The sequence below is a fragment of the Gopherus flavomarginatus genome, chromosome 2, assembly GCF_025201925.1.
Source record: "Gopherus flavomarginatus isolate rGopFla2 chromosome 2, rGopFla2.mat.asm, whole genome shotgun sequence".
NCBI classification, from domain to species: domain Eukaryota; kingdom Metazoa; phylum Chordata; order Testudines; family Testudinidae; genus Gopherus; species Gopherus flavomarginatus.
This window is the reverse complement of record NC_066618.1, coordinates 128,990,022-129,134,200: the sequence shown is the minus strand read 5'-3', so window position 1 is coordinate 129,134,200 and position 144,179 is coordinate 128,990,022. Positions and strand designations below refer to the sequence as shown.

The 144,179-nt window shown below is 44.2% G+C and overlaps 2 protein-coding genes across 4 annotated transcripts; one reads left to right on the top strand and one right to left on the bottom strand.

Annotated features, from left to right (window-relative positions):
- Positions 1-29,520: 29,520 nt before the first annotated feature.
- On the bottom strand, positions 29,521-74,660 carry SRD5A1 (steroid 5 alpha-reductase 1). The gene is made up of 5 exons (XM_050938261.1): positions 73,952-74,660; positions 50,783-50,949; positions 37,907-38,008; positions 34,046-34,196; positions 29,521-29,717 (listed from the first exon to the last, which is right to left on the bottom strand). Exons 1-5 carry the CDS (start codon positions 74,263-74,265, stop codon positions 29,651-29,653), a joined length of 801 nt encoding a protein of 266 aa, XP_050794218.1. The 5' UTR covers positions 74,266-74,660; the 3' UTR covers positions 29,521-29,650.
- A 93-nt stretch (positions 74,661-74,753) lies between these two features.
- On the top strand, positions 74,754-119,299 carry NSUN2 (NOP2/Sun RNA methyltransferase 2). Of its 3 annotated transcripts, none has more exons than XM_050938164.1 (19): positions 74,761-75,179; positions 75,433-75,590; positions 76,428-76,532; positions 78,243-78,330; positions 80,263-80,334; positions 83,306-83,390; positions 84,349-84,541; positions 89,206-89,280; positions 91,089-91,219; positions 93,102-93,175; positions 98,876-99,006; positions 99,895-99,991; positions 103,027-103,202; positions 104,467-104,559; positions 105,060-105,195; positions 112,668-112,748; positions 114,055-114,193; positions 115,677-115,716; positions 118,745-119,299. In XM_050938164.1, exons 1-19 carry the CDS (start codon positions 74,829-74,831, stop codon positions 119,127-119,129), a joined length of 2,610 nt encoding a protein of 869 aa, XP_050794121.1. In that variant the 5' UTR covers positions 74,761-74,828; the 3' UTR covers positions 119,130-119,299. The 3 variants fall into 3 exon arrangements, with proteins under 3 accessions (XP_050794122.1, XP_050794121.1, XP_050794120.1); XM_050938163.1 differs by having other exon boundaries at positions 74,762-75,179; positions 78,243-78,348; XM_050938165.1 differs by lacking the exons at positions 114,055-114,193; positions 115,677-115,716; positions 118,745-119,299 and adding an exon at positions 112,047-112,212 and having other exon boundaries at positions 74,754-75,179; positions 78,243-78,348; positions 112,668-112,753.
- Positions 119,300-144,179: the final 24,880 nt, after the last annotated feature.

Here is a 144,179-nt window from a genome sequence, read left to right as displayed (position 1 = left end):
TTGGGAGTTCAGTTTAAAAGTTACAAGCAAACAAAAGCATCTGGGATTAGCACAGAGGAGTCCACAAGCCTTAAAAAATAAACAGAAGTAAACCTATTTGCGTCTTTCTAAACATTCCTAATTTACTTACATATTTGGGGGGTTTCAAATAAGTAATTCTAGGTACAATCTGATGATTTCTCATACCTGGTTTAAAGCTGCTTATAGCGTAGTCATAGCCTCGACTTTTCTCTGTTCCCCCCTCTCCAGAGAACAACCACAAACACAAAGGAGAAGCTCCCTTCCCAATTTTAAAAAGTTCTAGCCTTCCCATTGGCTCTTTTGGTCACGTGCCCTTTTCTTTACCTGAGGGACTTTTTAACTCTTTACAGGTAAAGCAGGCAGAGAACAGCTACCAAAAGGGATTGTACAGCTTACTGTCTGGTTGGGTGTCCATAAAAGGGAGTTCTCCTCCCTGCAACTCTGCTTCATTTATCGCACTGTCCATGTTCCAGAATGAGTGCTATTAACCTTAACCGTAACTACACCATAACAGGTGATGTTAAAACTCTGAACCTGTTCTTCTAAACAACAAAACTGATTTAGTAGTGTCATAAACAGATGGTTAAGGGTTAATGTCTCTTTTACCTGTAAAGGGTTAAAAAGCTCAGTGAACCTGGCTGACACCTGACCAGAGGACCAATAGGGGGACAAGATACTTTCAAATCTTGGTGGAGGGAAGTCTTTGTTTGTGCTTTTTGTGTTGTTCATTGTTCGCTCTTGGGGCTAAGGGACCAGAGGTACAACCAGACTCTCCAAATCTTTCTGAATCAGTCTTTCATGTTTCAAAATTGGAAGTAATAGCCAGGCAAAGCTGATTAGTCTTATGTTTGTTTTCTTAACTTGTAAATATGGCTTTTTGCTGGAAGGATTTTTACCTCTGTTTGCTGTAACTTTGAACCTACGGCTGTGGGGGGGGGGGTCCCTCTAGTCTATATGAATCTGAGTACCCTGTAAAGCATTTTCCATCCTAATTTTACAGAAATAATTTTTACCTTTTTTCTTTCTTTAATTAAAAGTTTTCTTTAAGAACCGGATTGATTTTTCCTTGTTTTTAAACTCCTAGGGATTGAGTCTGAATTCACCAGGGACTGGTGGGGGGAAAGAAGGCGGGGATGGTTAATTCCTCCTTGTTTTAAGATCCAAGGAGTTTGGATTGGTGTGAAGCCTCTCAAGGCAACCCAGGGAGGGGAAAGTCTGGGGGGAAAAGGAGGGGGATGGTTAATTTCTCCTTGTTTTAAGACCGAAGGGGTTTGGGTCTGAGTTCCCCAGGGAAGGTTTTGGGGGAACAGAAAGTGTGCCCGACACTAAATTCTGGCTGGTGGCAGCAGACCAGATTTAAGCTAGTAATTAAGCTTAAAAGCGTTATGCAGGTCCCCACTTTTTGTACCCTAAAGTTCAAAGTGGGGGAAAAAACCTTAACAAGCAGCAATCTTTGGCATCTCTGTACATTTTGTTTCACACTTGCTATAGTTTAAAATGACTCGTTGGTAATTATTGTCAGGTAAGTATACTTGAACCTTGACTGATGTGATATTTAGGTTGTCATTGTGAAGGAGGATGGAAATGTTCGCTAATCCTGGGACAGCAATGGAAGGTGCCCTTGCTGCAAGACAATTACATTTGAGGGAATCCCAGTCATGTAGATTGTGGGAGCATTCATCAAAAACTTGCTGATCCAAAATCCACCCACACCTTCCCTTGATGAAGTGGATTTGGCCAGACTCTTCTATGATGGGGTTATGCACCTTTTTATCATTGAGGATGATTGCTATTAGTCACTTGTTTCCTTGTCCTTCCTTAAGGGACAGATAGCAATAACCTTCTAATGTTTATGCATATATATACACACTACACCTGCTAGCACATTTTCAGGAAATTCCCACCTGTCCGGAACTAAAGGTATCTTGGTGCCTGAGATGAACTCCATCTGTACCTCCCCTGTCGCAGGGTCAACATACCTGTACCTATCATGTGTGTAATTAACCTCTGGGAACATTGGTTGTACCCTCCCAGAAAAGCAAAACCAATGCACATTTTCCAAAATTTGTAGGACGTTTCCGCTGCTAAAGGTCAAGGTAAGTATCAAGTCAACTCTCATCTTTTGTTCTGCAAGAAAGAGAAGACATATGCATATAAGCTTTAAATTATGGCAGCTTATCGTCATTATTGGTCAGTGGTTCTTGATGGCCTTCATCTCTTCCCTTCCAGTGTTTTAAGTGAGAACAGTGAAACCACTTATTTATTTTCCTTTTTCCAGTGTTAATTTGCATAAGGTAAACAGTAGGACTTGCTTTTTCAGCAATAGGTGCTGGACTGGCCCACCTAGGAGACAAAGATTGCTGCTTATCTGAAAAATAACAGAAGATACTGTCTCCTATGTTCAGTTCTGTGAACGACAACTTATCATTCAACCATTTGTTCATCTTATGAACAGCAACTTTTACATTTACCGCAACCTTCTGCTGAACTTCACTGATGGTATTTAGGAGGCTTTTTATGTACAAGTCCTTGTTCACCCTGGCATACTCATCCAGAGGTACTACTCCTCTCAGCCACCAGTACTCTGGGGTGCGCATGGGTCGACCGGTGAGTGTCTCATCTGGTGTGTAGCCATTGGCACTTACTGTAGAGCATATGGTCACAAGGACTAAGGACAACTTGGTGTCCCAGTTTTTGCCAGAAACCTCAATAACCTTTCTGAGAGTGTTTTTAAGTGTCCAGTTACTCTGTTCTACAAGTCCAGATGACTGGGGGTGTCCAGCCACGTGAAATTTCTGCTGGATATCAAGTGCCAGACCCATTTGCCTCATTAAGTCTCCAGTGAAGAGGGAGCCTTGATCTGAGTCTGTAATTTGTGGAATGCCAAATCTACTAAAGCCTTGTTCCAACAGAACCTTGGCGGTGGTGTGAGCTGTGCAGTTCTTGGTCGTGTACGCTTCGGTCCACTTAGTGAACAACTCCGCTAAGACCAGACAGTAAAGGTTACCCCAACTTGTTCTTGGAAGAGACCTTATAAAATCTACTTACACACGCTCCCAGGGTCCATTGATGGGTTGATGAAGGATGGGTCCTTTGCAAATCCAATGGTCTGGATTGCAAGAAGCACATCTTAAGCAATTATTTATCCATCCTTCGACATCCTTATTGATGGATGGCCACTATCCCACTGTAAGAAGTCTCTTTACAGTTTTCTCTGGTCCATAGTGTCCCTGTGCATGCACTAGCTGCATAAGCTCTCAATGCAAGCACACTGGAATCACTAACACTGATGGCTCCTTTTCTGGATGGTCTTGACTGCTTAGTCTCTCAGCAAAAATAAGGTCTGATTTGTCTTGGAACACCTGATAATTTTTGTGCTTTGTTTAGTTAGAAGGTCCTTAACCGTAGAATCCTTCTGTTACAGCTGCTGAAGGTCTTGGTGGTACTGGACCTCAGGCAGATGGATAGCATGGACGACATGCTTTGGGAGGTCCAAAAGAGTGTCTGGATTTAGCAGGGCAGCCTGCTTAGCAAACTTGTCTACTGCATTATTAAGGCAAGACACCTCTGCTTGGTTTTTACCATGAGCTCTAATCTTAAACAGATACGTTGCTCCCACTCACTTTTCTGCTAACTCCCAAGCGTACAAGAGGTAGCTCAAGTAGGCAATGGGGCATCCATCTGCTAAGCGCATATTTCTTTCCTTCCAGGTTGCCATCCAATCTATTCATGCTTGAAGGAACCAATCAGAGTCAGTGCATATGGTGAGATCCTTGGCAGAGTCAGCTGTTCTTATTGCTGCTATCACTGCTATCACCTCTGCAGCTTGTGCAGAATGGTAACACACTGCCCCTTGCATTATCTGTCCCGCAGACACTTGCTTTGCCACATATCACAGAATCATAGAATATCAGGGTTGGAAGGGACCTCAGGAGGTCATCTAGTCCAGCCCCCTGCTCAAAGCAGGACCAATTCCCAACTAAATCATCCCAGACAGGGCGTCATGAAGCCTGACCTTAAAAACCTCTAAGGAAGGAGATTCTACCACCTCCCTAGGTAACCCATTCCAGTGCTTCACTACCCTCCTAGTGAAAAAATTTTTCATAATATCCAACCTAAACCTCACCCACTGCAACTTGAGACAACGCCTTCTTGTTCTGTCATCTTGTACCACTGAGAATAGGCTAGATCCATCCTCTTTGGAACCACCTTTCAGGTAGTTGAAAACAGCTTTCAAATCTCCCCTCATTCTTCTCTTCTGCAGACTAAACAATCCCAGTTCCCTCAGCCTCTCCTCATAAGTCATGGGCTCCAGCCCCTTAATCATTTTTGTTGCCCTCTGCTAGGCTCTCCAATTTTTCCACATCCTTCTTGTAGTGTGAGGCCCAAAACTGGACATGATACTCCAGATGAGGCCTCATCAATGTTGAATAGAGGGGATTGATCAGGCCGGGCCTGTTTGTTTACCTGCCAAGTCCACTGGCTGATTGCAGCTCCCACTGGCCATGGTTCACCACTCCAGGTCAATGGCGGCTGCAGGAAGCGGTGGGCAGGATAAGGGATGTGATGGCCGCGGCTTCCCGCAGCCCCCATTGGCCTGTAGTGGCGAACCTCAGCCAGTGGGAGCCGCGATCAGCTGAACCTGCGGACGCAGCAGGTAAACACACCAACTCGGCCCACCAGGGGGCTTACCCTGGCAAGCTGTGTGCCAAACGTTGCCAATCTCTGTTATAGTCCATTCATCCAGCCCATACTTCTTTAATTTGTCAGCAAGAATACTGTGGGAGACTGTATCAAAAACTTTGCTAAAGTCAAGGAATAACACGTCCACTGCTTTCCTCTCATCCACAGAGCCAGTTATCTTGTCATAGAAGACAATTAGATTAGTCAGTCCCTTGGTGAATCCATGCTGACTGTTCCTGATCACTTTCCTCTCCTCTAAGTACTTCAGAATTGATTCCTTGAGGATCTGCTCCATGATTTTTCCCCATGATATCCAGTGACAGGATGTCCATCAAGATGGTAATTTGACCCATCCATGACCCAGCTGTCTCTGTTGTGTTAGGTCTAAATAAATAAGGTCTAAATAAATAAATGTGTCAAATTACCTGTTTTAATTATGTGTTGTGACAAAGTTCCTCCTCTACCTTGGTGGGCCCTGCGCTTATTGGCAGATTTGCTCGTCTCACAGATTCACCTTGTGGGTCAGGAAACAGCCCAGAGACCTTCCTCTCTGGTAGAAGCCACAGTCCAGGTCAATTCCTCCTGTGTTTGATCAGGAGTTGGGAGGTTTGGGGGGAACCCGGGCCCACCCTCTACGCCAGGTTCCAGCCCAGGGTCCTGTGGACTGCAGCTGTCTATAGTGCCTCCTGGTGCAGTTGCGCAACAGCTACAACTCCCTAGGCTACTTCCCCATGGCCTCCTCCCAACACTTTCTTTATCCTCACCACTGGACCTTCCTCCTGATGTCTGATAACATTTTGTACTTCTCAGTCCCCCAGCAGTATACCTACTCACTCTCAGCTTCTTGCACACCTCTTGCTTCCAGTTCCTCTCATGCACTTCCTCTCCTCTGGCTCCCTCTGGCCTGACTGGAGTGAGCCCTTTTATAGCATCAGAGGGGCCTTAATTAAAGTCAGGTGCTTAACTGCCTCACCTGACTCTTAGCAGGTTAATTGGAGTCAGATGTTCTCATTAGCCTGGAGCAGCCCCTGCTCTGGTCACTCAGGGAACAGAAAACTGCTTATCCAGTGGCCAGTATCTCTCCCTTCTACTACTCTGCCATAGAGGAAGGAGGGAGAGGGCTGCTGCGGCTGCTGTTCCTGCTGGGCACTGGGCCCTCGCTGCTGCTGCTGTTACTGCTCCAGCTGCTCCCCTGGCTGAGCTAGACACCATCACCCACCCCCTTTCTCTGCTATCTGCTTGCTGGCTGGCTAGTAGATTCCTGCCCCCCTCAGTTGCTGATGTTACTCCACCTACAGCCCCTTGGGGGGGGCTGCTGGCCTGCTCCCCAGAGGAGGAGAGTGAGGGACCCCAGCTCCAGCCCTTGTTACTGAGGACACCACCACCACTACCATCTTCTGAGCAGGGTCCCTCCTGCCTGGCCACTAAACCACCACCTGGAGCTGCTGTGTTTGCTACTGGGGAGCTGCTGGAGCCCTGAGGAGGAGGAGGAGAAGAAGAGGATCACCAGATGCTGGAGGACCACATAGAGACTCTGAAGACCACCATGGAGGGGGCACTTAAGGACTGAGTATCTTTCGGACTCTGCTCTTGTGGTGGGGGTTTGGACTGTGTTTGTGTGGACACCGGGGGTGTGGCATGAAGCCTGACCCCAGTCCATCCTTGTCCCCCTTCGCCCCCACCACCATTGTTGCCTCCTTCACCACCCCCACTGGCTGTTTTCTATCTACTTCGACCTCCTGCCTCTGGGACTGAGCTGCTCACTTGGTTTGCCACACCCATTTCTATTGTTTGAGCCTGCAGCAGCAGTCAGCTACAATTGACTTTTTGTACAAGTGCTCGTGGGTGCACATCCCACCCCCTTTGGGCTGACCATCTCTCCTTTGCCACGTTTGTCTGCCCTGCCCATTTCCATTTGCAGCTCTGATTGTCCTACCCCAGCCCTGAAGCTAGCCCCTTGGTCCCTCTGCCCCATTCCCAGCTCGACTTTTTTCCCCTCCCTACCCCGTGGTCCCCCCAGCCCTGAGTAGCCTGTCCCCTCGTACACCCATGCCCCCTCCCATGCGCTTGTGCCTCTCCCCTGTTTGAGTTTATCCTTGTTCACTGCATTCTCTTATGCTGTTATCATCCCTGATCCCCTAGTGCAGCTAGAGGAGCTGGAATTCCCCTCTGAGTTGGTGACTGACGCCCTCCCCCCTAAGTCCTTGATAGGTCCCCACACCCATTTAGCCCTCCCCTTCTGGCGCCCTCCTTCCCTGCCTGCAGCCTAGCGGGGAAGGGTGGTTGCCTCCTCTCCCTCCCATCCCCTCGCTGTTTGTCCCCCTCCCCACTCTCATTATGGTGGGGCACACAGCAGGAGAAACTTCTCACAATGCTCCCACCGCCCCTCTTCCACCTGCCCCCACATTCATTCCCAAAGCCTCTGCGTTGACCACCACTGCCAGTCCACCTGCTACCACCTCCGCTGGGGCGGCGGCAGCGGCGAGTACCGGGGAGACCTCTGCTGCTGCCACATCCCTTGCCCCTTCCGTTCGGGGGGAGTCCCCCAAGACAGCGGGAAAGGTCAGGGGAGAAAGAAGGGTAAGGGCCCTGCTAAAAAATCTGGACTCTACATGGCAGGGGCTACCTCCGCTGCTGCGGCCCCGCTACTGGCTGCGGCATCCCTCCCCGCTGCTCCCTCCACCAGCTCTGCGGGTGCTCCTCCCCTGGCCCCCAGGGCTTATGCCTAGGTGGCGGCAGCCCCCCCACCTGCCGCTACTCCTCTGACCACCGCTTCCGCTACCATCTATAGTGGCCAGGGCCCCTTCCCCACCTTGACCAGGAAGTATGGCATCCGTTGCCTCCTGGTGCCTGCCTCGCCCCACGTGGAGACCTACGTGCGGGTGCTGGTGAGGGTGGTGGGGCCCATGGCCATTGTGGCAGCCTCCAAAATGTATGGAAGGGTGGTCTTCTTCTGAGCATTGGAGGCCGCCATCCAGGAGGCGGTAGAGACGGGCCTGGAGGTGGGGTGTGTGTTCGTCCCCCTAGAGCTGTTGGAAGAGCTGGAGGTCTGCTTAATCCTGACCTCCGTCCCTCCTTTCCTGCCCAGTGCCGCCCTGCTGCCTGCCCTTTCTACCCTGGGGCGCCCAATGTCTGACATCAGCCCTCTCCTGTTGGGCTGCAAAGACCCTACCCTCCGTCATGTCCTCTCATTCCCCCAGCAAGTGCAACTTCAACTGCCGCCGGTGGTGCATGACGGAGAGGCGCTCGAGGGGCCCTTCTTGGTCCCCTACCAGGGAGCCTGCTACTGGGTGCATTATTCTACGGGGGAGGCCCGGTGCTACCTCTGCCGGGCGATGGGGCACGTCCGGAGGGACTGCCCCTTGGCCTGGCACTGAGGAGTGTCCAGGACCCCTGAGCCCTGGCACAGCACCGGCCCGGTCATCGCCGACACCTTTGGCTGCACGGTGCCCAGAGCTGCCCCTCCTCCTTCCCGGTCCACCACTGCTCCCGCTTGGGCCCATGGGGTACTCCCCCCAGCACGCCCAGATGAACAGGAGAGCCCCGCTTCCGCTGTCTGCATTCTGGCGGGGCCTGTGGAGGAGGGTGCGGCGGAGATACTGCCGGGCACAGGAGAGGGCCCACCCCATGGAGACTCCTCCCTCCTACATGCTGCCCCACCGTTGCCTCCCCAAGTCCCTGAGCCATCACCCTTGCCTCCCGACCCACCCCTGTTAGTCAGCCCCCGGATGATGCCATGGAGGGCTGGTCCTTAGTGCAGGGGAAACAGGGCAGGCAGAAGGCTCGGGCCCCTTTCCATCCTTCAGATTCGGAGACCCCCCAGAAAAGCAGGAAGGAGGGCACTGATGTCGAGCCTTCCACTTTGCCCCCTGACAACTCCCATTCGTTGGTGCCGTCTGGGGACAACGTGGCAGCACCGGAAGGTAACATCGCCTCTCCTCCGGAGTCCCTTCCTATGGAAGACCCCGATAGAGCCCCTCTCGCCCCCCTACCTTCTGAAGCCCCTGCGAGCACCGAGGTGAGCATCACTTCGGGTACTAGCGGGGAGAACCCTGGGGTGGTGGAAGATGATCTCCCCTCCATCTATGAGGAGATCGAGGCCCTCGGTCTGACCCTGGTCACCCAGGGGGAGGATGACCCTCTGCCAGTGGGCCTCGATCTGAGTGACCTCACCCTGGTTCCCCTTTCCCCGGGTTCCCTTCCCCTAACCATTGCTTCTGCTCCCGCCTCTGAGGGTCCCTTCCATCTGCCCGGCCTCGAGTAGCACCTCGCTGATGGCCGCCAAGCCTCCTGAGGTGACGGCCAGTGCCACGCTGCCAGGATCCGATTCCCATGGGGTGTCCTTCTTAGGTGTGGGACAACTGACCTCCTTCCTGGGCAGGGACTCCACTGACGACCATCCATCTCCAGATGCCGTGGCTGCCTCACCAGCCATAGTGGCTGAGCCCAGCATCGAGGGTCCCCTTCCCACTCCCCAGATTCCTGAACCAGACCAAGAGGAGCCGCCTTCCAGCGGCCCAACTACTGGGGCTCGGGATCTTGCTTCTGCCCCCCTCCCCGATTCTTTTCCTGATCCCTGCCCTGACTCTACTCCCGACCACTGCCTTTTCCCAGATGCCAGCCCCTTCCTTATTCCCTCCACCTCCCGTGATGCCATTGCCGCCCCTTGGGCTGACTCCTTCCATATCCCACAGGATACCCCCCAGGGAGTGGCCTTTGTATTTCCCTGTCTCGACCCACCAGGGGCTGCTGTTTTCCCTCTGCCGCCCCCTGTTGAATCGGGGAGCAGGGCAGGTCACATGGTGTCAGCCCATCGGACGCCATGTTGTGGGTCTGCCCCCTGCCTGCCCACCTCGGTGGGCCATGGGGCTGTGACAGGGGCCCCATTGGGGGACAGTTGTATATACGCTGAAAGAGGAGCTGCGGGAGTTCCTTGAGGACGTCTGTGGCTCCCATAACAAGGTCCAGCTTGTGCTCCAGCGGTGGGGGAATTTCCACCAGATCCTCCGGGCCGCAAGGGCCCTCATGGGGGAGGGCAAGAGGACCAGGAAGCAGGCCTCCACGGCCTACCAGCAGGTCCGCATCTTCCATCACTCTTTACTCACCTACGGGGTAGGTCACAGATTGCTACGCGGCCCGACGGAGGCTGTGGGTGTGTCTGCCAGTGAGGATCCCCCCCAGCCCTCCTCATGGCACCGATTATCTTTGTAACATTAAACACCCGGGGCTGTAGAATGGGTCTCTGCAGGAGCCAGGTGCTTTCCTTCCTTCGGGAAGGGAGGTACTCTGTGGTTTTCCTGCAGGAGACCCATACGGATCTGGCCTCTGAAGCTAGCTGGTGGCTGGAGTGGGGGGACGGGGTCTACTTTAGTTTCGGTTTGCATGACTGGAGTGGCTGTTTAGTCTTGGTTTGCACGGCTGTTCTCCCTCGACCTACAGCCCAAGGTGCTGGGGGTCGCCGAGGCTGTGCTGGGCCGCCTGCTGCATCTCCGGGTCCACATGGAGGGGCTTGTGGTCAATCTCATCAATGTTTATGCCCCGACATCGGGCCTGGAGAGGTTGCGTTTTTATCAGCAGGCGTCCACCTTCCTCGGCTCCTTGGATCCTCGCGAGTGCCTGGTCCAGGGCAGGGACTTTAACACTATCCTCGAGGAATGAAACAGCTCGGAGACGAGCAGTGCCCGGCCACCGTGGACATCCTCTGGGAGATCGTTGAACATCACTCCCTGGTGGACGTCTGGCGTGACCACCACCCGGACGACATCTCTATGTTCACTTTCATCCGGGTGGAGGCCCATCAGTCACGCCACTCCCAGCTGGACCGCATCTACTTGTCACGTCTCCATCTTTCACGGGCCCACTCCTCCAGCATTCGTCCGGCCCCTTTTTCGAATCACCACCTTGCCACCGTGACAGCGTCTGTCTGCGCAGAGAGGCCGGCACTGGCCTATTGGCACTTTAATAATAGTTTGCTGGAGGATGCGGGCTTCGTGGCATCCTTCTGGGAGATCTGGCTGGCCTGGCGAGGGCAGAGGCATGCTTTTCCCTCGGCACGGCGGTGGTGAGACCTGGGGAAAGTGCGCACCCAGCTCTTCTGCCGCAACTACACCTGGGGCGCCAGCCAATGGAAGGATGCGGTGATAGAGCAGTTGGAATGGGAGGTCTTAGAGCTGGAGAGGTGTCTGGCCACCAGCCCTGAGGAAATAATGATGGCGTATTTGAAATAAGGAAACAGATCAACAGAGCCAGTTGTGTACCCAGAAGCCTCCTACTGCAAGACAAACCCAAGAAAGAAACCAACAGGACTCCACTGGCCATCACATACAGCCCCCAGCTAAAACCCCTCCAACGCATCATCAAGGATCTACAACCCATCCTGGACAATGATCTCACACTTTCACAAGCCTTGGGTGGCAGGCCAGTCCTTACCCACAGACAACCTGCCAACCTGAAACATATTCTCACCAGTAACTGCACACCGCACCATAATAACTCTAGCTCAGGAACCAATCCATGCAACAAACCTCGATGCCAACTCTGCCCACATATCTACAACAGCGACACCATCACAGGAGCTAACCAGATTAGCCACATCATCACTGGTTCATTCACCTGCACATCCACCAATGTAATATACGCCATCATATGCCAGCAATGCCCCTCTGCTATGTACATTGGCCAAACTGGACAGTCTCTACGGAAAAGGATAAATGGACACAAATCAGACATTAGGAATGGCAATATACAAAAACCTATAGGGGAGCACTTCAACCTCCCTGGCCACACTATTGCAGACCTTAAGGTGGCCATCCTGCAGCAAAAAAACTTCAGGACCAGACTTCAAAGAGAAACTGCTGAACTTCAGTTCATCTGCAAATTTGACACCATCAGCTCAGGATTGAACAAAGACTGTGAATGGCTTGCCAACTACAGAACCAGTTTCTCCTCTCTTGGTTTTCACACCTCAACTGCTAGAACAGGGCCTCATCCTCCCTGATTGAACTGACCTCGTTATCTCTAGCTTGCTTGCTAGCATATATATACTGCCCCTGGAAATTTCCACCACATGCATCTGAAGAAGTGGGTATTCACCCACGAAAGCTCATGCTCCAAAATGTCTGTTAGTCTAGAAGGTGCCACAGGATTCTTTGCTGCTTTGACATGGTTTATCCCTCTCCCAAACACCTGCCCCCTTTGCGACATGAAGGAAACCCTGATGCACATTTATCTAGAGTGCGTCAGGTTGCAGCCCCTTTTCCAGCTCCTCTTAAATCTCTTCTTATGTTTTTGGTTGCACTTTTCCCCTCACCTGTTCATCTATGCACTCCCCATCCGTGGCCCCACAAAATCGCAGGATCTCCTTATCAGCCTCCTCTTAGCCCTGGCCAAACTAGCCATCTACAATACCAGGGAGAGGAGGTTGGCCGACGGGATTTCCTGTGACTGTGGAGCCTATTTCCGTTCCTCTGTCCGTTCACGCATCTGGACAGAGTTCCTCTGGGCGGCGTCCACTGGCTCCCTTGACGCCTTTGAGGCACAGTAGGCGCTGTCCGGGGTTCTCTGCTTGGTATCCCCATCAGGTTCCCTTCGTTTAGTCCTATGACCTCACTCTCAATCCTGTTTTTTTCATTAATTGTCCCTTGTATTTATTTGGTATCAGAGACCCGTGGATCCTACCCTTAGGCTGGGGGGAGGTCCTTTAGCAATGGGCTTTGCCCGTCCACTTCCTGGATACCAACAGGACTACTCTGCTGTTCCCAACTGGCCTGGGTCTATCACACCTGATTTTTTAAGAGTCAGAACAGTTTCTCAATTTACTTAGGGTCCACTAAGTAGCTATAATAGCCTTACACTATCAGTAGAGGCATAATCAGTGCTATCACTCCCAATTACAAAATGATTCTTAAGGAGTATAGTAAAACTTTTCCCACAACCCTAACTTCCCATCCCTACATAGGACCTAACCTGGTGTTGTAAACTCTGACTAGACCTCCCTTTGAACCCTGTTCTTACATAATTGTCAGTGAAAACAGCCTTCTTGTTGGTGATCACTTCGGCCAGGAGAAAAGGGAAAATAGAAGCTATGATGGCACATAAGTCCTACATACTATTCTTTCAGGACAAAAATCACATTCAGGCTACACTTGAAATTCACCCCATAGGTGACCTCCCCTTTCTCATGAGCCAGCTGATATGTCTTCTGACCTTTTATCTCAAGCCTCACGATGATAACAGGGAGGCTATACTACACACACTAGAAATTAGGAGAGCCCTAGCCTTTTATCTAGACAGGAGAAAGGATTTTAAGAAGTCCCCTAAGCAATATGAGAACAGAGATTCTCCAAGTGGGTCTCAAACTGCATTAGACAATGTTATCAGTTTCGTAACATGACACCTCCAGATGGAGTGTGTACAAATACCACAGGATCGATCCCCTCATCTATCGCCTTCCTCAAGAATGTCCTTTTCTCAGAGATCTGTAGAGAGGTGACCTGGGTGTTAGTCTATACCATTGCAAACACTGTGCAATTATTGTGGATTCCACCTGTGATGCCATCTTCAGCTCCATGGTGCTGTCATCTGTAACTGGCTCGACTCAAAAGCCCCAGCCCTCTGGTGAGGGATACTGCTTGGGAGTCACCTACAGTGGAGCACCCAAAGGGACACTACTCAAAAAAAAAGACGTCACCTTGTGCAATAACAATGGTTCTTTGAGATGTGTGTCCCTATGGGTGCACCAAAACCCATCCTCCTCCTCTCTACTTTGGGAGTTCTTGTCATTGCCTCTGTGGTAGAGAAGGAATTGAAGCGGGTTAGCCCACACACACTGGTTAGCCTCATGGCAGAGCACAAAGAGAGACAGCACATGTGCTGGTCCAATGGACATTGCTACCAAAGTTCTCCAATCAGCAGTGCAGGGATGCAAGCACACTTACAGTGGATCACCCATAGAGACACACATCTCGAAGACCCATCACTGCTGCACAAGGTGAGTAACTTCTCGGACCACTATCTCGTGACTATGATGACCTTGCTGGGCCTACTGGCATTTCAGTAACAGCCTGTTGGAGGATGGGGGCTTTGTGGCATTCTTCCAAGTGTTCTGGGTGGTCTGGCAGAGGTGGAGGTGTGCCTTTCTTTCAGTGACAGGGTGGTGGATGTGGGGCAACTATGTGCTTGGCTCTTCTGCCACAACTACACCCGGGGTAAGGGGGCAGGGTAGCTGAAGGAGGGACGTGGCGATAGAGCAGTTGCAATGGGAGATTTTGGAGTCAGTCTCTCACCCTGGGATCCATCCCTCTGCAGAGAGCATCAGGGGAAGTGGGACGAGCTCTGGGCCCCTCATGATCATCAGGCCCAGGGTGCCCAATCCTTCAGGAGATGGACTGCAGGTCCTGCTTCTTCTATGCTCTAAAGAAAAAGATGGGGTCCTGTGGCAGGGCGACAACTCACTGGTGGAGTGCCGCCTGCTGGTCATCCAGGGAATTAGCTCTTTTCCAGCTCCAGAGCGCCCTCTCCCGGCTGTCTTGCCTGCCGCTGGCCCTATGTCCTTCCCAGACCACGGTGCCCTTTGTCCAGGGGTTCTGCCCACCACAGTACCCACTCAGTCTGGGTCTCCCCTCCCAGGGGAACCCCCAGCCCCCTATTTCCACCTTGCCTCAGTGGCTACTGTCAGTCATCATCTAGCTGCTGCTCCCTGGGGCAGCCTGCAGTTTGGAAACCACTCATCATCGGCCAGGGAGGGTTGGACCAGCTGCCTCTGCCTATTCCAGAGACACCCTTCTGCAGTCCTAGTACCCTTGTGGGCCCTTAACTCGGCCTGTAGCCTGGGGCTTTGCTAGGCTGGAGCTCCCCAGCTCCCTCTGGCCTTCCCCAGAACTGCTCCACCCTTGATACCCTTCTTAACTTTCCAGGCAGCCAGGTCCTTCTCCCTTAATGAAGCTAGAGAGAGTGTCTGTCTTCAGCCTCTAGCCCCCAGCCCTCTTATAGGGCTAGCTGTGGCCTGACCTGTGGCTGCTTTCCCAATCAGGCTCTCTTTTCCCTGCTGTGGCCCTCTCCAGAGCTGTTTTAACCCCTCCAGGCAGGAGCAGGGTGGCCACCCCTCTACAGGTCCAAAAAGCACATCACCTACTGGAGGATGCGCCCCGCCCCCCACGGATCCAGTGGAGATACAGGGAAGGGTAAGTGCCTTCTATGACAGCTTTTTCTCCCTGGATCCAACCAACACCTGTGGGATGAACTCTCTATGGTCCGCATGGACGACCGGGACCAGCTAGAGGAATCTCTCATTCTGGCCAAGTTCTTGGAAGACTTCCGTATGATGCCCACCGATAAATTCCTGGGCATCAATGGGCTGACCGTGGAGTTCTATGGCATATTATGGAACATCCTTAGCCTGTACCTTGCCATGTACAGGGCCGAGTCCTTAGGAAGTTGTGGAGCTGTGCTTGTTCTGCTGCCTAAGGGAGACCTCTGTGACCTAAGGAATTTGCACCCTATCTTGCCCCTCTGCATGGACTATATCATAGTGAAAGCCATCTCACAGCATCTGGGATCTGTACTGGCAGACGTCATCTACCCCATCCAGACCCACACCGTCCCAGGTTAGACCATTTTTGATAATCTCTGTCCAGTCCAGTATCTACTCCATCTAGCATGTGAGGATGGCCTGTTGCTCACCCTCCTCTCTCTGGACCAGAAGAAGGTAGTTTGACAGGATGCATCATGGGCATCTCATGGGCAGTCTGCAGGTCTTTGGCTTCAGGCCCTGTTTTGTTGGCTTTCTCCAGATTCTGTATGCCTCTGTGTCTGGTCAAGCTCAACTGGGCCTTTAGCGAATGTGTCACTTTTGGTCCAGGGGTGCATTAGGGCTGCCTGCTCTCTGGCCAGCTCTATACTATAACCAGGGAGCCCTTTCTCTATCTCCATTGTAAGAGGATCATGTGTTTGATGCTTTGAGAACTGGACTTGTGGGTGGTCCTGTCGGTGTATGCCGACAGTGTGCTCCTCGTGGCCCAGGACACCTGGTATGGGTGGAGGCTTGCCAAACTATGTGTTTGGTGGCCTCCTCCACCTGGGTCAACTGGTCAAAAGTTCTGGCCTCATGGTTGGGGATGGGTGGCAGGTGAGCTCCCTCCCACCTGCACCAGGCCATCCAGTTGGGTGCAGGTCCATTGCTGCATCTGGGCATCTACTTTTCTGCCACCAACCCTTCCTGGCTGGAGAACTGGAGTGATCTCGAGGCCAGGGTGGCTGACTGGTTGTGAAGGAGGACAGGGCTGCTCCGGTGCCTTTCCCAGCTGGTCCTGTCCATGCTCTGGTATCTATCCAACACCCTGAGCCCACCCCGGGAACTCTGGACAGTGTCCATAAGAAAATAGAGGCTAGAAATGGGGAACAGATAGCTGAGTGGTTTGAGCATTGGCCTGCTAAACCCAGGGTTGTGAGCTCAATCCTTGAGGGGGGGGCCAGTTAAGGATGTGGGGCAAAAAACTGTCTGGGGATTGGTCCTGCTTTGAGCAGGGGGTTGGACTAGATACATCCTGAGGTCCCTTCCAACCCTGCTATTTGAGGGGGAGGGATAGCTCAGTGATTTGAGTATTGGCCTGCTAAACCCAGGCTTGTGAGTTCAATCCTTGAGGGGGGGGGCAGTTAAGGATGTGGGGCAAAAAACTGTCTGGGGATTGGTCCTGCTTTGAGCAGGGGGGTGGACTAGATGACCTCCTGAGGTCCCTTCCAACCCTGGCATTCTACGAAAATCCTGGTGTTCTTCTGACCAGGAATGCACTGATTCTCTGTGGAGTTCCTGATCCTTCCTCTGGGTGGGAGGGCAAACAGGGCATGGTTGCATCCACAGCCAGGTCCAAGCCTTCTGCCTTCAGGCCGTTCATTGACTCCCTCACAGTGCAGGTAATCTAGTGTTGAGTGTGCTGGCACACACCTTCCTCCACCATCTTCAAGGGCTAAGTACAACCAGCAGCTCTTTTATCTCTACCTGAGAGGTCTCTCCTAAGCGACTAGTCTTCTATCAGGGCTTCCTCAGGCCCTGGAAGCTAGTCACAGAGACCAGGTCCATAGCAGCTCTGAGAGGGAGGAGCTCCTTGCAGAACCCCAGCTACCTAACCCCCTTCTACTTGTGGAGGTGGAACAGTAACCCCCGTGTGCTGGAGGTTGGTCAGGGCTGGTACCACCAGAGTTGGAGACCGCCTGCACTATGGTCAGAGGGACTAGGTGGATCCCATGGCACTTAACCAGTGCATGGGGCTGCCCACCTTGCACATCCCCAATTATGTGCCCAGAAGGTGAGGGCAACCTTGCCTCCTTTCTCTCTCACTTTCCTCGAGTTTGGGAGTTCCTGCATGAGGGTGTTCCCTACCCACTGAGGCCTTCTGGGAATTTGTCATTGGGTTCCTGCCCCTTGAGCCTCCCCAACACACAAGCTAAGTTGACTGAATGTCATCCAGATGGTCCACCTCCGAACTGCACCCAGGAAACATCTGTACAAACTCATGCTTCATTCTATTCATTTCCTCACCCTTGTGTCCCACCCCAGCACCAAGTGACAGGACCTGCTGCAACCTGAGGAGAAAGAGGATCCCCAGTGGGACAGCCTGTACTCCACTCTGGTCCCATGACCTGCAGAGGATATCAGCTGGCAGCTCCTTCATGAAGCCATGAGCACTGGCATGTACCTGGGACAGTTCACAAACTCATCTGATACTTGTCCCTTTTACAGCGAGAGGGAGACCCTGGTGCAGATATACATAGAGTGTATCAGGTTGCAGCCCCTCTTCCAGTTCCTCCAGAATCTCTTACTGACATTCTGGCTTCACTTTTCCCTGCAGCTCCTCATCCTGGCACACCCCATCCATGGTCCAATCAAGTCATGGGACCTCCCCATCAACCTCCTCCTGGTGCTGGCCAAGACGGCTATCCATCACACCAGGAGGAGGAAGTTGGTCCTGTGACTGTGGGGTCTATTTCTGTTTTCTTGTCCAATCACAGCTATGAGTAGAGCTCCTCTGGGCAGTGTCCACTGACTCTCTAGAAGCCTTTGAGGAACATTGGGTGCTGTCGGGAACTCTCTGCTCAGTTTCTCCAGCTGTGTACCTGATTTTTGCCCTGTGATCTTCACTCACATCCCTGTTTTTTCATGTGTTGTCCGTCAGCTGCACGGGGGTAGGGACTTAAGCGATGGACAGGTTTAGGCCTGCCATCTCCCAGAACTACAGTAGATACCTGTTATTCATCTTGTGGATCAGTCACAAGAACAAGGAAGAAAGAGGCACTTTGCCAGTGATTTTCACAGCTATTTGCTGACAGTAAAGGAATGTAGAGACTGAAGATTCCTGGCCTGAATTCCAGATTCTCTAGGTGAATGTAGTCTACTGGTCATAGAACCTTCTGCCTCTTTGCGCCTAGGCTTTTTCTGCTTACTCTTCTCCTTGTTCCACCATGTCTTCAAGTCCAGCAATCTCTGCTTTTCCTCTTCTTCTCTGCTTCCCCACCCAGTGGTCCTACAAACCTCTGCTCCTACCAACTCTAGTTCCTCACCTCGCTACATTTCATTATAGTTAATTCCTCCTCCTCTTTGCTGTCTGGCTGCCAGCAGGGAGAACATTGGGAGCATAGAAGATATGGTCTCCCTACTCTCAGTTCCTGTACCTGGGCCACAGCAGCCATGGCTGCCAGCAGGAGCTATTGCAAGGAAAGTCCTCCTCAGCCCCTGCAGCTCTAGGATAGTGCTTCCTCAGTTGCTCTGAGAGGGTAGCACATACTTAGTTCAATCAGCCGATGGGAACTATGAAGGGCTGGAGCATGCTGTGTGTGCACAGAATTTTGAGGGGATTTAACGGGCAAATTCTAACAAGTCTCTACTGGGCATGAATGAACTGAGATTTGTTTTTCTTTGAATTTTACAACTTAACCACATTTGGCAGTTGTTCATATGAGCAACTAAAGCATACCTCTGACATAGTGCAACCCTACTGCTAAATTTCAAATCCCTGCTCCAAAGCACAGAAGTGCTAGAGCTTCTCCGTGAAATAATTATATGAATTATTTTAACCTTCGCAAAACAATGTATTTTCTCCAAATCTTCTCCTTGGAAATGGCTGAACCATTTTACCTGAATCAAACAATAAACAAATGAATAAATGTAATGGGAGGCTGTGATGGGGCAGATCAGCTCCGCACTGGTACTGAGGAGGTTAATCCTTCCCTCCTAGCAGAAGAAGTCCCGCCCCTGAGGCTCTGGTGGGCATGCTCCAATTGGAAGTCAGGTAAAAAAGCCTGCAGAGCTGCTCAGTCAGGGCTGGCTGCTGAGGAGGAAGCACACTTGCAAGAGGCTACAGCCCTTCTCTATAAGGGCTGAAGAGCCAGAAACCTGGATCAGAGACCTGCAGCTATTGGAACCCAAGGGAGTGTCTGGTGCTGGGGAACCTGGATACCCCAATGCCGTATGGACTACTGCTGCTGGAGAATTGGTAGGAAGTGACCTGGGAAGGTAAGGGAGTGGTACCTCCCACCATGATGAAGTCAGCATGTTTCAGGATTCCATGCTGACCCCGTGGCAGACCGCCCCGCCACTGGCAGGGCCCTGGGTTGGGGCCTGGTAAAGTTGAGGGGGGGGGCTGTTGCCCCTTGTGATGGCCCCCAGTTACCTGATGCCCTGTTTTGCCTCCAAAGGGGGCAGCATGGACTCAGGCCCAACTTAAGGGGGCGCTGAGGTACAAAACCCTCTACATGATGGAGAATGTGGGCACTGACCAGGGCCTGCTAGAAGGACCCACACTTACAGGATGGAGACTGAGATGCTCTTGAAATGGCTGCTGGAAAACCAACAGCAACAAGCTGCACAACAACAGCAACAGCAGTCGCAGCTGCTACAGCAACTGGCTACCCAACACCAACTGCAGGTGGCACAGCAACAAGAATCAAAGCAACAGCTGATTCAGAAGTTGGCTGCCCAGTAGCAAGTAAATCAAGACAATCTCTTCCAACGGGTTGAGTCCTTGTTGAGTCCTTATCACACTCCAGCTGGAGGGGGGCCTGCGGATGTCCTTGGGGGGACTACTGGTGTGTCTTACAAAGAAGGGGGCCTGGGAATGACCCAGAGGCCTTCTTAGTGATTTTTGAATGGGTAGCTACTGTCACTCATTGGCCCCCCGAACACTAGGTCACTCTTCTAGCCTTGTATTTAAGGAGCTCAGGCCACTTAGCGCAATTTTGACTTGCAGGAGGCACTGCAATATGAGAAGATTAAGGCTGCCATCCTAGACCAGCTGGGCATCAACCTGAAGACATACCAGCAGAGGCTCTGCCGAGAGAAATATCCACCAGGGGCAGTAGCCCAGAGGGTCTCCAACCTCTGTTGGAGGTGGCTAGAGCCAGAGCACACCAGCTGCCAAGTAGCCGAGGTTGTGACGCTGGAGCAGTTCCTTCAGATCCTGCCCACCGGGGTGAAGGAGTAGGTACAGTGACACTGGCCAAAGACCCTCGTAGAGGCTATGTCCCTTGCTGAGGACTATATGGCAGCCAAGCAGGAGGAACGAGCAGACCTCATAATAGAATATCAGGGTTGGAAGGGACCTCAGGAGGTCATCTAGTCCAACCCCTTGCTCAAAGCAGGGCCAATCCACAGACAGATTTTTGCCCCACAGCCTTAACTGCCACCCCCCTCAAGGACTGAATTCACAACCCTGGGTTTAGCAGGCCAATGCTCAAACAACTGAGCTATCACACCCCCCAACAAGGAGTTCAGGATGGGGAGACTGACCCCCCCAAGGGAGCAATGCATAAGACAGGAGAGGGAAGTCCCTGGTTGCACATCAGGCAGATGGGGTCCCCGATGATCCTCAGGACATGGGGTCCCTCAGGGGCATTCCTGTCTCAGGGCCAGGAGGAATGATCGGGGGAACCAAGCCTACCACAGCACCCCACCCAAGGAGGGGAACCAGGACTGATGCCAGTGTGGACAAACAGGACACTTCAGGAGAGTGTGTCCCTACATGGACTGTAATTATGGACAGGTCCTGGTGGTGGACCAATGAGCCTGGAAGGACAGGCCACCGAAGATCGTGATCCTGGTGCAAGTGGAGGTAATTCCAATTGTAGCATTGATGAACTTGGAGTGTAGCTAGACTGTCATCCACATGGGACCGTAGAGCATTCCCACCCCACTGGGGCACCAATACGGTTAATCTTAACCCACCATCTAGGCGTGACTGGAGGCCGCTCAACAGGAATTGTGTTGCCTAGTTGGGGTCGCCCCTAGGGTAGCCTATCCAGTAATTCTGGGGTGCAAGTGGCTGTGTTTTGCTTACCTTATAAAGGGGTGGAGCGGACAGCCCGAGAAAAAGGGGAGAGTATGCCATGGGAGGCAGGGTTTATTAGGCCAAACCAGGCCCCAGGACCCCTTGCAGGGGACATTGAAAGGCTCTGAAGTAGCTGAGGAATTATGCCCTGGCCAACAGTCCAACAGGGGAAAAGCCAAGATAGCTGGATATTGGAGATTTCCTGGATGAACAGAGAGGAGACCCCCAGCCTTAGCCAAGCCTGTGAACAAGTGGCAAGCTGGGCTGGAGAGGCCCCAAGGCCCCCATTTTGAGATCTACAAGGACTTGCTTTATCAGGTTGTCATGGTATAATTCCCCACTCTGAACCTTAGCGTCCAAAAGATGGGGTAACAGCATGAATTCCTCTAAGCTCAATTACCAGCTTAGAACCTGTAGCGCTGCCACCAACCAGGAATTCCAGTGCCTAGTACACTCTGGTCCCCACAAAACCTTGTCTGGGGACCCCCAAGACCCAAACCCTCTGGATCTTAACACAAGGAAAGTAAACCCTTTCCCTTACCGTCGCCTCTCCCAGGCGTCCCCTCCCTGGGTTACCCTGGAAGATCACTGTGATTCAAACTCCTTGAATCTTAAAACAGAGAGGAAAATTCACCTTCCCGCCTCCTTCTCTCTCTCCCTCCCAGACTCTCCCTGAGAGAGAAAGTAATCCTAACAGAGAGAGAAAATTAACCTCTCTCTCCCCCTTCCCGCCTTTCTCCCCACCAATTCCCTGGTGGATCCAGACCCAGTCCCCTGGGGTCTCACCAGAGTAACCAAAACAATCAGGTCCATAAACAAGAAAAGCTTTTAATTAAAGAAAGAAAAAACAGTAAAAATTATCTTTGTAAATTTAAAATGGAATAGGTACAGGGTCTTTCAGCTATAGACACTGGGAATACCCTCCCAGCCTAAGTATACAAGTACACATTTGAACTCCTTCCAGCCAAATACACATTTGCAAATAAAGAAAACAAACATAAGCCTAACTTGCCTTATCATCTAGTACTTACTATTTTGAATCTATAAGAACCTGTATCAGGGAGATTGGAGAGAAACAGGGTTGCACGTCTGGTCCCTCTGAGCCCCTAGAGTGTACAACAACCAAAAACTAACAGCACACACAAACTTCCCTCCCTCAAGATTTGAAAGTATCCTGTCCCTTGATTGGTTCTCTGGTCAGGTGACAGCCAGGCTCACTGAACTTGTTAACCCTTTACAGGCAAAAGAGACATGAAGTACTCCTGTTCTATTAACCCTTAACTATCTGTTTATGACACAGGTGGTTCAGGAGCCGGAGACGAGAGCCGAGTTCCACCAACTGTTGGCCCTGCGAAGGTTCAGAAGAGAACTATTCTGCCTGGCGCACGCAGTCCTTTGGGCAGGACATTTGCGGGGAGAAAAGACCCTACTAAGGGTGGCCCAGTAGTTCTTCTGGCCAGGCATACATCAAGAGGTCTGGGATTACTATGCCTCTTGTCCTGAGTGCCAGAAGTCCAGTGTGAAGAGGATACCAAGGGCACCCCTGGTACCTTTACCAGTGATTGGCATTACTTTCAAGCAGATTGGCCTCAACCTGGTGGGACCTATGGAAAAGAGCAGCTCGGGCCATAGATATATCCTGGTCATGGTCAACTATGCAACTCAGTACCCTGTAGCATTACCATTACAAAAGCCCCAGCCTTAGTCATCGCCAACAAGCTCTTGCAGATATTTTCCCGAGTCGGGCTGCCACGAGAGATATTAATGAATAAAGGGACTAACGTGACCTCCAGTTTGATGGCAGAACTCTGCCGATTTGTTCAACATTCGTTGCCTCAAGACCTTGGTCTACCATCCTCAGATGGATGGGATGGCGGAACGTTTTAACGAGACATTGAAGGCGATGTTATGGAAATTCATGGTGAACAACCCCCACCAGTGGGACAAGTTACTTCCAGCAATCCTCTTCACCATATGGGAGGTGCCCCAAGCTTCCACCAGGTTCTCCCCATTTGAGCTCCTCTACGGGAGGCAACACTGGGGATTCTCAGACCTCTTGAGAGAAACCTGGGAGGAGCAGGAGACCGGGGTCAGAGGCTCGGTCCAGTATGTCCTCCATTTGAGGGAGCGGCTTCGGGAATTGGGCACCCTAGCCAGGGAGAACCTGTTGCAGGCACAGCACAGCCAAGAGGCCCAGTACAACTGGGGAACGAAGATGAGGAACTTTGAGCCTTGGGACCGAGTCCTGCTATTACTGCATTCCTCTGAGTCTAAACTATTGGCCAAACGGCAGGGGCCGTACGAGGTGTGTCCCATTGATTATGAGATCCCGATGTCCGGACAACAAAGGGACACCCATGTGTACCACACAAACCTTCTTAAAGTGTGGAAGGACCGAGAGGGATTCCTGATTGCCCCATGCCCTTTGGAACCCAAACTAGGGCCATTGGCTAGTGAGTGTGAAGAGCTGAGGTCCATAGCCATTGGCTAGGAACTCAACTCTACCCAGCAGGAACAAGTGCAGCAGGTGGTGGCAGCTTTCCCCATGATATTATCCGCTCAACCAGGAAAGACCACGGTGACCAGTAACCACATCGTCATTGTCCCCGGCCAAAAGGTGAGGGAGAACTACCGCCTGCTCCCCAAGAAGATGTGGGAGACCATGCTGAAGGAGTTGGAATCAATGCTTGCCCTGGGGGTAGTGGAAGAATCTAAGCGCAAGTGGAAGAGTCCCATAGTGCTGGTCCCCAAGCCAGATGGCTTGGTCAGATTTTGCATCGACTTCTGTAGAGTAAACGCCATCTCCCACTTTGATGCCTACCCCATGCCACGGGTGGATGAGTTACTGGAAAGACTAGGACATGCAGAATTCATCTCCACCTTGGACCTGACCAAGGGGTACTAGCAGATCCCCCTGACACCTACCTCATGAGCAAAGACAAGCTTTCCCATGCCATTCAGCCTCTTTCAATTTACAGTGATGCTTTTCGGTTTACATGGGTCTGCGGCTACATTCCAGTGGCTCATGAACCAGGTACTGAGCCCTCACAATTCATATCCTGCAGCATACATTGATAACCTCTATAGCACAGCTGGGAAGACCACATACGGCATCTAACCCAAGTACTACAGGCCCTAGACGCAGGCCACACGGCAAATCCAGCCAAGTGCCATTCAGGGCAATGAGAAGTGACTTATCTAGGCTGTACGGCAGGGCGGGGGAAATTACGCCCTATGATAGATAAGGTACAGGCTTTAAGGGATTACCCCACCCCTAAAACCAGAAAACAAGTACAGCAGTTCTAAGGCTTGGCAGGATATTATTGGCAGTTTGTCCCTTATTTTTTGACACTGGCCACCTCCCTGACAGACCTAACCAAGAAAACACAGCCCCAGAAGATCCAATAGACAAATAGGCAAAGGCTGCCCTGTTGGTCGAAATGGGAGGCAGGTAGCCTCAAATGATGCTGGAATTAAGATAAGATTTTAAAGAAGGCAATACAGCTAAGCTTTGTTTGTCTTCAAAGCAGCACTTAAGATCTAAAAAGTGTCCAGGCATATTGAGAATATTTAAAAGGTAACTTCCAAAGAAAACAAACAACCCTCCTACCCTGAACCCACCCAAAAAGGAGAAACTGGGCTTGTGCCTTTCCTTAGGATTTATATAAGGAAAAAAAATTAACACTTTCTGCTTTTTTACATTCAAGATTCAGGACTTATCTACTGTAAAAGACTATGGAGACTGGAGAAGTAGGAATATCACAAGAGAAAGGAGACTGAAAGATGAGCAATTGGGAAGAGAAGGGATTTTTAAATCACTATTTAAAACTCCATCTACTTTTAGTCCCTATTTAAAACCCAGCAATTAAGTCTCTGTTTAAGATTCAACAGCCTCACTCTTTCAGTTAAGGTACTAGAACTCTCATGGATGTTTACTGTGAGCTCACAGAGGTCCTTCAGCAAAACACGTTTTCAAAAATCCAGTTCTCTTTGGAAAACAGATGTCATCCATGCACTTATCATAAAGTAAAAACATTTTTGAAAAATTCTCTATAGTTCTTAGGTGGTGAGGTTTGTTGTTTTAGGCAAGCCAGAAAACAGTGCTATCCAAAACTGCTAAGTGTCAAAGACCCTAACCTTCCTAAAACAGAAATAGATACCAAAAGTAAACTTTAAAAGTCATTAGAATGTCAAAAAGAACAGGAGTACTTGTGGCACCTTAGACACTAACAAATTTGAGCATAAGCTTTCGTGGGCTACAGCCCACTTCTTCGGATGCATAGAATGGAACACAGAGACAGGAGATAATTATACATACAGAGACCATGAAAAGGTGGAAGTATGCATGCCAACTGTAAGAGGCCAATCAGCTGAGATGAGCTATCACCAACAGGAGAAAAACCTTTTGAAGTGATAATCGAGATGACCCATAGAAGGTGTGAGGAGAACTTAACATGGGGAAATACATTCAATTAGTGTAATGACCCAACCATTTCCAGTCTCTGTTTAAACCTAAGTTAATTGTATCTAATTTGCATATTAATTCAAGTTCAGCGGTCTCTCTTTGGAGTCTGTTTTTGAAGTTTTTTTTGTTGCAAAATTGTCACCTTCAAGTCTGTCACTGAGTGGTTAGAGAGGCTGAAGTGTTCTCCCAATGTTTTTTGAATGTTATGATTCCTGATATCAGATTTGTGTCCATTTATTCTTTTGCGTAGAGATTGTCCGGTTTGGCCAATGTATATGGCAGAGGGGCATGTTGGCGGGAATTGGTAAAAAATTACCAGTAACACTAATATTTCTCATATGAAAAATAAAAAGCAGAACAAAGAGTAGAATGGAAAAAATAAGGAAAGTAGAACATGTCATGGAAGTGGCCGAGATGCCAGCCACTGAAAAGTACCTGAGAGAGTTATCAATCTGGAGGAAGAAGTAAATCTTAACCCATTATTTGCCAAAGTTACTGCTTCTGTCATAAGTCGTGCATGTAGTGTTAACAGTGTTCTATTGTTTGTGCCTGCACAGATGTGCGGGGGCTGAGGGTAGCTCTCACCACTACTCCTTGCTCAGTGGCTAGGCATAATACTGAGTACAAAGACTACATTTAGTGACACTACTAGAACTAGATTATCCGGGGGCGGAGGGGTGAGGCAAGTCAATCCTGTGTTTGTGTGGGGGTAGAGTGCGCACAAGCACCCACTGATCTTGGAGATATTGTGCCCAGCTGAGGCAGAAACAGCAACAGGCAGAGGCAGGATAAGAAGCAATACAGGCACCACTGTAGTTCCAATGATGAAGATATTATTTTATTAAGGCAGTTATTACACTATGCTCCAAATAGGAACAGGATGGCTGACTCTTCTGTCACTATGACCTCATCCATCAGTTGTATTTTTATACTAGGAAACCAACAAAAGTGACACTGAACTGAGCTCAAACGAGCTATGGGAATAAAGGGAAACAAGAAGACTTTTTATCAATACATTAGAAGCAAAAGGAAGACCAAGGACAAGGTAGGCCCATTGCTCAGAGAGGAGGGAGAAATAGTAACAGGAAACTTGGAAATGGCAGAGATGCTTAATGACTTCTTTGTTTCGGTCTTCACTGAGAAGTCTGAAGGAATGTCTAACATAGTGAATGCTGATGGGTAGGGGGTAGGTTTAGAAGATAAAATAAAAAAAGGGCAAGTTAAAAATCACTTAGAAAAGTTAGATGCCTGCAAGTCACCAGGGCCTGATGAAATGCATCCTAGAATACTCAAGGAGTTAATAGAGGAGGTATCTGAACCTCTAGCTATTATCTTTGGAAAGTCATGGGAGATGGGAGAGATTCCAGAAGACTGGAAAAGGGCAAATATAGTGCCCATCTATAAAAAGGGAAATAAAAACAACCCAGGAAATTACAGACCAGTTAGTTTAACTTCTGTGCCAAGGAAGATAATGGAGCAAGTAATTAAGGAAATCATCTGCAAACACTTGGAACGTGGTAAGGTGATAGGGAATAGCCAGCATGGATTTGTAAAGAACAAATCGTGTCAAACTAATCTGATAGCATTCTTTGATAGGATAACGAATCTTGTGGATAAGGGAGAAGCAGTGGATGTGGTATACCTAGACTTTAGTAAGGCATTTGATACAGTCTCGCATGATATCCTTATCGATAAACTAGGCAAATACAATTTAGATGGGGCTACTATAAGGTGGGTGCATAACTGGCTGGATAACCGTACTCAGAGAGTAGTTATTAATGGCTCCCAATCCTGCTGGAAAGGTATAACAAGTGGGGTTCCGCAGGGGTCTGTTTTGGGACCGGCTCTGTTCAATATCTTCATCAACGACTTAGATGTTGGCATAGAAAGTACGCTTATTAAGTTTGCAGACGATACCAAACTGGGAGGGACTGCAACTGCTTTGGAGGACGGGTCAAAATTCAAAAGGATCTGGACAAATTGGAGAAATGGTCTGAGGTAAATCAGATGAAGTTCAATAAAGACAAATGCAAAGTGCTCCACTTAGGAAGGAACAATCAGTTTCACACATACAGAATGGGAAGAGACTGTCTAGGAAGGAGTATGGCAGAAAGAGATCTAGGGGTCATAGTGGACCACAAGCTAAATATGAGTCAACAGTGTGATACTGTTGCAAAAAAAGCAAACGTGATTCTGGGATGCATTAACAGGTGTGTTGTAAACAAGACACAAGAAGTCATTCTTCCGCTCTACTCTGCGCTAGTTAGGCCTCAGCTGGAGTATTGTGTCCAGTTCTGGGCACTGCATTTCAAGAAAGATGTGGAGAAATTGGATATGGTCCAGAGAAGAGCAACAAGAATGATTAAAGGTCCTGAGAACATGACCTATGAAGGAAGGCTGAAAGAATTGGGTTTGTTTAGTTTGGAAAAGAGAAGACTGAGAGAGGACATGATAGCAGTTTTCAGGTATCTAAAAGGGTGTCATCAGGAGGAGGGAGAAAACTTGTTCACCTTAGCCTCCAATGATAGAACAAGAAGCAATGGGCTTAAACTGCAGCAAGGGAGATTTAGGTTGGTGTAGCGAGGCGGTGTGGCTCCCCTCCTCCCCAGGGAGGGTCGAGCCCCATCAGATGTCAAAAGGGGCGGCGCCATTGAGCGGTAGTCCCGCCCCTCAGAGGGTCAGGAGGCGCCCTGGAAGTATAAAAACAGGCCCTCCGCCCTCAGTTGGAGCCCTGCCGCCGCCAGGAGCAGACCTGCTAGAGGATGATCCTGACTGGGAAGCTGCGGAGGCCCAGGGCCGTTGCCCTGACTGGCCAGAACTTCCCCGCTACGACGAGGAGCCGCCAGAGCTGCCCCGCGCCCACTACGAGGAGGCGCCGGAGCTGCCTCGCGCCCGCTACGATGAGGAGCCGCCGGAGCTGCCCCGTCCCTGCTACTATCCCGAGGAACCCCCGGACCAGGCCTGGCCAGACTTTCCTGAGGTACTACCAGATCTGCTGCCCAGCTCTGGCCGGGAGGAACCCATGCTACTAAGCTTCCCAGGGACTGATGGCCCCGATCAGGTAGGACCAGAGAGGGCGATAGGAAGTAGTCTGGGGGCAGCTGACCCCAGTCAGACTGCAAGTATGCTGGAACCCATGTCAGTGTGTTTCGGTCAGGATTCCCCACTGACCATTAACGGCGTTAACCGCTGCTAGGGCCCCGGGCTGGAACGCAGTGGAGTGGGTGGGCCTGCGTTCCCCCTGCCACCCGTACCCAGATGGCAGAATCCCCCTCTCCCCGGCCTAAGGAGGCCATCAATGCCTGAACTGATAACTGCTTGGCCCTGAGTCACAAGGGTCTGAGCTACTGTACTGGGGGTTTGGTGCCCTGCCCGAAGTAAGGGCTGGGCCCCCTTTGACTCTGCCACTGCTCGGTCCTGTCTACAGGGCCCGAGCTGCCTGAACTGCTAACTGCTTGGCCCTGAGTCACAAGGGTCTAAGCTACTATACCTGTGGGTTTGGTGCCCTGCCCGAACCAAGGGCTGGGCCCCCTTTGACTGTGCCACTACTCGGTCCTGTCTACAGGATCCGAGCTGCCCGAACTGCTAACTGCGTGGCCCTGAGTCACAAGGGTCTAAGCTACTGTATCTGTGGGTTTGGTGTCCCACCTGAACCAAGGGCTGGGCCCCCTTTGACTGTGCCAGTGTTCGGTCCTGCCTACAGGGTCCGAGCTGCCCGAACTGTTGACCGCTCAACCTCGAGGGCAGAGGCCCTCGGACGACGCGTAGCGAGGCAGTGTGGCTCCCCTCCTCCCCAGGGAGGGTCGAGTCCCGGCCACGCACTGTCACAGTTGGACATTAGGAAAAAGTTCCTAATTGTCAGGATAGTTAAACACTGGAATAAATTGCCTAGGGAGGTTGTGGAATCTCCATCTCTGGAGATATTTAAGAGTAGGTTAGATAAATGTCTGTCAGGGATGGTCTAGACAGTATTTGGTCCTGCCATGAGGGCAGGGGACTGGACTTTAGGACTGGAAGGGACCTCGAGAGGTCATCGAGGCTATGAATCTATGAAAAGGTTAAAAGAAAACCTTTAGGCTAACTTGTTGGGAGTTGTTTGTGAACTGAATATTTTCAGAATAGCAACCACCATCATTCAAAGTCAGCCAACTCCATGATGCGCACTTCAGAGCACAAATGGAATCAATATCTTCCTGGCCTTTGGGTAGTCTTCAAATTTTTCAAGATACCATCTGAAAAAACAAGCCACTTGAATTAGTATTCTTTGTCAAAATACTACAAAAGAGACTATATTGTAGGAAACTGCCAGAGAAACATTTATAGCAATATAAGTGGATTAATCTACAAAGGAACATCTCCAGGCTTCACTTCATGTGCAGAACTCCTATTTTAAAATTATCACACCCATCCTCATGAGATCAGAGTGCTGACTACAAAAATTAAATCAAAACCTATGGTTGCCAACAATGGCAAAATCAAATTAATGAGAGTGGTGTGCATGGAGCAAGGGCAAGTGAGTGGCCCAACATCATAAAAAGTAGATAATGTACCACAGCAAGTGCCCAGATTCCATTACAAGATGGATACTTTGGGATGATGAAAGTGAAGTGGGTAGATTTTAGAACAGCTACAAGAAACAACATGAGGAAAGACTGACATGTTGGAACAACAGTACCTTCCTCTAGGTAAGATCTATATGAACTCTCATAAGAATTTAGATATATCAATTCAGATTGCTGGTGAGAAACAAAATGAATCATGAGGCTTAACCATCTCCAAACCTGGAAAAAGACCCAGGCTTATTTTGGTGCTCCAGCTCCAGGCAAAAACCTGCAGCTCCACTGCTCCATCAACTTCAAAACAAGACTATTTTAAAAAATGAGTTAAGTGTTTTGAGGTTCTACACCTGTCCTGGGGTCCTTGTTTTACAAACACATTTTCCTGTTTTTAAAAATATTCTTCTGCCCCTCTTGCTGTATGAAAGACTCACACATCCTGAGGAAATGGGATCTGATTTAGTCTGGTCTCCTCACAGATGCAGGTGTTCATATTACCAGATCCAACAGCAGGATCAGGGTCTAAGTAATTATTATGGGGAAACATTAAAACTGACTACACACAAGACTGTCAAGTGCACAAAATAAATCATTTGGTATATTTTTTCTCCACTCTCTTTCATTCACTGTTTTTTATCTCCATACAGCTCCCTCCTCGTCTTCTGTGCCACTCTTTTTCCTTTTTCTCAACCTTTTCTACCTTTCACCAGGCTCCCTGTGGAAAAAGTTTGCAAAAGGGAACTGGCAAAGATTATTCAGTTTTCTTCTTCTTTGAAGGAGTTGGCAAAAGCTTGATGTAGGAGGAAACTGGAAAAATCCTACACAATTTGCCCTGGCAAACTATTCATGCCTGATTGTGTTCATATTGAGCTTTAGAAACTCTAGCCACAATTGATCTCACATCGCTGCAGCTCGACAGTGCTAGTACCTTGTGAAAGTGCTAGTGTAGAGCAGTGGTAGCAGGGTCGATTTGATTTAAATCATGATTTAAATCACTAGTCAGGAAGACTGGATTTAATCATGGATTTCTACATAAAAGTGTATTCCTGTTGGTTGTTATAACCTCAATACATATCTTCACAATTCAGAGATGGTGTAATGTTTAGAAGGTACACACTATACATTTTTAAAGTGCTTTATATTGAAAACTTTTCAGATTAGTTTTACAGCTATATCAGAAAATGAATGATTGTTTGGTAATTTCATTTACCAAAGATAACTGGAGCAGATATTTATGAAAAAACAGATGGCTCTGTCACAGCCAAAGTTCTCAACATTGGGCTTAAGAGAAATGTTGAACACATACTGAGCACCCTGATGCCTTGAACAAAATGCAGGGAAATAGTTTTATTGCTGATGCTGTTGAGATTTGGAAGGAACTGAGTGAGATCTTAAAAAGAGAAATATGCAATGACAGAGTTAAATTACAAGCATTAAAAAAATGAATGGGATAAGCACTAGCTCCAGCTCATTTTACTGCAAATGTTCTCAATACTCGGTACCAGGGTCAAACCTTAACTGCTGAAGAGGATTTGCTATGACATGGACATCCAGCAATCATCCCTCCATAATGCCAATTATTATAAACTTCAGAGTTAAGTGTGAACCATTCAAGAAATATGTTTGCTGATGATATTTTAAAGAAAGTCACACCAGTGAACTGGTGGACGTCACTTACGCACTTGGATTCAGAGACTGATAAAGTGATAATCTCACTTTTAACAGCAGTAGCTTCTTCTGCGGGCGTAGAAAGAATATTTTCTTCCTTTGGACTAATTGAGAAATTGTTTGGGTCCTGAAAAAGCAGGAAAGCTTGTTTTTCTTTTCCAGATTATGAACAAACAGGAAAATGAAGGTGAAGACGACTGAGTTACCTGCAGAAGCCAATATTTTAAGCTTCTCATGTTGACCTGGTTGACATTTAAATTTTGTTTTGTTTTTTAAATATTTCATTTAACTACTTTAGTTAAAAACAATTTTAACAAAAACAAACCTGATTTTAAAAAACTTGCTTGTTTTGTTAAAATATTCTATGTTTGCTGCTGAAGAAAAAATCCAGAATACATAACATTGTTGTTTTAGTTAAATAAAACATTTTAAAGGTCTGTCTGGTGATGTTTTCCTCCTAATACAGCATTGCAAGAAAATCCTCCAAATATTAATGATTAACCTGTTGAATTGGAGATAGATCACCTCCCAATGACTTCATAAATATCTGCTTCAATTACTTTTGGTAAATGAAATAACCAAACATTCATTTTCTGATACAAAACTAATCTGAAAAGTTTTCAAAATATATCACTTTATTAAATGTCTCATTTTTATAGCTTGTTTGACTGGAGTGGTTATTTGTACAAACTACCTAATGTCTCATTCACTTTATAGGGTGCTTTAAAAATCATTTAATGTTCCTTAGAAGTGACAATTAACATACTCTGTTATGAAAGGAAAAAGTGAAATTGGCTATGCTATCGTTAGGTTAGGAGCTTTTTATAATCATTTTTTACAAATCTTTCAGACCTTATGTTACAACTAGATATAGTGTTTAACTCTTCATAAATGGTGGTGGTTTACATGATCATGTTCTAAATTTGGCCCCAAACCTACACATGCACAGTTCCATTGAGCTCAACAGGAATAGCTACATTCATAAAGTTACTCTAAAGTTGTTGCATGATTAGGGCTTGTATTATGATACAGTATCGCTTGGTCAGCAACTAGAGAGCATCTTGATTATCTGTATTACCATAGCACCAAGGAGTCCCAGGCATGGAGCAGGACCCCAATGTGAGGTGCTATACAAAAATAGAACAAAAAGATTGATTGTAAGCTCTTTGCGGCAAGGACTAATATAATACAGGACACAATAGATGGATATAGAGAGACTGAGAGGGGAGAAGAAGGAAATCAGTGCAACAGTTTTGGTCAGCATGATAGGCTGTAATTTCAGCACCCCAGTACTCTAACTGTTATGTTGTGGGTCTGCCAGGGAACTGGTTATGGCTCCCTGATTTTCAGGGTAGATCTGTACTGATAGAGTAGATCCTGAGCCTGATGCAAGTACCACCTGGGAATTATGCTACTGTGAATGGTCCAGCTATGCTCCTCTCCATGTCCCCTGTGTCACAACTGAGTGTGGAGGGGCTGGATGCATCAGCTAAGGACCTGGCTGCTTTCTGGCCCTCTTGTACTCAGCAGGCAACATAAAGGGTCCAAAACACAACTATGAAGTCAATCCTCTGTTTTTTAAAAGCCCAGTATTAACTGAATTACTTTAGGGATTTAACATAGATATTTCTCTGGAGTATTTGCATCCTAAGTATTCCAATATTAATTGCTAGTATATCCATTTTACCAAGGCTAGTGATGGATTCTCCATCACTGACAATTTTTAAAACCAAGACTGGCTGTTTTTCTAAAAGCTATGCTCTAGGAATTATTTTGGGAAGTTATATGGCCTGTGTTTTACAGGAGGTCAGACTAGATGATCACAATGGTCCCATTTGGCCTTGGAATCTATGAAAATTAGAATTGTTTTTATTGTTTCAGCTGAGTGAAATGTAAGTAGTAAGCAAGCAACAAATACTTGCGAGTAAATTTGATTTTAAAAATTCTTTAGGTTTCAGAAAAGTGTTCTAAGTAACATTGGGCAGGATCCTCATCTACTGACTTAACTCAACTGAGTTATGCCAATTTATACATGCTCAGGAAATGGTTCTTTTCTTTTTTTTACATGATATTCTCCCTCTCTGCCATTTCTTAAAAAGCTCCATGAGATTAGTGTAAATTTTATTTAAAAATGCTTTAAGTAATCCAAACGTAAAGTTATCAAAAGAAAAAATACTTCAGAGTCAACATTTTTGTATGGCTACATATAAAAAAACCCCTTACATCTTTATGTTCTAGAAATATTTTTACACCCTAAAATTTGTGATTCAATAGCAGATTATTTAGAGAAAAAGTGAAGAGGAGGAGACTGAAATTTTAAAATTTTGAAAACTTACTGATGATGTTGGTGTGCCCGGGAACCTAGGATGAAAAATGTGCATATGGCAAAAGCAGCACTTTCAATAGTGCAGCTGGCAAGAGCAAATCCAAACCATTCAAGAATCTCTCCAAAAAAGTTGGCTCCAGTTACATATTCGAACAATCCTCCTAAAGAACACAACACATTATTACTACTCTATGCAAGGAATGTTGCAATAGTACCTGTAATTGTATTAACAGTTCCGTCAGGAAGGTCTGGTTAGCTTTCCTTTATTAATCCCAGTTGTGGTGAAAGAATTACTTCTTTGCAAGATTTCTACTATGAATGAATTTGTTTTGTGCTAAGCGGTTCTGAAATCTCAACTTTCAGACAATTTTCTTAAATTACTAAAGTGTGGACAAAATAAGTTAACTGGTTTCAGTAGGCACTTTTGTGCCTACATACATTACTATTTTACGCTGAAAAAAGCTGACTGTTCATCCACAAAGTATTTTTGTACATACAAAATTCTAAAACGGTTGAATTATTCATATTTGTGTGTGCTATAGGGGCCCAGTCTTGCTTCCACTTAAGTTAGTGAGACTACTCCCAGTAGTAATAAGAGCAGAAAACGGCCGTAATTTTTCCCTCTAAGGTTAACAAGCATATCTACATTGATAATAGTGCAACACATAATACAGAGTACTCTAGACATCAGTTATGCTGGTATAGTAGGCTCCTATGACTGTGAATGAAAAGCCTACTGACATATATTTCTGAAAGTAGGACTATAGATATATAAGACTGATCAATGACTTCAAAACACCTGTAATAATTTACCTTGTCAGTTTGCAAGCAACCATACAAAATATATTATGAGTGACTAGTGGGACAAGTTTCAGAGTAGCAGCTGTGTTAGTCTGTATCCGCAAAAAGAACAAGAGTACTTGTGGTACCTTAGAGACTAACAAATTTATTTGAGCATAAGCTTTCGTGGGCTACAGCCCACTTCTTCAGATGCATAGAATGGAATATATATTGAGGAGATATATATACACATACAGAGAGCATGAAAAGGTGGGAGTTGTCTTACCAACTCTGAGAGGCCAATTAAGTAAGAGAAAAAACTTTTGAAGTGATAATCAAAATAGCCCAGTACAGACACTTTGATAAGAAGTGTGAGAATACTTAAATGGGGAGATAGATTCAATGTTTGTAATGGCTCAGCCATTCCCAGTCTCTATTCAAGCCTAAGTTGATTGTATCTAGTTTGCACATCAATTCAAGTTCAGCAATTTCTTGTTGGAGTCTGTTTTTGAAGCTTTTCTGTTGCAAAATTGCCACCATCAGGTCGGTATTGAGTGACCAGACAGGTTAAAGTGTTCTCCTACTGGTTTTTGAATGTTATGATTCCTGATGTCAGATTTGTGTCCATTTATTCTTTTGCGTAGAGACTGTCAAGTTTGGCCAATGTACATGGCAGAGGGGCATTGCTGGCACATGATGGCATGTATCACATTGGTAGATGTGCAGGTGAACGAGCCCCTGATAGCATGGCTGATACGATTAGGTGATGTCACTTGAATAGATATGTGGACAGAGTTGGCATCGGGTTTTGTTGCAAGGATAGGTTCCTGGGTCAGTGTTTTTGTTCAGTGGTGTGTGGTTGTTGGTGAGTATTTGCTTCAGGTTGGGGGGCTGTCTGTAAGCAAGGACAGGTCTGTCTCCCAAGACATGTGAGAGTGAGGGATCATCTTTCAGGATAGGTTGTAGATCTTTGAGCTATTCCACTGCTATCCTAATAGCTATAAAGACTATACAAAGCTTTGCTGATTATACAAAAACCATAAATTCTACTACAAAATGCAGTTTTCCTTTTACTATTCTTGCAGCTGTGTAATAGCAGAATTACCAGTGTATTCTGGAGGAATTATTTCACAATGGGAAATAATTTTTTCCCCAGCTGACAGTAACTTTTATGTAAGGAGGCCTTAACAGAGTAGACTGTCCCATTTAGGACACCTGTTAGTTTAGTTTAGTTATCAGACCTAGCTGGGATGGAATCAGGTGCTCCCTGGGCTGAAGATGGGACTACAGGAGGGTATTTGGCTTCTGTGATTAACCCTTAAGTAGAGAGAGGGTTTACTGAGTCCTGGCAGCTTGTTACACTGTATAGTCATTAGAAAAAAAAGTAGCAAAATGTGTATGGTTTCCAGTGTTTGCATATACAATTCACTTAACAGTACACCTTTATTCACATGCAGATGTCATTCTCTCATAAATTCTCTCATGTTGCTAGTACCTATGCTTGAAAATTTGGCACAAAGCCTACTAGAAATCCTCGACAAATGCCTGTAAAGCCGTGGCCAATCTGGTCATAGAGCCCCAAAGTACATATTCAACTAACTGCTTCCAAGTTTTGAAATATGTGAGAGCCAGAATTTATGAGAACTCAGAAGTGTGATACTTCTATTTATAAATGATAGCCTTTTGAATGGTACCATACTGTTTTCAAAGGGTCATTTAGTCAGATTAATACAGCACTTCATTTCTATAACCTAGTGGGGCACCTTAGAAATTAAGTATCGGGGGTAGTCATGTTAGTCTGTATCCACAATGTAGTCAGATGTAGCTGAAGAAGTGAGTTTTTTTACCCACGGTAGCTTATGCCCCAAATAATCTGTTAGACTATAAGGTGCCACCGGACTCCTTGTTGTTTTTCTTAGAAATTAAGTTATGCCAAATTCTCCAAAATTTTACTCTTCTGAATGACATTTTAGTCCTAAGTATTTTACCCACTTAAACCACAGAATTTGTTTGCGTAAAGTTTGGTTAAAAATAAAACACCTCACTAGGAAATAGGAACAAAAGAGTCTCAGGAGAATAGTCAACTTTACTGTTTTAACTCTGGCACCTAGTGAAAGAGACAAGGTATTAAAGAATCCCAAATTGTATTTCACAGCTGTATAAAGTCAACTCTTCACTATTGGGAATTATAAGTAAAATAAATCAAAGGATTTCAACATCCGTATTCATTTAGGAGAGCACTGAGTCAGATAGTTCTATTGTAATCAGTAAAAGTACTCAGATGAGCAAATGCTATTCAATTTAAGGGAGGCAAAAATCAGGGACAAAGTTTTAAAACTGTTTTCTTTAAGTAATAAAAATGAAACAGGTATCAGAAAAGTACAGTGGATGCCAAGCACAGTACTTACACATTTGACATGAAAATTCTTACATCACATTTTGGTTCAAAGTCGCTGATTTTATTTAGGTAAATATATTTTTTAAAACAGCATCCTCCTACCTGTGCAGCAATTAACCTCTCACTTCTTTTGCAAAACCTTTATATGTTGATCGTTTCATAGCAAGCCTGCAATCAAGTCCTCGGTGGGTGCTTTTATTCACAACTGCCAATGTTAGAGGACAATCTCTCAATTACAATAAGAAGAATGACTGCCCAAGGAAAGATTGCAAAAGGTGGTTGCAAAATTCAGTGGAAAGGCATGTTAATTCTCAGGAGAGTGAATAAACACATTAACAAGAACCATGAGAAAGCAGTGCAGAAGTGGAGTATCTCAAAAAAACTGCAGAGCAACAAATATTAACAGGCCTTGGGTCATGACTAGTCACTAGACTCTACAAAAGCAGCCTTCTGCTGTCAGGCAATTACACAGAGATAGGCAGGGTGTTTGCAGCATAGTCAGACAGTTTCCCTTCGTTTAGAGTAATAAAGCCAATTTTTTGTTTCAGGAAATACACTTGAAAATCCTTTCGCTATTAGTTTCCTGGTCTTGATATTTGTTATGTCCCTGAGCAATTTATGTTCTTTAAATACAACAGAACCAAGTTTTGAGACATTCCTTTGGAATTTTAAATTTCTTAACTTTTTACTCACCTCTTGGTATTTTGTAGCCCGTTTCCCCTGGTTTTCTCAGATTTCTGAGAATGTGATCAGAATAGATATTAATTGTCATGCCACTCAGCCACCCTGCAAAACCTAAAGAGTCAAAGTAATAACATTAAAATACTGGACTGAAAACACCTGTTTTAATAGAACAAACTATGGTTTATACAAACAAATAACCCTAAAATATAAGCAGTAATGTACCTCTACCTCTACATGAACTTGCAATTCCATCAAGCAGTTCTGGTGACATGGTAAATTATGGCCCCAATCCTATAAAGAACCAGTTGCAGGATTGGGGGCTATGAAAACCAGGACAGAAGGCACTACCCCAGATTTAAAGTATACTTTTAATATATGCATATGTTCTCACACCCATAGTGGTAAACTGAACTGTTCAAATAAACTAACATTCAAAAAGATATTAAAGAAATTAATCCACATTGATCACTGTCAAAAAAGCATGCTTTAACCTTCTCTTTTATTGGATGTGTTCCTGAATTTTCCACAGCAGAATCATCATTTTAGTTGTTACATAGGAGTAAGCACTGCAGATCCTGATGCAGGCCCAGAACAGAAATGGACATCCATAAGGCCCCTAATTCTGGAAATACTTATGCTCTTCTAATTTTGTGCATGTGAACAGCCCCCGTGTCTATACTGTGCCTGCATCAGGTTGTCTCAGTATTTTCCACAGATACAGCTTGTACCATGTTAATATTAGACATTCCCATTTTCCCCATATTTCCTTGACTTCAATGAGACCTCTCATATGAGTAAACTTAAGCATGTGCAGGTTTGCAGAATCAGGGCCTAAAACAGAAACACCTACTTCTAAAAATTCTGCTACAGAGACTGAGAGCTGAGACTGCTGTCCAGCCTGGATAGCAAGCTTTTGAGTAAACTGCAAAGGCTCCATGAGCCCATATGGAGGCAGCGTACTCTAGATTAGTAGGTGAAGGGTCAGAATCCATTAGCTGTGGATGTAAGATCTCAACTACAGTTTCTGCTAAGAACTTTTCAATATAGGCCCGGAGTCGAGAGCTTGGCTTGGGCTATGGGGGCTGGCTAATAGAGAACAATACATAGCTCAGAGGAAGCTGGGGTAAACAGATAACCTTGTGTGTTTCAAGTCAGTGAGCGGAGTCAGCATAACTCTGAATGTAATTGGGCATCCTTATCTTGAATTATAGACACATGAAGCGCTGAGAAAGGCCTCATGGCTACTTAGAGCAACCAGATGTCTCAATTTTATAGGGACAGTCTCGCTTTTAGGGACTTTTTCTTATTACCCCCCACCCCGTCCTGATTTTTTACACTTGCTATCTGGTCACCCTACGTCTACTCCCTAATGCAGGGAGGAGACAGTGGTACAATACCCCTCAGATCCTAGACAAAGTTCAGGGAGAGGCCTAATATGATTAACTTGAGTTATGACACCCTCTCTTCACAGATGTATGCCAATCCTAGCCCACAGAAATGCAAGGGTAAACTTGTGAAATTGTTAAGTACTAATTACTGCTTTTTCGCTTTAAATCTCTAAGGCTATGGCTATACTTGAAATTTCAAAGCGCTGCCAAGGCAGCGCTTTGAAGTGTGAGTGTGGTCGGAGTGCGAGAGTGTGGTCGGAGAGCTCTCCCAGCGCTGCACGTAAACCACATCCTCTACAGGTGTAGCTTGCAGCGCTGGGAGCCACACTCCCAGAGATGCAGCACTGATTACACTGAGGCTTTATAGCGCTGTATCTTGCAGCACTCAGGGGGGTGTTTTTTCACGCCCCTGAGCGCGAAAGTGCAGTGCTGTAAAGTGCCAGTGTAGCCAAGCCGTAAGAATGTACCTATTGGTCAACCGAGAGAGCTGCCACCTCATTCCCCTGGACCCAAAAATTAGAATTTAACCTATACACTTTAATAGACATAGTTTGGGGGTAATTACCTGTGTTAGCAATATGTTAATTTGGGTCATGGGTGGAACCATTATGTAATCTTTTAGATCATTGGCTTATTGTGCTTTTCTTGTCTCGCTGTTAGAACCTATCCAGGGGTTTGGGAAAACCCATCCCTGTCGCTTCTCTCTGTCCAAAGAGCACCATATGTCATCTATTGTAACTAATTGTTTTGCAGTGTCTCTGAGCCTAATAAGCAAAGTTACACTCCACCAGCGCTGTGCGTAATAAACTCCTGTGCTTGACTCTACACAGTGTGGATTATTGTTCCTTCAGTAGGTCTATCAGCCCAGCTTATAGCAGATCAGAGATGAGGAGACTTCATATTAACTTGCTGAAACAATGGAAAATAAAGAATATGAAATATTCCAGACTCACTCACTACCTGTTCCCACAAACCGTGTGTGTGTGGAGGGTGTAAATGGAAACTAAGGGCTGGTCTCCACTATGGGGAGAGCGATGCTGCTGCAATTGATTTAGTGGATCTAGTGGTACTCCAGCTCTCAAAAGAGAGTAAGGGAGGTTGACCGGGGCGCATTTCCCATTGACTCAGCGCTGTGAAGATATCAGAGTAAATTGACCTAAGCTATGTTGACTCCGAGTAGCATAACTCAGGTCGACTTACCCCCGCAGTGAAGACAAGCCCTAAGCTTCCAACAAATATGTCTTTAACACTCAGGGATGAGGAAAAACTGAGGACTGAATGTACAAAGGAGCTTGCAGTGAGGAGATTACAACCATACCATTAATAGCCCTGTGTTGCAGGAGAATAGAACCATCAGTCAAAAAGTCTGCATGCAATCAACTAATGAAGACTGGTGGATCAGCAGGATCTTATGAAGTCTCCTTACCCCCAGGAAAGAATATGAACTAGAGCAAAAAGAGAGAGATGATATCTGGAGAAAACTAGATGATGGGTGCTCCCATTTGCTGTCTTTGGGAATCATTGTTGAAGAAAGTCCATTTCCATCTGTAGCAGGTTGGTTACCCAATCCTGCCCTGAGGGGGTTAAAAAGCAGCCTGCGAGGGCTTGATAGCTGCAGTTCTAAAAGCTGGGCTGACTGGGGAAGTGGCCACAGCTGGCCTGTATAAAAAGGCCAAGGAAGCCAGGTAGAGGGAGAAGGGCCTGGCTGCAGGGAGCTAGACAAGGTACCTAGAGTGGAGCAGGGCTGGGGAAAGGCAGAGGAGCTGTGGAGCTCCTGCCTGGAAAGCCCCAGGCTGTGGGCTAGCATTAGGCCAAGAGATACTGGGGGGTGTAGGGGGCAGCCCAGGAGCAGGCAAAGGCAGCAGGTCTAAACCCCTTTGCCTACGATGAGTGGCTGATACTGCAGTCAGCCCCAGTGAATGGGGGCTAGATGGAGACTGGGCAGTAGCCAAACTGGGGATAGTGGGTTGGGGGTTCCCCAGGGAGCGGGAGACCCAGTTAATAGAGGCACTGGGGTCCAGGGAGGGACTCGGGGCCAGAGGACAGGCAGATCACTGGCCTGCAGAGGGTGCTCTGGGCTGGAAATTGAGCTAATTCCTGGAAGTCACCAGCAGGAGGCACCGCAGCCATGAGTCTGCTCAATTACACCATGATACTTTAAAGGACAATGCCAACTTAAAAATCAGTCTGAAAACACACCTCCTATCATTACAAGAAATATCTATGATCACTATAACTGACAAAATTAAGAATCTTCTCCTCTGTTTCCAGCTTGCTTAAGTTTGTGTACTGACAGCACTTTGGCCCAAACCCACTTACATACCTAAATCCCAAACTTAGGTGCTTAAACTGGGGGTGTACGCACCTTGAGTCCCACTTTAGGCTCCGCTCCAATTCACAAAACTCCCACTGAACCATGTAGTTGCCTAAACTTACTGAGTGTCTAAGTTTTCAGAGTAAAGTTTCCTAGGTATCTACATTTCTGGGTAAGTGCATGGCTGCCACTCTCTAGACATCCAGACATTTATCTCCTGCCTAAGCCCCAGAGCAACTCACAAGCTGGGGGTGGGGGGAAGACGGGGAGAGGGAAATAAGCATGCAGCCACCTCAGTTGCATGCAGGGTCCAATCTGGTAGGTGACCTCTGAGCACCACTACCAGAACAGATCCCTTTAGGAATCCAACTGGAAGAGAAGGATATGGTCGTGCCCACCTTAAAACCTTTACCCTACGGGTTAGAGCACTCAGCTGGGTTAAATTCCTCCCTCTGCCGCAGAGGGGGAAAGGATATGAACATAGGTCTCCCAAGAGAGTGCTCTAACCGCTAGTCTTAATGTGGGACTCCCTTAGTATCTCCTGCTGAAGCTCTGGATAAATAATGAGTGATAAGAGCAGCAGGACTGGGGACTGGACCGTGGGGATCTCACATGAATGCCCTAATTACTGGACTCCAGTCATTCTCTTTCTATATATGACATAAGTATTTATGCACAGGGAACGGTTTCAGCAAGCACCCACATCAGACTATCCCATAGCTCAGTGGCAAGAACACCCTTCTAAAAAGTGGGAGACTCATATTCAAATCCTTTCTTCCCCTCAAGTGGGGTGTTGTCCAAACCCTAGATGAGTGCTCTAACCACCACGCTAAAAGTTATAAGGTGAACATGGAGTGAGGCAGGCAGGTAACTCATTCACACAAAAAATGACTTAGGCACCTAATTCAAGGTGGCAGGTTCCTTTTCATGGATTGCTAAACAGAGATAGATGCCTATCTCAGAGAGCATAGTTTAGCACACACCCCTCTCATCAGCATCTTCTATTGGCTAGCTTGGGCAGCTCCCCACCTACTGTTCTGTCTTTTGTGGATCATGTTGTAAGGCACTTCTTCCTCCCCCCATTCACTGTGTAGTGAGCCTAGACACTTAATTCAGATTTTGTATTCCTGTGATTTCCTAGGCACCTAAAAATTAGCTGCCATGATACTCAGCATTGCAATAACTAAATGTCTGAGTGGATCCAGGCCTTTGTGTATAATTAGGCACCAACCCAGAATGAGCTCTGAGTTAGCAGAAAAAACGGTTACTTACCTGTACTATAACTGTTGTTCTTCAAGATGTAGGTGCAGATGTGTATTCCACTCAGGTGTGCACACCCAGTGCACTGAAGTCAGAGAATTCTATAGTATCCTGCACCTAGTTGTGGTCCCTCTTGAGACTAATTAGGGGCAGTGCGGCCATGGGTGGTGGGTTTAATAAGCCAGGGCATGCTATGCCTCCCCAAACAGGATGTGGCACACCTCCCTTTGGAGGCATCTTGACGACCCACCACATTTCAGAGTGCGGATGCCTGGGTTGTAGCCTTGCCTGCATTCCGCCTCAAGGCCCCGTTCTGTTTTGCCCCCATGGCCCTGTCCACACTCTCCTCTTCCAGCCCTCTTTCCCCCAAGGCTTGCCCTTGGTTAGCCCCTTCCTGTCCCCATTCCACCCCTTCCCCTAAGGCCCCTATCACTCACTGAGTTGCTCCTCTCCTCCAATCCCCCTTCACCGAGGCTCCCCACAACTGCTGCCTCCGCTCACTCCTCTCCTCCATTGAGGAGAGGAGTGAGCAGTGATGGTGAGGCCTCAGGGGAGGAGGCCGAGCAGGGGGCAGAGCCAAGGTCTGGGTGCTGGGGGAGCTTCCAGCACTCACACCAGCCTCCCTAAATTCCCTCTAGCTGACATTATAGCAATAAGAAAGGCTCTCTTTTGGCAAAGGAGGGAAAGAAAATGTGATGCTAGGGACTCAAATGAAGGTCCCATAAGGGCAGCAAGCACATGTTAAGGTCTGAGAGGGGAACCACTTCTTTTACACATGGGAAGACACTGACAATACCTTTCAAAAATCTAACTACCAGGAGTTGGAAAATACTGACTTCCCTTGGATTGGGAGATAAAAGGCTGAGATCGCTAAGTGGATTCTCAATGAGCTTAGAGACGGACATGATTTAAGATGTAACAGGTAATCTAAAATGATGCATGCTAACTGCCCTGTGTGGACACTGTTCACTACTCGCCTAGTACAGTAACTGAGGTTCTTTCAAATGTGTCCCCCTGGGGGTGTTCCCTTGTAGATGGGATTGGAGAACTTTGGTAGCAATGCCTGCTGCCCACACATACCCTCCTCCCTGTCTCATGCCATGAGAGGCATCTATATAGCGCTGTGCGGTCTATCTGCCCTCAGCTCCTTCTCTGCCTCAGAGTCTATGTTTGAACTCTGAAGCAGAGGGAAGGAAGGTAAGTAGTGAAGCACCCATAGGGACACATATCTTGAAAAATCTCAGTTACTGCACAGGATGACTAACCTTCTCTTATGCTTATAATAGTGTCCCTATGGGTGCTCTACTCAGACCTCCTCATTCCACCAAATGAATATAGTTCAGTGTTCCCCTACGCCTTTCTTTTCCTTGCTTAAAGTCAGATTCCTTCTTCTGAAGCACTGCAGCCCTACATCGATCTAGAGGCAAGATTCACAAAAGATTGTAGGTGCCTAAAAATCAGAATCAGGCCCAACTGGAATTCACAAAACCACCGCTCAGCTAACCCCAAATCCTGTAGATGCCTAAATTCTCTCAGCAACTAAATTCTTTCAGTAAAAGTTCCCCAGGTGCCTATGTTTCTGCCTCTGAACAAAAACGCTGCAGCCCCACACCAAGAATCCAGATGCTGAAGCTCCAGAGCAATGTATGAATCAGTGGAAAATAGGGGTTTCTCCACCTAACTTGCCTATCCAGTAAGTGAGCTCAAAGCTTGCCTATCAGATTGGGCCACTATAAGAGAGGTTATTTAATAGGAAAGAATAGACATTTAAGTGATAGAAAGTAAGAAAATTAGAAACAAATGGCTACATATAAAACAATTATAATATCCTTTCTAGAACCTAAACTTAACTAATGAGGCATTCACCAATCTCCTGCAAAATAGCTTACCTCAGGTATTTTTCCCAGTGCTTTTACCCACTTTGGCTGAGATGCCTCAGACATTCAAGCTCACTGGCGGCTTGTCCTCACACACTGAAGGACTAATTGGAGATTCATCTGCACCCCAGATATAGTTTCAAAAGTTTATTGTCATACCCTTTAACATGATAACCCATGCTGTTTCTCTTTCCCCCCGCAACCTCCACAATCAGTGAGCATTTTGCTCAGACTGTGAAGGGCCATCCATTGTGAACCATAGAATACTTACCTTAACTCGCACACGTAAAGAACATGATTTTTAGTACATATACATAACTACACATATTACCCATACATACATCTCAAAATGATTATGATAACCAGTGTGATACAGGCTTTTATTAGAGTCCTTACATGGCACTCTTTGGTGGATTAGTAGATAGAATCATAGGATATTAGAAGAGACCTCAGGAGGTCACCTAGTTCAATCCCATGCTCAAAGCAGAACCAACACCACTACATAATCCCAGCCAAGGCTTTGTCAAGCTGGGCCTTAAAAACCTCTAAGGATGGAGATTCTACCACCTCCCTAGGTAACCCACTCCAGTGCTTCCTTCGATCTGCTGGCAATGCTCCTATTAATACTAATATGCCATTGGCCTTCTTGGCAACAAGGGCACACTGCTGAATCATATCCAACTTCTCATCCTCTGTAATTCCCAGGTCCTTTTCTGCAGAACTGCCACCTAGCTAGTCAGTCCCCACCCTGTAGAGGTGCAAGGGATTCTTCCTTCCTAAGCGCAAAACTCTGCACTTGTCCTTGATGAACCTCATCAGATTTCTTTTGGTCCAAACATCCAATTTGTCTAGATCACTCTGAACGCGATCCCTACCTTCCATTGTATCTACCCCTCCCCCCCAGCTTAGTGTCATCTGTGAACTTGCTGAGGGTGCAATTCATCCCATCATCGAGATCATTAATAAAGATGTTGAACAAAACTGGCCCCAGGACCGACTCCTAGGTCACTCTGCTTGATACCAGCTGCCCACTAGACGTAGACCCGTTGATCACTACCCATTGAGCCCGACAATCTAGCCAGCTTTCTATCCACCTTATAGTCCATTCATCCAATCCATACTTTTTTAACTTGTTGGCAAGAATACTGTGGGAGACCATATCAAAAGCTTTGCTAAAGTCAAGATATATCACAGCCACGGTTTTCCCCATATTCACAGAGCCAGTTATCTCATCACAGAAGGCAATCAAGTTGGTCAGGCATGACTTGTTCTTGGTGAATCCATGTTGACTGTTCCTGATCACCTTCCTCTCCTCCAAGTTCTTCAAAACAGATTCCTTGAGGACCTGCTCCATGATTTTGCCAGGTTCTCTTTCTTCCCTTTTTTAAAGATATGCACTATACTTGCCTTTTTCCAATCATGTGGAATCTCCCCCAAATACCATGAGTTTTCAAAGATAATGGCCAATGGCTCTGCAATCACATCAGCCAACTCCCTCAGCACCTTGGACGCATTAGATCTGGACCCATGGACTTGTGCATGTCCAGCTTTTCTAAATAGTCCTTAACCTGTTCTTCCACCACTGAGGACTGCTTACCTCCTACCCATGCTGTGTTGCCCAGTGCAGCAGCCTAGGAGCTGACCTTGTCTGTGAAGACTGAGATAAAAAAAACCATTGAGACTTCAGCTTTTTCCACATCATCTGTCACTGTGTCACTTCCCCCATTCAGTAAGGGTTCCACACTTTCCCTGACCACCTTCTTGTTACTAACATACCTGAAGAAACCCTTCTTGTTACGCTTCACATCCCTTGCTAGCTACAACTCCAATTGTGCTTTGGCTTTCCTGATTACAACCCTGCATGCTCTAGCAATATTTTTATACTCCTCCCTAATCATCTGTCCAAATGTCCACTTCTTGTAAGCTTCCTTTTTGAGTTTCAGATCACTGAAGACAGATGCCTTACCCAAGGGATCTCTGTAACTGTTATGTACCACAGTGCCATCTCTCAGTTGGCATCAAAATGTCCTTGAGTCACATCCCCCTCTCCACCTCAGGAGACGAAGGGATTAGGACAGGGATCTGCCACTTCTGTTAGTTAGTTCTCTCACCACTAGACTATAGGATATTCTGATGTGGAGTTCCCTCAGTCTCTCCTGTTGAAGCTGTTCCACTGTAGATAAATAATTTTAAAAAGTAATTGGGCCAGACAAAGAAAATGAAAGCACACAAGCCTGAGAATGACTATCTAGACTGGTGTTAGAGCACTCACCTGAGAGGTGGAAGACCCAGGATCCAGTTCCCTGGCTCCCGTGACTCCCTGCAGCCCAGGCTTAGGTGCTTATCTCTATGAGAGTGGCAGGGCTTAACACATATCCCTTCTTTTCTGGCAGCTCCCATTGGCTAGCTTAGGTGAGGAACTGCCTAGAATGCCTCTCAATGGGATTCATAAGAGTCAGCAACTATTTCTCCCTATTCATTGTATAGGAAGCCTAGGAGCCTAACCCAGGCTTTGTGAATCCGTGATTTTCTAGGTGCCTCAAAGTTAGGCGTGGCAGTGCTCAGTGTCATCACACTTACGTTTCCTTGTGACTCTAGCCCAGCAGATAATTTCCAAAAGAGAGTTTTTCATAAGAACATAATGGCCATACTGGGTCAGACCAAAGATCCATCTAGCCCAGTATCCTGTCTTCTGACAGTGGCTAATGCCAGGTGCCCCAGAGGGAATGAACAGAACAGGTAATCATAAAGTGATTGATCCCGTTTCCCATTCCCAGCTTCTGGCAAACAGAGGCTAGGAACACCATCCCTGCCCATCCTGGCTAATAGCCATGGATGGACCTATCCTCCATGAACTTATCTAGATCTTTTTTGAACCCTGTTATAGGCTTGGCCTTCACAACATCCTCTGGCAAGGAGTTCCACAGGTCGACTGTGCATTGTGTGAAAAAAATACTTTTTTTGTTTTAAATCCGCTGCCTATTGGTGATCCCTTGTTCTTGTGTTATGAGAAGGCGTAAATAACACCTCTATCATATCCCCCTTTAGTAATCTCTTTTCCAAGCTGAAAAGTCCTAGTCTTATTAATCTCTCCTCATATGGCAGCCATTCCATATCCCTAATCATTTTTGCTGCCCTTTTCTGAACCTTTTCCAATTCCAATATATCTTTTTTGAGACGAGGCAACCACATCTGCATGCAGTATTCAAGATGTGGGTGTACTACAGATTTATATAGAGATAATATGATATTTTCAGTCTCATCTGTCCTTTTCTTAATGATTCCCAACATTCTATTTACTTTTTTGACTGCCACTGCACATTGAGTGGATGTTTTCAGAGAATTATCCACAATGACTCCGAGATCGCTTTCTTGAGTGGAAAATTATGGGGTCTAAATTGGCTATGTATAGTTCGGATTATGTTTTCCAATGTGCATTACTTTGCATTTATCACATTTGAAATTCATCTGCCATTTTGTTGCCCAGTCACCCAGTTTTGAGAGATCATTTGGTAGCTCTCCGCAATTTGCCTGGGACTTAACTAACGAACAATTTTGTACCATCTGAAAATTCTGCCACCTCATTGTTTACCTCTTTTTCCAGATCATTTATGAATATATTGAATAGGACTGGGGCTCATATATACCCCTGGGGGACACACTATTTACCTCTTTCCATTCTGAAAACTGACCATTTATTCCTATCCTTTGTTGCCTATCTTTTAACCAGTTACCAATCCATAAGAGGACTTTCCCTCTTATCCCATGACAGCTTACTTTGCTTAAGAGCTTTTTGTAAAGGACTTTGTTGACCCACCTCAAAGAATTCTAGTAGATTGGTGAGGCATTATTTCCTTTTACAAAAACCATGTTGACTCTTCCCTAACAAATTATGTTCATCTATGTCTGACAATTTTGTTCTTTATTATAGTTTCTATCAGTTTGCTCGGTACTGAAGTCAGGCTTACCGGCTGTAATCACTGGGATCACCTGTGGAGCCCTTTTAAAAAAATTTGGCATCACATTACCTATTCTCCAGTCATTTTGGTACAGAAGCTGATTTAAACGACATATTACAGTTAGTAGTTTTGCAATTTCACATTGGCGTTCCTTCAGAACTCTTGGGTGAATACCATCTGATTCTGGTGACTTATTTCTGTTTACAAAGTGGTAGCCATGTTATTCTGTATCAACAAAAACAATGCGGAGTCCTTGCAGCACTTCCTCATTGTTATTCCTGTTTAGTTTATCAATTTGTTCCAAAACCTCCTTCACTGATTCATAGATTATAAGGCCAGAAGGAACTATTGTGATCATCTAGCTCATGACTACACTATAAACTTACATTGGTATAAGTATGATGCTCAGGGGTGTGAAAAATCCACACATCTAATATCAACCTAACCTCTGGTGTAGACAGCACTATGTCGACGGGAAAGTTTCTCCTGTTAACATAGCTATTGCCTCTGCTGGAGGTGGATTAATTACACTGGCTAGTGTAAATATACACAGATGCAACTGTGCTGCTGCAGCATTTTAAGCGTAGACCTACTCCTTGTCTGACCTCCTGCATAACAAAGACTATAGCATTTCCCTGAATTAATTCCTGTTTGTACTAGAGAATATCTTTTAGAAAAAACAACCAATTCTGATTTTAAAATTGCCAGTGACGGACAATCCACTACAACCTTTGGAAAATTACTCCAATAGTCAATTACCCTCAGTGTAAAAAATTTGTGCCTTACTTCAAATCTGAATCTTCAACTTCCAGCCATTGGATCTGTGTCTGCTAGACAGAAGAGCTCTCTAATATCAAATTTCTGTTCTCCATGTAAGTATTTATAGACGGTAACCAAGTGACTCCTTAAACGTCTTTGTTAAATTACATAGATTCTGCTCTTTGCGTCTTTCACTGTAAAGCATTTCCCAATCTTTTACTTATTCTCCTGGATCTCCTCTGAATCTTCTCCAGTTCTCCAACCCTCTCCTTCTTGAATTGAGGACACCAGACCTGGACATTGTATTTTAATAGTAGTTACAATAGTGCCAAATACAGAGGTAATGCGACCATCCTACTCCAACCGAATATTCCTTGGTTTTACATTCAAGACCACAATGTTACACCAGCAGCTCATGTTCATTCATTATCTACCATGACCCCCAAATCTTTTTCAGAGTCCTTGCTTCCCTGGATAGAATCCCCCATCCTGTAAGTATGGCCTACATTCTTTGTTCCTAGATTTAGGACCTTACATTTTGCTGTATTGAAGCATATATTGTTTGCTTGCTCCCAGTTTACTAAGCAATCCAAATAGCTCTGTATCAGTGATCTGTCCTCTTCATTACTTATCACTTCCCCATCTACAAATATTATCAATAACAATTTTATATTTTCTTCCAGATCACTGATAAAAACACTGAAGAGCACAGAGCCAAAAACTGATCCCCGTGGGACCGCACTAGAAAACATTGAATGAATGAGCCCACATTTACATTTACATTGAAACTTGTAATTTAATCAGCCTTTAATCCATTTAATGTATTCCATGTTCATTTTCTTCTAGCTTCTTAATAAAAATGTCATGTGGACCCATGTAAACTGCATTACAGAAGTCTAAGGATATTATATCAACACTATTACCTTTATCAACCAAACTTGTAAACTCATCAAAAAAGGGCACCAAATTAGTCAGTTTTCCATAAACCCATGTTGACTGACAATTTTATTGATCTCTTTTAATTCTATATTAATCCAGACCCATTTCAGCCATTCCATTTTTTTTCCCAGGACCAATGTCAGGCTGATAGATATACAGTTGCTCAGAAGAGGGAATCAAAACTCAAAGGTGGAAGGAAGGAGAGAAAAATAAAGATTAAATGACCTCCATTGTATCACAATAAGCAGGTCTAACAACAACAAAAAAAGTCTAGACCACTGGATCCCCATTTCTGAGAACTATAATTTTATGTTCATTTTTCATAAAGACTTACAATAATCATTTTTGCTTTTGGCTCTCATGAAACAGCATGCTTTTATTCAACTCACCTACAATGAAACAAGGACCTTTCAGCCAACCAGAAGGATATTCTGCATAATTACTTAAGCTCCGACCTTGCAAATATCCATTATAGATACAGAATATGAGTGCTAGTGTGAAAGTAATGAATGGTGTTGGTTTTCCTCCACGAATTAAGAAAGGAAAGATGAGTGCCCTAGAATAAATAGGAAAAGAAACATTTTAAATCACCGAGTTGCTGTTATTGCAATACATAACAGTAGGTAGGAATGCATGTTAAGGGCCCAAATCTGCAATCCTTATACTTGCAAAACTCTGTTTTGCTTAGTATCAGAGGGGTAGCCGTGTTAGTCTGGATCTGTAAAAGCAGCAAAGAATCCTGTGGCACCTTATAGACTAACAGACGTTTTGGAGCATGAGCTTTCGTGGGTGAATACCCACTTCTTCAGTCTGTTTTGCTTATGATCCCAATTCAACAAAGTGCCAAAGCATGTACAGAACAACAAATGTGAATATTCCCATTTACTATGTTTGGACTGCATGGTCAGGTCCCAAGAGGCTAGTTGAGTCTTTACCAAATAATCTTATTTTAGTAAGGTCTTTACTGCAGATAAATAAATACTAATATTCAATATATTTTAATTTTATGGTAAATTTGTTATATTGAGTAAAGCACTTTGGATAGCTCCTTGCTTGCAGAAGGACAACATGCAGCTAGCGTGTAATGTAGCACATAATTTGAGCCTTATTTTGTCCAAAGCCTTCACTGTGGTGCTACCAAGCATCTCCTTTTAAGGCAAACATGACCTCATAATTCCTGCTGAAACTAAGGATGAGGGAAGCAACCTGAGAAAGGGACCCCAGCAGGAAGGGACCCTTCTGGGAAGCTAATCTAGCAAATGCATCTTCCAATTCCCTGTTTTGTTTTTGTCACTGTATTCTCATAAAGTAGTAAGTACTCACCCTCTGAAAATCATTTCCCTTTAAGGTCTCTAACTGAGCAACCCCTCTCCCCCACAAAAAAATGCACACAAAATCATCAGTCATTTTGAAGTGACTACTTGGCCTCAATCTCTAGCAGGTTTCATAGGAATTAATTAAGGATGTGGCAAATCCCCAACTAGCATTCATCTGTGAAAATGTGGAAAATTGCTCAGATAACATTCCAGAAAAAACATGGAGTATCATGTGGTCTTGATGATGTGTCATGTTCATTCAGCCAAGTTCTGATCACAGAAATATTAATTTTATTATTCAAATGATATAGTCATAGTATTTACATGTAATTCAAATTAAAACAACATCATGTAAAAGCTGAATATGCTTTAACAGTGCTGCAGTTATCCAGTAGTAACAAATCTTTGAAGTGGATAAAATTACCATCAAAATACATCTTTCCTCTCTCTTTCCCTCCACCTGAGTGGGATACACGTGTAACCACATCTTGAAGAACAACAGTTATAGTATAGGCATGCAACCATTTTTTGCCAAATTGCCATACAACATGTGGTAGTTACAGCTGTTTAAACATTTTTTCCTAGAAGTGTTCTGGCATGATTTCTCTAATCACTCATACGGGGAAGTGTGGCAGTCTATAGCAAGATTGTACAACATGGTTATACTTGAGGAAAACAAAATCTGCTGACACTGATACTTGTCACTTATCAGAATTGTTAAATTGTGTTCAAACAAAGTAGTAGGTAGACTTCTGATTCTAGGTGCAATGTCTATACCGGCAAAAGTCTGACCTGTAATTCACTGCCAACGCAAATTCAGCTGTGGTACTAACCGTGGAAGTAGTACTGCAGACTCAAGCTCTTTTACCATCTATTCTCAGATGCTGTCTACAAGATTTTTTTTTTGGCAAATGTTTCTCACCATTGCTAACATCACTGATACTAGCAATGGCAGGAATATTAGCATAGATAAATCTGCAGCCACCCGTATTTTTTACCACTCTGCCCAGAGGAGTCCTAAACAATGTAACAGTTGTCATGGCAATCTTGTTTATCCCAACAGTCCCAATGTTGCTACCACTAGTAAAGCAGCATGTTGGCATTCCAAAATCTCTTCCACTAGGTTACTCAAGAACATAGTTGGACTAGTCTTGTCACTCAGGTTCCTTTACTTGGCATACATCAAAGCTATGCTAAATTGATCAAACTCAAGCTTATGGGGTGGGATATAGCATGTGCCTCACATCCAAAGTTACACAGCAAACCTCTTCCTTTATATACATTTACACATTACATTGCATTAACTATATGCTGTGTCATACATTTTGGGATTGGCTTGACCACTTTGTAGAAACAAGTCCCTGTACAGCATGCACTTTCCAGACACATACTCTTTACCTCATTTTACAATTCAGCCTTATTTTATCCATTATCTTGTCCACTGTCCATAGTCCCTGGATGTTCAATCTTATCTTAACTACTATAGATATTCTGATTCCAGCCTGCTGATTCATTTACTTCCTTAACCTGTTTCCCCAAGAAATAAGCCCTCACCCATGTTAAATTACTCATGTCAAGACAAGGAGTACTTGTGGCACCTTACAGACTAACAAATTTATTTGATCATAAGCTTTCGTGGGCTACAGCCTACTTCATCGGATGCATGAAAGGAAGGGGGAAGGGATAGCTCAGTGGTTTGAGCATTGGCCTGCTAAACCCAGGGTTGTGAGCTCAATCCTTGAGGGGACCACTTAGGGATCTGGGGTAAAAATCAGTATTTGATTCTATTAGTGAAGGCAGGGGGCTGGACTTGATGACCTTTCAAGGTCCCTTCCAGTTCTAGGAAATTGGTATATATCCAGTTCTTCTTCTTCTCATGCAGTAGTCCACAAAAGCTTATGCTCAAATAAATGTGTTAGCCTCTAAGGTGCCAGAAGTACTCCTGTTCTTTCTGCAGATAGTCTAACATGGCTGCTACTCTGAAGCCTGTCATGTCAAGACAGGCCTACCTTGCACTGGGAAACTTTTGCAAATTCCATAGCATAGGCAAGGCTTGAAAGTAAGATTACATGACATGATTGAGTGGGGAAAACATATGCCTGAGATCTGTCTGCAGTACAGTTTCTGCTACTGCCACTATGAGCTGTTAATTACAAGTTTGCTGTTTCTTAATGTAGGTAAATCAAAATGGTTTTGGCCCTACCTATTCTTTAATCACAACATTGAAACACATTGACTACATAGCTATTTCTGAAGATGATGGAAATTTACAATGCACGCAGGTGAATAAAGTTGAGTGGCAAGTGTGAGCAAACAAAATGTTTAGCACCATTTCAGAAACTGAATGTCTTATGGGACAGTGCCCACTATCCCAAATGCAGGGGTTCCTGATATAGAAGAGAGGAACTGATGCCCTCTTGCTTGTGCTATAAAATACAGTGATTTGAATCAGGACTACCTGAATTTGTTTCAGTAAGATGTTTGCCCACTTACAACAGCTATGTATTTGACCCCAATACTTTTGCAGAAAGAGAGCTAACTACTAGCATTAGACTAATGGATACTAAGAATCTCAAGCACAGCAGCCACAGATCTCATCTAAAGACCAACAGGCAGGAAGTTTATTTCCTATATAAAATCACTGATGTTCAGGTGGAACTGTAATTGAGATAATCCTTTAATGTCCTGCATACTGTGAAACATAATGGAAGACATTCCAGAAGTATGCAAAATTATTTATTTGCCCCATTTTTCTGGACTGCACATCCCAGAACAAAGCTGTCTAATTTCCAACTGTGCAGATACCTGTGCAACCTCATAATTTTTAGCATTGCCCTCAATTGCACCTGTGCAACAACCACCAATGACAATGAATTGCACAGGTATAACTACTCCTGAGGGCATTCTGCACACATTTTAAAATTCTGCAAAATTCTGAAAATTTTGTCAATAAATAAATGTGGCTTCAGCATGGTAGTGGGGAGCACAGGCCACGGGCTGCATTAGAGTGAGAGATCATCCTGAAGTGCCCACTTCCCCTGGTATAGGGACTAGGCAGCGAGGCTGCACCTGACCTTGACACAGTTGGGGGGGGGATTCTGGTGGAGGAGCAATGGGACTCTGCAGGGGCTCCAGCTGAAGGTGGCTGGGGCTCAGCAGGGTGGTCTGGGCATTGTGGGTTATCCCAATCTGAACAGTTGCCTTACCGCTGAGTGCCATAGAGAGAAACACAACCAGATTACTTTGGGCACCCATGGAGCAGATGAACACAGTGGCTTTTGGGCTCATAAACAAGCACTGAGTAGTGGGATCGCATCATTATGCGGATCTCGGATGACAAGCAATGGCTGAAAAACTTTCAGATGCAGAAAGCCACCTTCCTGGAACTGTGTGCACAGAACTTACCTCAGCACTGTGGCGCAAGGACACCAAAATGAGCTTCTTTATCCATGGAGAAGCAAATGGCAATCACTGTGTAGAAGTTGATGACTCCAGCCTGCTACTGGTTGGTAGCAAATAGTTTAAAGTTAGGAAATCAACTGTTGGGGCTGTGTTAACACAAGTGTGCAGGATTATTAACCACATTCTGATACAAAGGATTGTGACTCTTGGCAAAGTGCGTGAAATAGCACTGTTTTGCAGCAATGGGATTCCCTAACTGCGGAGGGGTGACAGATGGCACGCCTATTCCAATTTTGGCCCTGGACCATCTTGTGATGAAGTCCATCAATAGAAAAGAGTAATACTCTATGGTATTGCAAGCGCTTGTGCATCATCACAGGTGTTCCACTGACATCAGCTTGGGATAGTCAAGGAAGGTGCACGACGTATGCATCTTCAAGAACACTGGCCTGTGCATAAAGATTCAATCCAGGGCTTTCTTTTTAAACCAGAATGTTCCAGTGGGGGATACTGAAATGCCCATAGTCATCCTGGGAAATCCAGCATACCCCTTGTTCCCTTGTCTCAAAGACTTACATAGGAAACCTGAATAGCAGCAACAAGTACTCCAACAATAGGCTGAGTAGGTGCAGCATGACCATGGAATGTGCATTTGGCAGATGAAAAGCATGCTGGCACTGCCTTTATGTCAGCATTCCCATGGTCATAGCGGCCTACTACACACTCCATAATATTTGTGAGGCTAAGACTGAAAAGTTTCCTGCAGGGTGAAGCACAGATTATAATCAGCATTTGCAGTGTAGGCAGAACTTGTGATAACAGCTTAGAGCCAAACTGCTCTATAAGTGAGCACCTTTGTACTCATTGTTCAAATACCTCTTTATTGAGGTTCTCTGAATAGAATTCAATTAAACTTCTGAGAGACTAACAGTACTGTCAAGGTTACCTTTTAAAAAACAGAAACGGTTGTTTATTTTTGAATATGCATGAATTTTTTTGTTGAGATGGCTGACAAGTGAGTCACCTAGAATTATTCAACTTTGAACTTCTCTTCACTATTCAGCAAAACAGCAGGTTCTTCACTCTCATCAGCCATACGCTTTGGATGATGTTGCCATTTTAACTAAAAGTTAGCTGTAGAACTTAAAGATGTTGCAGATTCATGGTATTCTTCAAAAATTTTCCATTGTGCTGCCACAAACTCAGCTAGCGAGTTCAGCATTGTCAGAGATGTGCCTAAGTCCATTGTTTCAGACTGTGGAAATGTCATAAATGCTGTCTCCAGACAATCCATGGTTTCAACAAATGAGTTTGCCTCTGCTTTTGTCTCACTCTTCTGCAGTGTCTGTGCCAAAAGCCTGAAGTACAGATTTGTAGCTTTTGTAGTTGCATGATAGACTGCAAAGTGCCTCTGTTTGAGTTCTCTTACTGGCTCAGATGGCTCCTCATTCATAGAATCTCACAAGAGGCCCTAGCAATAAGCTGATCCTGTGAAAAAGCACATGGCAGTTTTTGGACAAATCTAAAAACTGATTGCATCAGTGCACGACTCTGTCAGCAATACCACATAGGTCATGAATTGGATGTAGACTTGGGTGTACACACACGGGTCATTCATTAGATATACACTGCTTTCTCATTGATTGCAATAACCTGAACTTGCACACCAGAAAACGTGCCAGACATGCTACTAGCTGTAGTGAGGCAGCCTGGCTCCTAGCCGCCCCAGAGAGGAACGAGCCCCTCCTGATGCCAAAGTAGGCGGAGCCACTGGAGCCTGCGCCCGCACCCCAGAGGTCAAGGCGCAGGACTGGAAGTATAAAAGCCCAACTCCAGGGCTCAGAAGCTGCCTGGCCGCCAGAGAGACCGGACACTGGTGCCTTAGCTCCCGCTGAGGAGACTCCTGCTGGCTGTGACCACCCCGAGGACTGGCCATACCTGTTGAGGCCAGAAGCTGACCAGACGCTGGAGGAGCCAGTAAGCCTACCAGAGAGAAGGGACCCAGAGGAGCTGCCAAGCTTACCGCTCGCAGAGTACCCCGAGAAGCCCATGGTGCTCGAGGCCGTAGAGGACACCAATCAGATGCAGGTACTGATAGACGGGGAGGTCGAAAGTAGCCTGGGGGCAGCCGACTCCGGCTCTGGGTGTGCCACAGCCAGAGCCGATGTCAGAGTGTTGCGGCCAGGATCCCCAATGACATAAGAACATAAGAACGGCTGTAACGGGTCAGACCAAAGGTCCATCTAGCCCAGTATCTGTCTACTGACAGTGGCCAATGCCAGGTGCCCCAGAGGGAGTGAAGCTAACAGGCAATGATCAAGTGATCTCTCTCCTGCCATCCATCTTCATAATCTGACAAACAGAGGCTAGGGACACCATTCCTTACTCATCCTAGCTAATAGCCATTTATGGACTTAACCACCATGAATGTATCCAGTTCTCTTTTAAACACTGTTATAGTCCCAGCCTTCACAACCTCCTCAGTTAAGGAGTTCCACAAGTTGACTGTACGCTGCGTGAAGAAGAACTTCCTTTTATTTGTTTAAAACCTGCTGCCTATTAATTTCATTTGGTGACTCCTAGTTCTTGTATTATGGGAATAAATAAATAACTTTTCCTTATCCACTTGCCCCACATCACTCATGATTTTATATATCTCTATCATATCCCCCCTTAGTCTCCTCTTTTCCAAGCTGAAGAGGCCTAGCCTCTTTAATCTTTCCTCATATGGGGACCCTCTCCAAACCCCTAATCATTTTAGTTGCCCTTTTCTGAACCTTTTCTAGTGCTAGAATATCTTTTTTGAGGTGAGGAGTGTCATAAACAGATAAGTAAGAGATAATAGAACAAAAGTGCTTCATATCTCTTTTGCCTGGAAAGGGTTAACAAGATCAGAGAGCCTGGCTGTCACCTGATCAGAGGACCAATCAGAGGACAGGATACTTTCAAATCTTGAGGGAGGGAAGTTTTTGAGTGTGCTGTTAGTTTTTGGTTGTTGTTCAGTCTGGCGGCTCAAAGGGACCAGACGTGCAACCAGGTTTCTCTCCAAATCTCCCTGATACAGGTTCTTATAGATCCAGAATAGTGAGTACGAGGTAGATAAAGCGAGTTACGTTTATGGTTGTTTTATTTGTAAATGTGTATTTGGCTGGGAGGAGTTCAAATATGTATTTGGCTGAAAGGAGTTCAAATTGGTATTTTGCTGAAAAGATTTTAATTTGTACTTGTATACTTAGGCTGGGAGGGTATTCCCAGTGTCTATAACTGAAAGACCCTGTACCTATTCCATTTTAAATTTACAAAGATAATTTTTACTGTTTTTCCTTCTTTAATCAAAAGTTTTTCTTGTTTAAGAACCTGATTGTTTTTTTATTCTGGTGTGAGACCCCAGGGGACAGGGTCTGGATCCACCAGGGAATTAGTGGGAAGAAAGGAGGGAAGGGGGAGAGAGAGCCTAATTTCTCTCTGTGTTAGGATCACTCTCTCTCTCAGGTAGAGTCTGGGAGGGGGAGAAAGAAGGAGGGGAGAAGATGCATTTTCCTCTCTGTTTAAGATTCAAGGAGTTTGAATCACAGTGATCTTCCAGGGTAACCTAGGGAGGGGAAGCCTGGGAGAGGCAAAGATGAGGGAAAGGGTTTACTTTCCTTGTGTTAAGATCCAGAGGGACTGGGTCTTGGGGGTCCCCAGGCAAGGTTTTGGGGGTACCAGAGTGTACCAGGACCTGGAATTCCTTGTTGATGGCAGCGCTACAAGTACTAAGCCGGTAATTGAGCTTAGAGGAATTCATGCTGGTACCCCATCTTTTGAACGCTAAGGTTCAGAGTGGGGAGTTATACCATGACAAGGAGACCACATCTGTACACATTATTCGAGATGTGGGCATACCATGGATTTATATAAGGGCAATAATATATTCTGTCTTATTCTCTATCCCCTTTTTAATGATTCCTAACATCCTGTTTGCTTTTTTGACTGCAGCTGCGCACTGTATGGACATCTTCAGAGAACTATCCACAATGACGCCAAGATCTCTTCCCTGAATCGCTGTAGCTAAATTAGCCCCCATCATATTGTATGTATAGTTGGTGTTATTTTTTCCAATGTTCATTGCTTTACATTTATCCACATTAAATTTCATTTGCTATTTTGTTGCCCAATCACTTAGTTTTGTGAGATCTTTCTGAAGTTCTTCACAATCTGCTTTGGTCTTAACTATCTCAAGTAGCTTACTATCATCTGCAAACTTTGCCACCTCACTGTTTACCCCTTTCTCCAGATCATTTATGAATAAATTGAATAGGATTGGTCCTAGGACTGACCCTTGGGGAACACCACTAGTTACTCCTCTCCATTCTGAGAATTTACCATTAACTTTGTTCCCTGTCTTTTAACCAGTTCTCAATCCATGAAAGGACCTTCCCTTTTATCCCATGACAGCTTAATTTACATAAGAGCCTTTGGTGAAGGACCTTGTCAAAGGCTTTCTGGAAATCTAATTACACTATGTCCACTGGATCCCCCTTGTCCACATGTTTGTTGACTCCTTCAAAAAACTCTAATAGATTAATAAGACAAGATTTTCCTTTACAGAACCATGTTGACTATTGCTCAATTGTTTATGTTTTTCTATGTGTCTGACAATTTTATTCTTAACTATTGTTTCGACTAATTTGCACGGTACTGACGTTAGACTTACCGGTCTGTAATTGCCAGGATCACCTCTAGAGTCCTTTTTAAATATTGGCATTACATTAGCTAACTTCCAGTCATTGGGAACCCAAGCCGATTTAAAGGACAGGTTACAAACCTTAGTTAATAGTTCCGCAACTTCACATTTGAGTTCTTTCAGAACTCTTGGGTGAATGCCATCTGGTCCTGGTGACTTGTTAATGTTGAGTTTATCAATTAATTCCAAAACCTCCTCTAGTGACACTTCAATCTGTGACAATTCCTCATATTTGTCATCTACAAAAGCCAGCTCAGGTTTGGGAATCTCCCTAACATCCTCAGCCGTGAAGACTGAAGCAAAGAATCCATTTAATTTCTCCGTAATGACTATCGTCTTTAAGTGCTCCTTTTGTATTTCAATCGTCAAGGGGCACCACTGGTTGTTTAGCAGGCTTCCTGCTTCTGATGTACTTAAACATTTTATTACCGCCTTTGGAGTTTTTGGCTAGCCGTTCTTCAAATTCCTCTTTGGCTTTTCTTATTATACTCTTGCACTTAAGTTGGCAGTGTTTATGCTCCTTTCTATTTGCCTCACTAGGATTTGACTTCCACTTTTTAAAGGAAGTCTTTTTATCTCTCATTGCTTCTTTTACATGGTTGTTAAGCTATGATGGCTCTTTTTTAGTTTTTTTACTGTGTTTCTTAATTTGGGGTATACATTGAAGTTGAGTCTCTATTATGGCATCTTTAAAAAGGGCCCATGCAACTTGCAGGTATTTCACTTTAGACCCTGTACCTTTTAACTTTCGTTTAACTAACCCCCTCATTTTTGTATAGTTCTCCCTTTTGAAATTAAATGCCACAGTGTTGGGCTGTTGAGATGTTCTTCCCCCCACAGGGATGTTGAATGCTATTGTATTATTGTTGCAGACACAGCAGTGCCAGAGGCAAGCAACAGTGATTCGTTGCCTAGAGTGCTTAAGCGCCAATAAACGCACTAGGGTTGAGAAGCAAACAACTAAATTTATTTGAGCTCAAATAAGGTGCCAGGGAGAAATAACAAATCTCAGATCCTGCACCCCTAAAACAAGCAGTTTCTTCCTTTTATATTCCAGTTGTTTACTACAAAACTTTCTTGCTGACTAGTTGATTTCTTACTCCCCTGTACTTTCCCATCCAGCTGCAGTATCCTTTTTCAGTCAATCTTTTGACTTCCCCCTTCCTCCCCCCTCTCCACTGCTGAGACATGTACACGGTATCTTAAAACGGCCTTGAACGTGCTCTAGCCTAGCTTCAATGTGTTACAGCAGAGAACTGGCTATTACAATTAAAAGCTAACTGCTAATACTACATTTTTGCAGCTATTAGTACATTAGGTTACACAAAGTGTTTAACATGGAGGAACATTGGTTCATTAAGGCCTACAGCAGAAGGGCTTCATTGACACTTGTGGTCTATCACCTTTTCGAGTTACCTAGGGTTATGCCAGAGTGACACCAACAACTCCCTCCTTTGAGAATACTCAACAAACTTATGGCTGAGTGTTCTCACATTTAAAGGATAACATGTGATTAAGCTCTCGGGAGCTGGAGTGGTTTACAGCAAGCAAGCAAGAGAAGAGTAACAATACACAACACCACACCAGTGAGCAGGAGGTGAACAATTCCTTCCCCTAGTTCTCCGAGGTTGAGCAACCAGCCCCAGGGGGAATCAGAAATAGTAGGTTTCCTTTCCTGGGCCTTCCACTGTTCAAAAGCCTGTTTGGCTGACAGGATGTGCTTGTTAATATCCTGTGCACTTTCTGGGACATAAGTACAGTATTCATCCCCTATAAGAGCGCACACCCTGCCCTGGGAAGCCACACTTCCACCCAGGAAGTGTCCACATATGTCTTCATGATCACAGATCAGATGGTATTCCTGATGCGTCTGTAAGGGCAGTGGGCCAAGTCTGGTACTCAAGATCACTCCGAATGGCCATCAGCTGGTCATTCAGGAAATCCCGAATTCCTAAACATACTGGAAATCCCGAATTCCTAAACATACTAGATCCCACTGCAATGCCTTCCCAGCCTCAGTTATATTTAATACCATCTTTTCTTGGTGTAGTACTATAATACACCTGTTATTTAACTATTCTCAGGTACTGTCAAAAGGCATTCCCATTAAGAGCATATATTATTAGTCACTGGAATGGTTTCAATATGGGTAAAATTTCTAGTAGCAGAACAAACTTTTTGGGTACTTGTTATTTAAAATCTAATTAGAGAGAGCTATATATGCTTAAGGATTTATCCAAAACACAGGGCACAGCCTGTAGAATAAACCCCCAAATCCATTCAATACCACATTCCCAAACATGGGTCCCATAAATGTCCTCCCACCAGTGTATAATTCTTTGTTTCTTCACCAGGGTCAGTTCTTAATGCCCTTTCTAGTCAGGAATTCCTGGACTTTGGCAATTTCAGTGGAGTGAGTGTTCCTTCTTCTTTCCCAAAACAGTCGTGGTACAGCATCCTACAGGGCAGAAGTTACTAGTACATAACCCTGTAATGGTTTTGATTCTTCTAGAAAAATTCAAAGGCACAGTAGATCTGTCAGTGGATAAGGGAGAGCTTACTAGCACGTCACCTTGTACTTTTTCCCTGCTGTCCAAAAGGCACAGTGGAGCTAGAAGGTGAAATAAGCTGATCATCAGTAGGAGAATTCTCCCGATGTGAAGGGGTCTTTTTGCAGTGAGAATCTTGGGTCCAAGCAGTTAGTCTTTGACATTTTACAGCAATGTTGGTAGTCACCGGGACTTAAGGGCCTTTCCAGGGTGGAGCCAAGGCAGTCTTTCGTCGGTGGACCTTTACATCAATCCCGTCTCCTGGTTCCAAGGAGTGGCAGGGCTGCTAGGGTCTTTGGGTAGCACTTCTTTACCTGTGAGAAAAGAAACTTAACACATTTCATTAGTGCCTGGCAGTGTTTTTCAGATTTCATAGCTGTGTGGGCAAATTCAGGCCCTACTTTTCCTGGTTGTTAGCCAAGTCTTAACTGTGAGCAGTGTCCTTGAATGGAGTCAGTGTCTTATCTATAGCCTGAGCTTGCTAGCTAATTCTTTTTTTCCAGTTAACTCATTCTGTTCTTTGTTCTTTTTCCTTTCTTGTCTTCTTTTAACCTGCAAAGGAAACTTCCACTTTTTACTCATACACCTTTTTCCCAACAATGAATACATAAACATTGTCATTATACAGTACATTAGTCTTATTATTTAATATATGCCACACACAACCTTTTACTAAAATAACCTTATTACAAAGCTTTGGAGCAACAAGCCAGGACAAGCACACCCACTTTGAGGAGTTCATTCAATTTAACCTCTAGTCCAATAGCTTTCCACCATCCCCAGCCCTCTGGCTAGAAATCTGAGGTAGCCAGAAAGATCCCATATACAATATGGGGAGTGGGTTAACTTTTCATGTCCTTGCTTTCAAAGACTGTTGGTATGCAAATTTTAACAACAATTTTTGCAATTAACAGTTTGACCAATGAAGTTTCTTTTCCTTACTTAAGGAAATGCATTAGACTTTAGTATATTACATTCTTCTGATTTACCCAAACGCTTTGTATTCCAAGTTGAACAAAACAAGTATCTGCATTTTAATTTAATCTTTTTGTTTGATTTTAAACTAGACTATTTTATAAAAATATTAAACACAAAAATTCCGGCCACAAGACAAACACCACAAGACAGAACATAGAACACAAAACATAATTTCTATTGTGCCAGTAAATGCATGGTACGTTAAATGCTGTTCAGCTGGCATCAGTTTTCTCTGATTATCTGAAAGACAAAAAAAACCAGAGGTCTACCCACTCCTTCTGGGCAGACAATTATCGCTTGAAATATATAAATACCCTTGTTGACTTCAGGCAAAAACAGAGGAATTACCCCATATTTTCTTGTATTTGTTTCATAGGCAGCCCAGGTTTTCAATTACATAACACTGTATACATTCTTCAGCTAATTTAACTAAATTGTTCATAGCCAAACCAAATGATTGCAATCCAATAATTTCTTTGCCTGAATTTATTTACAAACATTTCACAGACACCAAAAACCTTTTTTTTCTTTAGCATTTTCACAAAGTTCAACTGCTGTTCCCTCCAGCAACTACAGAGTTAACTTCTCACTCTCCCTTAAATCACTTGCTTGTCTCCCAACAGCCACTTTTATCAACTCAAATCACCATTCCAAGTAAGTCCTGGGTATTTGAAATCTCCATGCTTACGCTTACTGACTCCTTCCTTCCACTACACCCTTAAAGTTTTCCAACCTGTTTTCCAATCTCTCTGTCTGTTGACTGCCTGCCTGGGCCCGATCCTGCTTTTCTTGCTGAACCGTCCCTTCCATGGGCACCAACTTGTTCCACTACCAGTTTAGCTAGGAGGGTGGGCTTCTCAACTAGCCCGCACCCTTCCTGGTCTCTTCCCTTAAACATTCTTACTCACAAGACTACCCGAGTCCTCCTTCATGAGGCTTGTCACCTGGACAAAAACACATGACCCATTGGGCAAAGGCCATTTACTTAACATATAATTTAAAGGACTATTCTTAGAGGGTTTACCCAGAGACTCATTCATCTGTTTGACACTTAAACAGAAAAGAGAATTACACAGAGCACAGAGGGAATTACAGTCTAAGCCAGACTTTCCCGCTTCTATACTCTGACCACTACAGGGGACGGGACAGAAGGATCTCAATTCAACCTCAGAGCTTTCTCGCACACATGGCTTCCACTCGGAGGAATTACGAACGAGAGGTTCAGTTCCGCCCACACTCCTAACGTCCAAATGAACAGAGCAGAAAACCAACAGTAACCGGTTAAACAGAACAGAACCAGAACCAGACAGTGTTTCCTTATCCTATTAGGGCTCACTTTTACTCATGCAATTCTCAACATATAACACCAACAGTACCAAGCAAAGCAAACATAAAATAACAAGGGTAAAACAAATAGATGGTGTAAGTTCTGCAGGGCTCCCCCCTTCTTAATTGCTCACCAAACTGTGACAAATTTCTGTTACCAATCTATCCCTCGTGTCAGGTGATCAGGCTGACACTACAGGATCGTTGGGGGAAGATAAAGAAAACACACCATATAACTGAATTTTAAAGCTTCATTAATAAAATAATAAAACAACAGAGAGTGTTGGGAACGCTTCCTCATCACTCAGGAAAACATTAATGCCCAAGCCCCTTTCATACCCACACATGTACGTCCAGACTGGCCACTTCTGTGTATAATGTTCAGAGGAGGGGGAGAGGTGAACAGGAGATTATCCTGTATACAGCTTGTCCAGAATTTCCAACATGCTTTTGCTCTTGGGAGGGCTGTTCTCTTACACCCTGGAATCTCCTGCGGTGTCTCTTTCAGAGATTCCAGTCCAGATCGACTGCCTGTGGCTTCTTCGGTGTCACCAAGCCACACCGACTCCAGGGTTACAAAGGCACACTTACTGGACAGTTAGCTTTGCAAATGTAATCTCAGTTCCGTAACTTGTATTGCCTTTGGTTCACCTCTGTCTATATTTTTTTTTTCCACAGCCAGCTGGGGCTGAAAGCAGCCCCTCCCTGCACCAAGCACAGTCCGCAGCGATTCCTGACCCTGAATGCAGAGCAACCCCCCCCCCACCCTTCCATCCCTGGGCCAAGATGATTTTTAAATTAACCCATTCCTTTCCTCAATAGACAAATTTGCTCACGCTGTGTCAGAGCTTTTTGGTGATTAAACGCTCCTCTTAGATGTATGATCTTATCTAGATTGAAGTACCTTCTAGCGGGCATTGTTTAGATGGATTTTCACACATGTAAATATTCCAATTATCTAAATACCTGCAGGTTGTTGAACCATAATGTACGTACATGTAATATGCTGGGGTACTCTTAGGGGGTGAGATGGAATGTTTAGACTGCCCCCCACCCATTTTCCACTTACACACACAGGGAGGGTGCCCTGTCCGCACTAGTGGCTCATAAACTAAGGATTTTTCTCTACAGGGTACTCACACAGGAGAGGCTAACGAGGATGGCCACGACCCTCCTACACCTCCCTTCAGCAAAGAGCGTCGGCTAGTCTCTGGGAGACGGCGCCGCTTACTCTGATTGCATCCAGTGAGATGATCAGACTGTCAGTAGCCCACACGGAAAGGAAAGGGGAAGGGAAGATGGGTACACACACTCCTAGACCCAGGTAGCTTCCTCACCGGACGATGCCAGGCCGAGTCAGCCCACCATGGGTCGGACCTCCTAAAGATCCACTAGTTACCGGGCTTGCGTTAGAGTAGTCCTGGTCACGAGCTTTTGCTTCACAGGGTACTCTGGGCGTCTTCCGGTAACAGTCACTCATACTGCCCCCCCCCTTTTTTTTTTTTTGCAGCCACAACAGGGAGAGAGTGCACTAGGACATAGGGTCTCCCATTCCTAGACAGGTCCCTCCTTTGTCCCTGAACTATCCCTAACCTGCTTTTGGATCCTTGCACTCCGCCAGACAGGGGAAGAACAGGAGTTACGGTTTGTTTTTTTCCCTTTTTTTTTTTTTTTTTTTTAACCAGAGCTTTTCATACAAACAGTTTCAGAACCTACCTGTTCACTGACAAAACAGGAGTAATTGTACTGTAATTTACTGATCCTTCAGGTGGCCACCTTTCCTGACCCTTTAATTTGTACTGAGGCCAGTCCACTGTACAAAACCTTTGTAACCTAGTTTTGGATAACGGATCCGATCCAAACACCTTCCAATTTTCCAGAATGCATTCTAGGGGGGAGCACCTTGCCTTCCCCACCTTGCTCTGCCCCTGCCCCGTGTCGCAGGTAGATGCTGGGCGTCCCCAGATCCTAACAGAGAAAGTCCAGACAACCGGACTGTTCCTACCTTATCCAAGGGACCGGTTCCTCACCGTCGCCCGGGACCGGTTCCACAGCGCCGCCCACAACTGCTTCTCCACTATTTGAGCGCGTTGCACTGTTGTGCCCTCTGGGGTCGCTCACACCGCGTCTCCGCCAAGGCCCTCGGTGAAGTCACCGGTGTGCACTGGGCGTCGGTCATCACCGCGATCCGTTGACCTCCAGGAGGGATCCAGGCAAGGCTAATTTTCGCCTCAGCCCACCCAGGGACGCCAAAAACTGTTGCAGACACAGCAGTGCCAGAGGCAAGCAACAGTGGTTCGTTGCCTAGAGTGCTTAAGCGCCAATAAACACACTAGGGTGGAGAAGCAAACAACCAAATTTAGTTGAGCTCAAATAAGGTGCCAGGGAGAAATAACAATCTCAGATCCTGCACCCCTAAAACAAGCAGTTTCTTCCTTTTATATTCCAGTTGTTTACTACAAAACTTTCTTGCTGACTAGCTGATTTCTTACTCCCCTGTACTTTCCCATCCAGCTGCAGTATCCTTTTTCAGTCAATCTTTTGACTTCCCCCTTCCTCCCCCCTCTCCACTGCTGAGACATGTACACAGTATCTTAAAACGGCCTTGAACGTGCTCTAGCCTAGCTTCAATGTGTTACAGCAGAGAACTGGCTATTACAATTAAAAGCTAACTGCTAATACTACATTTTTGCAGCTATTAGTACATTAGGTTACACTAGGTTACACAAAGTGTTTAACATGGAGGAACATTGGTTCGTTAAGGCCTACAGCAGAAGGGCTTCATTGACACTTGTGGTCTATCACCTTTTCGAGTTACCTAGGGTTATGCCAGAGTGACACCAACATTATGGTCACTATTTCCAAGCAGTCCTGCTATACTTACCTCTTGGACCAGCTCCTGCGCTCCACTCAGGATTAAATCTAGAGTTGCCTCTCCCCTTGGAGGTTCCTGTACCAGCTGCTCCATGAAGCAGTCATTTAAAGTATTGAGAAATTTTATCTCTGCACTTCGTCCTGAAGTGAAATGTTCCCAGTCAATATGGGGATAATTGAAATCCCCCGCTATTATTGGGTTCTTAATTTTGATAGCCTAATTTCCCTTAGCATTTCATCATCACTATTACTGTCCTGGTCAGGTGGTCGATAATAGATCCCTAATGTTATATTTTTATTAGAGCATGACATTTCTATCCATAGAGATTCTATGGAACATGTGGATTCGCTTAAGATTTTTACTTCATTTGAATCTACATTTTCTTTCACATATAGTGTCACTCCTCCCCCTGCACGACCTGTTCTGTCCTTCCGATATATTTTGTACCCTAGAATGACTGTGTCCCATTGATTGCTCTCAGTCCACCAGGTTTCTGTGATGCCTATTATATCAATATCCTCCTTTAAACCCCTCCTCTCTACACCATTGTCTCATCCACGCATTGAGACTCTGAAGCTCTGCCTGCCTACCTGACCCTGCGCATGGAACTGGGAGCACTTCTGAGAATGCCACCATAGAAGTCCTGGATTTCAGTCTCTTCCCTAGCAGCCTAAATTTGGCTTCCAGGACATCTCTCCTACCCTTCTCTATGTCATTGGTACCTACATGTACCACAACCACCGGCTCCTCCCCAGCACTACACGTAAGTCTGTCTAGATGCCTTGAGAGATCCGCAACCTTTGCACCAGGCAGGCAAGTCACTATACCACTCTCCCGGTCATCACAAACCCAGCTATCTATGTTTCTAATGATTGAATCTCCCATTACTAACATCTGCCTTTTCCTAGAAACTGGAGTTCCCTCCCCCGGAGAGGTAACCACAGTGCGAGAGGCAACCCCAGCACCATCTGGAAGGAGGGTCCCAACTATGGGAAGGTTTCCCTCTGCTCCTATTGACTGCTCTGCTTCCCTGGGTCTTTCTTCCTTCTCAACAGCGCAGGGGCTTTCTGACCGGAGGTGGGACAATTCTACAGTGTCCCGGAAAGCCTCATCAACATATCTCTCTGCCTCTCTTAGCTCCTCCAGTTCCGCTACCTTGGCCTCCAAAGTCCATACGTGGTCTCTGAGGGCCAGGAGCTCCTTGCACTGACTGCACACATACACCACCCGCCCACAGGGCAGGTAATCATACAGGCTACACTCAGTGCAACAAACTGGATAGCCCCCATTCTGCTGCTGGGCTTCTGCCTGCATTGTCCCCTAGTTAATGGAAGGGTGGTTTAAAGAAAGAGGTTTAGAAATGTAGTTTGGTTTATAGGTTTTAAGGGGACTAAAGCGGCACAGATAGAACCGACCAGGGACCCCCGCTCCCTTCCTGCTCCCTTGCGAAACTCCCTTTTAGCAGCCCCTGGTTGCTTGTGCGTGGCTTTATAAAGCCCTGGCCTGAGTGAATGCCCCGCCCACTGATTAAGGCTCAGCCAATTACCAGAGGTTTCTAGCTTCCAAACCTTCCTTTGAAGCTCACAGCCTCTAACTGCCAGCCACAGTACACGGCTCCTTAAAACAACCAACCAAACAGACTGACAGACAAAAGCTCAGCACACAGCAAGTAACCCCCAAACACAAACAAACACACACTACAGTCACTTACCCCACAGGTGCTGTATTTGCTCCTCCTTCACCTGCAGCAGGAGCACAGACAGTCGCTGCAGGCCATGTAACCAAACGCCCTCCTCCTCAAGTTCCATATCAACCTCACTCACCTTTTATATGGCCAACCCATTTTAAATGGTATGGGAAAAGAGAGCGCTGCTGTTTGAAACCATTCCCACATGTTATGAAGGTTAAAGAAGACTGTGGCTTACCGTGGCTGCCTGCAAGCCAAATTCTGTTGCCTGTTGGCCCTGCATGTGTGATCTCTCACACCAAACCAGCAGTCCCTCAACATGAGGCAAAATGTGACCTTGTAAAGAAAGCACACATGCTATGTAATGTTAACAGCTTGATTCACGATGAAAGAGTCTACCTACTGTTCTTTAAAATGTGCCTTTTTAAATACTACTCTCCCTTTTTTACTTCCCACAGCTGCATATGTTTCAATGCTCCCCGTAACATCTCCATCCCAGAGGCTAGCGAAGATTAGAAGGCGAAAAAAAAATGCACTTGCAATGACATGTTCTCTGAGCTCATACAGTCCTCCCACACTGAAACAGTCCAGAAGAATGCATGGAGGCAGACACTGTCAGAGTGCAGGAAAGCACAAAATGAACGCGAGGAGAGGTGGCTTGATGAGAGGAGGCTGGAAACAATACTCAGACTACTGGAGGATCGAACGGATATTCTCTGGCATATTGTTGAGGTGCAGGAAAGGCAGCAGGAGCACAGACCGTCGCTGCAGCCCCTGTGTAACCAAACGCCTCCTCCCCAAGTTCCATATCCTCCCCACCCAGATGCCCAAGAACACGGGGTGGTGGCCTCTAGGCATCCAACCATTCCACTCCAGAGGACTGCCCAAGCAACAGAAAGCTAGCATTCAATAAGTTTTGAAGCGCAGTGTGGCCTTGTCCTTCCCTCCTCCACCACTCCACCCAGTGCTTCCGTCCTCCTCCATCCCTCCCAGGCTACCTTTGCAGTTATCCCCCTACTTGCGTGAGGAATTAATAAAGAATGCATGAATTTGAAACAACGACTTTATTGCCTCTGCAAGCGGTGATCAAAGGGGGGAGAGGAGGGCAGTTGGCTTACAGGGAAGCAGAGTGAACTAAGGGGGCCGGTTTTCCTCTATGAGAAACAAACAGAATTTTCACACTGTAGCCTGGCCAATCATGAAACTGGTTTTCAAAGCTTCTCTGATGCGCAGTGTGCCCTGCTGTGGTCTTCTAACTGCCTTGGTGTCCGGCTGTTCGTAACCAGCGGCTAGGCGATCTGTCTCAACCTCCCACCCCGCCATACGCATCTCCCCCTTACTCTCACAGATACTGTGAAGAGCACAGCAAGCTATAATAACAGAGGTGTCATCTAGCCTTCGACCCCTCTCCTGGGGTCTCAGGTTACATGCTCAGGTATGCTCTCTTCCCCAAGGCAGGCCGTCCCAGCACAACTCCCCTGCAACCTTTCCAGATCAATATTCCCCACTCAGCATTCACATAACAGATCAAGAATATTCCCACTTCATCAGACAAGCTTTCAGAGGGCTATCATCACCCACTTGTGAACTGTGAGAGCTGCTCTCATCTTCTGTGCTTCAGGGCAGGGGAAAGTAAGTCACAAAGTCCCATGAAAGTGCCCTTATGCATGCGAAAGTTTTGCAGCCACTGGGAATCATCCCAGACCTGCAACACTATGTGGTCCCACCAGTCTGTGCTCGTTTCCTGGGCCCAGAATTGGCATTCCACGGCATGAACCTGCCCCATTACCACCTTGATGTCCAAATTGCCAGGGCCTGTGCATTGAGAGAAGTCTGTGTCCATGTTGTCATCACTCTCGTCACCATGCTGCCGTCACCTCCTCGCCGCTGTTGAAGTTTCCAGTGCTGCATATACTGCAGGATAATGAGCATGGTGTTTATATGCTCATAACTGCTGCGGTGATCTGAGTGGTGATCATGCTTGCTATGGTATGGCGTCTACGCGGAAAAATGTCACGAAATGATTGTCTGCCATTGCTCTCACGGGGGGCGGCAACTGACGACATGGCTTACAGGGTTGGCTTGTAGGGAATTAAAATCAGCAAAGGGGGTGGGATTTCATCAAGGAGAAACACACAACTGTCACACCAAAGCCTGGCCAGTCATGAAACTGTTTTTCAAAGCCTTTGTGATGTGCAGTGTACCTTGCTGTGCTCTTTTAAGCGCAAACAGCCTAGTCAGCAAACAGCACCAGAGAGCTTTTATATGTCCAAAGGTACATTCTACCACTCTTCTGCACTTGCTCAGCCTATAGTTGAACGGCTCCATACTACTGTCCAGGCTTCATAAGCCATGGGAGCAAGGGGTGGGTGCGATCACGCGGTGCTGCCGGCTGCGAGAGCAGCCTGAGGCAAAAGCCTCCAGCTCGCACAATATTCCAGGCAGGACTGAATCTCCATTAGACAAAAAACTTAAACAGAATGACCTGGAGTCACTCCCATTTATGTCCAGGAGTCCCCAGCTGACGTCACCGAAGTCGGCCAGGAGCACCCATGAGACGAAGATTGTTAATGGTTGTATCGCACCAACTGCTGCCGGCAAGGCAAGGCGAGATGCTGCTGTGTAGTTGAAGGATATGGTTGTGTTTATTTTAAGTAAAATGTGGTTTACAGGGTGCTTATGCATAGGGAAGCATGCTGTGGCTCACCGGCCTAGTAACATTCTGGAGAAGGCCACGGGGAGGGGTGTGAGCTCGGCATGTGGACTGGAGCACTATGAGCATGTGATAAACAAACCCATATATGGGTTTGTTTAACTCTGATTGGTTAAAGGTTCATGTTATGTAAGTTGTTATATAACTTGTTATATAAGCACCATGTGCTATAAAGTAGCAAGGGGAGGGGCTACTTGCAGGAGGGACTCTGCCTGATTCTTTGTACCAGGGGCTCTCTTTGTGCACATGTTCAATAAAGCTTTATTGAACTGAATCGCATTGGATCGAAGTCCCATGATTTCTACCCAGCATCAGACTCACTGGGAACCACCAAATCCCAACAGTAGCACTGCAGTACCATGTCTGCCAGCAGCACCCAGGAGACGTACGGTGACAGTGAGCTGAGTGGGCTCCATGCTTGCCGTGGCATGCAGTCTGCACGGGTAACCCAGGAAAAAAAGCAAGAAATGATTGTTTGCCGTTGCTTTCACAGAGGAATGGAGGGAGGGGGGCCTGACAACATGTACCCAGAACCACCCGTGACAATGTTTTTGCCCCATCAGGCACTGGGAATTCAACCCAGAATTCCAATGGGCGGCAGAGACTGCGGGAACTGTGGGAAAGCTACCCAGAGTGCAATGCTCCTAAAGTCAACGCTAGCCTTGGTACTGTAGACGCAGTCTGCCAACTTAGTGCACTTAGTGGGGACACACACAATCGACTGTATCAAATCGATTTCTAAAAAAATCGACTTCTATAAAATCGATGTCTATTAAATTGACCTAATTTCGTAGTGTAGACATACCCAGGGTGACGTAGTGACCAGATATCAAATGTGAAAAACTGCAACAGGGCTGAGGAGTAATAAGTACTTATATAAGGAAAAGCCCTGAATAATGGGCCTGTCCCTATAAAATCAGGACACCTGGCCATCGCAGGGCAGTTTTCAAATGACTGAAAGGCACTGTATCGCAGCGGCTCTCGTCAGCACCGCCGACCTGGCCATTAAAAGTCCCGCTGGTGGAACAATGACATGGGTCTCTCCGTGCTGCCCTCGTCCTAAGTACCAGTAACTCACTGATTGGAGCTGGTTGGGGATGGTGCCTGCAGATAAGAGCCACATGGAGCCGCTTGCGTGCCGCTGCTTAGGAGGCTGACCTGCTACTGGCCGCTTCTGCGGCGCAACATGGTCTGTGGTGCCAAGACAGCAGGAAATCTGTCTTAGCATCCCCGCTGCATCGCTGACGGGGAACCACTTGAGGTAAGTCCATGCCCCAATCCCCTGCCCCAGCCCTGAGCCCCTTCCTGCATTCCAACTCCCTCATCCCTGACCCCACACCAGAGCCTGCACCCCCAGCCCAGAGCCCTTGACCTCCTCCCACAACCCAGCCCCCTGCTCCAGCCCTCTCCTACATTTCAACCCCCTCATCCCTGGCCCCACCCCCAGCACAGAGTCCTGACCCCCTCCCCGACCCCCTGCATCCCTCATTCCTAGCCCCACCCCACAACCCTCACCCCCACACCCTGAGCCCCTCCCACACCCCAAACACCTCCTCCCCAGGTCTGTTGGATCACGGGCAACAACAATTTTCTTCAACTGGGTTGACAGAAAAAAAAATGGAAAACCACTGTCCTAGAGTGAAGTCACAAGAGCAAGGGGCTCTTCGAGATGACACCACCACCTTCCACACCAATGCCCGGCAAATCTTGTCCCTGTTTTGTCTCAGGGCCAGACCTGGACAAACTCGCAGGCTAGGCTGAGCCTCCCGGCTAGGGTGACCAAACAGCAAAAGTGAAAATAGGGACAGGACACGGGTGGTGGCGGTGTAAGAGGAGCCTATATAAGAAAGATATCCCAAAATTAGGACTGTCCCTATAGAATCGGGACATCTGGTCACCCTACTCCCAGCAGAAGCCGGGGCCCAGCAGCCTCCTGCGCGCTGGGGTTTCCCACCCCCGCTCCGCCCCAGGGAGCCGCACTGGTACCTGTGTGCGTAGTGCCCGATGAAGAGCGCCAGCAGGACCCGGTTCGGCCACTCGGAGACGCGGGCCGCGCCGCTGAAAAGACTCAGCCCCACCGGAACCAGCAGCGCCGGCAGCTCCTGCAGCGCCCAGGCCAGGCGGGCGGGCACCGGGCAGCCGAAGCGGCGCGTGGAGTAGCGCCCATACGGCAGCCGCACGAAGCGCAGCAGCAGCGCGGAGAGCGCCGCCACGGCCACCAGCCCGTAGGACAGGCTTTCCAGCAGCCGCCGCTCCTCCGGCGCGGACAGCCACTGCCACAACCCGCCCGCCGCCTCCATGGCCGGGCGCGCTCAGCCCCCACTGGCCGCTGCCTCAGTGCCGCGCGCGGGGAGCAACGGCGGGGTTTAGCCACGCGGCCCCAACCAGACAACTACGTGACAAAGGCGCTGAACGCAGGCACGGTGCCGTCCTAGGACCAGGACCGGCAGCAGGATGGCTCGTCGCAGGCCGCCCAATCAGCACGCCGCGGTAGGGACAGCAGCGCAGAGCCCGAGCCCCGCCAGCGACCTGCCCTCGCCCTAGGCATTGATCGCGCCCACACAGACGCCACGTGCGGAGAGGCGCCATTTAGGGGCATGCCCTTAGCAAGTTCTGATGCCGCTTCTCATCCACATAGGACGGCGGGAGTCAGGTTCCCCTATCTGTGCAACATTGATTGGAGAAGCGGGTCTGTCAATCATTTAGATTAGCCAATACAAAATTGAGACATCGGGCAGAGCCCCACCCTTATTTCCTCATGTGGGCGGCACACAGGCCTCTAAAGACAGCACGCCCATGGGCTGTGCCTGATACGCGCCAATCTAAAAATATGAAACAATGAATCTCCGCAAGTGACGCAGAGATGTCCTCCCCGCCAGGCAGACCCCGGTTCATTAAAATAACGGCGCTTCCCGCTGGCTCAACGAGGGAGAAAATTAGCACAGTTGAGTTTATGTTGCAGGCGAATTCGCGGACAGCCCTTGGGGGCTTTCCATGCAGTACGGTCAGCTGGCAGGGACCCCGCACAGGCCGCCGCATATGCCACGTGACAGCAGCGGGTGACGGCTGCGGGAAAATCGCTCTGTGGCGCGCAGTAGGAGCCGGTTTCGTGCGGCCCGCGGGCGCGATGGGCCGCAGGCAGCGCAACCGCCAAAGGCAGCAGCAGCGCCGCGAGCGGGGAGGCGGCGGGGACGGGCAGGGCCGGGAGCAGGCGGTGAGCAGCTGCCGGGGCGGGGCGGGGCGGGGCGGGGGGGCGCTAAGGTGCAGCCAATTCACTGACGCCGCGAAGGCCCCGTGGCCGAGCCCCTGTGTCAACCGCACGCAGCGGCTGCTCGGGCCCGGGGCGCGCGAAGGGTCCCTGACACCCCCCTGGAGCGCCCTCTGCGCAACCCGGGAGCCGCGCCCCGGGGACGATCTGCGCCCCTGCCCCGCGCCCTGTCTGACCCGCTCGTCGGCGCCTCTTGCAGGGCTGGGAAGGCGGCTACCCCGAAATCGTCAAGGAGAACGCGCTGTTTGAGCGCTACTACCGGGAGCTGCGGATCGTGCCCGAGGGCGAGTGGGAGCCGTTCATGGCGGCGCTGAGGGAGCCGCTCCCCGCCACCCTGCGCATCACCGGCTACAAGAGGTGAGCGCGGGCCCGCAGGGAGGAGCCGGTCGCGGGGCGTAGGAAGCGCCCAGCGAAAGGCCGCTGTTGCGGAGAGTGGGGGGAGCTGAACGCTCCCGCTAGGGGCGCCGATGGCGCGATACAGGGAAGCGTTGTCAGCCCCTGGGGTTCGGCAGCCGCCCCCCCGCTGTTAGTCCTGCCAGGTGGTGGGTCCGGACCGGTGCGGGGAGGGGTTGTCGTGGGGGTATTTTCTTTCTTCGGCGCAATCTGTAACTACTTTCATCTGTAGAGGAGAGATGGCAATGGTCGGGAAAAGCTGCCCCAGGTGAGAGGGGTTTATGGTCCTCTGTAATTAATTCTTCATTCCTCTTTTTTCCTGTTTGCACATCCCCTGACCAGTGCCCCCAGCAACAGGAGCAGCAGCACGGAATTGCACTAGTAGATATAGCACTTCACCCAACAGGAGTAGCAAAGTGAAACTGGCGTCAGGTTCCCTGTGTTGTTGCTGGAGCTGCTGGGCAGATGGTGTATGCAGGGCCATCAACAAAAGAGTGATCTTGCTTCTTAAAGTAGGAAGGGGAAAATCTGGATGGTAGATGGTAACCAGCCAACCGAAATGAGGGAAAATTGATGATAAAACAGAGTGATATGACCTGTACTACTTGTTCATTGGTAATGTACATAATTTTGGGGTCAATATTGGTTACTTGCTTTCTGGGCCATGAGGGGTTCAGAACACTATGAAGTTGGTGCACTCAGCCCCAGATTGAAGTGTTATACTCAGAACAGTTTTGTTTCATTGCACTCTTCAAATTAATTAACTTTTTTTTAATCAAAAACATTTTGTTCTTTCTTTAGCCATGCAAAAGAAATTTTGCACTGCTTGAAGAACAAGTATTTCAAGGAGTTGCAGGACCTGGTAGTTGATGGGCAAAAAATTGAAGTGCCACAAACACTAAAATGGTAAGAAAACTAAGACACTTTGTAAACTCAGAATATGTTGTTTCAAGAGTTTAGCTTGCTCTGTTGCTTTTCTACCTTATCTCATAATTAACGTATATACTATTAGTAGTGGAATTCACTAATCTTAAAGTTGAACCCTGGATTTGGTTAATATTTTTTTTCTTGAAAGACACTCACCGGTTAATCAAATCTTAATGCATGTAACTAATCACCCTTTTAGCATTACAGACATAATTTTTATAAATATTTATAAATATATACTTTCTTGGTGCTACTCAAAATGGATTTAGGGTGCTCAATAGTACTGTTTTTGGCAAATATTTCTCCATCACATTTTAATACCCAAAATGAAGTTTCTTGTAGAATTAATTTTTTTTACATCATATTTTTTTTTTAGTAAAAGGAAAACACCACATAGTTATTTGAAAAGTTACAAGTGATCACTTAGGATTATTATAACTGAATAGCAAAAGATCTGAGGGAGGGGAGAATCTCTATTTTTCAGTTCATTTTTCAGAATCAGTCTTCATTTGTCTGATTGTGGAGCTAAGTTCCCTCTAAACTGTGCAGCCATGCAGCATACTAACCACCATGCAGGCGCTCAGGCTGTGGCTTCTCCCCCGGACCTGCCTCAGCCACAGGAGAGGCACCCCAAGCTGGCTCAGACCTGCTGCAGACAGGGAAGAGGCACCCCCAACCCAGTCCCGGCTCAGACCTACTGTGTTGGGAGTGGCCCTTCTCCCCCTGGGCCCAACCCAGCCCAAACCTGGGCTTGTTGCGGACGGGACAGATGCACCCCAGCCTGGACCTGCCATGGAAGGGAAAGAGGTGCCTATTTTGCAATTCTGGCCCCAAAGCTTCAGCGGCAGGGAGAGGCACCTCTTCTCACCCCCCCCCCACGTGCTGCTGGAGGGAGAGAAAACTGGGGGAGTCATCTCTCCCTGCTGCAGTCCTGGGGCAGCCTGCACCCCAAACCCCTCATTCCTGGCCCCACTCCAGAGCCCACCCCCACACTCCAATTCTCTGCCTCACCCCTGAGCCCCCTCCCACCCTTCCTCTCAATCCCTCCCCCACCACATGAATTTTGTCTCCATATTGTTGCACATACCAAAATTCATTCCGCACACGTGTGTGAAAAATTAGAGGGAATACTGTTGTGGTTTTACTTCGCTGTGTGCTGACCGCCTGCCACAGCACAAGCAAAGTATTTTTTCTGATAGTCTGCTATGAATTACAGGCATATCTGTTGTTCGCTGTGATGTTCCTTTAGTGTGAAGATTAATAATAGCTTCACAAAGTGTATCCAGTACTGACATCATAGCTAGGAGCAGGAATATTATTTGATAATGTCCTGTTCTGTTGAGTTTACACATTTTCTTACTGAGATCAGATGGTCCTGTGACAGATTTTGTCCTGGGTATGTACGGTGTGGATTCAGCTAAGTGTTACAATGAAAGAGTCATAGTTAGAGTTGTAGCAGAATTGTTTAAAGACTGGAATCTTAAAGTCTAATATTTCTTTGATTTGACCATCTTAAGTATTTTAATTTTGTTCTGTGTTCTGCACTCTTCAGACAACTTGAATGTAAATAATTTAGATAGTTTGTAAATTGCCTAAAGAAAAGTGACTGTATATTTTCATTTAGAAAGATTTTTGAGGTTGCATTAGTTTGTGGTGAGTTTGCACTGGGTATCTGTCTTTGTTTTACAGGTATCCAGAAGAGCTAGCATGGCACACTAACTTGAGCAGAAAAATCTTGCGGAAGTCACCACAGCTGGAAAAGTTTCATCAGTTTCTGGTTAGCGAGACAGAATGTGTAAGGCTTTTTTTTTTTTAAATAAAATGTAACAAACGAATAAATGAATTGTGTCCAAAGCTGAATTTTCTTTTTAGAACCGGAACACTTTTTATTGGGAAGTGAAGGCTTGTCTATGTATTACTGATGAAGAGCTCTAGAGGGTGTAATTTGCAAAGCCCTAACGTGCTGCACTCTTGACTGCCCCATGTAGGAAGTGCTGATGCACTCTTAACAGGTCCCTAGTTCAGGTTAATGCTAGCAGGATCTACACGGGACAGTTAATATGAACTAGGTACTTTTTAGAGCGTGCCAGCAGGCTCTATCTGGGGCAGTTAGAGTGGCACATGTTAGCGTGCTTACAAATCACCCTGTGGTGTACTTTGCACACTAAGTAGGCAATCCATGATAGTGATCGCTTAGTCTATAATTAGGGCTTCTGTTTTTGTGGGTTTATTAATTTGATTTTTTGAATGTGTTTAAGCTTGACTGGAGCCACTTTCTGTAGCTGCTTGCTCTTGAGTATCAAATACATCTCTAATCGTAAGGAAAAGAAAAGAAGTTTGAACAGGATAAAGTAATGTTGTTTGTTTGACTCATATTTGTCAGTTTTGTATGACCTTGATATTTAAATTTGTAATGAAATTTAGAATGAATGAGTGTAATGTCAGAATGATGATGATTATTTGTTACCATAGTACTTAGGAGCCTTAATCATGAAATAGCACACTATTGGGAATGGATATGAGCCAAGCAAGACTGTATTTAAGGCCAGAGAAAAAGATGTTATAGTAATTGAGATGAGCACCTGGCTGACAGATTTAGCTGTATGAATGGATACGAAAGAATTTGTAAGATTTAGACAGCCTAGACTCGAGGGCCTAGAGAAAGATCTGAAACTGTGATGATGCCCTGATTATAGGCCTGAGTGACAGGCAACATGGTGGTATTGAGGGAAGGTTTTTTGGGGAAAATTAAGATGTCTGCGTTAGCCATGTTGTGCTTGAGCTGATTGGTATGCATCCTTGAGGGAGAGGTCAGAGAGACATGCTGAGATTTTAAGTTTGGACAGAAGGATTTATGTCTGGAGGAGGGGAGAAAGAGAGATCTGTGAATCATTGGCAAAGAGATGGTAATTGAATTTATGATTGCAGATGAGATTAACCAGCGAAAAGGGGCAAGAGAAGGGCAGACTCAGGGCAGAGCCCTGTAGAATCCCCCCCCGAAAGTTGGAATGGGAGATGAGGAGGATTCTCCAAAGGACGTGTTGAAGAAGCAATTAGAAGCCAAAGGAGGACAAGATTTCAAGTCGAGTGTGATTGCTGGTGTCAAAATTGGCTGACTTCAAGGAGGATGAGGATGAATTACTGGTTCTGAGTTTTGGCTGAAAAGAGATCATTAGAAATTTTGGCAAGAGGCGTTTCAGTGGAGCGAAAGGGGTCAGATTGGAGAAGGTCTAGGATGAAATTGAAGGAAAGGAGCTCCAGACAGGGATTGTGGACTGTAGATTATAGTTCTGGAAATTTTGTAGTAGAAGGGAGATGGCACAGTAATTGGATAGACAAGTGCGGTGAAATGGGGATTTTTTTAAGATGGGAGAGACTGAGACATGTTTATATTGTGAGAAGGAGTCAGAGGAAAGTTAAGGAAAAGAGGAATTAGAGGAGTGAGTGTGAGAGAGATCAGAAGTTGGGATGGGGTCATTGGAGCAAGTGGAGTGGTTAAAGGAGGAGAGCAAAGGAGAAACTCTGCCTTTGTGACAAGGAAGAAGGAAAAAGTTGTGGGAAGGGGACAAGGGAAAGTTGCATGATATTTTGTAGTACTGACTTTTTCAGTGGACATTCATTTATACAGCACTATTAATATTTTATTGTGAAGTAAATCACATTTGCATAAGATCTAATGGATACTGCACACATGTTCATTTTATTTTAGGGAAACATTAGTCGTCAAGAAGCTGTCAGTATGATCCCTCCTCTGCTGCTTAATGTTAATCCTCACCATAAGGTAATCTTTAAAGGCTTGTGAGAACTGGAAGTCTTATAGGAAAAATAAGAAAATTACAAACCCAATAGTATTTGTGTTGATGCTTTATTTGTTAGGACAGGCCATGTGTTCTGCGTACAGAGATTAGCAGTGACTGTAGGCTCCAGTTCATGTATATTGAAAATAAGAACTGATTTTTTTTAACTCTGTATGTTTGTTTTTGAACCCATTGCCTCCATCCTTCAAAAAATATTTTATCTTCGAAATTTAACTGTATTCATGTATATTCCCCCCCTTCCTTTTCTGTGGCTTTCTCTGTTTATAATATTGAGTCACCTTTTTTAAGCTTTCCACTGTGGCTCATTTTTTCATTTTCAGCAAAAGCTATTTAGGAGCATTGTTTTGTATTGTTTGGAGTGCTATCAACACCACAAGATGTGTGAATCAATCCAGAGTGTTGATGATTATATTTCAAGATGGTTACCAATTAACTCAAGGTATTTGATATGTTTGTAAAGATTAATTAGGCACTTCCCATACGTTTGTCCATGGAGGGAACAAAGGGTTGAAATAAGTGGTCAGTTTTCAGAGTGGAGAGAAGTAAATAGTGGTGTCCCCCCAGGGATCTGTACTGGGACCAGTGCTGTTCAACATATTCATAAAAAAGCTGGAAAAAAGGGTAAATAGTGAGGTGGCAAAAATTGCAGATGATACAAAACTGCTCAAGATAATTTCTCAGTCTGCTTCGGACCTAGAGTTACAAAGGGATCTCACAAAACTGGGTGACTGGATAACAAAATGGCAGATGAAATTCATGCAAAGCAGTGCACATTGGAAAATGTAATCCCAACTATTCATACAAAATGATGGAGTCTAAATTATCTGTTACTACTCAAGAAAGAGATCTTGGAGTCATTGTGGATAGTTCTCTGAAAACATGCATTCAATGTACAGCGACAGTCAAAAAAGCTAAGAGAATATTGGGAATCATTAAGAAAGGGATAGATAATAAGACAGGAAATATATTTAAGGCTACGTTTTAGTCATGGGTATTTTTGGTAAAAGTAATGGAAAGGTTCTGGGCAGCAAACAAAAATTCATGGCCCATGACCTGTCCATGACTTGCACTATATACCCCTGACTAAATCTTGGATGCTTGGGGGAGGTGAGGGGGGAGGCTGAACGCATGGGGCGCAGCCCAGGACCACCACTGCTGCTTGGGGTGGGTGGGGGCTTGGCGGGTCTGGCAGGCTCCCTACCTGGCTCCTTGCGGCTCCCCGGAAGCGGTGTCATGTCCCTCGGCTCCTAGGGTCAGGAACTGTGGCCAATGGGAGCTGTGGGGTCAGCACCTGCAGGTGGAGGCAGCACATGGAATTGTCTGGCCTCGCCTCCACCTAGCAGCTGAAGGAGGGACATGTTGCCGCTTCTGGGGAGCCTCCTGAGGTAAGCACCGCCTGGAACCTTATTCCTCTCCCACACCCCAACCCCCTGCCCCAGCTCTGAGCACTCTCCCACACCCAAACTCCTGCAGCTGCTGGGTGGAGGGAGGGTGCGATGGCCCTAGACTACCCCAGCAGCAGCTCCCGGGCCAGTCGCATTGGCCACAGCAGAATCCATGACTTCGTGACAAATTTGCAACCATAATCATATTGCATCTGTATAAATCCATGGTACGCCCACATCTGGAATACTGTGTGCAGATGTGGTCACCCCATCTCAAAAAAGATATATCAGAATTGGAAAAGCTTCAGAAAAAGACAACAAAAATTATTAGGGCTATTGGAACAGCTTCCATATCAGGAAAGATTAATTAGATTTAGACTTTTCAGCTTGAAAAAGAGATGACTAAGGGGGGGATGTGATAGAGGTCTATAAAGTCATGACTGGTATGGGGAAAGTAAATAAGTGTTGTTTACTCCTCATAACACAAGAACTAGGGGGTTGGGTTTAAAGGAAGTATTTCTTCACACAATGCACAGTCAACCTGTGGAACTCTGCCTGGGATGTTGTGAAGACTAAGACTAACAGGGTTCAAAAAAGAACTAGATAAGTTCATAGAGGATAGGTCCATGGATGACTGTTAGCCAGGATGGGCAGGGATGCAAAGCCCTGCTCTGAAATGTCTGTGGCCTCTGTTTGCCAGAAGCTGGGAATTTGGCAACAGGGGAAGGTCACTTGATGATTACCTAGTCTGTTCATTCCCTCTGAAGCACCTGACATTGGCCACTGTTGGAAGACAGGATACTAAACTAGATGGATCATTGCTGTGACCTAGTTCTTATAGGAAAATTTGTAGCTTACTTTAAATTGTCCCCTAAGGTAAACCACAAACTCTGGAGAGTGTCCAGACTGCCCTTTACAAATGTGTTAATTTTCAGTTAACCACAGATAATTAATACGAAGTAAAAAACTGTAGTTTAAATGTACTCTTAATCTGTCTGCATAGTTCTCATTAACTCTAATGACAGTTGCTCATGTGCATGGAGACTGAACTAGAATGCCTGTCTCAGGCTTTGTCTACCCTAGAGAGCTTACAGTGGCACAGCTGTACCGATACAGCTGCGCTGCTGTAAGATCTCTTGCGTAGTCGTTCTATGCTGAAAGGAGAGAGCTCTCCAATCAACATAATTAAACCACCCTCAACAAGCAGCGGTAACTATGTTAGCAGGAGAGCTTCCACTGTCCACACTGGTGTTAGGTTGGTGTAACTTTTATGTTGTTCAGGGGTGTATTTTTTCACACTCTTGAACGACATAAATTTTGCCAACAGAAGTGGTGGTGTAGATGTAGCCTTAGTTGATGTGTATATATGCTCAGAACAAGGGTAACTCATCTGAGAAATAGCTAGAATGGACTGTTTCATGCCATACTTTTGAACTTTGTTTTATGTCTAAGAGATTTTTTTTGCAAGAAATTACAGTTTAAAATCTAAACTGCTGAACACATTTGAGAAATCTTGACATATTTTACTGTTCAAACTTTTTATTGGTAGATTCTGGATATGTGTGCTGCACCAGGGTCTAAGACTGCACAGCTCATTGAAATGCTGCATGCAGACATGAATGTTCCTTTTCCAGGTAAGTCTGTCAGGACTACTTACTTTGGGCTTCTGAAGCTTTTGATTTTTAAAGATTTTTATTATAAAAGACCATTTTCAAGTTTTACAAATATATATAACAAAACTTTAATTATGTGATGAATTCCCCAAATTGTATGGTTAGGTTGGAGAGGTATTCAGCATGTAGTAGATTTTAAACTTGTATTTTTAAAGGTCCTATTTTATTATATTGTCAGCTTCCACTTCATGAGTCATCGCAGCTCTCCATAGCCAACAGTTGGCTTCTCAAATTAAATGCAGGTTGTCTTTAAAACTTCATGCTTCACTGTGACTCAAAAGAGGAGCTGTGTGGATTATATATTTGCGGAGAGTTGAGGTAACATTAAATGTGATCAGAGCTTAATTTTTCCATGTAATTAAGCGAGTGTGAATTCAATAGACTGTATCTTAGGAACTTTTGTTCTAGCGTTCTCCTTAGATATTGCATTAGGTTGTGTTAGTTCCCCATTATAAGAATGGTCTGTTTACAGTCATTCTTTAACTTCAGAAGTATTTTTACTTTCTATAAAATGGCTGCAAAAATACCACATGTTGTATTCAGCAGACAGCTTTGTCCTTTTTAGGCATCAGTGCATATCATCTCTGCAAAAAAGCTCTGCTAACTCTGGGATGAGATGTGGAAGAACTGTGTTTTATTGCAATTGCATAGTGCCAAATTGGTCACTTCTAATTTAAACAGAGCACTCCATGTTCCAAATATTTGAAATGAGGGTTAAAAATTATGACTGTAAAATGCTCATTTCCAAACAATTCATGCAATATGAAAGGAAAACTATATTTTACATATATAATTATTGAATAGTAAAGCCAATATTTGGGCACTGTGATATATTAGCCAGCAAATATTCTGCAAAAATATATATAAATGCAAAACATTGATGCTTCCTGTTAACCTGTAAATTTTATTTTGTTCCCAGAGGGGTTTGTAATTGCTAATGATGTTGACAACAAGCGCTGCTATTTGCTGGTTCATCAGGCTAAGAGGTTAAAAAGTCCTTGCATCATGGTGGTAAATCATGATGCTTCCAGCATCCCTACTCTACAAATAGACAATAATGGAAGAAAAGAGGTCCTCTTCTATGATAGGATTTTATGTGATGTTCCCTGCAGGTATATTGCATTTACTTCTTAATACACATATTCATTGTGCTTTTTAATGAAATCTTTTTTGTTGTTGTCCCTCGGCCTTTCTGCAAAGAAAGTCAGGATTCACTGTGATTTCCAAAACAGGCTGTTTCTCCTTTCGCATCAGATTAGATAAAGAATTCTACCTTAAGATAAGTGCTGTTTTTGCCTCACTTCAACCTATCCTTTGCTTCCGTTAGCCAATGGACTAAGTTTGTCTTCTAAACCTTTACATCAGGAATGGCAGGGTATATATGGAGCATATCTATGTGATCTAACACCTTCTAGTTTTTGTTTAATTCCAAAACTGCAGAAATTAATAGAAACAAAATTCATGTTAATAGCAAATACAATTGTGTACACTAATACTATATCTAAAATGAGATAACCAGTCTAAATACCTATGGCAGAGGAGGCATTACTAAATGCTGCATCAATCTTAATTTCTTTTATTTGAAACAAGTTGTACAAGCATAGTTGTCTTTATTTCTTTCAGAGTTTAAAAGTGCAGTTCTGTTCTGAGAAGCGACTCTCTCCAAAAATGTCAGTATAGAATTCCTAGTTATTGTCTCAATCACTTCTATATCAAATCTACCCATTTTACAAGTAAAACTTGCCCCCAAAACTGTCTGAAAATTTAGCTTGGAATCTGAAAGTCAGAATTCTTCCTTGTCCATGCATCACCAAGAAAAAAAAGTTAAGGGAAACTTAAATGGAATTCAAAAGGATGCAGTCAATAAAAATACATACATTATTTTCCCTATATTATCATCATCTTTGCCTACTAAAAGGAAACATTTTTAATAATTTAGAGTAGTTTCCCTTCTTTACTTTTTGCATTTCTTGGATAATGAAAATCAGTAAAATCACTTTCTTTTGTTTATGATCACTAATTTCAGGTTCCTAGCACTGCAGTGTTTCTTTCAAGTACTGCATGGAAATGTTTTTAAGACAAAAAATCTGGAAATATTTTTATTTTTTGTAGATTTTCTAAAAGCTTGCCTTTTTTTTTTTACAAAGTGTAAATTTTTGCACAAAAGTAAGTTAATGTGCATTTAAGAATTCTGTTGGTAATGCATGAGCCAGAGTAGAATCTAGATCATTCTGTCAGAGTTGGGTTGGTGCTTGAAGAGTAAATTGGATTTAAAGGTAAAAATTAGTTTAATGAGTTATGTGAACAGATATGACTCTGAATACTTTGAGTTAGAAGGTGCCGTTTTCAAATTTTTTTTTTTAAATCATCTCTGAGTAGGATCACTCCTACCTGCTGCGTCAGCACCCTCTCTCTCACTGAAAGATTCTAATAGCTTGGTCAGAGGGAAGGATGAGCTGCTGCTGCTGTTGTTGTTTAGCTACTTTTGTATTATTAAATCAATTGATAGTTAATTGGATTGGAAGCTTAAAAACTGAGGGAGGATTCCTATTCTGTGACTGAACAATCTTCTGTATGTATTTTTTGTTAGTTCCCTGTCTTTTGGGATTTTATTGTCCCTGTTACTCCCCTTTGATCCTCTCTTCCTCTTGCTCCCTTCCCCTTTTGTCTTCTCTCTGGTGTCCTCATAGCTGGCACTCAAGCCACTTTTTTCCTTTCAAGTTATATTACTCTCTTATTTTTCCTGATGATGCATATTGTAGAGTAAGGATTCGTTTGTGCTCATTAAGGGTGGTGGATGAGTATACTTCTCATCCTGCTTAGTGAATGGAGAATGAGACAGATGAGTGGCTTTAAGCCCCAGCACCTTCAGCGCTGTGTGAGAGAGGGGAATAGAAGAAAAGTCTGGCCTGTTGAACAGGATCTCAATGCAGTTCTTTGTCCAATTAGTGTCTGGGGCTAACTGGCCATAGCTTAGAGCCTTCCTGTGTAGCGCTGACTCTAATTGACTGCTTGGGAAGGAGAAAAATTGCAGGAGCAGCTTCAATTTAAAGCTCTCCTCACCTAAAAATGAACTTGAAAAAAATCAGTGGTACTACAAAAAGCAGCTTTTTATGTGCCCTTACCCTGTATCATATGTTAATGAACATTCACATATTTATTACTGTGCATCTTTAAAAAAAAAAAAGTGGTCTTTTTTTTTTTTAATTTAGTCTGGAAAGAAGTCCTCTAGTATGAACAGCAGCATCTTAAAGCTTTTAAAGCAACTTGTGCGCTTTGGTTCTGTTGTAAAAAGCGGGGAGGGGAGGAGGCGGGGCGGTGTAGACTCTGTATGTAGTAGCCTAGATGTTTCTGTTGAGAGTATCAACAAAAATAACAGATGAGATGTTTGTTTCTTATTGTGTGGATTATTGTCCACTGGAACTGGGATGGAGACTACTATTTTCACATCACCATCTGCTGTGTGATTTGTTCTCACTTTTGGTTACAAGGAACCTACCATGACTCTTGATAAACTGTTCCATTGGTTAATTACCCTCACTGTGAAAAATGCACACCTCATTTCCAGTGCAGTGTTTGACATTACCAGCTTCCAGAACTGTATAGTAGCCATTTTGTCTGAGTAAACCAAGTCACTTTAATGTACTAACTTTGTCATAGCATTCCTTCTCAGATCTGAACCTTAGAGTTCAGAAAATGAGATACTAGCACCTGAATCCTCGAAGCTTAATTACCAGCTTAGATCTGATAGCACTGCCACCACCCAAAAATATAGTGTTTTGGGGCACTCTGACCTCCCCAACCTTCTCTGGGGACCCCAAGAACCCAGATCCCTTGGGCTCTTAAAACAAGGAGAGATAAACCATTCCCCCCACCTTTCCCCCTCTCAGAATTTCCCTCCCTGGGCTATCCTGAGAGATACTGATCCAACCTCTAAATCACCATACAGAGAAGCATCTCCCTTCCCTTCCACAAAGAGGCAAATAGATTCAAGGAAAACAGAGAGAGATTCTATCTCTCCCCCTCCTGTTTCCCCCACCTGTCCTGGTGAGTTATCCCAATCCCCTGGAATAAAACAAGGGAGACAAGAAAAAAAAAATCAATCAGGTTCTCTAAAAAGAAACCTTTTAATAAAAGAAAGGAAAAAGTAAAGAATTATCTCTGCAACTTCAAGATGTAAATATTACAGGGTCCTATAGCTTACAGACACCAGAAAGAAACTTTCCCCCCAGTACTAATACAAATCAAAATATTCCCAGCAACTACACATATAAAAGTTAACCAGCCAGATCCACAATTGCAAATAAAGTAAAACAATCAAAAAGCCTAAACCGCCTGTTTTTACTCACTATTTGAAAAGAAACTTAGAGAGCCTGTAGTAATGTCTGGTCTCTCTCAGACCCTCCAAGAGAAGAACCCACAACGGACAAAGAACACACACTAAAACTTCCCTCTACCCAAATTTTAAAAGTATCTTGTCTTCTGATTGGTCTGGTCAGGTGTTCAGTTCCCTGCTTGTAACCCTTTACAGGTACAAGAGACATTAACCCGTAACAATCTGTTTATGACAACTTTACTTTCTCTTTAACTTTGAACTTCGTTATACATCTTCAAAATGGAGTTCTTTTAGTGAAGAGAGTACTTGTCATGAAGAAGCATTTGTCAGGAATTTACTTGAGCCTAGTGATGTAACAATATGAAGTTCCAACTTTTGTAAATGTCACATCTGAAATAAGTTAATTTAAGCAAAAAATATTAACTAACTCTTTGAATTCCTCTCACATTTTATTTTATATTAAAATAAGGAGTGAAGTCCTAGCTTCATTGAAGTCAAGGGAGTTTTTTAATTTACTTACTTGGGGCTGGAATTTTACACATTAGATCTGTGAAATTAATTTCAGTGGGTGTATTACAAGCTTTTGTCGCCTATTGGGCTTTCAGAATGCATCTCTTGATTGATTGATTCTCAACTGGTAAAACTAGTCTTCTGAAAATCTGCTCAGATTAGAGATGGGTTGCATCATCTCTGAGACTTTGGAGCTAAATAGTTGGATCAAGATGGAAGATCCAGTTTGTCCTAACTTAGAGGTCGGAGTCAGAGTGCTGCTGTTTGGTCTGGTAGCTTGCAAGGAATATGTTGAAGTGAGTAACTGGGGTAAGATGATATCTAGCAGCATATGAATCAAACTAGATAGTAAATTTTTCAGTTCAGGATTGGAATTCCTGTGTTCAGTGCCTAGCAAAAATGGGTTTGTGATCCTGACTGGGCACTATTGCAATAACAGTGAAGAAAGTACTTGTTTAATGATTTGGTGGTGGTTTCTTTGTTGTACCGTGTTTTGTTTATTAACTTTGAAAACTTAATTTGTTTTTTAAAAAATGATGATTTTTTTTTGCTGTAAAAAGAAAATAGTGGAATAATTAATCTTTTGACTGCCTTTAATCCCTAAAGAAATAATTAGAAAAGGGAGGAATCTATGTCTAACTTGATTACTACCAAACACACTGTTCCAGTTTTTAGTGGGAATTCTGGGTGATAATTGAGACAGATTATTGCTCCCTTATCTCACAGTTGGCTGGTATTAGAGGCTGAGACAGGATCTGCTGGGGGGTTTAGCATCCTCTTAAGATGAATCCCCTGTGGTTAGTATCAAAATGGGTTGTCTCCTCATGAGTTAAAACACCATTTTTGGATTTACTTATTTTTTAGCATAGAGTTAAATGTAGATCATAAAAATCTTTTATTTGTGAATTAACATATAAACTTCTATTACAGTGGAGATGGAACCATGAGAAAAAACATTGATGTGTGGAAAAAATGGACAACACAAAATAGCTTACAGCTACATGGGTAAAAGTGCATATTATAATTCTTGTATATGTTTGCAGAAAATGTCATCAATGTAACAGTTTACAAATAGAAATTATGAAGTGTTGCCACCTTTCCCTTCCCCCACAAACAGCTAATTTCCTTGTACTTTCTTCTGAGAAGGGAATAAACATTCAAATATGGGATCAGCCTACATTAAGAATAGGGTAGCATCCCTATTTTTGGTTTTTATGAATACCAAAATAACTAGAGCCCTTGCAAATTCACAACCATGAAAAACACATAGTGAACTGTGAAATCTGATCTCCCTTGTGATATCTGGCTATTATAAGGGAGGGGCAGGACTGTGGATGCCCCAGCAGGGGATTTCTACTGTGCACTGTACTCCAGCTGCTAGTCCTGGTGGGGCTAGGGAGGGATGAGACTTCTTCCCCTGCAGGGGCCACTCTGGGGCTGGATCAGACCCCCAGGAACTTCCATGACTGTGCTGGGCTCTGAAGGCAGTGTCCCTGCCAGCAGCAACACAGAAGTAATGGTGGCAATCCTGCAATGACCACCACCACCACCACCACAGACACTAGCTTTGCAATGCTCTACACTCTGCTTTTGGGTGGTGACCCCCACATTTACAACACGGTGCAATTTCAGATGTAAATCTCTGAAACTGAAATTGACTTTTAAAAATCGTATAACTGTGAAATTGACCAAAATGAATTGGTAGGGCCCTACAAATAACTAATGCAAAGGCAGGGAATCCATTGGGAGGAGGTTGCTAGCAGTGAGGGCACAGTAATGGTTGTGAGCCAACTAGTTGGATAGGAGGTGGGTGGCATGAGCTTTGGGGAAGACCGTGATAGCCTAAAATGGCAGTGTCCACTTTGTACACCAAAAGTCTAATGTAAAATAAAATATGAATATTGATGAAATCGCTATATTGTTATCTCTGGTGAATACGAATAGAAGATTGGCCCTGACCTTGTTTTACAAATAAACAACTTGGGTTCTTGGCTATTGTAATGCATCAAACATGGTTGTTAGTTTAACACTGTAGTTTGGTGGTAGAGGGTTTATGTGAATCCTGGAATTAAGTTAATCACATTTTTGTAAATTGATTTTTTTTAAGAAAAATAAGATTTCTAAAATCTTATTTTAAAACCTAAAATTAATTAATTTTACTAAACCTCTCAATTTAGATATGGTTTGATATGTAAACATTGTACTACCTTTTTGTTGTACAGATTTATACATGCTGCTTTACAACACTGCAAATTGTTGCAATCCATAGAAATTTTTTGGTGAGGTTTTTGGGAAAATAGCTTAATTGACTAAGTTCTTTACAATTTAACAGTGTTTAGTATACCTAAGAAAGTGTATTTGAAACAGTAGTATTCTATTAGTTGAAATAAATTAGTTTACAGGGTTTATTTTAAGGGCAGAGTTGTATTGTGGATACACACTGCCGTCCAAGTTATTATATTGTGTGATATGTCTTTTTAGAACAACACTAACCAAACTGTGTTCTACTGGCAGTGCTTCTCGTAGTATTGATTTTAATGCTAGAATTCCTGTGCCAGAGAGGGATAGTGTCCAAGATAAATTGCCTACATTCAGATACTTTGGTAATAGGCATATTCAACAGAGGCATGAGGAAGTTAAGCTCTGTGTTTAAACGTTGTGTGTCCTGTTTTAATATAGCTAGAGTGTCTGTAATGAAGTTTTCCCTGAGGTTTAAAGTAAAGCTTCACCTGTAACAGGGTGTTTTGTACAAGGGATAATGAGAGTCTTGCTGGTCCCTGAATGGTTTAGACAAACACTTTTTTTTCTTTTAGATTGCAGTTAAGGATTGCAACTCGTGGTGTAGAACAACTGGCAGAAGGAGGTAGGATGGTCTATTCAACATGTTCACTGAATCCTGTTGAAAATGAAGCTGTGATTGCATCCCTGCTGGAAAAAAGTGAAGGTGAGAAAATGAGATATCTTGTCTAAATATTTACTGAACAATACATTAAAATCTTATTGGTTCACAATAATGGGGGAGATGTGCAGATTAGAATTCCAGGGATGAGTGCAGTATAGATGAGAAACTCCCAGTGGGCGAATGGGAGGGAAGCTGCCTTATTTTCTCGTGTTATATCAACAGTTGTAATAAAAGTTCTCTAGACCAAATGAGGTCTCCTGCAACACCTTATCAGAATTGGTAGATTTTATAGCTATAGCTGTTGGATCTTAAAACAGTTCTTTAAATGATGTACCAAAGACCCATTCAGATTCAGCTGTGCTGCCTCGGTAAAAAGTAGTAAACATTTATTTTTTGTCACTGTAGCAAGCATACATGGAGCACAACTGTGAGTAAGAATGTGCCATTTTACAATAACCAAGTCTCCAAATAGAGCCCCACCTTAAAGTTGGATGCCACTGTCTGCTTTTGGTGGGTGGAACCAATATTGTCTTGTGGCCAAGTGAAGCTCAGCAGTAGAGAGCACAGTTGGCAGCGGTGTCTCAGTCTGCTGTGAAAGAGAGCAGAATTGGGACAGTAGCTTGCTTAAACAGAAAAGTTGTAAGGAAAGTAATTTTCACCCCATATTTTCCACCACCGCCAGGGTGGGAGGAGGATCAGATGCAGCAGTAGTTATTAGTAAGTAGCCTAGGCCTGTTTGAGGGATGTTACCAAATATTAGGGGATGACACTAGCTCATGGACAACTGTGTTCTAGTGGTTTCTGCCTGGGGACTGAGAGTTATGAGGTCTGGATTCTATTCCTGAGTCTGCTGACATCCTTTGTGTCCTTGACTAAATCACTTAACATCTCTGGTTTTTATCCCACCTCAGTTTCATCCCATCTGTTAAAGGTATTTCTAGACTTTCACATGAAGTTTTTTATAACTTATGTTATTATCCACACTAGACGCACCCCAAGCAAACCTTTATTTTCTGACTGAATCAGCTAACTGCGCACTTGCAAATTATTTCCAGTGGTTTTGAACGTCTGTCTTTACTGAAGCTCAAATCAAGGTGTTTTACTGTACATGAAGTCCTTTTAACATTTGTGACTAACTTCAAATTGAATCAGCTTCAAAAAATGACATCCCGTGCCAATCTGGGGAGTTTACAATTATGTTTTTCTTTAAGATTTTTACCTTTTTATCGTGTGGAATACCTGTGCAAATAAGAGAGATGACTGCTTGGTTGACAAAGGGGAATAAACTGACAAAAGTACTATAAAATGCACAAAGCAAGTAAACTAAAAAGCAGTAAAGAAAAAGATCTCTCTGCTCTTTCATTTATAGCCATCCTGAGTTACAACAATTTAATAATAATAAAAACAGTAGTGTGAGATTTTTTTTTAAATGGGTAATGATTCAAGTATACTTAAAGGAATAGTAGAAAATGTACTTTTGTTCATGTTCAGGGCATCTTGAAGCATTTTACCAAGTAATGAGTTAAATACTGGAAATAGTCTTTTGTTGAGGGACTGTTAGGTTATGAGGCATCAGACTTTATATCTATCAGGGTTGAAAATGAGCATTATAAAGTCATTTTCAACAGCCAGTGTTATGTAGCATTGTCTTTTTATCCTTTACTTTCATCTGTTGTCAAACTTCATTAAAGTTCTTATTGGACTTTTAACAATCTGTTCATAATGATGTGTAATTTCATATCTTGTTTGTTACCTTGAAGTACAAAATGTATTACAAAATAAGTATCTCTGTCTTACCCAACATGGTGTAATTTTATAGAAAACCATGTTTTGAAAGGTTACATAGAAGTACACCTCTAAACAAATGCCCTGAAGTTTATATTTTCAAGAACACTTACTTGCTTTTGCATATTTGGCTTTCTAGGTGCCTTAGAACTTGCTGATGTCTCTTCTGAGTTGCCAGGCTTGAAGTGGATGCCAGGGATTACACAGTGGAAGGTATTGGGAAGATACTTCTGTAACGATATATACCATAGTCCCAGTCTTGATGCATGCTTTGTTACCTGCACAATTTAGGACTCTCAGCCTCCTACCCTCTTTTTGGGTACTTTGGAAGTATGGAACCCAACTTTACCCCTCTGTGGACTCTGGGCTCTACTCCTCAGTGGACTCAGGGCTCTGCGGGGCCTTTTAACAGTCTTACACAGTAATATCCTATTTATTAACAGTTACCAAAACAGAATACACACGCTAAGCATACAGTGCTTACCGCTCCCAATAAGGCAGATGAACTTTTCGTGATGGCCAGTCAAGATTAGATTGTCTGGGGCTCTTGTTTCTGCATGTCAGGTCGTTGAGGTCTGACAGCTCTGATCTTGGGCTGTGTCCTGGAGTCAGGTTCCAAAGAACTTCCCTTTGGACCCCACTCTATATAATTAAAACTTGGGTCCTACCTACCTATACCTTAACCAGTAATTTTAAACTAAAGTACTACAAAACAGTGTTTTTAACATTGTGAAACCATTCTTTAACCAATCCTAGCAGATTATGAAACAATTCTTGAACCAGTTAAACCCCACCATCTTAGTTCATTTAAATCTTTTGAAATTAGTTGTGCAACAGAGAATCAGACAGAGACCATACAGATTAAACAGTAGAGAAGTAGGGACCATAAAGGGCAAACAATAGAGAAGTATAGATTTCACAGTCACAACTGTTAAGTGGTTCCTTGCCAGACAGAATATCAAACAAAGTTTTCTTTAAACGTCTTACACTCTGTTTTTTTTATCTGGAGATGGTGAGCACTATTAGGACGAGAGTGCTTGTCTAACAGCCTGGTATTACGTTGTTTTGATGCAATTTAGATGGAAGGGGAGAATGACTCTCTGCATTTTAGCTCTTGTTTGCTGTTTCTCACTCTTGCTGCTGCTTTTACTGCAGAAAAAGGCTTCAGACCTTACAGCTTTGAGTGTAAAATCAGGCAGGAACTTAGAGAGTTCTAAAATTGAGGTATTAACCTAAGCTAATAACTGGAAGAAGTTAAATGATAGTAATAAATATGCCACCAAGGTTTTTAATCCTCCCCAGCTAGAGTACACTCTACAACTCTTTGAGGCTTCACTAATGCAGTCTACTGGGGGGAAAAATCACCATCGTGTTTCTTAATTTTGCTTTTACTTCATCATTTCAGGCAGTTCTATCTCCCATTTTGTTGATAATCCTGTCAGATCCACATGCCTTATCTTTAGGCATGATAAGTTATAATCTGTCACAAGAGGAAGCCACCTGGCTTCTTTCCCGTCCTTTTTTAGCTGCTGGGATGCTCCAGCCAGTCATCCGTCCCTGAGGCTCTGTAGCTGAGCTGGATGCTTGGGAAAAAGGGTCAAGAAGTGGACAAGTCCTTCAGACTTATTGAAATACAGGTAGTCCTCGACTTTACAATGTTTGACTTACGACAAACGGCACTTACAACGTTTCTGAATTGGCACCCTGAGCTGACTTACAACAGTTGGTTTCGACTTTACGATGCTTGGTCCCGCAATAGAGTGAATTGCGGTTCCGAGTTACGACTTTCTACTTATGATGTAATTTTCAGGAGCCAGTTGTTTCTTAGATCCAAGGATTGCCTGTATTCTTTCAGCAGAAAGCAAACTTAGAAGGTTCCTTCTGACATGGAAGGCTGAGCCTTAAAATGTGTACCTGTGTAGTAAATGCAAAATGATTAATGGCATATACAATTTGGAATCTTGTGTTTTGCATTTAAAATGTAAGTATGCACTTTTCGAAGCTTCGCCATGAAATAGAATCTGTCTGCAGAGTCATTTGCAAAATAGACTTACCTGCAAGTAGAGGTGAAGCTAAAAGAAAACAGGTGACATAGGATGCCAAATTTATAAAACAAACAAATCTTGCTTTAGTATTTACCTTAGAGGATCCTAGCAAGTGAAATGTATTTATGGATCGAATGGTGGTTTGAGAGCGTGATTCCAGTTGTTTTAAGTTGTATCTCCAGCTTGACCATAAATGAAAAGGGGTTCAAGTAGCATCCATAGTTGTATGCAAATAGCAAAGCACAAAGTGACAAGATTTTGCTTTTCCTTGAGTGGGATTCATACTTTACTTTTTAAGTAAGCAAAAAGATAGGGTTGACTGCTTGAGTCAAGATGGAAAATATCCAGAAAGAATATTAATTGATGTACTGCATTTCTGTGTATGTTTATGCTAAAAATTGATCTCAGGATAGAAATCTTCTCCATAATGTTAAGATGTATATTCAAAATAATGCACGAACACTATGCAGAGAAATTCTGGCAGATTTACTTGTCTCGAACTCATGTCTTCTACTTGAGAATGTACGTTAAGCCTTATTTTAGTGCATTTGTGGATGGTGAAAACAGCAGTAAAGATTCATTTTAAATTCCTGGTTTTCATTGCACATAATTTTCTCAAATAAATCTTCACCACTGAAACTTTTAATGCTCAGGTTTGTCCAAAGGTATAACTAGCTTCCTTTAATACTGCAGTCTTTATGGGGGCTTTTAAGTTAGCTGGTCATGATGTGGGGGAGAACATATCTTATTCAAAGATGCCCATTACAATTCCAACTCACCAGTATGGATGGAACTCTCTCAGGTCAAAGTTGTGAAATTCAGCAGAGGTCACCTTATGCTTTTTCTGCTAAGGTATATAGGCTTTCCTTGGTACTTCCATGACTGTTTCCTTTCTGACTGTATGCCAGAACATCATGCTGAAGGAGACCTCATCATGTCCATGGGTTGTGAACCAGAGAATGAGAACCTGTTGTGGTGTATGTTTTCCATAGATTTTAAGACTGGAACGGACCAATAGATCAATCCAGTCTGACTACTTGTATAACACTCTATAGAATTTCACCAGATTACCCCTGCATTGAGTTCAGTAATTTATATAAAGTACATTTTCAAGAAAAACAGGTTTTGTACAAGGCTAATTAAAAAATGGCTGAATTTTAGAAGTTGCAACTTCATGTGCTAGTCTTGACAATTCAAAGTATAAGTGACTGAAATTTAGTACAAAAACCCTTATTATTATGTTTTATGTGATAATAAGAGTAACATAAAACTATAAGTATTGTGAGAGCAGTTGTGGTTTCATGCTGTTGCTTCATTGGAGTTCCACAACTATGTACTTTTGATATTGTCCAAATGTGGAAGTATGCAGTTAATTCAGCAGACTCGAGCTACTCCTTTTTTGTCTTAAACATATATTAATGTGATAAGAGATTAAATTAATCATACAAGTCAGGAAAATGTTACCATTCTGACAAAAATGTTTACTTGATATCCTTGCACATATGTAACGATTTTTTTTTTTGGTAAATATATCCCGTATAAATATACTCAGACTAATAATACCAAGTTAAGGTTCCTACAAGATTTTTAAATTTCCCACCTTTTTTGATGTGGTTAGTTTTCAACCTGCATTATTTTTATTTTTTTTGTGTGTTCTTTCTGTATTTGTTAACAAGTAAATTAACATCAAATTTTATTCCTAAATAAGATTACTAGTGCCAATTGTTCGATACAGCCATATTTAATTGTTACACAGGGTTGCCAACTTTCTAATTCCAGAAAACTGAACACCCTTGCCCTGCCCTTCCCTCTGTTGCTTGATCTTCCCCACCCTCTCTTGCTCATTTTCACTGCAAGACCCAAACAGACACATTTATTGTTTTGACAAATGTATTAATTTCAGGTTTTATTTGTTACAGGATGCTAGAGCTGGCAGCCAAATAAGTCAAAAAGGGAAATTTAAAAAAAAAATGAAATTTCACAAAGGTGGTCATGGTTCTTTCCCTCCCCTCTTCCCATTCTTCATAACCAGCTCCATGTTTTTAGTTCACTAAACTTATTTTAATTTTATGTATGGAATTAGGTCCACGTATTATCATAGCTACAATGGGTCCATTAAAGGCCTGAAACTGAAATACAAATCCATAGAGCACAACAACAGAAATACACACCTGTCCAGATACCTATATAAATAAATCTGTAGAAACTGACTCCCACACCTACATGCAGATACACACGTGTATTCATGTGTACGCATCTAGCATGCATTAAAACATATATTTCCACGTTATTTAATTATTACAGTTGTTGCTTAGTGCCTAGAAACCCCCAGCTAAGTTGAGGGCTCCAGAGTGGTAGATGCTGGCCATACACATAAAAAGCTATAGTCTGCAACAATGAGTTTATAATGTAGGTAGGCAACGGTAGGGAGAAATGTATGATACATTGGCTCTTCTGCAATTATTAGTCAACATTCATTTTTAAGAAATAATACTTTTTTTAGAGTTCCCTTCTCTTTTAAAAACTTGTTATGAAATGAATTCACATTTTATGTCATCAGTTTTTTTGCAAAAGCCAGTAAAAGGAATAAAAGTCAGAGTTAAGCTGCAAATTTTATTCACACAGGTATATACACATGTGGCAATATACGTAGCTCTCTACAAAAAGACACACAGTCTTACACACATACAATGCATGCATGCACACACTGGCTTACACAGATATACGTTTTCATACACTTTTCCAGGGGCTGCCTAAATCACCCAGCTGGGAAGGAAGGAGAGTGGGCTGGAGGGGAAAAGATAGGGGTGGGGTGGGGATGGAAGAGAGAGGATTGGAAGGGAAAGAGGCTAAGGACGAGAGCAGAGTAAGGGTGAGAGGGGGGCAGTGGAGAAGAGAGGAGGAGGTGTGAGGGGGTATGTGGGGTGGATAGGGATGCAGGGGGAAGCAGAAGGCTATGGGTGCATGAGAATGTGGGGGGCACAAGGGTATATAGGGACATAATGGGAGTGCAGTGGTGTATGGAGGTGAATGGTGTATAGGGCTCTGGGGAGTGAAGGACATGGGGTGGTGGCTCTGGGAGCTGGAGAGGATGGGTTGGAGACTGCTGTAAGGGTTACAGGACTGGGATGGTTAGTTGTGGGTGGCAGGACGGGATGGGGAGGGAGGCAGTGAGGGGGGCGGGGTTTGGTATGCAATGACGGGGTGATGGGGGTGTGTGGAGGCTGGGATGGGGAGGGATGAATGACTGGGAATGGCGGTGCAGGAGGGTTAGAATGGGGAGGGATGCAGTGAAGGGGGATGGGAGTGTAGCCCAGCATTCGGAGACAGGGATACGCACACCTCAAACTCCTGGGTGCCAGCAATAGGGAAACAGACAAGACCGCGATTTGCCACAGTGCCTGCACCGCAGCTCAAGCCTAGCCACACAAGGCACGCGAGGAGAAAGGGTCCGGGCAGCAGTGGGAGAAGGACATGCCATGTGACCCCTCAACAGCCGCATGCTGAGCGCTCGCAAGTCACACTTGCGCTAGTTTCTCCCCTGCTGTGACCCAGACAGTAGGAGCTGCAGGCGGGGAAGCACATGGACCGCGCTGGCTGCCCCTAAGGATAGGAGCTGGACATGCTGGCTTCTTCCCAACCCAGGAGCCGCATGGCACAGAGGCTAGCAGGGAGTCTGCCAGCCCCACTGTGCGGCGCAGGGGTGCTGCCAACTGGACAGTCAATGGCACGGTCAGCAGTGCTAACTGGAGCTGCCAGGATCCTTTTTTGACTGAGTGTTCTGTTCCAAAACTGGACACCAGTCACCGTATTGTTATGGGATGCAAAACTGCAGGCTGAAATGACATTGTCTCATTTACCCATGCAGGTAATGCTAAAAGATGGACAGTGGTTTGAAGCCTGGAAGGACGTACCTTCTAACAGGCAAACCCAAATTCGGCCCACCATGTTCCCAATAAAAGATGAAGAAAAACTAAAAGTAATGAACCTGGAGCGTTGGTAAGTTTTCCTAGAGTGGTTTAAAGTGATAGGAAATTTTGAGGTTTAGCTTTTATGGCGTTAGGAAGACACGTTGCGGTAAGTGGATTCTCTGCAGCTTGAGGTCTTCAAACTACAGTTTGAAGACTTCAATAACTCAGGCATAGGTTAGAGGTTTGTTATAGAAGTGGATGGGTAGGGTTCTGTGGCCTGCTTTGTGCAGGGGGTCGGACTAGATGATCACATTGGTCCCTTCTGACCCTAGAATCTATGAATCTATAAGTGGCAGTTTAGTTTTAGGAATGAATTATGATCTAGAACTGAACTTTTAAGTGGCTAGAATGTGGTGTTCATTATAAGCATTGGTAACTGGATACTGTGGTTAGAACCCTAAAAATACATATGGCATTGAGAGAATTATAGGTTGATTTCAAGGAAGATTGTAGTACTTGGTGACAACATAAGAACAAATTCTGGGCTTTGTTTACAATTTAGCAGAATTACTACAAGTGTATACAGGACATGAAAAGTGCTATGTAACGGCTAGGTATTACTGTTAGATCTCTTGATTAAAATAGTAGTGCAGTTAAACAACCAGTTGTGTGCAAATAGAAAAGCCTTTCATAGTGAATAATCTTAAAAATAAATAAAAATCAAGCACTTAACATTCTCATTTTATCAACGCTAAAGTTTAGTCACATTTTAAACTAAGGATATTTTACAACTGATGCAATTCACTATAGGATGCTAGAATATTTCATTTAGACTCTGTTTCTAACTTGATGATTTCATCTTCCTAATTTTAACAGATACTTAATTTACACTAAAGTAAGTGTGAGCATGTTTCTTTCAGTATTTCATAAAAACCTGATTGCTGGTATTGACCATGAAGTACTTTTTTCCCTCCAGCATTAGAATATTGCCACATCACCAGAATACTGGAGGTTTCTTTGTAGCTGTATTAATAAAAAAATCGCCAATGCCATGGAATAAACGCCAATCTAAGGTATTGTTCCTTTTTAAAGAGCAGTGATCACAGCATATATTATGTTTTGGAAGCTTTCATAAACTATTTAGAGTATTATTGGAAAAACCACAGTTAATAAAGGTAGTTGTCTTTCATGCCCATTCGTGAAGTATTTTTTTAAACGCTGCAAAAATTCAGTTTTTTTATTTTGTGGAAACAAAGTATGGATTTATACAAAATCTTAACTTTTTCTAGTTGTATATTCATGTGGTAGCCGTTCCAGTGTGAAACTTATTTCCAAAAACATTCCATGAAAACTCCAGAACTTGATTCAATGCTAGAATGACCTTTCCAAGATGTATAAATAATTTTCATACTGATAAACATTGTGCTTTATAGGATTATTGTAAAATAAATAAATATAGGTGTCATATTGGGAATATATTAAAGGTATATCATCAACTGAAAAATCGTTTATATCTGAATCTCTTTGTTAAAAATAATACCTAAGATTGCTATAACTGAAAGAAATTAAAATTATTTTTCTGTTTATTTTGTGTAGTCAGTCAGCTAGCTTGTCAATTCCATTTTGTTTGTGTGGGCCTTTCACACAGCAAGAAGGTGAAGGAAAATATTTAGAAGCAGGTTTTCAAAAGCACCTAAGGCAAGGATTCATAAACTGGGGGTCAGGACCCCTCAGGGTTGCAAGGTTACTGCATGGGGGGGTCTCAAGCTGTCCACCTCCACCCCCAAACCCTACTTTGCCTCCAGCATTTATAATAGTGTTAAATATACTTAAAAGCCTTTTTAATTTATGGGGGGTGGAGCATGTTGCACTCAGAGGCTCGCTATGTGAAAGGAGTCACCAGTACAAAAGTTTGAGAACCACTGACTTAAGGTATTTAGGGTCCCATAGTTTGTAAATCCCTTTTAGAAATAGGAAAATGAGATTGTGAAACCCCAGTAAAATAGAAAGGCAGATACTGTACTGAAAGAACTTTTTTTTTTTTAAGCTGACAAGATTTCAAGTTGGTGTCCCTTTAACTTAAAACATTGCTTCCCTTTAGAGGGGAATATTCCTCATGGGAATCACTTGGAATGATGAGGTGAAGTGACTTGCCCAACAGGCCAGTAGCGGAGCTAGAAATAGTTTCAGTCCAGTGGTTTCTTCACTAGGCTGCTATGTGATTCCTCAGTGTTCAGTCCCCCCTTCTGTACATGTTGTTACAATGGAATGGAGATAATGGTTGTACTTTGAAATGTTTGCCATGTGCCATGTGTAGTTGGCAACAGGGCTGGGGAGAGAAATTTCATCTATGGTCTGTCTCAAAACCTTGACAGTTTTATTATATTGTTGTTTTATAGTTTTCAGTGTGTGAGAGAAGACAGGTGTGTCTTCCTCTCTCCTTCTGCCTTCCACCTCACCATTCCCTTCAACATGTACCCCCTCCCCAGGGGTGAAAGTAACTTAAAGGACTTACCAATATGCTGGAGTCCTGAGCGGGGGTGTGGCCTCAACTGGAAGAGGTAGGGCCGTTCAAGATTTAAAGGCCATGAGGCTCCAGCTGTGGCTGGGAGCCCCAGAGCCTTTAAATAACCTCAGAGCTACCAGCTGCAGAGGCGGCTGGGAGCTCTGGGGTGAAATAAAGGGCCTGGGGCTCCGGCTGCAACGGAGTTCCGGGCCCTTTAAATCAGTGCGGGAGCCCGGAGCTCCGGTGGGGATTTAAAGGGCCCAGGGCTCCCTGCAGCGGCAGGAGCACCAGGCCCTTTAAATCCCCGCCCAGGCTCGGCTGCCAGAGCTCCAGCAGTGCTTTAAAGGACCTGGGGCTCCCTGCAGCAGCTGGAGCCCTAAGCCCTTTAAATGACCGCCGCAGAAGCCAGTCCAGTCTGGTGTACTGGCCTGCACTGGCTTACTTTCACCTCTGCCCCTTCCCCATCAAAATGTCCAGCACTCCTTCCCATCCCATTAAGCCATTAGTTGGCACTGAAGAAACCATTAATATGTAAGAAGTTGCTCCTCGCTGTCTTATTCCCTATGCTGCTGCATGCACATATCACAGGCCTGGCAGCAGCAGTTTCGAGGGCTGCACACTACCTTGGTTATATAATCTGAGCTGCATGCTGAGATGGCCCCACAGTCCTATTACCAACCTCCAACTGCGACTGCTACATCTGCTTCAGCCAGTCTTTTCCAGCCGCCAGTCTCCAGCTGCACCAGCCTGCCCCTCCTCCAAACTGTACCACTTCCCCGCAGATTGACTAGCCTCCACACAGGGAATATTTTAACTATTCATTTTCTGGTTTTCATGTCTTTTAATTTGTTACCTTCATTCCCACTTCCTAGATCCCCAAACACAGTGAGAAAGTAGAGGGGCTCAGCCCCCTGCCGAGGGGTAGGGCTTCCGTATAGCCTGGCATGCACACCAACGGGGAGAATTGAGGACTGACATGCCTACCTTCCAGTTTCTGCTATTCCTGATATTTTCCAACCATTCCTGTGTTCTCCCATTCCACTTAACTTAACTTAATTCCTAACCCCTCCACTTTACCAGAGGTCCCCTCCCCCCCATCCCTCTTCCCATCCCTTAATGGAGACCCAAAGCCCTCTTCCCCTATTGCCACCTACTCTTGCACCCCTAGTTGCCATTCCCCTCCCCCTAAGCATATTCTCGGGGGAAAAAAATGTTTTCCAGAAAAAATTTCAGTGCCTTCTGTACTCAGATTACATTTCTCAAAACAGAGACACACCCCAACAACTTAATAAATGGCGTGAACAACTTGGTAGACTTTAGAGGACTTAGGAAAGTTGAGGTTTCAATGGAAAGCTGATCTTAACCTTAACTATAGCAGAGTTCTTGCTCTGCTGTAATGGGGTGCATAGAGACCAAATATAGTACATGTATCTTTGAATGGATGGTAGTGTGACCTTTGGGGAGCTACTTTATCCGTGATGTATACAATTAACTTTTATGTGAATGTTAGTGAGAGCTGAGCATATGTTCATTTTAGGGATAATGTAGGCATTTTGTTATAACAATTGTATCTAACTTTTTCTTCATAATAATCTGGAACAGTTTCAGCGCAAGTTATCACAGAGAACAGGAGAAATTTCAGTGAGTGCAGCTGCTGCAGAAGATGGCTCTGTAGAGATTATTAAAGAACCACCAGATGCTGAGGATGAAGAGACTAAGGAAACTCAACACTTGCTGAATGCAGAGAGTGAGCAAAGCAAGAAAGATGGAGTATGTGGGTAAGAGACTACATTTAAGGATCTGTCTTGTCCTTGCTTCCTAACTGAATGTCTAACACAACAGTCTCATGCTTGGTGGAGAACTGCAGTTCTGTTCAGTTCTTAAATTGTATGTCTAATTTTAAAAAGTGGACATAATAGAATACACACTGCACTTTCCATAACATGATCATTTACTTTAATTTTGCCCTTTTCCCTTGCCCTTTCCTTAGGTTGGTGCTAAAGACATTTAAAGAGCTTGCAAACATATTGCTGACAGTGTGTGTGTTTGCTGTACAGACTCGGTGGAGGATGCAGTTCCAGTCTTGATTATCTTACTCTCTGAATACTCAAAAAACTGGTCTGAACAACTGGGCAGCCCAGAGGGAAGGGTGCTGACTTAGGATGCCTTTTTAATAGTGGAGTGATGATGCTTTTTGGAGACATGGCTCGGTTTTTGTGAGCATTTTTAGAAATGAGTTTAAAAGAGGAACCTAAGAGAGTCAGTCTGTGGTACACTGGGATAGGAATGGCGTTTCAGGCATAGAAGGCACCATGGAAGAAAGCATAAGAGTGAGGAGGAGAAAAGGGTTTCAGTAGTGAAGTGATGAGACTGACTATGGATAGGTAAAAAATGAGAGCACCCAACTCTATATTGCTTATATTAAGGTAACGGTGTTTTATGCAATCATAGATTTTATTTATACCTTCAAAAACATTTCATGGATATTTTAAATCCTTCATTTCAGTGTACCAGCTGTTCAAGCAAAAGTTTACATCACATCTAACACACTTCAGTGCTTGATTTTCACTCACACTACATCAACCTTCTATCTGCACTATCTGCTTCTTACATCAATCTCCTGTCATAGCAGTATGGAAACAGTTGACTCTTCTGGCTCCTCCAGAGTCCATTATTTCTCACTTCCCTACTGAGGAGGGCAGTACTACTTTCAAGAGTTGAGCTGTTGCTGCTCCTGACCCTCTTCTCTTTGCTTATATCCCACCTGCCTTCCCATTTGTGTCTGAGAAAACTTCTGAGCATGCTTCACAATTGCTCCCTCCATAAGCCTCTGCTCATCTTTCAGCTGCCACAGATTTCTCTTCTGCCAGCTCCATCTGAGTTTTCAGTGGTTAAAATTGTAGAATAGTATTGAATGCTAGGTGAAGTATGGGAAAATGTCAATGCCTGGTTTTGTACGTTTGTTACTATTTGCAGAACAAGCATTGACTAATGAGTAAATCTGCAATGTTTAACAAAGTATTTACATGAATTTACTTCTAGACCACCACCATGTAAGAAAATGAAGCTGTTTGGATTTAAAGAAGATCCATTTGTGTTCCTGTCTGAAGACGATCCATTATTTCCACCCATCCAGTAAGGAGAAATTCTGTTCTTTTATTCTGTAATAAAGATTTCAAAAGTAATTCATGATCAGTTCCACAGGTGAATTGGTCTAGTATAAATCTTTGGGGGGAGCGGGGGAATCTGGATTATTGCTCATTCATAAAGCAAGCTTCCTTAATTTTAAGATGACGTGAACATACTCAAAAGTATAACTCTTCCTTTTAAATGGAAATAGCCAAGTAAGAATGAAAATTGAGTTAAGCTTAGAAATATATTCAGAATGCAGGTAAGGCATTCAGCATGCAAATTTTCAACTGAACTTTATTTTTAAAATGTATTTTTTTTCTCTGTGAATTTTCTAAAATGTTTTGATTCTGTGGAGTGCATGGATTAACCTTATGTATTCTGAAGCCAAACTATCTATTGAGTGGCTGAGTTGGGAGGGGATTGTGGGGAATAGGGTAGTCAATAAATTGTCATTTACTCAATCCTGAACTTGGGCAAACAAAACATAAATATTATGACCACAGGAAGTTTTATGCATTGGATCCTTCGTTCCCCAAGATGAATTTACTAACGCGAACTCAAGAAGGAAAAAAGAGGCAGCTATACATGGTTTCTAAGGAGCTAAGAAACGTACTGCTGAACAACAGTGAGAGAATGAAGGTATGAGTCATATTTTTTTAGATTTTTCGGCAAGGGGCCCATAGGCAGTCAGTGTGTGGATACTTGTTTGTGTATCCCTCCAGAACCTAATGTATGTCTACAGAAGCTATCTGCTGCTGGGACCTTTACTTAGTCTAAATGGGTGTGTTTTGTTTCCTCTTGCCTTATTGTCAAGGAAGTGAGTGTCTGTCTGAATTTTTGGTACCCAGTCTCCTCCACGACTGGAAGTAATATTCTACAAGATGGAGGAAGGGAATTCTTTAAAGTGAAGATGGTGCCACTGTGCATAATGAAAAAAAAATAAGTGGAAAGGACCACACAATAGAATTTGTATAGATACATTTTATTCTTATGACCTGGGATTTGTAACAGTGGAGTAGAGCTGGTTGGGAACTTCTCTAACAAAACTTCTTTTGTTGGAAAAACTACGATCCTTTGAAGCCAGAACTACTACTGTGAGTGCTTGTCTATATGTGTTCCACATCAAGTACACGTGTGCTCTATGCGCCAAAGATTGGAACACTTTGATCAGCAGTGTCTGTTGTTCATACCTGCACCCTGCAAAGACTGGGGCCACAGAGACATGCCAGCCACTTCTGGGAGCAACACATGGTCAGGGTAGGCAGGGAGCCTGCCTTAGCTCTGCTGTGCTGCCTGGCTGGAACCCACACCCCTCACTCCCTCCACATTCCAGCCCTTAGCTCCCTCCTGGAGCCTGCACCCCAGCCCATAGCCCCCTCCAGCACCCAAACTCCCTCCCAGAGCTTGAACCCCTTCTTGCAGCTCTGCCCCAGGCTCAGCCTGGAGCCCCCTCCCTCACTCTGAACCCCTTGGCCCCAGTCCAGAGCCTGCACCCTAACCCTCTGCCCAGTGAAAGTGAGTGAGGGTAGGGGAAAGTGAGCAACGGAAGGAGGAGGGATGAAGTGAATGGGGCAGGGCAAGGGTGTTGGGTCTGTGTGATTAGACAGTTGGCAACCCTACTTGAGGGGATAAAAGAGGGCAGAGCAACCAACCATTCATTTCCTTTCACTGTCCTTGATGGTTAGAACCAGTTGATAGTGTCCCATCTCGTCTGCTCGTGTATTAGTTAGTTAGCTATTGGTAGTTAGGGTATGTTGCCTCATAGGTTTTTAGTTTATTTGTTCTTTGTTTTTCCCAGTGGGGAAATTTCCTGTCTGCTCAAAACTCCCTAGGTTTTAAGTTGTGTTTGTCATGTGGGGCTGCTGTGCCCCTTAATGACAGTACTGTACTCTAATTATCTTTACTGCCTAGCTGATGAACTTGTTAAGGAAAATGTAGGGATTGTAAGTCCCTTATGAAAAGGTCTGCTAAATTCAAAGAAAACAGGCTAAAATGTCCTCTGTTAGAATAATCAGTGTAACCTATTTCAGACCCTGAAGGGAGATAGGATCTTCCCAGTCTTTAACAATTGTCAACTGAAAGTGTTCCTGTCATGGCCTGAGCCTCAAAGGGTCACTGTTACCTCAGCCTCTGATGGGGCAGATAGCAGAAAAACCCTATTACCAGAAGTAGCGTAAGGCTCAGTCCTCTACTAAAACTGCTTCAAAAAACAAAAGAGAGATTACTCTTTCTTGCTCTTCACAGATTGCTTCTAAAATTACCTCAAGTCCCTTCAGGTCTCAAAGAGAGCCTCTGAGATCTTGGGGCTGGTGATGCCTGTTTCTCTTAGCAGTGGCACTGCGCTCCTCAGCCCCGCTTCCTTCAGCTGCAACACAGTCAGAGCTGTTAGCTTTAGGGCCAGCTCATTCATGGCAGTGCTTTAAGGTGCCAAGGCTGCTGCTGCCATCTGTACCAGCTGTATCTAGGTCTAAAACCTTGGTATTGGATCTGTCCCCAGCAGAGCAGCAAAGTGCTGTTGTACACAGCATGAGGGGATCTGGCTGTGACTGCCCTTTGAGCCTCCATTGCTGTCCACATCAGGACCATTGGGGTTATTGCTTGGGAGTCCTGTGGGATCTGCCCCTCAACAGCAAGATGAAGCTGTGCTGTCATCGTCTTCTGATAGTGAGGATGCCTCACCTTCATCAAGGTTGCCGAGCTATGATCCATAGAATGTGAGGATACAGACTAGGGTTGAAGGCAAACTAAAGTAAGTTAAGCCAGTTTCCTCTGCCTAATATCTAACCCCAGCCACATTTTTTTCATCTATGTGGTCAAAGTTCTTGATCTTATTGGCCCCTGTAGTCCTATCAACACACCACCAGACACTCTCTCCAACATCTGCTTCCAGAGACAGGTTGCCTTCAACTCAGGCTCTATCTGTGTTTCAGTATCAGTAATTATGTCAGCAGTTCGGGGTCTCTGCTTTTTAGCTGCAGTGGCTTCTCACTAATGACGTTACTTAGCATAAGGCTATTGATGATATCCTCACATACACATCCCCTTCATTAGCAGATAAAGCTGATTCATCACCTTTGACTTTACTAGAATTATAAATTAAACTTTGGTAAATGGCAATGATACTTGGAATGCCATTTCAGCCTATCCAAGATAAGGGACATAAATTATTGGACATTTTATGTGTGTCCTAATCTGAGGGGCTTGCTTTTCCCATAAACAAGATTGTCACAGTTACAATGGCAAACACCAGCATCACTGCCTGCAACTTGTAAAAAGGTGAAAAAAGTGGTATTGGTTCCTTCAGTTGAGTTTGAATATTTTCCGTTTTGGATGCTGGAAATAATTCAAAAAGTTAGTCCAGTAGCCACAACCTCCTGTCCCTCTCCCTGAAGAGTCTACTTTAGCAAGGGGTTCAGTTGCTTCTGACTCTAGGACCTGTCAAGGACATTCCCTGGTGAGCATTGGGCAAAAGGCTTCTATGCGCAATATTTTCCGATTCCCAAGAAATCGAGAGGCTCGCATTTGACATTAGGCTTGAGAAATCTAAATTCCTGTGTGCGTCAGTTCAAGTTACAGATGGTAGCCCTCCCTTCCTTTCTGCCCATCCTGGATCCTCTTGATTGGTTTGCAGCTCTCAATTCACCTAACACATTAGAAATACGTGTGTTTTGTAGTCGGCAGTATGCATTACCAATGCAGGGGGCTGCCTTTTGGCTTGCTGATGGCCCCAGGGACTTTTATTAAGTGGCTGGCTGTAATTGTAGTGCATTTAAGTTGAAGGAATATCTTGGTTTACCTGTATATCAGTGGCTGGTTAGTTCAGGTTTCTTCTCCGTGACAAGTATCAGACAGCATTCAGTACATGAGAATAAACAAGGGCCTGTCTCACGTGGCTGTCTCAAAGAATAGAATTTATTGGGGCCCTGATAGACTGTGCGATTGCAGTCACACCAGGTTCAACAATGTGTTGGAACTGATCAATCAGCTACAGAACAACGCTCAGACAGAACAAGCCTTTTTGCCTGTTGGGTCATATGGCCTCATGCACTCTGGTAAGTCCATTTGCAAGGCTGCATCTTCAGGAGTGGCTAAAAACAATTTATCTCCTTGGAGTTCAGAGTATAGATATGAAGCTGCAGATTCCCTCAGTTGGTGGAAGGATCAGCAGCAAGTTTGCAAAGGCATTCCTTTCTCTCCATCACTTCCTGCAAGGTTGATTGTCACAGATGGATCAGTGTTATTTTAGAGGTCTCATTTCAGCATCAGTGGTCTCATTGCATTACCTGACATCCTATTAATGTTCTGGACCTCCAGGCAATACGGCTTGCATGCAGATCCTTTCTCTCTCATGTTGTAGGTCAACATATTGAAATATGATTGACAATACGGCAGCAGTATTTCATGTGAATAAGTAGGGCAGAGCCAGGGAAGCAGTCCTTTTATGGAACTTATGTATTACTTGGCACAACTTAACAATATCTGCTGTTCATCTGGCATCTCGTCACAGTTTATTGGTAGACTGTCTAAGCAGGAATTTTTTGATGAACCGCAAAAGGACTGTAAAGGACTCTGTCATTAAGTTTGTGTTTGGTCAATGGGGCATACCCCAGATAGATTTATTCTCACCAACCACAAGAAATACACGTCTTTCTGCTCAAAGTGGGGACAGAACCTGAGTTCTTTAGAACATATGTTTCTGATTCCATGGACTCAGGGTCTGCTTTATGCTTACCCCTCTGTTCCCTTAATCCCTTGTGTTGAGGAAAATCAAACAAAATGTAGCCCTGGTTATTCTGGTAGCTCCGGTATGGCACAGACAGCACTGGTTTGCAGAACTCAGGAAACAGTTGCTTCTTCTTCCACTGTGTGCTGACTTGGTCAGCCAGAACAATAGGACTACTTTTCACCTGGTCGTGGCATCTTTCAGCTCTCTGCATGGAAAGAATTTGGCTGACAGATTTGGAGAAAACTTGTTCTGTTGATATTCAAAAGGTATTGATTGAAAGTAGGAAAACTTCTGTGAGTATTTACACAGCAAAATGGAAATGTTTTTCTATTTGGTTGACACGAAGCAGTCTTTCTCCAATGGAAATGATGACCGTTGATAATCTTGATTACTTTTTTATCTTTGAAAAACCTGAAACTTTCAGTTAGTTCTCTGCATGTCCATTTGGCTGCTATTTTAGCCTATCCTTCATTTCAGAATTATCCTGTTTTTCTGTTCATCTTTCAGTGAAAATATATTTTAAAGAAGTTGTTACAATTTTTCACCTATATGACAGCTTTCTCTTTCATGGGATCTTAAGATTGTTCTTACAGGGCTTATGGGTCATCCTTTTGAACCACTGAGCTCCAGTACCTTGCTGCATTTGTCCATGAAGACAACTTTCCTTATGGCCATTACATTGCCACGTTGGGTGAGCAAGTTGCAAGCACTTATGGCAGGGCTGCCATGCACAATTTCCCACAAATACAAGTTAATTCCCAGACTGCAACCTAAATTTTCGTAAGGTGCAGTTTAATTGTCATTTAAATCAATCTACGTTTATTACTGTTCTTTCCCAAAGCCACGCTTTCAGTTGGATATTACAGAATCATTTAGGACATCCCTTAGGCTATTTGTTTTCCATTGCTGATAAGGGTCAGAGAGAGAAGGTGGGTGAGGTAATAGATATTACCTCGCCTACCTCCAGTTTTTAATACTGGGACCAACATGGCTACAACAACTAAGTGTCAGAGAGTTTCAACCCAGATAATTTCTAGGTGTGTATTAGGTTATATAGAGTTACAAGATGGCCATTTTACAGCTCCCTGGGAACATTAGGGCACATTCAACCAGGGCACAGGCAGCCTCTGCAGCATCATTTAGATGTGTTTCTATAGTTGATATTTGTGGGGCTGCTACCAGGAGTGATGTATGTACCTTCAAAAAACATTACTCTGTTGTGGAAGTATCGTGCACATTCTCAATTTGGCAGGACTGTATTAAAATTTCTATTTAATTAGACTGAGTACCCTCCACCTTTAAAATTATACTGCTTGGGAGTCACCAGACATGGAACACACATAGAAAAACATGCAAAGGAGAAGGACGTTACTTGTTCAGTAACTGGAGTGCTTTGAGTGTGTTGTCTTTGTGTTCCACAACACATTCTCCTTTCCCAGCTTCTGCTGAGTCTAATACTTCAAACTGGGTAGGGGTGAAGGAACAGAGGGTCAGTTTGTTTTTCCACCCTGCTTTATATATTCAAAGTGGTGAAGGTCCTGAGGCTGTGCAGGGAGTGGGGACGCTGCAGGCTAAAGTGTTACGATCTCCAGTGCATGAAGTACTTGCTCACCAGACATGGAACACACATAGATGACACATCTTGAAGAACTCCACTTATTGAACCAGTAAATAACTTCCCTTTTTTCTGCAAATGTAGTGGTTACTCTCAGAATAATCATTAAGGTCTGATTCACATAAGGGATTTGAATCTGAGTCTCCCACTTGCCAAGCGAGTGCCCAGACCATTGCCTTTTGGCTATTCTGGGGGGTGGGTTTTTTTCCATTAAAAATATTAAAAGTTTTGTTCACATCAGAGCAGAAATGTTAAAACCTCAAATTCTTTTTGTGAAGTGGAATTCTTGTTTTCCAGACAGGCCTGTAGTGGAAAGAAATGTATTACAGCTCTCTGGATTATATGTGAAAGTGTTCAGAGATTTCATAGCCTCCCAAATAAAGGAATTTATATGGCTTTCATCAGAGAAGTATCTGCGCATCTCACAAACATTAAAGGCTTATCCTTGGAACACACCTGTGAGACAGGGAAATATTCTCATTGTACAGATGGGAACTGAAAGATTAATGTCAAGGTGTTTTTTATGGGTGGTTTTTTTTTCTTTTTTTTTTTTTTTGGCTTTTTGGGGTGGGTTACGTGCTAGGCATGGGTGCTTAAAATAGATTTAGGATCTTAACATTAAATGTGTACGTGTGTGCATTTTTTATTTTATAATAAAAATAAACGTGCGCACACACACATACATATATGGAAAAGTCACTTAAGGCCAAGATTAAAAACACTTGTGTGTATTAATGACAAAGTCAGGCCAGATGGTTGCAAGAAGGTCTTGGAAGGCTGATATGTTAGCCCTAGAATGTTAAAGGCCTTTTCCTACAAGCTGAGAGAGGTTACCTCAGGTCAATTAGGGACACCTGAATCCAATTAAGGGCTGCCTGAGGTCTTTAAAAAACTCTCTTCTAGGCAGAGAAGAATGGGGAGAGAGACAAGCTACTGTCAGGCTAGTGGCAGCTGGAAAACAAGCTTTTCCGGGCTGAGAGGCTGTGCTCCTTCCCATAGGGGAACAGCCAAACCTGAGTGCTTGCTAGGGGAAGGACTGACATCTCAGGGCAAGCAACAGAATGACAGCGTGCCCCAGTGAGGAGGCAAGGAAAGGTATTCCCTTTTGTTTTGCGGTTTAAGAGACTGTTTCCTTTTTCTTTGATGAAGGATCACCCATTAGGTCAACTGTGGGGCCTACCCTGGAAACACCGCCAAAGGAGCACAGAAGGGGGGAGGCAAACACTGCCCAGAGTGGGACTGATTTACCCCAGGCCCGCCATCACCAGAGAGGGAAATGCTAAGTCTGGTGAAACGAAGGAGGTGCCTTGCCACAGTATGTATGTTTTTAATGTTGTCCTTAAGTGACTTTTCCAAGGTCACGCAGGAAGTCCTAAGCAGAGCTGGAAACTGAACCTTTTTCTTAGAAGCATTTTAGTGCCTTAATTGCACAACCACCTCTTCTCCCCATAGGGATAAGTGATCAATTTTCAGCAAGGAAGTGATTAACGAGAGGATGCCCCAAGATGTATAACTGTATCTTCAGAGTTGGGAACTTTTATTCATCCTTTTCTCTCAAAACACTAACTTAAACAGCACTAATAATGTAAGCTGGTCTAAATTTTGATTCTGACTTTTGAGTTTAATTCAATCTCCAACAGAAATGAAGACCTCTGTATTGCAGTTACTCTTCCCTGTGATTGCTAGTTAAGCAGTTTCAAGATGAGTTACATAACTCCTAAACTAGGTTTTCCTTAAACTTTATTGGTACTTTTTTACTTTGATTGACAGGTTATTAACACTGGGATAAAAGTCTGGTCTCGCAACAGTGATGGTGAACAGTTTGGCTGTGCCTTCAGACTTGCACAAGAGGTAATTGCAAAGCACTATGCTTTCATATCATGAGATCTCGATTGATATTTCCCATAGTGACTGCTGTATCCTCAGTATGAATGTTACATATTATGAAATGCAGCCTCCAAACTTAGCGTTTTAAACTGCATTAAACAAATGGATTGTGTTCTGATGTTACTGTTCATTCAGAGCTTTTCTTTAATTTGATCTTCAGAAAGCAGTGTGATCGTGGTTGGTGTGGGATACAGCTGAGAATGCCAAACTCGGGACAGACTGATAAAAATAGGACAGACACGCCCAAAACTGGTGGTTATTCTAACATTAGTTTCACCTTACCAGTAACAGAATGAGCTTCTGTAGCACTACACTGGTTAACAAGAAGCTAACAACACAGTCCCCTTAAGCAGCCAGCCCGTATCACCACCCAGAAGTCTGGGCTTTATGATGAGAGATTACTGAAAACCTGGTTCATCGCATATGAAGTTCTTCCTATCCCAAAGGATTGGTCACCCCCCAGGTCATTATGTAGACTTAGACCATACGCAGATATCACACTGAAGCCAATTCCTTTAGTCTAAAGGTTTTATTATTTTTTCAAAAAAGAGTTGTTAAATAGTCAAAGGAATCATACATTACAAGTGATTAGAGTTGTAGATCAGGTTCATAGCAGAGATGATAATTCTACTGGCTTGCAAAAGTTGCTTTCTGGATCACGCCCAAAAGCTTCAGGGTCATTCAGTCCTTTGTTCAAAACTTCCATAGAAAGTTACTGTTCAGAGGAATGAAGCAGGAATGAAGATGATGCAGTGATATCATAGCTGCAATTTATAGTTCACAGCACAGGTACATGGAAATATACCAGCAGAAATGGAGTCCAGGGTCACATGCCCTTTCCACATCTCCTTACATGCTCTGCTGAATCATAGGGCATCAGTGGCTCCAGGTTGTCTGAGGCATCCTCAAGAAGAACAGCAGGGCGAGTTGAGTCTCTTCAGTGGCGTATTAACTCATGGATGGGCCATCAGCGCAGATATAGGTAGTGCTGAAGCAAATTTGTCTGGGGGTGTCACCTAGGAACACAAAAGCACAAGTTTGAGATACAAATATATAGCAGATATTCATAACTTCAGATGCAAAGATGATACATGCAAATAAACAGGATTGTCAATTAGCAAATCATAACTTTTCTAAAGATACTTTAGATGACTAGTATAAGACTTATTGCAGTTACATAATTATAATATGATAAATAGTTTCCCATCTTTTTATATAGCGTCACAGGCAGAGATTGCATTTTGAAACTAATTGTATGTTTTACCACCAGGGAATATATACGCTGTACCCATTCATTAATGCAAGGATTATAAATGTGTGCATAGAAGATGTTAAAGTGCTGTTAACTCAAGAGAATCCATTCTTAAGTAAATTTAGCAGTGAAACACACAAACGGGTCAAAGACTTGGGTAAGCTTTCTGTTTCTATTATGGCGAAATAGAGCACTATTTTGCATCTTTAAAACTTGCAGACTGTTTTTGCAATGAGTTATCCATTCAAATTAATTGAAAATCCAGCATCCAACTACTTTAATATATTAGTCTTAGCCATTACTTCTAGCCATCTATAGTGCAATAGTTAATATAGACCAGGGGTCGGAACCTTTCAGACGCGGTGTGCTGAGTCTTCATTTATTCACTCTAATTTAAGGTTTTGCATGCCAGTCATACTTTTTAACCTTTTTAGAAGTTCTCTTTCTATAAATATAATATATAATTAAACTATTGTTGTATGTAAATAAATAAGGTTTTTAAAATGTTTAAGAAGCTTAATTTAAAATTAAATTAAAATGTAGAGCCCTCCCAGACTAGTGACCAAGACCTGGGCAGTGTGAGTGCCACTGAAAATCAGCTTGCCTGCTGCCGTTGGCACGTGTGCCATAGGTTGCCTACCCCTGATATAGACATTCTAATGCTGCTGGAGACAAGAGCCTTTCCAGAGACTGTGGCTCCATCTGGCCCCAACCCTGGAAGTTTACTAGACTAAGGTTTGTAAACCCTGCAGGACCCAGAGAGCCTGGACTCCTGCATAGAATGTGACCTTCATGGAACCAGAAGAGTCTCCTGGGTCTGGGATTCCCACACAGCATAAATTCAGCAAGCACTTCTGACTAACCACATTTCTTAACTCTGCCTATTTTTGTTCCTGCATATACTTTAGTTGTAGCTGTTCCTAACCCCTGCAGGTGTCTTTATTCATTGTATGTTTTAAGGATGGCATTGGCCATCTCTAGATTAAATATAGTAATATTTTATCTAAAGAAGTAGGAAAAGATGCCCACTCTGAACTTTTTTTTCCTCTCCCTGTTATATGAAAAACCCTTTTACAAACAGGGCACTGACTATACAGGAGAAACAGTAAAAATGACTCTAAGCATAGTTCTGTCAAATGTACACAGTAAAGCAAAAGAGTAAAAAAAAAATTGTTAAACTGTTTCAGCTATAGTAGTCTTAAGTATTACTTGTAAAAATTGAGACAGAAGTTTGATTTTAGTTCTTTTATGCCAGGATTCTATATCATCTTACATCTATACTCATCACAATGGTATCTGCATGCTTGATGCTGTCCCTTTAAGATAAAATGTAGAAACAAAAGTATTCTTCCAAAACTCTAACCTAGTCTTTTGGCCAACATTCTGTGATTTCTGATTTGTTTTTGAATACTTCATATGGACCCCATAACCAGATTTGTAGAGAGAAATTTTTATTGTTTTAGAATTCAGGCATATATTCGTTTCTGTGAGGGTGTTGTTTGTTTGTTTGTTTGCAGTAAGGCTGTTCTGATTGCTGTTCAGATTGCTGTACAACAATACACATTTTGCTGTTAGAACATTTTGGAATCTCAAATATTTTTAATGTTTCCAAGTAAATTTACCTAATCTTTCTTTTCTAGCAATGGGGAGCATTGTCCTGAAGTATGAACCAGATCCCAGGTAAGTAGATGCTTTACTAATATATATTTTTTCACTTATCCCCACTCAGAAAATGTGTAAGAGAAATACATGTGAATATAGAAATAAAATCATGAAACTCATTACAATGGGACTTTATCTTGAATTTCAGTGTCAGTTTAAAGCAGTTGAACATCTTTTGAAATGAAAATATTTGCTGTGAATTAATTTTCACTGTATTTGCTGATTAGAAAAATAGGCTTCCGTTAGTTTAGTGGTTATCCCTAGCAACAGCCAAGCGGTACTTCACTCCATCATAGGCAGTGTTGGAGCACGAAAATTATTCATAAATGTGGCATTAGCACATCATGCATTTAAAATAAAGCTAATATTGATTCTCCTTAAATTTGGTCAAGAAATGTTGTTGTTGTTGTTGTTGTTGTTTGTTGTCTCTTAAATCTTTCAGCCATGGATGTCAGGGCCCCTATTTTTCTTTGGTCCTGAAATTGTCCTTCCACATTGCAGGTGCAGCTTGGTGCTTCTAATTTACATGCCAATGTGATTTGTAAATGTGATTAGGCAGTTAGGATTCTAAATGGGTGCAGCTGTGGAGGCTATTTTTGTAAACTTGCATTTTTAAAAAGTCATGCCAGATTAGGGCTTGTCTACACTGGGACTTTATACTGCAATAAAGCCTCCCAGAGCACTCTACCTTACTCCCCGTTCACACTGGCAAGGCAGGTAGAGCGCTCTGACTCCCTGGCTAGAGTGCTCCTGGTACTCCACCTCCATGAGAGGGATAATGGCTGTTGCATATTGGCTGAGACGCCCCAGGGCCAGTGTAAACGGGAGTTAAGTTACAGTGCTCTGATTGACCTCCGGAAATGTCCCATAATCCTCTTAAGTCAAGTGGCCTCTCTTCTCTTTGTTATGAAATCGGCTGAGGAATGTGAAAGTGCCTTTTCAGAGCTCCAGTTCAGACAGCAGCTGCTTATCTGCAACGGGGCAAAACAAACGAGTGAGTGAGTGAGAGAGAGGCAGGGGGGTCAGGGGGATCTGAACTTACAAGATAGCATGCTGACATACTTTCAGCACTCCAAAAACCCTCTTTCTCTCTCCCCTCACATACAAACAATACACTCCAAGCGTGTTGCAGCCACTTGAACACTGGAATAGCTGCCCATAATGCACCGCTCCCAGTGTGCTGCAAATGCCGCAGATGTGGCCACACCAGTGCCCTTGCAGCTGTCAGTGTGGACAGACTGGAGCGCCTTCCATAGTGTGCTCTCTGAAGGCTGGTTTAACCCAAAGCACTTTACAGCTGCAAGTGTAGCCAAGCCCAGGCTTTGCACTTCACCTTCACTCTTGTCAGAGTTCTGAATGTAAATACAAGGCTTGAAATACTTGTTAACTCAAAGACTAAGCCAACTAGCCTCAAGTAAATAAAGAAAAATGTGAATGGAAGCCCACCACTAAGGTCAAGAGCAATACCTGGCAGGGGAGACATATCCAACACATAGGGTATGTCTTCACTACCCGCCATATCGGTGGGTAGCAATCGATTGCTTGGGGATCGATATATCGCTTCTCATCTAGACGCGATATATCGATTCCCGAACGCGCTTATATTGATTCCGTAACTCCACCAACCCGAATGGAGTTGCAGAATCGACAGGAGAGCCGCGGACATCGATCCCGCGCCGTGAGAACAGTGAGTAATTCAATCTTAGATACTTCGACTTCAGCTACGTTATTCACGTAGCTGAAGTTGCGTATCTAAGATCGATTTTCCCCCGTAGTGTAGACCAGCCCATACTCTCTATTCCTCCTTATGGTCTTGGGGGTTTTTTAGCTCCTCCTTCCCCATTAACTCCAGTGCTTACATCTGTTGCTGCTAATAGCTTTGCAGAGCACAGGTCTACAGTGAAATTAACATGGTTCTTTACCAGTTTCACTGCTGCCTGCAGGGTTTGGAATAGAAAAAGTGAAAACGACTATTGTCTTGTCTGTCTTTATTTTGTAAAACACAGAGCAGTAGCAGAGGCATTGGAGTTGTCATTCAACTCACGAAGGTAGCAGCTCACATTGAGAAGATTACCTTTTGAAATTGTAAGGATTAGACAGCTTTATTTTAAAGGAATGCTTAAATGATGCAGAAATGGATGTCTTAGTAGGAAAACTTTCTGTTTGCTAGTGGCAAGTTGGATGAGTATATTTGTTTTCAAACTTCTATACATCTGGTTCAATTTTGATCAATGGATTCTCTGTCTTTTACATGTGTGGAAAGGATTTAAAAACTCTTCCCTTCCTCGCTACTGTGTAAGAAAATGGAAAAGTATGTTGAAAAACTGGAAAGCATTTAGGAAATAGCCACAAAAATTATTCAGGTGCTGAAGAAAATACTTTACGGAGTTCAATCTGTTTAGGTTATCAAAAAGAAGATTGAGAGGTCACTTGACTGCAGGGCATAGGTGCGTTTGTGGGGAGAGATTACTGGGTTCTCAGGGCTTTTAAATCTAGGGGAGAAAGATGTAACAAGAACCAGTTTTTGGAAGCTGAAGCCAGACAAATTAAAACTAGAGAAAAAGCACGCTTTTTTTAAACAGTGAGGGTGATTTTCCTTGGCAGTTTGTTCCAGTGGCTAGTGAGAGATTCTCCAACTCCATGTTTTCGGATCACAAGTGGATGCCTTTCTGGAAGGCATGCTTTAGACTCAGTACAAGGTAATTAAGTGAAATGTAGTGGCCTGTGACAAATAGTGCCTTTTGGCCTTAGTCTATTCTCCTATTTGATCAAACTCCATGAATCTATGATATGAATTTATATAGCTATTGCTCTACATGCCTGTATGTTCCTCTCACAATCTATAATGTTGACTTGTCCTTATCAGTGTTTAAACAGTGCTGGATTAAGTATTGCATTAAAAGTAAAATTGCTGTTAGAGATACATAATACTGTTGCCTTGCTCTATTGAAATCATGTGTATAGCTATTTAATGAGAATTCATTTCTACAGAAATATTTTAAATATTAATTTACTCAATCTTTACCAAACACTAATTTTTTAATAGCAAACCTGATACCCTTCAGTGCCCTATTGTTCTTTGTGGCTGGCATGGAAAGACCTCTCTTCGTGCCTTTGTGCCCAAGAATGAGAGACTTCATTACCTGAGGATGATGGGAGTTGAAGTGTTTAAAGCAAAGAGGAAAGAGGAGAATTTTGGAAGTAAAACAGAGGAAGGAGATCAGGACAGCACAAAGCACATGGAGGAAGAGATGGATATGGAACACAATGAATTAGCCGCAAAAATGGAGGCAGAAGTGGACGAAGAACCTATTCATGAGTTTATGGAAAGTAGTGTTATAGAACCAGAGAATAAAATGGAAAATGTCCAGCCTTCCAGTGAAAATACTGAAAATAGAGACATTGCTGACCTTAGTAGTGTGAAAGCTTGAGTTTTCACTGTCTGTCATTTTGGCGTTACTTTTATGAGATGTAATCTAGACTTTTGTCTTCAGTATGTAAATACCCTTTTAAAACTGCTTCAGTTTCTTGGGGGAGGTTGAAATGTTGGCATGAGGTATTCTTTTTACAGAAGTTCCTTCCTATTTTATTTTTTAAATAAAAAAAAAATCTTCCCCTCAGTCTTTCTTATTCTTCCCATTTAACTCCATAGCATTGGTAACGTGGTATGTCTGTTGCCGGCGATGGATTATGCGCCAGTGTATAGAGATTGATTTTTCAAATATGAATTGTTTATGCAATCTGTAAATCCTGGCTGAGTTTGTCTTGATAGGATCATTTTTGAGAGAAGATCAGTAGGTTTTCATGCAAAATGCATGAGGTTTTCAGGGAAACATAATTACAGGAGAAGTAATTTTCCTCTATAGTAAATGATGCTAAATAGGCTGTTGTAAAGTATAAAACATATTGGGCTTATGTACCAACTAGTACAGTTACCAGAAAAATTACTCTTGTTACTGAGTAAATTCAAAGTTATAAACAAGACACAACCCCCTGAATAGGAAATACTCAATGTACAAATATATATGTTCTGTATGTGCAAAAGTCCTAGATGGAAAGGCAGTTTCCCAAGTTTGAGAGCCAGTTAATGTCTGTAACATTTCCAGCTCTTGTTGGGTGAACAGGCAGTTGCAATGTCCAGGAACACTATTAGTCATGTGCCTGGCTGGGAAACTGCAGCCATCTCTTCCTGATGCCTACCATGCTTTTGTAATCCATGCTTTTGTCACTTCAAGACTGGACTGCTGCATTGCACTCTACCTGGGCACTATACCTTATGTGTACCTGGAAACAAGCTGCCACAGAAGGCAACCCTAGGTAAGCAGTGCTTCCTAGCTGGAGCACATGACACTGGTGTTTCAAAATCTGTGTTGGTTGCCCTACTGGGTAATTATGGGTGGAATTTAAAGTGTTGGGTTTAATACATGAAGTACTAAATGGCTCAGAGCCACTTTTACCAATTCAGTGATACTCCACAGCTATGACTAACTGATCCATAATCTCAACGACATTATCAGACTAATGGTCTCTATTTCAGTTTTGTACAATTTCATGAAGAAAATCCGATCTTCTGACATTGTGTTAAAGAATAGAAAAGAAAAAACAAAGTGGGTGAGGTAATGCCTTTTATTGGACCAACTTCTGTTGGTGAGACAGACAAGCTTTTGAGCTATACAGGGCTGCTCTTTAGGTCTGGGAAAGGTACTCAAGTGTGGGGGTATTTGTTCATTTTTTTAAAGTCTCATGTAGTAACAAACTTTTCTCAAGAATCTATGAAAAAAGGTTAAGAAAACTATTCTTGAAACTCATATTTCATTTGTTAAAGATGAGTCTATTTTGGAAATGAAAAGCTTGCTAAATATATATTAAATGAAAGTTAGGATTCTTTCCTTTATTGTTTGATCAAATCAACTTGAAATTGGCTATGCTACTTTTGGGCAGCTTTATAAACTGGAAAATGACATAGCAGAGCTTTCCAAATGACATAGCAGAGCTTGAGAGATGTTTGTATGCCAAGAACTTACAAATAAATTCCTAACTCTCTCTAATTCTCTCTTTTAGGGTGACTTGGATTTCATGTTTTAATATTGGCATCCAGTCAGTTCATATTTGCTTGTCTGCATTTGAGAATTAAGCATTTGATTCGAGTTGAAGGCGGGGGTGAAATATTTGTTGTGCTTTTAAACCTTAAGGTCTCATGTACAAGTCCTGCAATGTCTTCTCCCCGTAATATAGTAACTCTTATCCAGTCAATACTGTGGATCAAAACTGTTAGAACACAGTGTAGAAATTCACCCACTCAAATTCTCATTTGTCAGTGTGGTGTTGTTATTTTAATGATGCCTGCCATTACGTTATTAGCTAACAAAGACACCCATGAGCAGGTTGCAGGTTGCATGATCTGTTAGGGTTGACTGACTTTGTCAACAAGTTCACATCGGTATCGATATATTTAAATATTTCAAATTGGTAATTTTTCCTGTTTACATCAATAAAAGATTGGTTTTGTTTTTTGTGTGTGGTTCTAAAAATAATGTAAACCAAAGAATACTTAATATCTGCCATTGTTTGGCACTTGGAGTTTTCTCTTGCTAAATGCTAATGCAGAATTCATTCTAAATTTTGTATATGGGCAGCAAGGGGAAGAGGGACGGGCCAAACTGCTGCAGTGGGTAAAGCAGAGGGTGTGGAGGCAGATGGTAAGCAAGGGTGGTAGAGGGGACAGTGGTGTTGGTTGGGGACAGATGGATTGGGGGAGGGCTCCGTGATGTACCCCCTCCTTCCTGCAGCAACAGTACTTACCACTACCACAAGAGCAAAGCTGGAAAACAGTTACTCAGTTCTGCAGTAGTCAGTCCAGACTTTTCAGTGACAAGGGGCTAAAATTACTGTTTCATTCTCCAGGAAATTTGTCAATCAAGGCTTATTAATAAACTGTGATGCTGCTTCTGACTCTTGCTTCACCCCACAGATGCAGTGACAGAGATGATGTTCTTGTCTTGACTCAGTTCTTGCAAAGAATGGATAATTCACACAATGTCTGGCTCAGAGCAGTGGGTGAATCAGTTCTGTCTTCCCAGGCTATTTCCTTTCCATACATGCCATCTATTTACTTTCCCCACTCACTGTTTTCTATAAGATTTTTGTGGGAGAGAGTGGAATAATCATGTTCCATCCATACTGGTGTTGTTGCATCTCCTCATGTACCATTGGCTGAGTTGCTAAGATAGCAAGTCTTACTGGTCTGTATAGAAATACTTGTTCAAAATAGCATCTCCATTATGCTCCAAATATTTTCCAGGCTTGGAATTGTGTGTTTTTCCTGAAATGTATTCTGCAATAACATGTTACATAGCCTAATGTTCAAATGGCTGAGACATGTTTGTCAACTTTTTGTATTGAGCATTGGCTTCATGTATCCCTGAAGTTACACACTGCAGAAAAGGAGACAAAAGAGGGCTTCAGAGAGACTAAGCAATTATAATACTGTTGGAAATGTTTCCAAAGCTTCCGGAAATGCAGTGGATGAAAAGCCCTTTTAGACTTGTGGAGTTTTCCTGCAACTAATCCATGTTCAGTAAACACACAAGGAATGTAAATGTGTGATAGATGGTAGCAGAAGTTTGTTTGTTTTGCAAGAAGACTTTGTCTATGGACAATATTCCATACTTGGGGATCTTTTGCTTCAGAACTAGGTGACTTGATTCATCTAGCTTCCACTTGAAAGTGCAAATATCGATTCCTATAAGCTTTGTTCTGTGACTGACTTGCCAGGAGATCTCGGAGTGTGATCTGTGGTTCGAGAGGAACCTCATGATTTAATTCTTTAACTTCAGATATAATTGTCTCCTATTTGAAGAGGTTGAAAGAAAGGTTGAAGGTTGGGGGTGGGGAAGAATACCATAAGGAGACAGAACGAGGAGTCTGGTGGCACCTTAAAGACTAACAGATTTATTTGGAGATAAGCTTTCATGGGTAAAAAAACATGCATCTGAAGAAGTGGTCTTTTACCCATGAAAACTTATGCCCAAATAAATGTGTTAGTCTTTAAGGTGCCACTGGACTCCTCACTGTGTTTGTGGATACAGACTAGCACAGCTACTCATGTTCTCCTCTGATAAGGAGAAAGGCTTGTGGTGAAGAAACCAAGGAGATGTTCTAGTAATCTGACCCACTTGCACTGTTTACCCACAAAAACAACAAGGAGTACTTGTGACACCTTAGAGACTAACAAATTTATTTCGGCATAAGCTTTTGTGGGCTAAAACACACGTCATCAGATGCATGGAGTGGAAAACGCAGTAGGCAAGTATATACAGTACATGAAAAGACAGGAGTTGCCTTACCAAGGTGGGGGGTCAGTGCTAATGAGATAGTTCAGTTAAAGTGGGAAGTGGACTATTCTCAGCAGTAGAATAACAAGGAAGGAAAAATCTCTTTTGTAGTTGTAATGAGGCCAGTGTAATCAGGTGGCCCATTTCAAACAGTTGACAAGAAGATGTGAGTAATGGTAGGGGAAAATTAGTATGGGGAAATTAGTTTTTGTGGTGACCCACCCACTCAGTCTTTATTCAGGCCTAATTTGACCGTGTCCAGTTTGCAAATTAATTCCAGTTCTGCAGTTTCTTGTTGGAGTCTGATTTTTGAATAAAGAAGAGGAGTACTTGGAGCACCTTAGAGACTAAAAAATTTATTTCAGCATAAGCTTTCGTGGGCTACAGCTCACTTCTTCAGATGCATAGAATGGAACACACAGACAGGAGATATTTATACATACAGAGAACATGAAAAGGTAAAAGTATGCATACCAACTGGAAGAGTCCAATCAGTTGAGATGAGCTGCTACTCTGAAATCTGTTTTGAAGGGTTTTTTTTAAGAATTGCCACTTTTAAGTCTGTTATTGAGTGTCCAGGGAGATTGAAGTGTTCTCTGACTGGATTTTGAATGTTATAATTCTTGACATCTGATTTGTGTCCATTTATTCTTTTGTGACTGTCCAGTTTGGCCAATGTACATGGCAGAGGGGCATTGCTGGCACACGATGGTATATACCACATTTGTAGATGTGCAAGTGAAACAGAATGACAGAGCCAGAAAGGTACCCAGAAGTCACCTACTACAAGACAGGCCAACAAAGAAAGTAACAGAACGCCACTAGCCATCACCTTCAGCCCCCAAGTAAAACATCTCCAGCGCATTATCAAGGATCTACAACTGGACACCATCAAATTAGGCCTGAATAAAGACTGGAAATGGATGAAGTGGGTTTTAGCCCACGAAAGCTTATGCCCAATTAAATTTGTCAGTCTTTAAGGTGCCACAAATACTCATTATTTTTGCTGATACAGACTAACACTACTACTACTGTGAAACCTGTTTACCTGCAGTAGCCCATTCTAATTTATTTTTAAAAAAGTATAGATTTTAATAATGCCTGTGATTTGTTTCAAAATTAGTAGGCTACACCCTGTTAAGGATTTAGGGTGAGATTTTTGAACACCAAGTGACTTGGGAAAACAAATGACACTGAAAATCAATGGGGCTTGTGTTTTGAAGTCTGTTAAACTGTTGAAAATTCCACTGAAGATATGTTGTGTTTACTCTCACAGTAAGAAATAGTTCATGCATTGCTCCTCATCCATGGATCTCGGGTATATTCCTAGTAGGAATGAGGAACCTGTGGCACAGAGAGGGACAGTGATTTACCCAAGGTCACTTAGCAAGTTAGTGGCAGAGCTGGGAATAGAACTCATGTCTTCTAATTATTAGGTCAATGTTCTATAAGAAAGAAGACTTAGACAAGCTGGACAAGTTAAATGGCTAGCAATGTATTTATTTATTTGTATGATCATAGTGCTTAGAAGCCATAGCCATGAACCAAGACTGCACTGTGCAAGGCACTGTATAGTCACAAAAGTACAGTCCTTGTTGCAAAGAGCAGCTTACCATCTAATTAAGTTTGATTATGTCTGTCTTGCAGTCTTATAATTACTAAGTATCAGAGGGCTAGCCGTGTTAGTCTGAATCTGTAAAAGCAGCAAAGAGTCCTGTGGCACCGTATAGACTAACAGACCTATTGGAGCATGAGCTTTCATGGGTGAATATCCACTTCATATCATGCATTTGACAAAGTGGATATTCACCCACGAAAGCTCATGCTCCAATGTGTCTGTTAGTTTATAAGGTGCCACAGGACTCTTTGCTGCTTTTACAGATTCAGACTAACACGGCTACCCTCTGATACTTAGTAATTATAAGACTGCAAGACAGACATAATCAAACTTAATTAGATGGTAAGCTGCTCTTTGCAACAAGGACTGTACTTTTGTGACTATACAGTGCCTTGCACAGTGCAGTCTTGGTTCATGGCTATGGCTTCTAAGCACTAAGTGTCAGAGGGCTAGCCGTGTTAGGCTGAATCTGTAAAAGCAGCAGAGAGTCCTGTGGCACCTTATAAACTAACAGACATATTGGAGCATGAGCTTTCGTGGGTGAATATCCACTTTGTCAAATGCATGATATGAAGTGGATATTCACCCATGAAAGCTCATGCTCCAATACGTCTGTTAGTCTATAAGGTGCCACGGGACTCTTTGCTGCTTTTATCATTGATACAGAGCTTTAGCATCAACTGAGGTTTGTAACAATCACATAGTGATGTTCAGTACTATAATGTAACCAATTTGTACACTTGATTTTTTTCCAGAGCACAACTTACTCTGTGTAAACGTGAATCTACTACTAATAGGCGAAATTCAATTAAAAAAGAGTGGTCTCCAAATTAAATCCTTGTTCTCCTAAAAACAATTGCTGTATATGGTTAATCATAATGTACAATGTAATCAGTGTATAAAAATCAAAGAAGGAAAATCCTAAAGGTGGTGGAGTTGTTAGCGTTGCCTTAAATGTACCTTAAAAAGTACGTAAAGTAGTGACATTCATTGCTGCATTTACACAAGTTGCAAATGGATACCTGCAAAATCCCACTACACATCTGTAAGATGTCTTCTGCATCTTACGCTGCCAAATGTTTGTTTCCAAAATGAGATGGTTGCCTCTTTCTCCCCACCTCCACCCAAGAAGTAGATTCGCTCTAGTGTCATGCCTCTGATGAAGTGGGTATTCATCCACAAAAGCTTATGCTCTAATACTTCTGTTAGTCTATAAGGTGCCACAGGACTCTGCCGCTTTCTAATGTTGCAGTTATCAAAGGATCCCACTGCTTAAGTGCAGAGAAACACCGGGCACAGCAGGGGGCAGCACAAAGTTATAAACAAATGGAATGTTCTGCATTTATTTCCGGGTATTCTAAGTGTGTGGACCTGTTTAGGTTCAGGTTAATTTAAAATGCCTATGTTAATCCTTGGTACCAAGACTGTAATTAGATTATGGTTAAGTCATGCAGTGTTTTTTAAAGAAAATTTCTGAAGATTACTTCTGCTTGGTGAATTTTGATCTTGCAGTTTAGCCTATTTTTAGGTTTTGCAGATCTACAGTTCTATGCCCATTTCTTTTATTAATGTATCCACTTCTGCTGTAACTAGAAAAAAATAAAAATCCACATCCAAGTTCAGTGTATTTTTTTCCTTCAAATTACATTTAAGGTGACCATATGTAGTCTATCTAATTTAGTCGCCCATAATTGTTTTATAAATCGTTTGTGTTCAGAGCACCTGTCACCTGTGTTGTAATACATAATGTAAATATTGAGTCTTTCTTCAAAACAGAACAGTAGAATAGATCTAAGTGATCTATATGCATCACTCATATTGCAAGATCTGTAATTATTACTTAAACATCAAATGTTCAGCAGTTTTTATGGGATAGAATAAATGTATAGGAATTGATAAATCTGACAAAACAAGATAGGATATAACAGCTGAGCTGACTATACAGTGTATTGTTTTTGGATATAATGTAGTTATTCAAGTACTGATTCCTGCCTTTATTTCACTGTGGGATACGCATGTGCTGCATACGCCTCAGATTGGAGAATTCTAGCAAGTAGTATCTTTTGATCCACACCTGCTCCCTTGCTTTTCTCATGTTCTGTGTCAGGGACATAAGGAACCACCGGTTACGAAGAGTCCACTTACACTGAATCTGGTAGCATATGTGCTGACTTTCCAAAGTGTTGGGGGTGTGGTCAGCCCCCCCCGGCTCTGCCCCAGTCCCTGCCTCCACTCCACCCCTTCCCCCAAGATCCCACCCCCACCCTCTTTTCCTGCCCCACTTCATCTCTGCCTGGCCTCTTCCCATCCAGTTCCGCCCCCTCACCTGACCATGCTATGTCCTCACCCTTCTCCCCATGGGTGGGAGGCACTGGGGGAGGAGGAAGTGCTGCTGGGGCGTGCCAGTGGGTGCTCAGCACCCACCACTTTTTCCCTGTGGGTGCTCTAGCCCTGGAGCACCCACGGAGTTGGTGCCTATGTCCAGCAGTGTGACACAACAAGACACAGACTACTAAGGATTAGGTGTCCTACACTGCTCAACAAGATATCTTCATCCTCTAGAACCTGCAATCTCTCCCTGTAGTTGGGACCTGTTCGCACCAGGTTGATTCTAGCACCAGGAATAACCTCATCTCACATTCTATCCACTAGCTATGGCTTCCCAACATTGGTACTGATTGTGCTACCACTGGGTCCAGACCAGACTTCATCAGGAGAATATGATGTACTAGTGGAACCATCCTCTTCTTCACCACAGCCTACTTTTGACCATATTGGCCTTACTGGGGGCCACAGGATACCTGCATGTGGCATCCAGCATGATGCAATCCAATAGAGATCACCCTTAACCCTCAACAGGTCAACCAGATCCTCTTGAGCCTATAGAGGAGGAGGAAGACAAACCAGATCCACCTGTGCAGAGAGGTTTCCTCTTCTTCACCCAAAGAGGTTGTTGCTTCATCCTTCCCATCTTCTCTGAATGACAGACAGTTCCAAGAACTACTTTGGAGAGTAGAAGAGCTCTACATCCACTTGGAAGAGGCCCAGGACTCTCAGTACAAACTCCTGGATATCCTATAGCAGGGGTGGGCAAACTTTTTGGGCCAAGGGCCATATCTGGGTGGGGAAATTGTATGCAGGGCTGGGACAGGGGGTTGGGGTGCAGGAGGGGGTGTGGTGTGCAGGAAGGGGATTGGGGCAGAGGAGGGGTGCAGGACATATGAAGGGACTCAGGGAAGGTGGCACATGATGGCATATATAACATTAGTAGATGACATGTATAGGTGAATGAGCCCCTGATGGTGTGACTGATGTGACTGGGTCCTCTGATGGTGTCACTAGAGTAGATATGGGGAAAGAATAGGCAACAAGGTTTGCTACAGAGATTGGTTCCTGGGTTAGTGTTTCTGTGGTGTGGTGTGTAATTGCTGGTGAGCATTTTTTTCAGATTCCAGGACTGTCGGTGAGCGAGGACTGGCCTGCCTCCCAAGGTCTGTAAGAGTGAGGGATTGTTTTCCAGGATAGGTTGTAGATCATTGATGATGTACTGGAAAGGTTTTACCTGGGGGCTGTATGTGATGGCCAGTGGTGTTCTGTTGTTTTCCTTATTGGGCAAAGTGTGGGTGTTGAGACAAATACCTACAAGATCTTTATCGAGCATTCTTATAACTACACTACCCACCTGGGGAAGTGAGGAAACAGATGGACAGAGACGGGTACCCAGAAGTCACCTACTACAGGACAGTTGAAATGCCAGTAGTGATCCTGGGGGACCCGGACTACCTCTTCTCCCTTAGCTCATGAAGCCGTACACTGGCCATCCTGGCAGCACCAAGGAAAGATTCTACTACTGGTTCAGCAGGTGCAGAATGACAGATGAATGAGCATTTGATAGGTTTAAGAGACACTGGTGGTGTTCATCAACTAGACTGGATCTCAGTGAGGAAAATATCCCAATTATTATGGCTGCCTGTTGTGTCCTGCATAACATCTGTGAGGCAAAGGAGAAAAAGTTGCCCTCAGGGTGAAGCCTAGAGGTGGAACATCGGTCTGCTGACTTTGAATACCCAAACACAAGGCCCATTAGAGGAGATCAGTGTGGAGCTATGTGGCTGAGGGATGCTTTGAAAGAACATTTGAAGAGTCCGCAGTATTGGGCAGTGGATTGTGCTCTACCTGCCCCTGTAGTTTTAGGGGCTGTTTTAAGAATTGTGTAGTGCTTGGTGTGTGTGTGTGTGTGTGTGTGTGTGTGTATGAATATAACCCTGTTAATGCAGTTATTAATTATGCAGTGCTTTCTGTACATTTATAATCATTTTCTGTTTTGCACTGAACCTATGAGTTCTGTGGTCCTGAACAATTACAAGTAGTGCTGCTTTGATTAGCTCTCTCAGACCAATGTATGTAAAGCTTTTGTTTGGGAGGGGTAGTAAGGTGCCCTATGATGCCACGTGGAATGTTGGGGTGTATAGGGAGGTGCTGAAATGGAGTTCTCCAGTGATGGGCCCTGAATGTTGCCTCTGCAGGTCAACGAGCATCTGTAGCATTTGTGTTTTGCTGCCTGAGCATGCCCATTATGTCTTGCTGTATCTCCCTCTCCTTTTCCTGGGCCTTTCTCCTGTCCACTCTTTTCTTTATGCTATCTGCCATATCCATCCTCCAGGCCCTCTGTTCACAGGGTGACGGTACACTAACTTGTAGAATCTCACTGAACATGTCCTCCCTAGTCCTTTTCTTTCTTTTTCTCTTCATGAATATCAGGCATTCCACAAGTGCGGAGGGAGTGTCCCTCAAGGCCTGAATGGTAGCAGCTATGGATAAAACAGATGGATGTATCACTGTATTTACAGTCACAATGGAAAGTGAGAAGCAAGTTTCAGAACTCACTTCCTTTATTTCTACAGAAGTTTTAAATAAGACATGCTTATTGACACTTCAGCTATGGAATGCCTCTGCACTGCACTAGTCTCCAGCCATGGTGAGTGTGGCCTATCAGGGCTAAGTGGTAGTGGGCAAAGTAAAGAGGAAATTGTTTGGTTGCATGAAACAATAACGTTTTGGCCCCTTTTTCTATGACTATGAGTACAGGGCAGTAGCACGGAACACTGGAACTATTTTCCACAAGTTGTGATTTTGGCTGATATCTCACTCCTGAGGGTAATAAAGGCAGAGACACCACCACAGCTGCTGTTTGCATCCTGAAAGTGCCTGGGTTCAGATGGCACTAGGCAGTTTACTGTAAGGTACGTGTCGAACTCATTGCAGAGTGGCATGGGAGTGTCCGACTGTGGAAGTTAAAAAGACTGCCATCCCTAGAAACCTTCAGGAGAGGATTGCAGAATGCCTTCATGAAAGTTTCATTGGGATCTCTCGGAAGGGACATCTCAATGTACATAAACTGCTCATACACCCTTCTCCCCCCCCACCTAAACTCTACATGGGAATGAAAAGCAAATAACTCTACCTTTGTTTGTTGTGCCTCTCCATACTCTAAAACAACGAAAAGTTGATACCTGACTTTTGCTAACTTGGAGTTGGGCTAGGTGCCATCTTTACATTTAAACATTGTAAGGAAAAAGGCATCCACACTTAGCCAAGGTGCCTTCTCTTGGATTGGGCTCATCTGTGTTCAGCAGGCATGACTAGCTAGACTGCATTGGAGTCTCGAAAAGATCCTGCCTATTGGCATAGCTGGACTCTCCTGCTCTGTGTTCCTCCTCCTCCTCTTCACTGTTCACAGCAGGGGTATCTGTCTTGGGCTCCTTGGAAGTATCCATGGCAGTCAATGGGATGTTGGTGAGGTCTCCACAAATGATTGCATGCAGCTCATTGTAAAACTAGCAGGACTGAGAGTTGATGTCAGCTTGATTGTTGGCCTCTGTGGTCTTGTGGGATGCCTGCTGCAGTTCCTTCACTTTCACATGATGCAGCTGCTGATCCCTATCATATCCTTTTACCTGCCTCCACTGTGGAATCTGTTCATACATGTCCATATTTCTATGACTGGGCTGTAGTGGTATATGCACAACACTTTCTCCCCACAGGTCCAGGAGATCCAATGCCTCCTATCTACTCCAGGCAGAAGTGCATCTAATGTGGGGAACCAGTATGTTGGGCAGTTTCACCAAACAAAGGAGAGAGGCTAGATGTGTTCACCAAGCTGGGCAATAAGGAAAAGACATTTCAAAAATACACTAGTGCTTCAAATGGGGGAATGAGTGGTTCTGGTTTGTGTAACTCCTGCAGAATGGTCACCATTGTGCATTGTGGGACAGCTGTTGGGTGACTATTAGGGTTGCCATAAGTCAAGCAGTGTCTACACTTACACTGTATTGACATCAGTAGGTCAATCATAACTCAACACCTTTTAGGGGAGATGATGTTACTGCATCACCATAACAGGGTGTCTACGTTGGCCGGAGACAAAGTTATGTGCACACATGTAGGTTGACCTAATTTTGTAGTTTAGACCAGGTCTGAGACAGATAAATGGGCTGTCCGCTATCTCTGACAGAAGCATGGAGCCTGCACAGCTCTGCATTATTGTCAAGCACAGGGCGCACAATTCTGCAAAGCCATAAAAAGAACCGAATTAGTAGGGAACATGAAGATTCCTTGGAAGACAGATTGCTGTGGGGCACAGCGAGAACCAATTCAAAGTTGTTGGTGATATTCATAGAGCAGCTGCAGACAATTCAGTGCCACTTCTGGGCCTGAGAAACAAGCACTGACTGATGGGATTGGTTTGTAATGCAGTCTTGGGATGATGAGCAGTGGCGGAAGAACTTTCAGATACACAAGGCCACATTCTTTGATCTGTGCTCTGAGCTAGTCCCAGCCCTCCAGTGCAGGGACACCAAAATGAGAGATGCATTTAACGTGGAAAAGCGAGTGATGATTGCACTATGGAATCTTGCAACACCACATTTCTACCAATCAGTCACAAATCAATTTGGAGTTGGGGAAATCCACCATGGGGAGTGTGACATTGCACTCTATATGGTTTTATGAAAATATGCTAATAAATGTGAATATGATGTAACTGGAATATGCTTCATGCAAAAGGTCTCTTGCAAGGTATCATTACAAAGCTTATAATGTACTGAGTGTGGTCATCCTATTTGTATAAATGTATCATTCTTGTATCTGAAACTATAAATATGAAATATAACTCTGAGGTCCTGTTGTAATTATATAAAGCATGGGCCATTAATGGTGGTTTGGAATCTTGATGGCTCCCAACAACTAGGACAATTGGTTGTAAATGGCTCTGTTTAATTGCAAGCCTTCCTGTGAGTCAGGCCAGGAAGAATGAAGGCTTGAGGTCTCACAGGACATGTGACCATGTCACCTGGTACTGGAATCCATCTTAAACCTGCTCCTTTTCCATGTCGAAGGAGGGGTGGGGACCCAGAGAGACAAAAGTTTCCCACCCTACGCCAAAGCTATATAAGGGGGTAGAACAGAACAAAGGGGGTTCCAATCATAAGAAATTCCCTAGTTACCACCTGAGCTGGAACTAACAAGAACTGTACCAGGGGAAAGGATTGAGCCCAGACTAAGAAGGAGTCTAGTCTGTGAAAGAAGTTTATTGTAACATCTCTGAGGGTGAGATTTTATCTGTAATCAGTTTCTTAATGTATTAAGCGTAGATTTGTGTGTGTTGTTTTACTTTGCTTGGTAACTTACTTTGTTCTGTCCGTTATTACTTACCACTTAAATCCTATGTTTTATACTTAATAAAATCTCTTTTGCTTATTAATTAACCCAGAGTAAATAATTAGTACCTGGGGGAGCAAACAGCTGTGCATATCTCTCTATCAGTGTTATAGAGGGTGGAAAATTCAAGTTTATCCTGTGTAAGCTTTATACAGAGTAAAACGGATTCATTTGGAGTTGGGATCCCATTGGGAGCTGAGTGTCTGGGTGCTGGAGACAGGAGCACTTCTTAAGCTGTTTTCAGTTAAATCTGCAGCTTTGGGGTGTGTGGTTCAGACCCCAGGTCTGTGTTGGAGCAGACTGGCATGTCTGGTTCAACAAGGCAGGGTTCTGGTGGCCCAAACTGGCAGAGAAAACGGGCTCAGAGGTAATCTCAGTACATCAAGTGACAGTCCCAAGGGGGTTTCTGTGATCGAACTTGTCACAATGGGTTGGTTATGCAAAAGTGTAGATCCATTAATCACCTCCTGCTATGCAGGATTGTGATTCTTGGCTATGTGCAGGACATAGTGGATCGATTTGCCGCAATGGGGTTCCTGAACTTGGGTGGAGCAATTGATGGCACGCATATCCTTATTTTGTGGCACCTTGCCACAGAGTACATCAACAGAAAGAGCTATTTTTCTATGGTTATGCAAACATTGATGGATCACCAGGAATGCTTCACCAACATCAGCGTAGGCTGGTCAGGGAAGGTCCATGATACTTACATCTTTCAGAAAGTTGCAAGCAGGGACTTTCTTTCCCGAGCAACAGATTAGCACTGGAAATGTTGAAATGCCGGTAGTGGTCATGGATGACCGCCTACCCTGAGTTACGAAGACATATGTTGGCCACCTAAACAGCACCAAGGAATGATTCAGCTACTAGCTCAGCAGGTACAAAATGACAGTTGAATGTGGTTTTGGTCAATAGCAGGGATTCTGGCATTTTTTATTCACAAGATTGGATTTCAGTGACAAAAATGTCCCACTGTTTATAGCAGCCTACACTGTCCTGCATAATGTCTGTGAAGCAGAGGGTGAAACCTTTCTGCCGGGGTGGAGGTGGAGCTGCTGTCTGCTGCGTTTGAACAGCCAGACACAAGGGCTACTAGAAAAGCACAAAGCTATACAGCTCAGGAAGACTCTGAAAGACCATGTTAGCTCTCAACCAGAGAAGTGCGTGATGGTGTTGTGTGTTCTACCTGGCCCAGCTCTTTTGTGGCCTGTTGGGAATTGCGTGGTGATTGCTGCACATATATGTATTGACAATGGGATATTCCTATATTATTTTGTTTGTGGTTTAGCCTATGAGTTGTCACATTACTGGTAACAAATAATTGATTGCTTTCAGACTTGCTAAGCATTTGGTAGCAGATGTTGCCAACTATTAAAGATGAATTAAGTTTTAAATAATAGGCATTTATTTTGTAACAGAATTCAATGCAAAAATGTGTGAAACTTTAAAACAAATATATTTAAAACTTACTATAACTTAATAAATTAAGGGAACCAGAACTTATGAAGGGAAAGAACATTCATGTCTATTTCACCTACACCAGCACCAACTATGGTTTTCACAGGTCACTGTAAGCAGATTTGTGATTGTTTTTAATGTCCTCTGGGATGGAGTGGTAGGTGTAGTGCAACAGCCCCGGATGCCACATGGAATGTTGAGTGGGGGGGGGGCTATAGGGAGGTCTCAATATTGAGTTCTCAATGAGCTGCAGAAGGAGGCGAGCTCAGTGTAGTTGAAACTGCAAATCCCCCAGAGCTTGCAGCATATGTGTTTGCTGCCCGAGAAGCCCCATTATGTCTTGGTGCATCTTCCTCTCCTTTTCCTGCACTGTTCTCCACTCCACTTTCTTTCTCTAGGCTATCTCATCTGTTCATCCTCCAGGCCCTCTGTTCATGGACCGATACAGCACAGGCTTCATAGAATATCAAGGTTGGAAGGGACCTCAGGAGATCATCTAGTCCAACCCCCTGCTCAAAGCAGGACCAATTCCCAGGCAGATTTTTGCCCCAAATCCCTAATTGGCCCCCTCAAGGATTGAACTCACAACCCTAGGTTTAGCAGGCAAGTGCTCAAACCACTGAGCTATCCCCCCCCCCCCCAAAAGGGGCAGGTTAAGTGGTGCCTAGGATTATTTGGCAGAGCCCATACCACCAGGCTTACAGGATCTTTTCTCCTCCTTCTCAGATATTCTGCAGGTGTGGGGAGAGACACTGAAGGCCACAGTGACAGCAGCTGTAAATAAAACACATAGTGAATACTCTGACAATGGTACGTCTAAGGAAAGCAAAATTTGAGAGGCTGAATTCACTCCCCTTGCTCTCTAAAGTTTTAAGCCCTACATTCTCACTTTCACTTGGGATTGCTTGTGCATGGTACCAATCATAACATCAGCCATGGTGAGTATGACCCACTGGGGATAGGGGAAAGGAGGAGGGAATTGCTTGGTTGCATGATTCGAGAAGTATAGGGTCTTGGCACTGAATATTGGCACCGTTTTCCAAAGGCGGTGGTGATTTTAGCTGATATCTTATGCCTGAGGGTAACAAAGGCAGAGAGAGCACAGTTACTGCTGTCTTCCCAAAGCTACACAGGCTCATATGCTACTAGCCTTTGTTCTGCAATGATGCCTGCTGAAGTTATTGCTGAGTGGTGTGGGAAATTGTCCTACCATGGAGGGATAAATAAGGCAGCCCTCATTAGAAACCTGTGGCAGAGGATTGCAGAATACCTCCATGAAAATTTCATCCAGATCTCCCAGGAGGATTCTAAGGGACATCCCTGTGCACATAAAGAAACTGCTCTGAATGTCCTTACCACCTAACTTTAGAGAGGACTCAAAAGCTGATAGTAACTCTATCTCTCTTGGTTACTTCTAGCACAAGTAAAGCAAAGAAAAATCAAAAGCTGTTTCCTGCTATTTTGGGGCAGGAGGTATCCCTATAATGGAAAATGTACCTACACACTTATCAGAGGTTCCATGCCTGCAGCGGGCTTGTCCATATTCAACTATCTAAACTATGGTGGAGTCAAAAACAGGTCCTGGCTTGCTGTGCATCTGGATCCCCCAGTTGCTTGTCCTTTGTCCCCATGGTCCTCTTCCTCTTCGACCTCCTCCTTGCTGTGCGTGGCAGAGGCCTGTGACTTAGGCTTCTCAAATATTAACGGTGTTGTATGGGGTGGTGGTGGGGTCTTCATTAAGTATGACATATGACTGGTTGTAAAATGGTCAGATCTGCTGCTCTGCAGAAGATCGATTTTTGGCCTTCCTGACCACCTGGTATATCTGCTGCAGCTCCTTGGCTTTCATATGGCACTGCTGTTGGCATAGATGTCCACATTTCTCTGTCTGATTCAGAGCTGTGCCTGCACAGCCTCTTCTCCCCACAGGCCCTGGAGATCCAATATCTCTTGTCTACTCCAGGCTGGAGCATGTAGTCAGTATGGTCACCTGGGAAGTTTACTCAACAGTGGAGAGCTGCTAGGCATGCTCACCAAGCTAGGCAATCAGTAGAAGGAATTTCAAAACTTTGTGGTTCCTTAGACCAGAACCCCCCATTCCCATTTATGTGACCCTTTGACAGTGGAGTTCACTACGGTGACTAGAGCAATCAGTGTGAGACATTGTGAGGCAGTTGCTGGAGGACTGTTATGGTCGACATAGGTAACTCAGCACCTACGCAGGTGCTCTATCAACCTCCATACATTGACGTTGGCTCAATGCTGTTCGGGTATGTTGGCGTAACAGGCCACTTACATCAGTGAGGGACAAATTTAAGTGTAGATACATGCACAGCTAGGTTGATACAAGGCATCTTACATTGACCTAACTTTGTAGTGTAGACCAGGTCTGAGCCTGCAGAGAGCCTAACATATTCCGGCTATGTGAACTGTCCACGAATCTCAATGGAGTGTTAATTCCAATATGTATTCTTCCGTGGGTCTTGCCAGCATCACATCAGCAAAGACCTCTGTGTGGCAGGAGAGTAGTGCAGTGGGCCTGGCTCACCCTCCCTCACACTTTCAACCCAGCTGCTGGGATAAGAGGTGAGGGTCCTGTTGGCATTCTGGGGTAGGGGAGAGACATCTACTATTCCTACTCCAGGTTAGGGGCAATGCTGTGAGGGTGCCTGAGGCCTTGGATTGCCTTAATCTAACCCTGTCTGGAGTATGTGACACATTTAAATCAGACCCTGACTTGCTCTACTGATTATTAGTCTGCAGTTCCATCTTTAAACGCTGTGAATTGTTCAGACTCACAAGGGGATGCTTTGTTTCTTAATTCAGCTGTGTGGGGAGCTCTCTTTCCACACATCATCTGGTTTGTGCTTAACAGACTCATGCCTTTCCAAAGTCACATTTTTCTTAGGGGTGCAATATTTCTAAAATTCTCAATTACTTAATGTTTAATTCCATGCCTTCCTGATCCCACCGGAAAGGAAGTACTGTGATTTCATCTCTCTTTTTCCCCTGCAATGTTCAGGCTTTTGCTGCATCTGCCAGTCAACTGAACAGGCAGTTGAGGCTAGCCTTCCTTTCCTGTTCTCAGCATCCTTCTGTTTAAAGTGAGGCGACTTGACAGACAGGACAACATTTGTGCTGGTGATTTTCACACACACAAACCTCCCCTCTGTCTTCTTGTCTGCTGAACTGAGAGGGTGGTGACTATGGGTTGTCTATGCTGCACATTAAGCCTGGATCTGTTAGACTTGGGCGTGTAGACCTAAGTTCCCTCTTAGCCGCGTGTCTGCGCAGCTGCCTATTAAGCTCGACTGCACCAAGGAGAGGCCTCAGTGTGGACCTGCTGAAGCCAGAGGAGAGGTGTCTCTCCCCCTGCTCTGAGCTGCTGCAGTGAGAGAGAGCTGGGGGGAGTCCTCTCTCCCCACTGCAGCCCCAGGGCAGCCTGCACCCCAAACCCCTCATCACTGTCCCCACCCCAGAGTCCACACCCCAAACCCCTCATTCCCTGCCCCACCCCAGAGCCTGCACCTCCCTCACTCCGACTTTCTTCCCCAGCCTTGAGTCCCCTCATGCACCTCGAACCCCTCATCCTCGCCCCCACCCCAGAGCCTGCAACTCCAGCCAGAGCCATCATTGCCCCAGCCCTGAGCCTCCTCCTGCACTCCAAACCCCTCGGCCCCACTCCCACCACATGAATTTAGTTATGTGCGCCAATATGAAGGTGATGTGTCGCACATCACCTCCATATGGGTGCACATAACAAAATTCATTCTGCACATGAACGTAAAAATTTAGAGGGAATACTGGTGTGGACTTGTGTTTTCAAGGCTGTGCTTGAGCATTCACACTGCAATGGAGACCCAGGCCTCACAACCATGCTGCACTCTTCAGATCTGGGTAAGAACTTCAGCTCTGTGGGCATGTACATTCATATCCCAGAGTTCCTAGCACTCTCAACAGCTGAAGCTGCACTAGGGCTTTCTTCATAGTGGGTTGTCAGCGAACTTGTCTGTCCCGCAGGAGCTGACAGAAGATTTTTGGGAAAATTTTTAGTCCACAAATACATTGAGCCAAGCTATTTTGTGTCCACACACTCCCTGCAGCCAGAGTCAGCATGGATCCCACCCCAGTGGAAGAACTTTGTGCTGGACTAGTAGACTGTGTCATGTTATGCTGATTGAATGGGTACCTTTTTCACAGGCATACCTGTGTTAGTGTGTCTCTAGCGCCTCTGTGGCACTAGTACTATGATTTGTGGATAATAAACCTGACCAAGAGCCTTGACCACCAAATTGCACCTGTGATTTTTCTTTATGAATAACATCGAGGTCTGCTGAATCAGCATGCTGCACTCTATTATAGAACAGAATATCAGGGTTGGACTTGGAAGGGACCTCAGGAAGTCATCTAGCCCATCCCCCTGCTCAAAGCTGGACCAACCCCAACTAAATCATCTCAGCCAGGGCATCATCAAGCCTGACCTTAAAAACTTCTAAGGAAGGAGATTCCACCACCTCCCTAGGTAACCCATTCCAGTGTTTTACCACCCTCTTAGTGAAAAAGTGTTTCCTAATATCCAACGTAAACCTCTCCCACCGCAATTAGAGTCCATTACTCCTTGTTCTGTCATCTCCTGCCACTAAGAACAGTCTAGATCCATCCTCTTTGGAACCCCCTTATTCTTGTCTTCTGCAGACTAAATAAGCCCAGTTTCCTCAGCCTCTACTCATAACTCAGATCCAGACTAACACGGCTACCCTTCTGACACTCATAAGTCATGTGCTCCAGCCCCCTAATCAGTTTTGTTGCCCTCTGCTGGACTCTTTCCAATTTTTCCACATCCTTCTTGTAGTGTGGGGCCCAAAACTGGACACAGTACTCCATATGAGGCCTCACCAATGTCTAATAGAGGGGAATGATTGCATCCCTCGATCTGCTGGCAATTCCCCTACTTATACAGCCCAAAATGCCATTAGCCTTCTTGGCAACAAGGGCACACTGTTGACTCATATCCAGCTTCTAGTCCACTGTAACCCCTAGGTCCTTTTCTGCAGAACTGCTGCCTAGCCATTCGGTCCCTAGTCTGTAACAGTGAATGGGATTCTTCCGTCCTAAGTGCAGGACTCTGCACTTGTCCTTGTTGAACCTCATCAGATTTCTTTTCGCTCAATACTCTAATTTGTCTAGGTCCTTCTGTATTCTATCCCTACCCTCAGGGCCAGCTCCAGGCATCAGCTCAGCAAGCAGGTGCTTGGGGCGGCCCAGGGGAAGGGGCGGCATGCTGGGCTCTTCGGAGGCAATTCAGCTGCAGGTCCGATCGTGGCTTTTTTTTTTTTTTCCCCGCTGCTTGGGGCAGCAAAAACTCTGGAGCTGGCCCTTCCTACCCTCCAGCATATCAATCACTCCTTCCAGTTTAGCATCATCAGCAAACTTGCTGAGATGGCAATCAACGCCATTCTCCAGATTATTAATAAAGATATTGAACAAAACCGGCCCCTGGACCGATCCTTGGAGCACTCTGCTTGATACTGGCTGCCAACTAAACATGGAACCATTGTTCACTACCTGTTGAGCCCAATGATCTAGCCAGCTTTCTATCCTCCTGCTGGTCATCCAGGGAATTACCATGCCAGCCTCCGGAGCACCCTCTGCAGATCGGTGTCTCGCCTTGCCGCTGGCCCCCCTGTCCCTCCTGGATCCAGTGCCCCTTCTCTCGGGGTTCTGCCCCCTGCAGTACCCCACAGTCTCACTGGGCCTCCCCTCTCCAGGGAACCCCCAACCCCCTATTCCCACCTCACCTCAGTCTTTGGCTACTGCCAGTCACCTTCTATCTCCCACTCACTGGGGCGGACTGCAGTATAATTGCCACTCATCATCAGCAAGGAGGGTTTGGACCTGTTGCCTCTGCTTACCCTTGGGCTGCCCCTCTGCAACCCCAGTACCTTTTCTGGGCCTTTAGCAAGGCCTGCAGCCTGAGGGTTTTCCAGGCTGGAGCTCCCCAGCTCATCTGGCCTTCCCCTATCCCTGCTCCACTCTAGGTACCCTGCTCAGCTCCCCAGCAGCCAGGCCTGTCTCTCTCAATAGCTAGAGAGAGATGCTTGAGCTCTGGCCAGCAGCCCTTTTATAGGGCCAGCTATGGCCTGATTGGGGCATGGCCCCAGCTGAGGCTGCTTCCCCAGTCAGCCTTTACTTTTCCTTCAGCCACAGCCCTATCTCAGGGCTGGCTTTAACCCTTTCAGGGCTGGAGCGGGTAACCACCATGCTACAAGCCCATACCTCTTTAACTTGCAGGCAAGAATACTGTGGGAGACGGTACCAAAAGCTTTGCTAAAGTCAAGGAATAACACATCCACAGCTTTCCCCTCATCCACAGACCCAGTTATCTCCTCATAGAAGGCAATTAGGTAGTCAGGCATGACTTGCCCTTCATGAATCCATGCTGTCTGTTCCTGATTACTTTCCTCTCCTCTGAATGCTTCAGAATTGATTTCTTGAGGACCTCTTCTGTGATTTTTCCAGGAACTGAGGTGAGGCTGACTGGCCTGTAGTTCCCCGGATCCTCCTTTTTCCCTTTTTTAAAGATGGACACTACATTAGGCTTTTTCCAGTCATCCGGGACTTCCGCCGATCACCATGAGTTTTCAAAGATATTGGCCAATGGCTCTGCAATAACATCTGCCAACTCCTTTAGCATCCCCAGATGCAGTGCATCCAGCCCCATGGACTTGTGCTTGTCCATCTTTTCTAAATAGACTCGAACCACCTCTTTCTCCACAGAGGGCTGGTCACCTCCTCCCCATACTGTGCTGCCCAGTGCAGTAGTCTGGGAGCTGACCTTGTTCTTGAAGACAGAGGCAAAAAAACCATTGAATACATTAGCTTTTTCCACATCCTCTGTCACTAGGTTGCCTCCCCCATTCAGAAAGGGTCCACACTTTTCCTGACCTTCTTGTTACTCTTAACATCCCTGTCTATCCATTGACTTATGAAGGAAGACTGAAGGAATTGGGTTTGTTTAGTTTGGAAAAGAGAAGACTGAGAGGGGACATGATAGCAGTTTTCAGGTATCTAAAAGGGTGTCATCAGGAGGAGGGAGAAAACTTGTTCACCTTAGCCTCCAATGATAGAACAAGAAGCAATGGGCTTAAACTGCAGCAAGGGAGATTTAGGTTGGACATTAGGAAAAAGTTCCTAACTGTCAGGGTAGTTAAACACTGGAATAGATTGCCTAGGGAAGTTGTGGAATCTCCATCTCTGGAGATATTTAAGAGTAGGTTAGATAAATGTCTCTCTGGGATGGTCTAGACAGTATTTGGTCCTGCCATGAGGGCAGGGGACTGGACTCGATGACCTCTCGAGGTCCCTTCCAGTTCTATGAGTCTATGAGTCTAGCTGCAACTCCAAGTGTGATTTGGCCTTCCTGATTTCACTCCTGCATACCTGAGTAACATTTTTATACTCTTCCCTGGTAATTTGTCCAATCTTCCACTTCTTATAAGCTTCTTTTTTGTGATTAAGAACAGCAAGGATTTCACTGTTAAGTCAAGCTGGTCTCCTGCCATATTTACTGTTCTTTCTACACATCAGGATGGTTTGTTCCTGCAATCTCAATAAGGATTCTTTAAAATACAGCCAGCTCTCCTGGACTCCTTTCCTCTTCATGTTATTCTCCCAGGGGATCCTGCCCATCAGTTCCCTGAGGGTGTCAAAGTCAGCTTTTCTGAAGTCCAGGGACCGTATTCTGCCGCTCTCCTTTCTTCCTTGTGTCAGGATTCTGAACTCAACCATCTCATGGTGTCTGCCTCCCAGGTTCCCATCCACTTTTGCTTCCCCTACTAATTTTTCCATGTTTGTGAGCAGCAGGTCAAGAAGAGCTCTGCCCCTATTTGGTTCCTCCAGCACTTGCACTAGGAAATTGTCCCCTACACTTTCCAAAAACTTCCTGGATTTGTCAGGTGGCATCAGAATGTGATTTTGCCAGGAGCAGGCGTTTGCTTCCTATAAATGCTGTCCAGATGCTCAGGGATGTTATCTGACACTGTGAATTCCTGCTTCAGTTGATACAGATAATATTTACAGACTGGGCTCGTTCAAAGATAATAGTGACTAGAAATCTCTTCTGTGAGAGGAAGAAACCCAATCACACACATTATAACCTGAAACATGGCTGTTGGCTTCTGTAATGGAAATAGAGAGTCCCTAGCTAGTAAGTTGATTCTCTGTAACTTGAAGTCTTCAAATCATGATTTGAAGTGCACAAGGTGAGAGAGAGCACAAAGAACCCCACAACACCCCAGCCACATGTTAGGATGAGACCAATCACAATCTCAGTACTCACCTGAGTATAGTGACACTGCAGGGCTACGATTGCTAGGAGCACACCATTCCAAATCGGGAGGGAAGGTAGAGTCATGACCCTGCTGCCCCTGGAACTGCCAGTAGAGCTGACTTGCTCCAGAAATGAATGTGTGCTGCTCTCCTTTATGCAATAACATTCCCATTTGCCTCTGCATGTTAGAGCACTTCAGAAGCCATTGTGTAGTGCTTGAACTGTGTCATAGCCAGACCCTTAATAGTGCTGTGTGCCTCTAATGTTTATCAAGAGCTTTGAAGATAAAAAAGCATTGTCATTGGTTGGAAGTAACTATTATGACCACTGTCCCTGAATAATGTATAACCTGAGGTCTTAGAAGTGGAGTATGAGAGGGAGCCCAAGTTACATGGAGCCCTGTTTTGAATACACATTATTTTCTTCTGGTTGTTAGCACTCACGTCCCAAACATCCAAGAGTATCTGCTTCAAAGGTAACAATTTTAATTGCTACAAAGTTTGGTTTTGGATATACACTTTAATTGCTGGATTGATGAAAGCAGTGTTCCTTCTTTCTGCTGTCTTCCCCCATTCTCCTCTATATTTTCTAAAACAGACAGAATCTCCTGTCCTGTCCTGTGTTATACTATTGAAGCTAATGATCACTGCTGAGAGCAGCTGAGTTCTGCAAAACTCACTGAGCACTTTTATTCCTGTAAGATCTATAGATTTTTATCACTGCAAATGTCTTTCTGCTGTAGCAGATGTAATTACATAAAAATAGACATAAAAGCTTTGAAAGTTAATCATTATTTTATCTCTGAAATTGAATGTATATGGCAGAGAATGGTGATTGTCGACCTGCATCAGGAAGAATCCCTTGAGCCTCATTAAATCAAGCCCAAAAGTCAGTAAAGAGCTTGAGCTGCCTGCCCTTTGGTGGTGGTGGTGGTAGGGGGGACGGGAAGTCAGCATCCTTCATGCACCACATGGGCTTATGTGCAATCAGAAATTGTAGGTATGTTGCCCTATGTAAAGCCATTTCACACAAAGCAGAAGTATATTTCACTTTCCAGTATTTCCTGGGGAGGGGTTCACATTTGGGACATTATCATTTCTCTCTTTAGAATATTAAAAATTAATGTTGTGAGTTTTTTAAGCTTGACTAAGTTTGAATGACTCTCTGAGTTTAACATAAAGAAAGTGCCCTGTACTCTTTCCAGCTAAAATTAGTATATTCAGTTCAAATCATTTTTAATTTTTTCTACTTTAACTATGAATTTTTCTTTGTAGTACAGACAATCCTTGGAAAACTATCCTTTTCAGTTCAGCAACAAAATTATAGTAGCCTCCTGTGTGAAATACACAAGGCTGTTCATTCCTAAGTCCTAAAGCAAGCCTGGAAACCATTTAACCAAAAAGTGCCAATATCTGCTTTGTGTTCTTAGGTTTTATTCACTGTTATGAAGGGTTCATATTGAGAACACTAAAAGGTGTTAGTTATAAAAGTGGAGATTTTCTAAATGATTTTCAGCACTTCTTGTCTTATAAAATTGGAAGAAAAAAATGCTTTTCTACAGACCCCCATGGTATCTTTTCCCATAAATATATTTCCTATGTGTTTAAAAGTGGCCTTACTGACTTGTGTATACATTTCCTTTAAGGTTGCAGTATTGTACTCAAGCTCTGTTCACAATCTCAGAATAGCAGTTTTTTCTGCTAAAATGATTAATGGTGATTGGTAGTTAACCAGAGTGACATTAAACCAATGCTATAACAAGACAAATTGGGGTAGTTCATGCCTTCTCAATCTGTTGTTTCAATCTATCTGACTACAGATTCAAGGTGACAGTACTGCCCAGACATCATTTGGAAAGGTCTTCACAAGCAGAAGTACTAATCTTAAATCTGCAGCAAATTATGAATCTGGCAATCGAAAATGTGGTACACTGCATGGGCTAACACAGTCTTTTGTCCCCCTTCCTATGTCACTGCTGGAGATGAGAAGGGAGATGGCTGGCTTGATTAGCCTTGGCTGAACT

What these genes read in the sequence shown, in the direction of transcription:
- SRD5A1 (XM_050938261.1), bottom strand. Translation starts at nt 74,265, where the DNA reads ATGGAGGCGGCGGGCGGGTTGTGGCAGTGGCTGTCCGCGCCGGAGGAG. An exon ending in AGGTCCTTGTTTCATTGTAG is followed by an intron (nt 38,009 to 50,782) that starts GTGAGTTGAATA and finishes TTGACTCTTTAG; the next exon opens with GTTTTGCAGGGTGGCTGAGT. An exon ending in GGGCTACAAAATACCAAGAG is followed by an intron (nt 34,197 to 37,906) that starts GTGAGTAAAAAG and finishes TGTGTTCTTTAG; the next exon opens with GAGGATTGTTCGAATATGTA.
- NSUN2 (XM_050938163.1), top strand. Translation starts at nt 74,829, where the DNA reads ATGTCCTCCCCGCCAGGCAGACCCCGGTTCATTAAAATAACGGCGCTT. An exon ending in TTATGTGATGTTCCCTGCAG is followed by an intron (nt 84,542 to 89,205) that starts GTATATTGCATT and finishes CTTCTATTACAG; the next exon opens with TGGAGATGGAACCATGAGAA. An exon ending in CAAACGGGTCAAAGACTTGG is followed by an intron (nt 114,194 to 115,676) that starts GTAAGCTTTCTG and finishes TTTCTTTTCTAG; the next exon opens with CAATGGGGAGCATTGTCCTG.